The sequence below is a fragment of the Camarhynchus parvulus genome, chromosome 23 (genome assembly GCF_901933205.1).
Source record: "Camarhynchus parvulus chromosome 23, STF_HiC, whole genome shotgun sequence".
NCBI lineage: Eukaryota > Metazoa > Chordata > Aves > Passeriformes > Thraupidae > Camarhynchus > Camarhynchus parvulus.
In genome coordinates, this window is record NC_044593.1 from 4,595,228 (window position 1) to 4,737,283 (window position 142,056).

Sequence of the window (142,056 nt, forward strand, 5' to 3'; positions counted from 1 at the left end):
CATTTCTTTGACTGTGGGCAGTGACAAAAACCCCTCACTGGATGCTGGGGTGCCCATGGAACTGCCATCTCCCCTGTGGCACAGCAGACCTGCACATGCTTGGGGCAGAGCATGAGCTCAGCTGCCCTATGATGTTTCCTTGCCAGCTTAGCTTCACCTCTGTAGGAGTCCATCCAGGAACCCCCCAGGGCATTCCTCCTCTCTCAGGGCTTTGTGTCATCCTGCATTTCCTTCATCCTGTCTCTGGAGCCTTTGTGTCTTTCCTCCTCTCACCGAGCTTGCCAGGAAGAGACTCACAGGAGTGACACCGTGGGACCTCATCTTTCTCAGCCAGCAATACTGGCCTGGAAACTCTTCTGCCTGCATGGTGGCTCCATACTTCTCCTACTCTCTGCTCGTGCTGCTTTCCTCACCCCAGTTCCTCTGTTTGCTTAGCACTTTGTCAGTGGAGCTCCTTCTGCCTGTGCTGAGCTGTGCTTTGCTGCTCTCAGGCCAAGGCTGGGTCCCACAGCTCCCACACATCACTGTGCTGGTGGCACAATCTCTCCTGCTGGTGGTCACATATGCTCTGCTCCTAAAATAGAAGGATTCCACCTTTTTACAGACAAAAAAGCCCCAAAAATGAGGGAAAGGGACATTGGGTGTGAGTCTGTATCAGCTGTTCTGTGCACGAGAGTGATCTTGTCAGATTTGTGTTGCAGAGTGAAACATGGAGATGTGTCCTCACCCCTTAACTCTGTCAGAAATCCTATGGGAACTCCAGCAAACACTGAGTGCCTTCATCCCTAGATCATAGAATTACAGAGCCATGGAATAGTTTGGATAGAAAGGGACCTGAAAGCTCATCCTGCTCCACCCCCTGCCATGGGCAGGGACACCTTCCACTGTCCAGGGTGCTCCAAGATCCATCCAACCTGGCCTTGGACACTTCCAGAGATGGGGCAGCCACCTGGGTACCATGTGCCAGGGCCTCACCACCCTCACAGGGAAGAATTTATTCCTGATATCTCATCTAACCCTTCCCTGTGTCAATTTAAAACCATTTCCCCTTTTCCTGTCACTACCTGCCTGTGTAAAAAAATCCTCCTTTCTCTTTTTTAGAGACATCTACAAACTTTTGGGAGAACTTAACATTTTCTGAGAGCTTCCTGGCTGATCCTAGTCCCTGAAATCTACTTCTTGCACCCTGGTACCTGTTTGCAGCTCCAAACCTTCCTGTGTAATATTGGGAAAAAGCAGCTCCCTTATGCCTTGAATAGAGCTGAGTCCCACACTGAGGTGGGATTGTTCCCAGAAGAATGGGACGACTCAGCTGTTCTCTGGTTATGCAGAATTCACCTTTGCTACCAGGCAAATGTTGAGGTGAAAGCAGAGTTCAATCATTGCAATGCAAATATTGTCAGTACAGGTTTAAAAACAGAAAAACGAAGCATTTGAGCAGAGCTTTAAATGAACTCCAGCTGGGCTGTTTTGTGTGGTCAGTGAGCCGATGGGACACTCACAGTGATGGCAGAGAAACAGTATTTAAAAAACTTCCAGTCTTTGACACATCCACAAAAGCTTCCTAGATTAGGGACAGGTATAATTTCACATCCCCAAAGCTCCTCTGGGATTCTGGTGCTCCCTCACAGTGGTTTGCTGTGACACACAGGTCTCCTATGGATGGTCCCACCTGATTTTCTAGCCATGGTGGCCTCTGTGTGTGATAACGTGGACTTGACCAGATGGTTCACAGTCCCTGTGTGGGGAGAGGGTTCAGCTCTGTCCTGGACTTTTGTCATATGGTACTTTAAAATGTCCCTCATGGATCAAGGCTGAGATGTGCTGAGAGCCAAAAAGGTGCTGGGGGAACAACGGCCCTTGTGTGGGGCTGCATTTCTCTTCACAGAGAAAAGCAAGGAACAACTTCCCAAGGATTTTGTGGGATTCACATTCTCTGAACCTCAGAGAAAGAAAAATCAATTCTTATCTCATTTACTGCTCCTGTGTTTTAGAATAAGTAGAATACATTGTAAAAAATTGTTTACCTAAAAGAAATTAGTAAGTAAATTCTAGTGTAAGTGTTTTAATTCATTAACCAATTAAATCCATGTATGTGTGTCAGGACTGTCAGCTGACAGTCACAAAATTCTGTACAGTTAAGTACTTAAAAAATTCAGTGTAATATAGTATAGAATAATATAGTATAATAAAGTAATTAATTAACCTTCTGATATCAATGGAGTCAGATGCATCACTTCTGCCTTCATCAGGGTTGCCCTGCTTTTACTATACTGGTGTGTATTTTAATTCAAGGAAAACTGCTATAGAGAATCACATTTATTCTTTTCCCTGACTTTTCTGTTGAGAATATGAACTCTGGGAGAGATGAGACCCCTCCCTGTGTGTCTGTGCAGTGCCTCACCTCCTGCCCTGGGCCTGGCACACTTCCTGGCATTAATATAAACCTTGGCCACACTCTGGTTTTTGTGGTATGTGGCAAATAGTGAGGCCAAAACCTGTTTTGCCTCTTGGCACCTCAGTGCTTTGCTGAGTGTTCCTGCTCTGCAGAGCTCTTCAGGTTTATTGAACCTGATTCTCCCTGGGTGAGTGCATTATTTTTCTAAGTACTGAGACCCTGTTCTGTGCCTGGCAGTGACATTCCTGCCCCCATGCAGGTCCCACCACAGCAATTCTGCCCATTTACCAAATACCCAGACAGGCAATCTGTCCTGCACTTTATCACAACACCAAAACACGTATGACTGACAAGGTCACAAGCAGCAGGGATGGCTTGGGTTTGTTTGTGAACCTACAGGCACACCCTGACATCCCAGGGTGAGGTCATCTCAACAAATCTTCCTGCAGATCTCTCACCCCATCCTTTCAGCTCTCTGGACCAAGCCTTTTCTTAAACACTTGGTTCATTACCACAACCATGACTGAAGAGCAGCTCGGTGAGATAATTTTATGATGGCTCCTTGTTGCTGCTAGAAAGACAGGGAACAATTAGTCTCCTTGGCCAATAAGAACAGAAGGTGTTACTTGACAGCAGATAAAATTTAAGACTTGAAAATACAAACTTGAGATTGAAAACTTAAGACTTGAAAATACAAACACAAGGCTTGAGGATATTGAAAGTACAAACACAACAGTCACTGAATGAAGATTTGGGCACCAGAGAAAACCCACAGAAAGTCAAGCTCACAGCATCAAAGAGGCAGGTGAAAATGGACCTATGGAAATATGACAGGCTAAAAACATTAAAGGCAGATGATTGAATGGAAAAGCCAACCAGCATGCTTCCCGTGGGTAGCAGATCTCTTTTCCCTACACCATTCTTTTTCTTGGATGACTCACTGCAGAGTCCTTGTCCCAGCTTTCCCTGGTCTCTACTAGAGGCACCCTACAGGCTGCAGGGCTCACAGACCTGTCACAGCACTGCAAATCGTTAGAAACCTAAATCTCATGGTTCATGTACAAGGGCCAGGCAGCTCTCCTGAGAGCAGAGGTAATTAAATTTTGCTCAGTCATGCAGGTAGAGAGAAGCAGCTCTTGATAATCCTGCCTCTTGTCCTTGCATGTCTTTGTAACACACTCTGTGGCAGCTGGCTTGGCCTCTCCAGAATGCATGAGCTGGAAATGCACTCCTGCAGAGCACTGGGGGAGCTGAGGACACTCCTTAGGCTTCAGATGGTCTGTGTGGTTTCTGTCCTCAGAAAAAAAGGTGTTACAGAATCACAAAATCATGGGATGGTTTGGGCTGGAAGGAACTTTAAAGGACATCTTGTTCCAAGCTTCTGGGCAGGGACACTTTTCCCTGGAAAGGGGGCAAAACCACCACCAGTATAATCTGCTCAGAGAAGGAAACTTCATTTGTTAAAGGAAAACATTCTGTTTAATTAATTAATTAATCTCATTTTGTTTCTACAGCTTCTCCACTCATCAAATCTGCATGAGTCTTTCTGCAGACATGAAGGCCTGCAGCCTACACCTTCACCAGGCTGGCCAAACAGTGACAGCAGCTCAAGCAGCACCTGCCATCCCTTCAGCAGCAGCTGGCTCTGGCACATCTCCCTTTGCTATGTGCAGGACATGCAGCTCTAACTGAAATGAGGGAACCAGGACAGTGCAGGCTCAGCCCCCTGCTCTGGACAGTGCCATGAGTGGAGCTAAAGCCTCAACTCCCTGTGACTCCAGGTACAGAGGGTACAATCCCACCAGTCACCAGCAGAGTCAGTAATGAAAACAGAGAGCTCTGACACCCAGTTCATTGTACATAAAAAAAGACTGTCCCCAAAAGGTCAGAATCCTTGACTCCATCTTACACAGGAGAAACTGAGGCACAGAACTGTGACATGACCTCTCAGGGCTGAGGACTGAGAGCTGGTTTCAGTTCAGCAGCTCTGAGATCCCCACGGGCGCCACCACAGCCTGATCGTGTCCCTTTGTTACTGCACAAACTCTTTTACTGGTGCATTCCACCATCTAGTGGAGATCTCGGAGAGGACAGAGTGCAGCAGGGCAAGAGCTGCCACAAGACACAAAACCATAGGACAACTAAAAATGGAAACGACCTCCAAGATCATCAAGAGCAACCTCTGCCTGAATCCCACCCTGTTCACAAATCATATCATCAAGTGACACAGTTACTCATTTTTTGAACACTTCCAAGGGATGGTGTCTGCACTACTGCCCCGGGCATCCTGTGCCAATGCCTGACCACTCTTTCAGTAAGAAATTTTCCCTAACATCCAACCTGAACTTCCTCTGGCACAACTTGAGGCCATTTCCCCTTGTTCTGTCACTCATCCCCTCAGCTGCTCCTCATCAGATTTGTACTTCGGAGCACTGTACATGTAATAACAGCTCTTGTTCCTACATCATTTTGTATCTTATTCAAGTTCCTTTGGTTGCTCAGGGTAACAGATGTGTTTACTTTGCACTTAGATGAAAACTCGATCCAGTTCAGAGCACAAGTGTAGACTACTAAAAGGATTTGAACATTTTACAGAAACCCTGATTAATCCTGCAAATGGAGACCTCAAGGAGCCACACAGAAGGCTCACAGGGAGCATCCTGCTGTGTGGAAGTGGGACTGGACAGTGCTTGACACTTGTCAGTGACTCCACATCACCCCTTTGAACTCTATATTAATCACGAGGTGAAACCCAGTGATCAGCACACATTGGAAACCAAACACAGAAAAGCTTCTCCAGTGTGTTCAAGCACTGGATCCTGGCTTTGAAACATGTGCTGATATTCTGTCGGGAACACTCCAGCGCAGAAGTGCCACTTTCACACGTCACAGAGGAAAGAGTCACTGTCTGAAAATGGTATTTCAGTCTCAAAATCTTGTTGCAACAGGTCATCCTGTCACCTTCATGTAAGAAGAAGCTGTGAATGTCCTCACGTGAATAACTGCATGTATATATCATACATATTGTATAATTTATTATTATCACTGTCATTACTACTATATACATGTAACATCACAATCAGCCTTTCCCTGTACAAATAGGCCCCTAAACTGCAAGGAAGTTCAAGTGAGTGTTTGAGGATTCCAGTCTATTCATTCCTTGCATAATCCCAGTAACACATTAACATTCCCCAGAGCTATGCCAGTCCTCCCAGCGATGTTTTCCAGTTAAATTGTTTTGTTGTGAATCAAATCCTGTTAAATAAACAGAGCAGATCCATTTCATCTCATTTCACATTTCTGAAAGGGAAATATTCAGTCTGTACTTTGCTGAGAGCCGAGAACAAGGCACTGAGAGGGCAAAACTTACTGAGGGCAAAGTTAAGGGTTAAACACACATACCCGCATACACTTTCACCCACTTCTGCAAAAAGCAGATGTAATTTTGCATAACTTGAGATATTTGTGATCTGACTTTTCTGGGTCACTGTTATTCCACACCATTTAATGTTCACAATAGCTCCCACTGAGTGCAGTTCTCTCCTGAGCACCACGGGATGTCCAAGCCCTGAGGCCTTTAATGAGGCACTGAGAAGAGGATTTGTGTGTGCTGAAGTTAATGCTCACATCGAGGTTGCACACATCTCCACAAGAATGGACTTCCCTTCAGCTACAAGACACTTGTCTGGTAGCTGAAGTGTAATGTCTTGTGCCCCACTCACGAAATGGGAAAAGCTGGGATGTCTAAAGGGTGAGCTCAGCCTCCCTGTGCCTTATCAGGATGTGGCACCAGGCAGTGACAGTGACAGCCCGAGCACACGCAGCCCTTGCCTGCTGTCACCCATCTCACTGCCACCAGGCAGAAAAGGTGCTGGAAATGTTGTTTTTTAAATTTCCCACTTGGGAGCTACTTGTAGGATGGCAGAAAACAGGAAGAGTCCTTTGTGGAGGAACAGATCAGCATGGCCAGGTAATTCTGAAAGCAGATGCTTCCTCCAAGGGGGCAGCTGGCACTGCACTCCTGTGCAGGGTCACCAAGTGCCAGCAGCGAGGGGACAGCCCCAGCCCACGGGAAGGCAAAGTGACATCTCTGCCCACAGAGCTATCAACAGCCAGGGGACATGTCCGTGGGGAAATGTGCTGGCAGGACACACGGACAGCAGAAAATGAGACCAACAGTGACAGAATCCACCTCAGGCACAGCTGAGGGAGCTGGGAAGGGTCTGGAGCCCCAGGAGAGGCTGAGGGAGCTGGGAAGGGGCTCAGCCTGGAGCAAAGGAGGCTCAGGGGGCCCTTGTGGCTCTGCACAGCTCCTGCCAGGAGGGGACAGTCGGGGGGGTCGGGCTGTGCTCCAGGAACAGGGACAGGAGCAGAGGGAACGGCCTCAGGCTGGGCCAGGGCAGGCTCAGGGTGGATATTGGGAATTTCATCGCTGAAAGATTGTCCTGGCCTAGACTGCTCAGGGCAGCGCTGGAGCCCCCGCCCCTGGAAGTGTTCAAGAAAGGTGTGGATGTGGCACTTGGGGACATGATGAGGAGGTGTTCGCTCATAGGTTGGACTAGATGATCTTAAAGGTTTTTTCCACCCCAGTCACTCCGCGACCCCACGGCCGCTCCCGCCCTCCGTGAGGCGCTAAGGGGACTGGGGCGGGACAGAGGGCGGGGCTATCCCGGCTCCGGCCACGCCTCCATCCTCTGGCTCTGGACACGCCCCCTGCCCGCCCCGCCCCGCGCATGCGCAGAGGCGTAGCTGGGCCTCATGCGGTTCCCAGCCGAGCCGGCCGGGAGCGGCGCCGCGCGCGCTCCGCACCTCTCGCCCGCTCCCCCCGCGCGCGCGCTGTCCGCGCGCCCGGCGGCCCCAGGTGAGAGCGGCGGGCGGGACCATTCGGGCAGCGCTGGGGGGGGGGGCGGGGGGAGAGCGGGCGGGCGGGCGGCAGAGCGGTACCGCGCGCACCCCGCGGGCCTGGCGGCGGGGCCACGCGGGCGGCGGTGGCGGGAATTTATGGCGGGAGGAGCGGGCAGGGCAGCAGCCCTCAGCGGCGGGCGGGACACGGCCCGGGGGTCACTGTCAGGGATGTCAGCGGGCAGGGCACCGCCCCGGGGGTCGCTGTCAGCAGTGTCAGCGCCCGGAGCGCGTCCCCCTGGCAGAGCCCGCGCTGAGGCGGTGCCGGTGTCTGTCGTGTCCAGGCGCGGGGCAGATGAAGTACATCCTGGTCACGGGCGGCGTGATCTCAGGCATCGGCAAGGGCATCATCGCCAGCAGCATCGGCACCATCCTCAAGTCCTGCGGGCTGCATGTCACCTCCATCAAGATCGACCCCTACATCAACATCGACGCCGGCACCTTCTCCCCGTACGAGCACGGTGGGTGCCCCGCGGGCTCGGTGTCGGGGGCTGCCGGGTGGTGCCGGGGCTGTCTTGGCTTGTTGTGAATCGTCTCCTTTGTACGAACGAACCTTTGTGCCTACTCCTGAGCCTGCCAGCACTGTGGGCCGGCTGCTGTGCCCGCAGCACAGATGTGCTCTGCCTGTTCTTGCTGCTGCCTGAAGGGGTTCGGTCCCCAGAGCGCTGCTCCTCTCGGTTATAAAGGCTTTTAGTTCTGTTCGCCGCTCCTGAACTTGCTGTGGCAATCAGGGACGGAGTTTCCTTCTGTTGAATTGTTCCACACGCCTGACACGTGCGCCTGTGCCTTTTCTGTGCCTGCAGGGGAGGTGTTTGTGCTGGATGATGGAGGGGAGGTGGACCTGGACCTCGGGAACTACGAGCGCTTCCTCGATATCCGACTCACCAAAGACAACAACCTGACCACGGGGAAGATCTACCAGTATGTCATTAACAAGGAGAGGAAGGGAGATTATCTTGGCAAAACTGTCCAAGGTGATGCAAAACTTCTTTCCTGGTGCTTAGAAGTGCATTCTGTATTTCAGTCCTGGCTGGATGCTTTTGCCTTTCATCTTTGCTTGAGCCTCTGCACCATCCTGCTTGTGTTTGGACTGTGCTGGACTTGGGTCCAGCTGTCTAATGTACCCAGTGATAAATGTGAACAGACTTCAGACCAATACACTTTGGGCTTGTTTGTTAGCTGGTTAAAATGGTAAATGCTTTTGTTAACTCATGTCATTAGAAAACCCAAAGGATTTGTGAGTATCTGATCAGTCCCTTCCCTTTTTAACCAGTCTCCACAGCTGGTTGACATTAGGACTTTTACAAACAGTTGAAAACAGAGTTACTTTCTCTATTTAGAGCAAAGAACAGTTTGTGCTTGAATCTTGCAGCTTAAAGGAAACGTTTCTTACACGTGTTTAAATTAAGGCAGGGTTCAGTTTCCTGCCAAGGCCCTTGAAAATCACAGCCAAGAATAATCACTTCAAAAATGCACAGTTCTTTAAATACAAAAATTCCTGCTCAAGCCCTATGGGGAGCACTGGCTAGTGATTGTCAGTAATTTGCTCTCTCATGAGTTAAGAGGGAGAAACGTGTGGGGGCTTTAACCCTTGCCTGGGTTTCTTTTCCAGTTGTTCCCCACATCACAGATGCCATACAGGAATGGGTAATGAGGCAGGCACGGATTCCTGTGGATGAAGATGGCATTGAACCCCAAGTTTGTGTGATTGAGGTTTGTAACTTTTAAAAAGTAGGTAGTTTTGTTTCTTGTATGCACTAAACTGATCTATATGCATATCTTGCATTTTTCTTTACAGAAATGTTCAGCTTTGCGTGTTACTGAATGGGTTAAAGATTCCCTTTGTTAATTTCAATTATTAATCTTTTGAATTGCAGCCTGCAGTTGCCTCATGAGGGGCAGCCCCAGAGGACCCCAGGGAACAGCTGGAGCTGTGTCAGGGGGGATTTAGGCTGGAGATCAGGGAAAGATTCTTTGCCCAGAGGGTGGAGTGGGATTGCCCAGGGTGGGATTGTTGGGGGATCTGTGCAGGGTTTGGGGCTGGACTCAGTGGGTCCCTTCTAGCGCAGGATATTCTATGAATTAACCTACAGAATGAATTTTTTAGCTCTTGTAACTCAATGTGCCAGTCTGAATTAATTGTGCTGTGCCCTCTTCCTTGGTGGATGGAGGCAGGGGAGGTAAATCCCCCTCTGCATACAATTGTCTTTCCTCCTCCAAGTGACCTGTTCAAGCACAGCCATGCAGCAGGAAATGGCACAAGGTAGTGGTGGCACTGCTCAGGGTGTTCATGGAACATTCTGCTGCCAGAAGGAGACAGAGCAGGGTGAAGGCTCTGACAGTGCTGAGCTGGCTGCTGGGATGTGCTAACACAGGAGAGGGAGCTTGTCACAGAGCCCAGGTCAGGGTGACTTGGGCTCTGCCTGCAGCGTGGGTGCCAATTTCTGTGCCAGGATCACAGTCTGACAGGGCCTGGGAGGCTCTAAGAGTGGTCTTGCATCTGTTCCTGCATGTGTCCACTCTGTATAGCTCCTAAAACTTAACAGAAATTTTGCTTCTCAGTGCCACCTAATGTTCATAAATCATAATTTTCACATCTAAGTCCTTTTTCTGAAGAGAAAATAAAAGCCAAGCTGATGTCTCTGAGGTGCTGCCTGTACGGAAAGCTATTTTTCTTGTGGCTTTTTGGTGTGTGGGGAAATGATGAAGGTAGAATAGCACCTGGAGTAGATTGTTATGTGTGTTTTCATGTCTTTAGTGTGCACCTTCAGCAGGTTTTGGCAGTAACTCCCAGTGTGTGTGTGTTGCCAGCTCGGGGGCACCGTGGGTGACATCGAGAGCATGCCTTTCATCGAGGCCTTCCGCCAGTTCCAGTTCAAGGCCAAAAGAGAGAATTTCTGTAACATTCACGTCAGCCTGGTTCCCCAGGTAAGGACCTGAAACATGCTGGTGATCAGAGGCTTCCTCAGTCCAAAATTTCCTAAATAGGTGTTTCTGAAATGCTTAAGTGCCGTTACTTTTGTATTTCTGTGTATATATAAACTTCTGGCAGAAATGCAGAGATTATATGCTTATGTATTTAAAAGGTCTTACAGGAATTGAAAAAGAACTTTTCAAAGGGTGTAAATGTGTAATAAAGGCTTGGGAGTTGCAGAAATGCAACATGAGCATTCCTTGTGTCAGACTGAACTGGATTTGACAGAGCAGATTGATTATTATGGAGTGCAGATCAATGTTGGTTCTCTTCTCCCTTTTCCCCCTTCTGTCCAGGCCAGGTGATTTATAGAGAAAAATCAGAAAGACAGAACATTAGGTATTTGGAGGGAGCAGTGGATAAACCTTAGGCTCTCTGTCCCTGCACTCCAGTGGGCAGATTGGAACTTGGGTTCCTGCTGTTGCTTTCAGTCCTGGGGTTAAAATGGGCTCCATGAGGCTCGTGTGAATTGTCCAAGGACTGAGTCAAACTTTTTATGAGATGTCTGAGATATTAACCTGCTGAATCATTGCTGCTTATCACAATCTGATGCACCCACTGCTCTTCTCTGGCCAGCCAAGCTCGACAGGGGAGCAGAAGACCAAACCCACCCAGAACAGTGTTCGTGAGCTCAGAGGTCTCGGGCTCTCTCCAGATCTGGTAAGGTTTGTGTAGCATGGCTTTGAATGTAAAAATCTGGCATGTTGCAGCAGTAATCTTGTCTAAGTAATGCTGAATTTGAGAGCTCTTGTATAGTGGTGATAAATAAGGAAAAGAAACGGAATTGTGGTTTTTTTTCCAAATCAGAGACTGCACAAAGACAGCTCATTTTAGAGGTTTGTTTTATGAATGCCTGAGTGTTTCTGTTTGCGTCACAACCCTGATGTTGCTGCTGTGTTAGATTGTTTGCAGGTGCTCCACTCCACTGGATACCTCAGTAAAAGAAAAGATTTCCATGTTCTGTCATGTTGAACCAGAACAGGTGAGGATTGCTGTCTGTGCTTCCTTGCAGTAAATACTGGAGCTGCTTGTCAGATGCTGAGGGGAGTTTTGTCTAGTGCAGCAGTTCTAGCTCTGTGTTTTGGTAGCTGCATAATTCATTTGCTGCTTTGTCTTACCTCCCTTCCTGACACATGAACCTGTTGCTGAACCAATTCTTTTTGTGCCCAGGTTTTCTTGTAAGGTGATTGGTGTAAGCTTAGAGAATCCTATGGAATCCAAGGTGATTTCTGAATCACTGCTTTGATCTTATAGTTCCACATGCCTTCTGTGAACATAGAAGAATGAGATTTTCCCAGTATTTAGAGGTGAAAAGATTACCCAAAATTAGTTTTAAAGGATATATGACTGTACTTCTGCTCTTTTCACAATATTATTGTTCTGCCCAAGAATTCTTGAGGAGAGATTTCACAGAGAGGTTGAAATGGTGTTTGGGAGAAGCAGCACTTCACTTAAAGGTTGTGATGTGCACAAATTCCATGTTTGCATGATTCTTTCTATACTGAGACTTGTAACACATTCTAAGGTAGACCTTGGAAAATAATCAAAAGTATGTAGGCTGAGTTTTAGCACTTTGCAATCCAGCTGGAGCTCAAAAAATGTTGTCTTTTTGTGAAAGACTTAGTATAACTTCACAATCCCAGGTTCTGTCAAGTAATTTTTATTAATCTGCTCTCTAGCAAGACCAAACTTGAGCCCTGCAATTTCAAGCACTGCACTGCTGGCAATAATGTTGATGTGTCATCAGTAAAATATCTACCTCTTGTTGGCCAGGAATTCAAAATAAGTTGGCTCTTGTCCCTTTCCAGGAAGTTTAATGCAGTTCTATGTAGCTGTTGCTCTTGGCTGCTGTTGCACTTGGATTGAGAAGTGAGCAGTAAAAGAGGAAAATGTGCAACCAGGGAGGTTTGACTGGTGCAGTACTGAACTCTGCTTTCATTTAAGTCAGTAGAAATGAGGACTTAAAAAAGTTTTGCCAGTGTGTTTTGGATCTTTAAAACACAGGTTCATTATTAATGGACAGGTGACAGTTGTCCTGAGCCATCTTTTCCCATTTCAGTGGACTAGAACTGTTGATGTAGATTTTCCTCATTGACCTAAGAATTCTTTGCTTATAATTGTGTAATCCCAAATTTAATGAGGGGCACCCTGTAAAGCGTATTGCTGTACTGGGGTCACAGATTTCCCTGGGTTTCACTCAGATTGGGAGCCCTGGTTAGGAAGGACAGTGGTGGGAAGGGGGAAGCTGTGCCTGTGGCAGTTTGTAGCTTCACTTGTGATTCTGTGTCACAGGAGTCTCTCTGGAGTGTTCTTTGAACTTTGCTGAGTGCTGCTCACATGAAGTGCTGGGCAGCTGACTCTCCTGCTGGGTTACTGTGCTCTAGCCCTTCCCAAGGGGCTCCAGGGAGCAGTAATGCCTTGGGAGTGCTGAAGAAATTGCTTTTCCAAGCATAAGGAAACCCGTATTAAATATTGATATGTTATATTGTGACAGTGTTCACAGGGGTCTGAGGATGAGGGAAGAGACGAGGATCTGACCCCATGTTTCACAAGGCTGATTTATTATTTTATGATATATATTATATTAAAACTAGACTAAAAGAATACAAGGAAGGATTTCATCAGAAGGCTGGCTAAGAATAGAATAGGAAAGAATGATAACAAAGGCTTTGTGGCTCGGACAGAGAGTCTGAGCCAGCTGGGCTGTGATTGGCCATTAATTAGAAACAACCTCATGAGACCAATAACAGATGCACCTGTTGCATTCCACAGCAGCAGATAACCATTGTTTACATTTTGTTCCTGAGGCCTCTCAGCTTCTCAGGAGAAAAAATCCTGAGGAAAGGATTTTTCAGAAAATATCATGGCTACATTATATTATTCAAAATGTCATTGTCTGGAAGTTGAGGTGGTCATATGGTTTTCTGCTAGAGGAACACTCTGAATATCTGAGTAAAAATGATTGTACAGGTTCTGGATGGCTGTTTTAATGATATCCTTATTTTATGAACAGGTCATTTGTGTTCATGATGTCTCCTCCATCTACCGGGTTCCTCTGCTGCTGGAGGAGCAGGGAGTTGTGGATTACTTCAGGCACAGGCTGGACCTTCCCATCGAGAGGCAGCCCAGGAGGATGCTCATGAAGTGGAAGGAGATGGCTGACAGGTGAGCTGCACTGCTGGGCACACTGCAGCACACTTCAGCATTGCTTTCTGTTCTTGCTTGTTGATTCTTTGAGATGATGTGTAATTTCCTGTTCTCAGGTGTGTTCTTACATGCTCCCATTGGTTTTTTACTTTGCTCAAAGCCCCATCCAAACTTTGAATGTTTCCAGTGTGGGGAATCCACAGCTGCTGGGGGAGGTTCTTCCCAAAGCATTCATGCTGAACTAACAAATTTTTATTAATGCTTTCAAATGGAGATGAAAATTATGTGTTATCTCAGAGATGTCAGACTTGATGAAACCAAAAATCCCATAGCTACAACTCCTGTTCCTTCTGCTTTGTTTAGCTGAGCCTTAATGCAGAGATGATCCTGCAGTCCCCTTGGAGGTGAAGACAGAAGCCCTGACTGGATTAGAATGTGGAACTCTTTATTCCAACTGGGTTTCTTTTGCTTGCAGGAGCTGCTCTGAACTTCATTCATTAACGTGTTGCTAAAACAACTGAATAGGTCTCAGACAACCTGTGCCAGTGCCTCACCACTCTCATTGTACAAAATTCCATCCTTATATCTGCCTAAATCCCCCCTCTTTTAGATCAAAACCATCACCAGTTGTGCAGGCACAACAGACCCTACTAAGAAGTCTGTCCCCATGTTTCTCATAAATCCTCTTACTGGAAGGCTGCCATAAAGTCTCCCTGGGCTTTTTTCTTCTTCAGGCTGAACCACTCCAATTCCCTCAGCCTTCTCTCCATAAAATCCTGTGAGATAAACTTAGTGAGATCCTTATCTTATGTTGGAAGTCTACTGTCTGAGTCAAACCCAGCCTGAAGTTATTAACAGCTGGACAACTCTGCCCTCACTTTTTATATAAAAAAAAAAAAAACTCTCAGTAACATTACAAAGTGTTGAAATCCTTTTGTAGCTGTGTGGAGATGTCAGGAGTGTCAAAGAATATCTTTGAGAGTGCTTTCAGGTAAGTGAGACAAGTGTTTGGTACCTGTTCTGAGACCCCTTGGACACTGGGTTTTTTCTTGTGAGGAATAGACTCAATGTTCATGGGGAAATTGTGAATAGAGTCTTTTCAGAAAGGGCTTGAATGTCAGCTGAAGCCTTAATTATGTTTGTTCTTATAAGAAATTAATTTTCAAGATCTAGATGCTTTCCTTGATTTCTGTGCCTGATGTAAGCCAGCCCTGTCATTAACATTTCCTTTTGGTGGGGAAGGCCCTTGTCACCAGCTGGGCTGAAGTTATTTAGCAATTCTGAGAGAAACTTTAAACAAACTCTTGGCTGTGGCCAGGAATGCTGTGTGAATCCTGTGCTGCCAGGTGCTGGGGATTGAAAGTGGAGGCAGCACAGCCTTAGGGCTGCAGAAATGCTTTCTGTGTTTGGAGCTGCTGATATGAGCGCAGCAGCAGCGTGGGAAGATGCTGTGCAGCACAAACATACAGCAAGCTGTGCTTTGATCCTCTCCTAGGAGTTCAGTGCAGCCTTTGAATCTAATACAGCTTCCTGAAAAGGCAGTTTGGATCTGCTCAGAATGGCTTTTCATCATCAGGAGAGAGGAGTTAATTTATGTGTGGCTTTCTGCAACTGTTTTCCTCAGTCATTGTTCTGGTTTTGATCTCGCTTTGATGTTTCTAAATCATAATTATTGTAAAAGGTCACTCTTGCAAGGACGTCAGCTCTGCTGGACACACTGAGGAGAACAGGAAAAGTTTGTTTGTTCCTTGGAAAGCTGAACAGAATGGAAGATTCCATCCCTCTCCTGTTACTGCTGGAATAACCTGTGTGCTCTGGTGCTCTCTAGGTACGACCGTCTGCTTGAAACGTGTTCCATTGCACTGGTGGGCAAATACACCAAATTTTCTGACTCCTATGCATCTGTCATCAAAGCCCTGGAGCACTCTGCCCTGGCCATCAACCACAAACTTGACATTAAGGTAGGAGTGGGTCTGTGTGTGGGGAAAAAACTCCACCCATCCTGCTTCCACCTACAGCTCTGCCCATCCTAATTCAGATTTTCACAAAGCCATAGACAGAAAGGGAGAAGTGATTCAGCCAATGAACATCCAAATTGTCCTTGCATCAAAGCAGCTGTTTTGATTATAACAGCATTAAAACAGCTGTTATCAGGCCTAAACCAGCTTCAGAACAAACCAGCTTCAGAGCAAACCAGCCTGTTCTCCTTTGAGCTGGAGCAGATGGAAACTCAGTGTTGTGTGCTGAGCTGTGACAGTGGTGGATGGATTGGAGGGGGGCACTCTGATTTCATTTCTCTGACACTTGTTGCAAGTGATTCTTTTTGTTGTTTTATCTTTTTTGTTGCTGTTAACCTTGTGGTACTCAGGTTTTATGATGCCCCTGCCTCAGGCTTTATTAAAGTTTTCATGCTGGTTTGGATGCACAGATGCTTTCAGGGGTCTTGGTCATAGCTGGATGCTCTGAAGAGGTGAAATATGAATTCTACCTGTTGCTAGAAATTTAATTTTCATTTCAATAGGTTTCTAAATGCCCAGCAGTTCCATGATGTCAGTGAGTCATGGAAACAGGTGATTGCTTTTTAACAGTACTGATCCAGGTCAGGGTTTCCTTTCAACTTCCAAAATCAGTAGAGGTGAAAATAAGCAAAACAAGACTGGTAAAGTGCAAACCCTGCACGTGGATCTGTGGGTATTCCCTGGCACAGCTGTGTCTGAGTGGCTCAGAAGGGAAGTGAGCTCTGTGCAGGGAGATCTTGTGCTGAAGAACTGAGTAGCTGTGGTTAGCTAAAGAACTGACTGGTAGTTTTGCAACTTCCAAAAACCAAGCAAAAAAAGAAGGACAAAATTGGTCTTTTAAAGGGTTAGCAGCCTGCCAGAACATCCAGAAGTTCAGAGGTAATGGAATGCTGGAGATGAGAAAATGGAAAAATTGCAGGGTTTTTTTCCATTGTCATAACACCCTTTAATTACAGCAGCCTGTGTTTCACCATAGCCTATTTCTTTTGCAGTGCTTCTTGAAGGAGATGTTTATTTGATGAGAAAAGGATAGTTTTTTTCCTCTCTGTGTGGTGGTTTGTGTCTGCACAGCCCCGTGTTCCCACCTTGCTGTGCTGCATTCACACCTCACATTGAACATTGCAGGCAGGGGCTCAGGGACTTGGTGTAAGTCACAGCAGGGCTGCAGAGAGGGGAGGACACAGAAATCATGGGTTCTGATTGTGCACCAAGAACAGGGGGGTGAGGAAAGGAGTTTTGTTGGCTAACAGATGGGAAATCAGCCCAGAAAAAACTAAAGGATCCATTAGGAAACAAATCCAGAGCTGTCCAGGAGGAATGATGCTGTCTTTATTTAATGAGAATTCAGGAAGTCCTGTACACTCTGGTGGCAATATCTCATCATCCTTTTTTTTTTTGGATTTCTTCCCAGTACATTGACTCTGCTGACTTGGAGCCAGACACTCTGCAGGAGGAGCCTGTCAGGTACCACGAGGCGTGGCAGAAGCTCTGTGGTGCTGAGTAAGTTCTGCTGTGGCCCTTTCCTTGGAGAATGTCTGATAAACCTGTTTTCAGCACACTCTGACAAGGCCCCAGACACCTCTCAGGGACATTGAGGAGAAGGTGTTAAATGGAGAATTGTTAATAAGTGAGGGAGGTTGGGGAAATAATCATGGTGATGAGGATATGCACACCTGCATGATCAGGTGGAAACAGGAAATCAGGAGGAAGGAAAGGTACTGGTGAAGTCAGACTGAGAATGGAAGGTGTAAATGGGGTACCAAGTTCTTCAGAAATAGTGTGAGAGGGGGAAAAGCATTAGTATGCAGAGGAGTGCCAAGAATTAGCACAAAAACAAGAAATAGTGGGGCCTTTTATGCCTCAGGGCAGCAGGATTTGTGTGAGAACAGAATAAAGAACCTCCTGCAGAGTTTGGTGTTAGGACAACCTGACACTGTAGCCAGGGGTTTCCTCAGCATGGGCCTGGCTGGGTGATGTGTTTGCAAACATGTTTGGGGCAGGGTGTGTGAATCCCACAGCATGAACCATTTCAGCATGGTAACCTGTGAGATATTTGGGATCTCTCTTTGGGAAGGTAAAATTGGCATTTATGAAATATTTCCCCCTCTTTATGTGACAGCTCATGTGGAAGCTGCTGCAGCCAGGCCTTGCCACGTGGCTATTTCAGAGCCCTTTTCAGGGGAGAGAGGTCTTGCAAGGCCAGGATTTTATGGGATGGGGGTGATTTGTGGGTGTGTGGTTTGGGGCAGCCATGCCGAATGGAATCTCTTCATCCTCATGCAGTGGAGTTCTGGTTCCTGGTGGATTTGGTGTTCGAGGGACAGAAGGCAAAATTCAAGCTATTTCCTGGGCAAGGAAACAGAAAAAACCCTTTTTAGGTGAGAAACATGTTTCATCCATAAGAAATAAAGGAAGTTGAAGGACAGCCTTGCTGGTCTGCAGCAGGAGCTGCCCTGATCTTCACTGGTGTGTGGGATGAGCAGTTCTGCAGGCAGTGATCTGTGCTCAGCTGAGCAGGGAGTGCAGCCTCACCCCTGCTTAGCTCTGAAGTGGTCAGAATTGGCTGGGTTGGCTGACAGGGAGTCTGTAATGAGGGGATTGCAGTCTGGGGATGTTTCAGATCAGGCTGTGGTGATCTTGGCACCAAGAAATACAAGACTGCATTTCAGTGAAGTGTCTGTGGTGAGAGACTGAGCTGGAGTTTGATGGGAAAGGGAGGGAAGTAAAGCTTGTCAGGACTACAGAGCCCTAAATCCCAGTCACAGATCTGCCTCTGACTCAGGACACTCTGTGAGGGTGTGTGTGCTTTGCAGCAAGGGCTCAGAGGTCCTTGTCCTGACCTGATCCGTGTCCTGCCTGTCCTTCCACAGGAGTCTGTCTGGGAATGCAGCTGGCAGTGGTGGAGTTTGCTCGCAGTGTCCTTGGTTGGCAAGGTAATGGCACAAAACCCTTCCTGCCTTTGGTCATTTCTGGGGTTGCTTGAGTAATAGCTGTGATTTTTTTTTTTTTAGATACCTGTGATTTTAAGTTTTTCATAGCTCAGTTTAATTTTTTACCTAGACCTGTAAAAATCCCTATCTCTTTTGCTAATTCAAAGTAAAAAGAGCAATTTCCTTGCCCTATTTAAACAGAAATTAAAGGAGTAAGTCATGCTGATAATGACAGATATCTTCCTATTGCTCAACATGAGGTTCTTAGCTCCTGAATGAAACACCTTGGTGGCCTACATGTGCCAAATTCCCACTGCAGCCAGTGGCAATGAAGCTCAAGAAGCAGTTCAGCCAGCCAGCAGTTGCAGCTCCTTCAGTGAGTGGAGTTATCTTCTGAGCCCCTCTGCTTGGATTGAGCAGGTCCCTGTTCACAGAACTCCCTTCAGAGGGTGCTAAATTGAGTTCTTAGCCTCTTTGATTCTCTCCAGTAATGAGGGTGAGGAAAAAGAAGTTCTTCAGACCACTGTGCTCCTTTCCCCCTCCCTGCCTTTATTTCTGTATTTGAAGCTGTTGAATGTGTGTTTTTCCTGAATGAGGGTGGGTTATCCAACAGCTGCAGCCTTTGAAATTGGTACTGAACAGTGCTGGCAGCCCTGTTCCTGCTGCCTGGGCTGTTCTGTGCCTGAGGAGGGGCTCAGCACAGCTGGGATGAGGGGCAGCTGTCCCTGGGGCAGGGGATGCCATGGTGTGAGCCACTCTGTGCTCCTGACTGCTGAATGTTGCATTGCAGATGCCAACTCAACAGAGTTTGATCCCAAAACTTCTCATCCAGTGGTGAGTTTATGGTGATTTACTTGTGATAGCCTTACTTGTTTTTCCTGCACATCCCTGGGCATGATTGCCAGGAGAAGCTGCGGCTGCCCCTGGATCCCTCAGAGTGTCCAAGGCCAGGTTGGACAGGGCTTGGAGCAACTTGGGACAGTGGGAAGTGTCCCTGCCATTGCAGGAGTGGCACTGGATGGGATTTAAGGTCCCTTCCAACTTGAACTGTTGAATGATAGCTCCAGGCAGACCTGAATTCCTGGGAGCATTTGTAGAAGGCTCTGTGTTTCTGGTCCAGAGTCCACCATAATGATTGGTTTCTGCTGTAATTTAAAATGCTACTCAAAGTGAGGAAGTTACAAAAAAACAGCTTATGATGATCTTTCAGAGAGTGAGCAAGGCTAATTTGGGGGTTTTGTTTCCATAAATTTGTTTGTTTAAGATGCAGTTCAATAAACAGCACAGTATTGGTGTGTGCAATCTGTGTAAACTCTGACTGAGGAAATTTCCTCTGTGGAAGTTCCCTGAATATCCACAAACCTCCCACAGGTACTGAACAACTCAGCCAGCTACCCTAGTTCTGTTGGTCTGCCTTGTCAAGTCAGTGTTCCTTGGGCTGGTTTCCTTGGTTTTTTGCATGAATGTTGGTGGGATTTTTTTTTCTCCTTTTATGTGTCAGAGTTTGCCTGTTATTATTCCTCCCTGATTCTCATCTCCCTCTGAATTCTTTCCACAGGTCATAGACATGCCAGAACATAATCCTGGGCAAATGGGTGGGACAATGAGGCTTGGCAAGAGGAGGACACTCTTCCAAACCAAGAATTCAATCATGAGTAAGGCCCTTCTTGCCTCTTCTGGAAATGTTTCCTGGGAATGGCTTGGGGAAGTGAGGCCTGGGGATGTTGAAGCATCCCTGAATGGCAGCTGTTCACAGACTGTTCTGGTGGGGAATGGGGATCAGGGACTTCAGTTCCCTCCAGAAGTGGCAGATTCTGAAGGATGCTGATCAAATGAATGTGTTAAAAGCTGTGATCACTGCTCTAAGGAATATTTTACTTCTGCTGCAGGGAAGCTCTATGGAGATCATGATTTCTTGGAGGAGAGACACAGACACAGATTTGAGGTAAAAATGCTCATGTGGGTATTGAGCTTTCCTGTGTAATGCAGACACAAGAGATCATGGCTTGTCTTGCTTCTGGTTTTCTAGGTCAATCCAGAACTGAAGAAGTGTTTTGAAGAGCAAGGTCTGAAGTTTGTGGGGCAGGATGAGGAGGGAGAGAGGATGGAAGTGGTTGAGCTGGAAGGTGAGTCCTTAAGCAGTTGGTTTGTGTGTGGATGGACAAGGGGAAGTGTTTGGAGGGTAATGGAGCAGCTTTTCATGTGGGACCCATTCAGACTGTCTCGATTCCATCCATAAAATGATGGTAAAAATAAAATCCCATGTCCCTCTCCATTTATGGACAAAAATGGAAATGATACTTCCCCATCATCAGGGCTTCAACATAATGAGGATTTCACCTGCAGCTCAGCCACAAGCTTGAGAGGCTTGACATGAATGTTTTGTTTGTTCTTTTCAGACCATCCTTTCTTCGTTGGTGTTCAGTATCACCCCGAGTTCCTCTCCAGGCCCATCAAGCCATCACCACCATACTTTGGGCTCCTCCTGGCATCTGCAGGGAGACTCACCCACTACCTGCAGAAGGGCTGCAGGCTCTCCCCCAGGTGGGTTTCAGACACACCCCAGTCAGAGCTGTCACAGGACAGTGCTGCTTCCTGCAGGATAAGCCAGAGCATCCTCTTGGCACGGAGCTCCTGGGGATAACTTGGTATTGCACCCCCCTTCTTTCCACTCTTCTTTTGAGAGCTCACATCTGGTGTGTTGGGGCTGATTGTGGGGCCACAGAGCTGTCCTGCAGAGAGGCCCTGCCTTCAGGGAGAGCATCTGCAGCCTTGTGCTGTCAAGTCAGTCTCTTTGGGGGAACTGAGGTTGGGCCTGCTCTTTTACCTGACTGGAGACCTCCTGGGCTTTTCCCTGCATTCCTCAGACAAGTCCCATGTACAGGCTGGTCCATGAGAAACTTGTTCCTGTTGCTGGTTTAAACAACAGACCCTGGTGGTTGCAGCCTCTTTATTTTTTTTTCTGCTGACTTCAGCTTTCTTTGTTTCAGTTTGCAAAGCAAGTGGTGTTTTGGGTGGATTTAATGGTGCAGTTACTTGGTGCTGCTGTTCCCCAGTGCCTGCAATTCCCTTTGGCACTCAGGACTGTGCAACAAATAACAACCATTTGCTGCTGACCTGTTCTCCTCCTCACAGAGAACACTGAGGGGTTGCTGACAGGCACTAAACAAAAACCAGACCAAATGCTGAGGAGAATTAGCAGTGCCTGTATCAAACCCAGGCAGATGCAATGCCAAAAATAAAGTGTTGGCTTTGTGGGCTGAGCTGCAGAGCAGCTGCACCACGGGATTCCTGTGTTGGTGTCAACATCACAGTGCTCAGGTGTGGTCCAGAGGAGTTTTGTGTGTGAGGCACTCTCATTTCAGTGCCTCCAAGGGTGGAGGGATATTTTAACTCTCTGCTTTTGCACATTGGAGTTTGAAATTGCTCCTTGCAGCACAGGAGCTGAATTTTTTCCCTGTGCTGCAGCATCCCACATTAATTAATTAATCTGTTCTTAAAACACTTGTGCTCCCTGACCCCAGATCCTTTACTCCTGCAGGGACACCTACAGTGACCGGAGTGGCAGCAGCTCTCCTGACCTGGAGATGACAGAGCTGAAGTTCCCTTCAGCAAATCACGACTGATCCCTGGTAATGTTTCATGACCTCAGCCTCTTCCTTTGGGAAGAAAATTCTTGGCCAGTCTTTGCTCCTGATAACTGATTCCCACATTATTTGGTAGAAAGCTGGGGCACCATGGGATGTGCTGGTGCTCACAGTTCAGATGTGTTAGCACAGTTTAGATCTGTTCCAGCTGTGCTGAGGGCTGGGTGCTGCCTCTGTCTGTGTAACAGCTGGGGATGGGTGTCCCTTAGCAAAGTGACACACAATAAAATACAGATTTAGAGGAATTTGGGGTTAGATTTGGATAAAAGCACCAGTGGTACACACACTCCTGGAAATAGGGGCAGAGCTGCACAAGGGGTTCCTGGGTTTAGGAAATTCAGTATTTTGCAGTCCCTCATAGTAAAAGAACATTTTGGAAGTATCCATTGTGTCCATCTCGTGGGACAGCAGATCCTGTCAGCCCTAGGGCTCAAGCTCTGCTCTGTGAGGGCTGCAGGTGTTACAGGGATGTGGAAACTGGATGTAAACAGTCCTGGGAAGGAGAAGACACTAAAACCTGGCACTCAGACTGCACCAGCAAACCAGGCAGAGTTTACACTTGCATCCTCCCTCTGTGCAGTGGGTGATCATGGATGTGACACCTGCCCCTGCTCTGGCTGGTTTGTGAGGGGGTTTTGCAGGAGCTGAGCAGCATCTGCACACCCCTGTGGGTGTGTGGGCTCCACTGCTGAGTGCCAGGGCACTGGAGAGATCCAGCCCCTTCCCTCCTCTCCCCTTCAGGAGTGACCTGCAGGGGGAAGCAGGGTCAGCCCCAGTCTGTCACAGGAGTGCTCCCCATCCCTGGGCACAGCACTGGGACCAGATGTTATTGCTGGGTGTTGGGCTGTTCCACAGCACCAACAGCTGAAGAATTCTCCCTGTAAATGTTGATCCTAAAGAGACACTGAGCCTTGGTCTCACTGACAGTATCCCCTGTGTTCCCTAATGTGGCAGCTCTGGTGGCTTGGAGGCTGTCCCTACATGGGGAGGGTGGCAGTGTCCCTGGGATTTGTGTCACCCAGCTCCCTTAGGCTGCAGCACAGTGAAAATGCTGCTTTGGGGCTGCCTGTGGGCAGGGTTCAGTGCTGGCTGAGCTGTGCTCACTCCCTGTGCTCTGTGTGCAAGGAGCCATGCCCAGGGGAGCAGTTCAGTGCCTCTGGAGGTGCCCCAGTGCCCCTGTGGAGCTGGGACACCCCTGAGCTGGGCACAGGGCTCTGCAGTTCCAGCCTGTGTTTCTTCCCTGTCAGTAATTCCTGCTCCTTTTCTCTCTCCAGGTGTGTCCTTGCTGCAGAGAGGAGTCTCCATTAGGTTTTCCAGGTGTTCTTACAGCAGTAGCTTCAACACCCTCAGCTTTGGGCTTCCCTAACTTATGGGTTTATAATTTTTGTTCTGGGATCCTGTCCCTTATTTCCTCAGCTCTTCTTTCCTTCATTTTCTCTATAGATCTTGGTTATTTGTGGAGGAGAGTTCACAGAGGCCCCTCCAACTTCCTTCAGTTGCACCAGCTTGGAGGTCAAAGCAAGCTGGGTGTGGGATTTGCTGTGCTGAGGGGAATCCCATGGCACAAGGCCTTCCCAGTGCAGGCAGTGCCTTGGACACTGACAGTGGAGCTGCTTTCTCCAGTCTTCCTGCTCCCTCCTCAGTCTTTACTTGTGAAATTATGGATGGCACAAGATTTTGGGGGCTGGCTTAATGTCTGAGCTGGGCTGTGCTGCACAGAGGGCTCTGGGCAAATTCATGCAGCCTTTTTTGGTTTGGTTTTTCTTTTCAGGGGAAGGGGATGATTTTTGGTTTGTTTTTTTTTTTCTTTTTCAGTAGCATTTGCAAACCTTTGGCGGTGGTGCTCTTGGTGCATTCATTGTCACTATGAATTTGTAACCAGGAAGATGTTCCTGGCATAGTGTTACTCTGGAACACGCTCAGCTCTGGCTGAGGTGTCGCTGCAGGGATGTGATTAACTGGGTATCAGGCTGGGGGGCCAGGAGAACAAAGCTGCCAGGGAAGCCCTGACCCCAGGGGTCCCTGTGAGCCCTCCCTGTGCTCCTGGAGCTGCTCCTGGGGCTGGGAAACTCCGACCCCTTGCATCAAGGGGGAGGTGAGCACAGAGTAAACCACTGAACCACTTCCACTGCTGCCTTGAACTGTGTCCCTGGCCTGGGACACAGCAGCTCCTGGTGCTTTTTCATGCATTTGAAGTGGAGCCTTTTTGTTGCCTTTTTGTCCTCACTGGAGCCGTGTCCTGGGCTCCTGCAGTGGGTGCCCTTCTCCTCCAAGGGCCGTTCCTGAGGAGGGGCTCACCACCCCTGCCTTGGTGTTGCTGTCCAGCTCTGTGGGGCTGGCTCGGTTCCCTGCCCTGTGTGACCCTTGATTGAGGAGAAAGGAAGGAAAGTGTCTCCCTTGGCTGATGTGGCACACTCAGACTTCAGCAGCTCGAGAGCTGCACGGTCAGACCTGGCTGAGCCACAAAACCAAGCCCTGTCCTGTCACTCCCCAGTGATCTCCTCCCCAGCCCCCCCTTGCTTTAGTCCTCATTTGTTTGAAATATTCCCTGTAGAGCTGCTGTGAGCCCGGAGAGCTTGGAGCATTCCTCGTGTGCCAGTTCCAGCTGTTGGGCAGGAATTCTCAGTGGCAGTGCTCTGCTGCTGCCCAGTCCTGCCCTGGGGCCTGGCCATCCTGGGGCAGGGTGAGATCCTCCCTCAGCTGCAGCACAGCTGTGGTTTTTTTTTTCTCCTGAAATGTTTGTTTTGGCCAAAACCGTGCAACTGACTCGGTCATTAAATGCTCATTTGTAACAAACTGAGTAAGGAGCCTGCTCTGTTCCTGCCTGCATGGAGGGAGGGAAGGAAAGGACTGAAGCACAAAAATGCCCAATCTTGAGTTAATCCCCTCTAAGCTAGCAACTTGTGAGCTGTATTCACACTGGGTTTAGACATAGAGCTCCAAAGTCTGAAGTGACTGAGCTTCCTTCCAGCCCTGGAGAAACCTGGGGACCCTGGGCTGAGCCTGCAGGTTTTGCAGGGCAGAAAAAGGTTTCCAGTGGCTTTGAGCTGCCCCAGGAGCGTTTGTCCCACGCTGTGGTTCAGGGAGGACAGGAGGTGCTCCCTGGCCCCACAATCACCCCCAGCCCCACCCTGGCCCCGCTGTCCCTCCGTGCCTGGGGCAGCCGGGGCTCAGTCCCTGGGCTCAGCCCGGTGCTGCCATCAGTGCACAAACCACGGGGAGGAACTTGGTATCCTTTTATTTATAAACAAATCAACGTAAAATAAGTGCAGAGGAAAGCACGGGCTGCCCCTCAGGGCAGGGACACACTGAGGGCCCGTGAGCAGCCCCGGCCCCGTGAGCAGCGCAGGCTGCGCTACAGGACAAAAGCCATTTTGCCTTTTTATTACTTTGCGGTTTTGGGGTATTTTTTTTTTTTTTTTTTTTTTTTGCAACTTTGCCCCTTAGGGGTAAACCTGACTCAGTGCAAGAGCCTGGAGGGTTGGTCACCACAGGGGCCCGTCCTGCTGCTGGCCAGGCCCTCGAGGCTGCAGGGGAGGCCGTGAACTGCGGCTCCGATGCAGAGGCTGAGCTGGGACAGGAGAGGGAAGTGCTTGGAGTGGAGATTCTGTCCCAGCCCTTTGGTCAGTGCAGAGGAAGCGTGCTGAGGTGTGTGTGGGCACACACAGGGGTGTGCTGGCACCAGGCTGGTGCCAGTGCTGCTCCAGGGTGGCAGCTGCTGTCCAGGGGACACTGCAGTGGCTCCACTCTGACACTCCTCATACAGCTGCAGAAACCTGTCTGGGACCATGGGAAGCACTCAAGCGCCATCAAAAATAAATACATTAAACTGCCTGAGACCAATAGGTGCCTCGGGAAGGACAAAGCCCTCACAGCCCTCACAAAGCCCTCACAGGAAGAGCGATGCCAGGACAGGTCACCATCCTGGGATGCTCTGGCCAGACCCAAAACCCTCACACACGCTGAGCTGGGACAGACCAAAACTCTATAGAGGAGCAGCAGTGCCCCTGGGAAGACAAACCTTAGCAGCTCTGGCTAAAAACCACCAAGAGCTGCGAGTTCAACACAGGTAGAAAAATCATCTCATAGTTTGAAACAGACAACGCCTTAGTAAAAAAAAAAAAATTCCAAATTAAAAAAAAAATAAAAAAAAAAGGCGAGAAGGATCAGCTGAGTCCTGCAGCATCCAGGCAGCCTCCAACACCAGCCCAGGCCCATCTGTGCCAAGGGCACGCCAGGCCCAGCCCTGCTCAGCTCTCCCAGCTCTCTCCATGCTCCCACACGGCCTCCCCAGTCTGGAATAAATACAAAGGCCTGCACCCCCAGCCCAGTGTGCCCAGCTGGAGCCAGCTCAGGAGCTGGGGGCAGGCAGAGCCGGCTGGATGGGCTCCCCCAGTCGGGAGACAGGGCTGGCTGGTCAGGGCTCTGAGCTCGCTGTGGTGCCCCGGGCTGAGGGCAGCTGGGGGCACCGAGCCCCTCGAGGCTGGGCAGGCTCAGTGCCCAGGGGCTGCCCCAGCAGGCGCAGGGAGGAGCTGAGGCAAACACCGGGTCCCCAGGGGCCCTGCTGGAGCTGCTCCATCCCAGGGAAGCAGGACTGTGAGCTCAGGGAGAAATGCTGGCTGGGCAGCAGGGGAGAGACCTCGGCTTCCAACGCCCACAGCTCGAGTCTGGTGCAGAGCCCAGCTGTGCCCGGCTCCTCCTGAGCGCTGTCGGGGGCGGGCGGGGCCCCGGCCGGCGTCGGGAGTGTCCGTCTGTCTGTCTGTCTGCTGCGGCGGCGGAAGGGGGTGTGTGCATGCGAACCTGTGGCAGGTGAGCGCGGGTGGGGCGGCCGGGAGCGGAGCTTCCAGGATCCATCCTGCCAGGAGTCCCCTCAGAACTTGCCTTGCTTTAGCTTGTCGATGTGGTAGGTGAGCTTCAGGGCTGGCCCCAGCTTCAGCCCCATGTACTTCATCATCATGTCACTGCGCAGCAGGAGCAGGGCTTTCCCGTCGATCTCCTGCAAGGATCAACCACAGAGCTCGTGATGGCACCTGGGAGCCCCAGCCCTGCCTGAGCCAGGCCCAAAATGCAACAGCAGGGCTGGGTGAGAGAGCCCTGCTCAGCAGCAACCCAGCAGGGACGTCCCAGTATGGACACCCCAGCATGGAGACTCCAGTATGGAACCCCAGCATGGAGACTCCAGTATGGACACCCCAGCATGGAGACTCCAGTATGGACACCCCAGCATGGAGACTCCAGTATGGAGACCCCAGTATGGACACCCCAGCATGGAGACTCCAGTATGGACACCCAAGTATGGACATCCCAGTATGGAGACTCCAGTATGGAGACCCCAGTATGGACATCCCAGCATGGAGACTCCAGTATGGACATCCCAGTATGGAGACTCCAGTATGGAGACCCCAGCATGGAGACTCCAGTATGGACACCCAAGTATGGACATCCCAGCATGGAGACTCCTGTATGGAGACCCAAGTATGGACATCCCAGCAGGGACATCCCAGTAGAGACATCCCAATAAGGACGTCCCAGTATGGATACTCCAGTATGGACACCCCAGTATGGAGACCCAAGTATTGACATCCCAGCTTGGACACTCCAGTATGGACATCCCAGTATGGAGACCCCAGTATGGAGACCCCGTATGGAGACTCCAGTAGGGACATCCGTAGGGACATCCTAGTATGCCCAGTAAGGAGACCCCAGCATGGAGAATCCAGTATGCAGACCCCAGCATGGACAGCACAGGTAGCCCCACATCTACTCTGAAAAGTCTGCACCGTGGGCTCTGTGGGATCAGTTATTGGGTTAAAAGGGAAAATAATCGAGGTGTCAGTTCTTAATTGGATGTTTAGTCTTAAAAGACCTTGTACCAAGAGATTGTTGGCCATTTTGTGCTTTCTAATGAAAAGCTGCTGAGCTCACAGTAGTGAGACTGTTTTACTGATCAGAAATAATAAACACCTGAGTCCGAATATGAACTACTGTCCTCAAGTGCCTTCAATCCAGACCCAAAGAAACCCGAAACTGGTACAACAACACATCTGGCCTGCCATGTTCTGAGTCTCGTGGATTTTGTTGGTGTGATTTGCCCTCTCCCAGATGTAGCACACCCCCAAACACACCCAGAGCTCTGCACATGAACCCCAAACACACAGCGCTCTGCATATGAACCCCAAACACAGAGAGGTCTGCACATGAACCCCAAACACCCCCAAGCTCTGCACATGAACCCCAAACACCCCCAGAGCTCTGCACACAAACCCCAAACCCCCCCAGCTCTGCACCCAAACCCCAAACCCCCCCAGCTCTGCACACTCACGTGTTTTCGGAAGAGGTCGGCGTGGGGCCCCAGCTGCGGGTCTGCCTCGCGGATGAACTGCATCACCTCCTCCACCGTCCAGGCCGAGGGGTCGCGGCTGCTGAGCCGGGAGCTGTCCCTGGAGCCCGGGTACCTGTCTGAGCCTGGGGAAGCCACAGCTCCGTTACTGGGGCTCCCTGGCACCCCCCAGCCGCTCCCCCTCAGCCCACCACTCAGCTCCTCTCCCACAGCAGGGCAGAGACACAGCAAGGGCAACGTCCCACATTCCTGTGGCGCAGGTCTGGCAGCCAAACCTTATTCCCTCTCCTTAGGCCACACTTTTCAGGGCAGCTTTCTATACTGAGCCCTCATCCCCTCTCTGGAGCCCCATTCCCCTTGTTTGGCCCCAGCTCCCACTCCTCCCTGTCCATGGGCAGACACTTCCCACCTCAGCAGAACATCCCCTGCCATTCCCACATCTCTCCCAACACCTTTAGCACATTTAACACGCCAAAGCTGGTTTATGTTTTCACTGGCTGCATCTTCTGATGGACTGAACCCACAGGTGACCTCCCAGCCTGAGCTGGCCCAAGTCCTGCTCCCAGCGTGCACAGCCCCTTGTCTCAATTCTGAAAATCTGTGGGGGAGGCAGCAGCAGCCTGAGCTTTTCAGAGGCTTTAACTGACACCATGCACCTAAAATGACACTATTTGCAACCCCACAAGCTGCAATGAGCAGTTGAGCTCTCCTGCCCCTCTTCCCCCACACAGAAAGGTGCCACTCATGCATCTGCCCATCCTTCCAGCTCCACCAGGCAACTTTTGACTCCCCAGCCATTCCCAACCCATCCTTGTGGACTCAGACACCCATTTATCACTTGGACACAGTTCAGCTCCTGCCTGTTCCTTTCTCCCCACTGCCAAAGCAGAAATGTCCCCTGTCCACACTGCCACCTGCCAGGTGCCATCACACCTAACAGACCTGGTTGGCTGTGCAGAGCCCAGCCTCTGGTACCTGCTGCACTCAGAGAGGTGTGACTGGAGTTAGGGCAGCCCTGCACTGCCCCATGTACAGCTGCAGGGCTGTTCTGAGCTCTTACCCCCAGAGCTCAGCCTGCGCAGGGCAGAGCTGCTGCCCTGGCTGAGGCTGCAGGGCTGCTGCAGGTGCCTGTATCCTGGCAGGCGAAAGTCTCTGGAGCTCCTGCTGTGGCTGGATGCATTGACAGAGTTCAAGGCAGAGTCCATGGGGTCCAGGCGAGGCTCTAAGGGCCCTGGGAGGCCATCTGCCAGGACAAAGGTTTCACCTGGAACGCACCAAGCTGCAGTTAGTGCACCTGAACTCCGTGCGGGGCAGAGCTGCAGCAGCATCGCTGGGTCCAACCCCTGGCTGTTCTCAGGGATCAAACCAGGCCCTGCCAGAGCCCTGGCATTCACCAGCTGCCAATGGTGTCCCCATCTGCCAGCGCCAGTCCAACCAGTGTTGTGACAATGGTCCCAGACTGGAGCAGCAGCTCCTTTTTTCAGCTACTCTGCTCATGCCATCACCTGCCCTGGGCCCCTCTGTGGCCAATGGACACAGGGCTCACAGACAGGCCTGAACAGAAGGGGAGGAGATGCTCCCCGAGGGGTCACACACTGCACCTCACCAAGGGCACCTGCTGCTTGGCATGGGGTCGCAGACACCTGCAGAGCAGGAGGGAGCTGTGCCATCAGGGCCAGGCAATGCTCCCACACCCCGCTGCCCCTCTGGCCCCAAACGCAATGATGAGGTGCCCCAAAAGCTGGTGATGAGCTGCTCATCCCTCCTGAGCTCCTGCTGGGCCCTTTTCCAGCCTAACCACATCAGAGGCCAACTCCCCATACTGGAACATGCACAGGAGGGCCTGGGCCTCTAATACCTCCCCAGGCAGGGTATCAGAGCTCATCTTCTGCAGAAATGCCCTGAATTTGCAGCTGTGCATGGCTCTGTTGGGATGGAGGGGCTGAGGAGGCTGTCCAGGGTGACAGGCTGCACTGGCTGAGGCAGCAAGATCCGCCTGTGCTGTTACACTGTGACAGCTCCAGTGCAGGGGCACCTTTGCAGGTCTGACTGTGGCACAGCTGAGTCTCAGCCCTGGCGCTCCTTGTGCCGCATGAGCCACCCTCAAACACCCGTGTTCTTTATGATGCCAAGGAGGGAAGCAGCTCCCCAGCCAGGGGCACTGCCAGCACACGTGGCTGGGAGCTGCAGCTCCTCCACCACAATCTGAGGGGCCCTGAGGGCAGCTCACAGCCCTGAGCTGCTGCCACTCCAACACCATGGCAGCTGACAAGGCTGAGGAAGCCTGAGCACTGGTCAGGCCCTGGGATTCTTCCCTGGCACTTCCCAGACTCCAGGAGCAGCAGGTGAAAGCCAGCACAGCACTGGGATCATGGTGAGGGTGCAGGATCTGCAGCCTGGGAGACCCAGAAGCTGCTGAGATTTCCCCCAGTTCCCTGCTGAGCTGATGCTGATGCTGCAGTGAGCTTGCCAGAGCCTGAAGTGGTTCCCAAGTGCTGCAGGTGTTGGGTGCCACTGCCTGGGGCAGCCTCTCCTGGCTGGCTACCCCTCATTTGCTCTGGTTTCTGTGAACTGTGGCACTGTTGTGACAGCTGGGATCTTCTCGTCCTGCTGTCTGTGTTTGAGCAGAGACCCAGAGGCCAGCTCAGCTGGTCCAGCCCTGACCTGCCAGGGCTTCACACTGTAAGGACATGAAATGGGAACACCCTTGTGTGGCTGCTGGCCAGCCTGGTGTGGGGCTATCACTGGGAAATTGCTGCTCCCACCCCAGCCTGGTGTGGGGCTATCACTGGGTTGCGCTCCCCCCCAGCCCCAGCCTGGTGTGGGGCTATCACTGGGAAATTGCTGCTCCCACCCCAGCCTGGTGTGGGGCTATCACTGGGAAATTGCTGCTCCCACCCCAGCCTGGTGTGGGGCTATCACTGGGAAATTGCTGCTCCCACCCCAGCCTGGTGTGGGGCTATCACTGGGAAATTGCTGCTCCCACCCCAGGGCTCTGCAACCCTGCACTTGAGGCACTGCTGCCTTTGTTTGCTTTTGGGCCTCTGGGAGGTGCCCAGAAACAGCAGCACAGCCTTAAAATCTCCTGTACAAACTGGTGTGGACTGTTACCCCTGTGACCTGTGCTTTGCTGGCCCTTTTGTCACTCTCTTCCTGCATGGACAGGTGTGTTCTCACCTGCTCTGAATGTATAAAAAATGGTTTGCTGACTCTTGGCTATTCCTGGATAACTTCAAACCCCTCCTGCACTCCCACCATTGCATTTCAGCCCCAGACTGGATGCAAAGCAGAGCTTGGCTGCCCTGGCCTGGCCTGGTGGAGATCCCTGCCCAGCCAGAGCCACTTGTGGGTGTCACTTACACCAGTGGGTTTTCACTGGAGCTGCTTCAAATGACATTTGGTCTCCTCCTTGTGAAAAATGCATGTATTTCATGATTGGCTTTTCACAAATATTAAAATGAATATTATATGTGTTGTGTTAGAAAGTAATGCTGTATTAATTCTCTTAATTAGTGTGTGAAATATAGTTTTTGGTTATAAAAATGTTAAAATAGAAGCTATACTATGTAAGATACTTTTTTTTAAAGAAAGGACTAACAGCAAGATAGCAGCCATAGGACATCTGAATCTTTCAGAGAAAGAGAATTTACTGCCCTCTTATCAGCAGAAATGAACTTCTTCCCATCTCAAAGGCGCTGTCAGGATTCAGAGGAAGAAGCTGAGGATGACCAGACAGAATCCTGTGTTTGAATGGAATTTATGCATCATGTATGAGCTGTATGAATATAAAAAAGGTTTTTGTTTTTAAGGGTTAATCCTTTGTTAATGTGGGTCCTTTTTCAGGCTCGTGCTGCCCAGAGAAAGGCACCCGGACATCCATAACTCTTTGTTTTTATTGTCTCATATTGTCCTAATCCAAATTGTCCAAATTATTATTACTCTAATTGTATTACTATTTTCATAACCATTTTATTACTAATAAACTTTTAAAATTTTAAAAACAAGTGACTGGTGTTTTTCACACTCCTCAACAGGACAGTTCTGCTTAAACCCCAAACCTCTTCCCATGAAACATCTGGGGAAGGGTGCTGACTGCCAGGGAAGGACAGGGCAGGAGAGGGTGAGTGGGCACAGCCCTCTGAGCTGTCACAGGACAGTGCTGTGGGCATGGCAACAGGTCCAAGCTGTGCATCTCAGCCTTCCAAGGAATCCCAGCACCTCCTGGGGTGACAGAGAGCTTCAGCTGGCCAGGAAGTCCTGGGACACTCACCCACATGTGCTGGGTCACACAAACACATGTCTGAGTGCTCCCAAATACCCCAGAGCTCTCAGCAGGGATTGGTGCCAGCAGAAGGAATTTCAGGGCTCACTTTGGGAGAGCACATGCACAGGTTCCTGCCAGTGCAAGGCTGAGGATTCAAAATTCACCCTCAGAAATGACTTCACTCAACAATGAACACTGCCACGACAGGAAGGAGCTGTGATGCATTCTGCAAACACAAATATGTGATCCTGTTCTCACAGCTGGTGATCACACCCCGAGGGCCACAGGTGAAGCCCTGGGGCACGATGTGCTTTTGCCCAGGAGCTAAAACTGGAGGCACACGGTGATCCCCAGGTTCCCTAACCCTGCACAGGGCAGTGCCTGCTTGGGCTGTAACTCTGCAGCACAGCTGGGGGCTGTGTGGAAGACTCAGTGCAAGGAGGAGTGAAGGTTTTCCTAAAAATACAAGTACACAGGGAACTGCTGAATGAATGATACCTCCAGGGAAGGGAGAAGGACATGAGGCAAGAGGGGAATGACTGCTGCCCCTGGGAATCATCTGTAGATGAGATACTCCTGCACAACTGCACTCAGGCAAGACCCAGCATCCTTCACCCTTGATAAGCAGAGTGGGAGGAGGAGGTGGCTGATCCTTAGGCAGAGTTCCTTACACACACTGTTAGATTTAACTAAAGGCTGGCAGTTGTAGAGAAACATGCCACAATTAGTGGCTGAGAGGCAGGGAGCAGATAATTAAAGTTTAATTAAACAAATAGTGCTATAGACTCAACAGTGTCATTTTACTGCTAAAACATGGGAGTTTGGCCACAAGCACAAATGTGATTTGCACTACTCCTGAACACCCACTGCTTCCAGCAAGTGATGGGCTGTGAAGGCAGGTCCCCACTGTGCTGGGACTGCAGGGTTTCAGCAAAAAGCCACACAAACTCCACTGGATGCAAGAGGAAAAACAATGTAATATGTGAGATCCCTTCCTCACATCTCTGCTTCTTGCCAGATGCAGAGTGAATGGAGATGTCCCACTGCTGCTCACAGCCTTCCACATGGCAAAGTGGGATGTGCTCAGGAGCTGCTGTGTGAGACAGAGTTCATTCCCATGAGAAGATGTGCCTTGCTCAAGAAATACTCAATATCTGAGTATTTCAGGTGCATATTCTTAAAATATATCCTCTGAAATGCAAATATTCCTACCTGAACCTCAATTTCATGGTGGAGGAGGATGTGTTCATTCCAGCTTTTAGCTGTGGGATAAGAATGAATTTCTAGATGGAATTTGAACCTCGTTGCTCCCTGCCTGGATGAAGAACAGAACCAGCTCAAGCTGCTGCAGGAAGGATCACCCCTCACATGCAGACACACTTCCTGCCCACCTGTCTGTGTTTTTCTGGAAGAGGCTGGAGAATTCTGGCATCCAGATGGCACAAACCATTCAAAGGCCAAGGGATAACTGAACAGACTTTGGAGCAGACTAAGAATCAATCTTGTAGGAACCTAATGAAGGTTCCTCCTTGGAATTACCCATTATGGAAGCCTTCTCTCTTCACTGACAATACAGAGTGGGCAATATTCACCACCCAGCCAAGGCACCTGGACCTTTGGAGCAATCCAGTTCAAGATCAGGCTGAACACTGCATGTCCCACCTGCTGGGGGAGGAGGAGGGGCTGGGCTGTGCCAGCAGTTACCAAATGCAGTGGCTGATGCATCAGAGGGGAATCAAAGAGACCAGCACCCATTTGGAGGTGAGGAACAGAAGGGGACTCTGGGAACAGTTTTTGACCTGTCAAGATGCTGGAATAGAGGGGGCAGTGCAACACACCAGCTCTGTGACAAATGTACAGTTTTAATCACTGCAGATAAGGAGGCCACCAGAAACTGTCCACCAGAGAACCAGGGAATGGTTTGGGTTGGGAAGGACCTTAAAGCTCATCCAGTCCAACCCCTGCCATGAGAACCATGGAATGGTTTGGGTTGGGAAGGACCTTAAAGCTCATCCAGTCCCACCCCCTTCCATGGCAGGGACACCTTCCACTGTCCCAGGTTGCTCCAAGCCCCAGTGTCCACCTGGCCTTGGAAACTTCCAGAGATGGGGCAGCCACAGCTGCTCTGGGCAAGTTCAGTGTTAGAGGCAGGGTCAGAGATCCTGCAGAGCACAGGACACAGTGATGGACACAGACCAAAATCACCCACAGTGGTGCCAGGCTGGACACTCACAACTGGGATCAGCAACCCCTGCAAAACCAGGGAAATGGGCACTCTAAAGGGACAGCAACAGAGCATGAAGCCACTGAACTGGGAGCCTGCCCAGGAGTCTCCAGCAATTTTTCAGGGATTTCAGTCACAAAGAATTGTGACTAACACGCTAACAGATTTCACCATCCGTTAATTAAAAGCTCCAGTAAGATTAAATCTTCAGTCTGCATGATGAAGGGTTTGTAGTTCAGAATAAAATGGGAGTGTATTTATTGAAGATTAGTCAGTTCAGGGAGTCCTCCAGCTGCCTGGATCTTCTGGAAATCTCCCACCTGTGCATGCAAGGGTCACCTATGGATCCCACAGCTAACATAACTGAGTTCATGATAAATGAACTGGGCAAACTTTGCCTCTTCCTGGGAAGATGAATTCTGCTGCTGACTTGCATCCCAGCTGTGAAGGGTTTTAAGTGTCCCTGTGCTTAGTAAGGAATAAAGTGGTAATTCCTGCTTCTGCACCAGTGGCATCCCGAGGGACTCTGGGAAGGAGCAGCAGTGTGGGATGGGAATGGTGTGGCTGAGCTGGGGGAGCCAGTGACACCCCCCAGCTGTTCCAGTGAGGAACAAGATGAGATCCTGGGATAGGACAGCAAGTTCCTGCACATCAGCATCTGCACAACAGGCTGCAGCAAACCCTCAGGGAAAAAAATCCACAAATCAGATTGAGGCAGCTGGGCAGTTTGAGCACTGCCCAGCTGCACAGCAAGGGAAACGAAACCAGATTACACAGTGTGAGAGGATGCCTGTCAGGCTTAGAAGGAATTCCTGCTGCATTCCACATGCCTGACACATCAGTGTGAGGAACCTGGCTCACCACAGAGCAGCTCATCTTCAGGACCCAGGACATCCCTCTGGCTGTCCAGGATGGCCAGGACCCCTGCCAGGGGGCTCAGAGACCCTGGCACAGAGCCCAAAACACCTGTGGGTTTGATTATGACCCGTGGAGCAAATTACCAACCTTAGATGAAGATCAGCAAGCCACAACAGTTTAGGTAGAATATTAGTGAAGTTATCATGGGGTGGAAAAGGTAGATTTTGGGGTTTCTAGAATGCGGGTTCAGGGAGCAAAATGGAGGGAAGTGGGCATGTCCAGCCTTTCTCCTTCTTCTTCTTGGCCTCCATCTTCTGCTGTGATGGTGGCACTCACAGATTGGTTTAGAGTAGAAGCTCACTGTCTAACACAGGTGATAGGTATTGGGAAGTTATTGTAAATATTGTACACGTAGTTTTTAGTATAAAGACATAACACTGCCCTGGGGCAGGCAGAGTGCCTCTGTCTGTCCTGCTGGATGGACCTTGGCAGGACAGGAGAAAATATTTTACAGAAAAGATACAATAAACAACCTTGAGACTGAGAAATGAAGAGCCCTGACTCCTTCTTCGAGCACCGGGCTGGGAAAAGAGACTTTCCAACTCTTCTCAGGGTCACTCTGAGCAGCTAAAGATCCCAACACTCATCCACTCCCCTGTGGAACACCAAGCACAACCCACGCCAGGGACAAGCAAAGCAGCTCCCTGCAGCCACGGCTGGCTTTGGCAGGGCAGGTGTGAGCCTGCAGCAGCCAGGCCAGGGCTCTGGGAACAGGCAGCTTTGGGAAGAGACACGCTGTGCTCACCTTCCAAAGGGTGACGGTCATTCTTTGGTAACTTGGGGGAGAGAGGAGCACTGTATGGAGGGGGATCTTGGGAAAAGCGCTTTGTACCCCGGCCTGGTCCCTGCAGAGAGCCGTCTAAGGAACTGCTTCTGTCTAGGAAAAGAGAACAAGCCCTCTTTAGTCACACCTCTGACTGTGGTTAGTTTTTCTTTAAGTGCTGCAAACACTCTGAATCAGAGCTCAGGATGGGCAGGTCTCAGCATCGTGGCAGATCTGGTGCTCTGCATTTCCCTGAATTCTGATTTCTACTTTTGCACTCTGCCCAGCAGCCCAACTCTTGGCACTGACCTCTCATGGAGGCTGGAAACTCTGTGTGTGAGCTGATCCATGCCCAGAGCTGGGTGCTTTCCCTCTCACTCGGGTTTTGCTCTCCCTCATGATGACAGAGTACTGAAACATGGGTGTTTCAGCCATGATATTTTATGAAAAATCCTTTTGCTAAGATTTTTCTCCTGAGAAGCTGAGAGGCCTCAGAAACAAAATGTAAACACTGATTATCTGCTGCTGTAGAATGAGACAGATAGATCTTTGATTGGTCTCATGTGGTTGTTTTTAATTAATGGCCAATCAAAGTCCAGTTGGCTCAGACTCTCTGAGTCACAAGCCTTTATTATCATTCCACTTTTTTCCTTGCTAGCCTTCTGATGAAATCCTTTCTTCTATTCTTTTAGTATAGTTTTAATATAATATATATCATAAAATAATAAATCGGCCTTCTGAAACACAGAGTCAAGATTCTCATCTCTTTCCTCGTCCTGGGACCCCTGTGAACACCACCACACATGGGATTTCTTCAGGAGTGGAGACATCCTGGGAAATGCAGTCTGGCCAGAGTCCCCTGAGCCCTGTGTGCATTGCCACCCACCACCTGCTCAAGCTGCAATCCACCACATTTGGCAGGGCTCAACACAGCAGAGTTTGCAGGTTTTAGCAGAGAAAAAGGGTGGTGAGAAAACTAACAAAGAATCTTAGCCATGTTTTGCCATATTTCACCCAAATTATTGGTTTAATTCTGTTTCTCCTCATGGCTCATCCCACACAATTCGGCTGATCCCACTGTCACCTTTCAGATGCACGCAACCCTTGGACAACTGGCAAACAAACCTTGGATGATTTGCAACCCCTCTGTGTTGCTGGATTAAACCCTACTCCCATTTTCCATCTCCCCCCTCCATGGAGCCTCCAGGCACTGTCCCTGTTCCTCTCCAAACTGATCCCAAGGATGGGGCTGTGCACATCCTGCAGAGCAGACAGGACACTGCCATGGCACTGCCACAGGCACTGGCATTGTTCCTCTCCAAACTGATCCCAAGGATGGGACTGTGCACATCCTGCCCAGCAGACAGGACACAGCCATGGTCTGGGACAGCTCTGCACACACGGGGTCAGTGGGTGGATGGACAAGGAATGGAAGCACTGACACTGATGGGGACGGCAGCCAGGTGAGTGACACAGGGGTGGCAGAGCCTGTCCCAGCTCAGGTGACCCTCCTGCTGCCCCACACAGGCCAGCAGGTGCCAGCTGGGCCCGCCAGCCACCCTGAGAGCTCTGGGGTGGGCACAGAGGGGTGAAATGCTCTGCACAAATGCCAGCAGCCACCAGCAGCCCAGAGCAGGAGCAGGGGCAGGAGGGGTGACAGGGACGGTGGGGAGTGACACCAGGGAGATGCACAGTGCCCCACAAAGGGAGCTACAGGTGGGGGAAGCACCAGATGGGCACGACTGAGGTGATTAAGGAGAAACACAAGGGTAGAGAAGGTACCTGTTCAATCAATATCCTTTAGGGAAACAAAAAAGCTGCTTGCACTGAGGCCCTGGGATTCCGTATCACCAAAAATCACTGTGCCATTGCCAGAAAAACAAATTCCATCCTCAGGACAATTCCCCCTCACTGCCCAGAGGGGAACACATGCTCTTGGTAATGTCTCTGCATAGCCCTGTGTCAAACTGCACAACCTTCTTCACCCAACAGCCACAGAACCACAACACAAGGTGATGCTTTCCAAAGGTTTTTTCATCAGGTTTTGGTTTGGGCTTTTTTTTTAAAGTGGTTAATGTTAAAAGTAATGCAAACACAACAGGTCTGGTTATAGAAGTTAATTGTAGGAATCAGAAGTGAGGTTGATGTAAATTAATGGGAGGATAAACCAAAAACAGAATTCTGTTTTTAAAGGAAAAGTTTTAAGAAAATAAAGAAATGGAGTAACAGATAGAGCTGTACTCAGATTATCAGGAATAAAAGGAAAATGTCTTCAGTCCAAAAATGACATAAACCTCATGAATGTGATCATCAAAGATGAAATAATCTGAGAGGGAAGAACCCCAAATCTCAGTGGATAAATGCCCACTTTGAGAAGGATGCTGAGAACAAGCAGATCACTTCCTCGGATAAAAAGGCCCTGCTGAGCATGGAGCTGTGCACCTCAGGATGGGGAGTGCAGGATGTGGGGAGGTTTTCAACTCATTCTGTGTTTTGAGACAGTGCAAAGGCAAAGATGGGCCTGTGTTTCAGCTGCAGAGGAACAGAGTGAGGGGACACTGTGCAGAAAGGTGAGGATTGAGAGAAAAGGAAAAAGGGTTGTGTCCAAATGACAGCACAGCTGGGAGGGATGCCTTGGGGGTAAGAGCAGCTCAGCTGCTGTGCCTGGATGTGCTGTGGCCACCCCAGGGCTGTCAGCATGGACACCTTTATGAGCAGTGACAGCCACTCACCTCATCTTGTCAGCCCACTCCTAATTCGGGCTTCTCATTTAGGACAATGCACCTTGCATGGAGTGCACAGGCACCTCCTCCCTGGCTGCAGAGCACACCCACACACCTGGCTCAGGTGCTGATGCACCTGTGACATCCACCTGCACTCAGTGGGTCAGAAGTTTAAGTCAAACCAACACTGTCTGAAGAGAGCAAAAAGCAGTGAAAAGATGAACTCCTCTGAGGGCTACAACTGCTCTGCAACTACTTCCAGAAGAAAGAGAACCAAGTTAAGCTAAAAGACAATATTAAGACCAGGATACACAGACACCAAGTATGTTGAAAGATTGTAGATTTAGACTGGATTTATGGGAATCCATAAAAAGTTTTCCCTGGGGGTGGAGAGGCCCTGGCACAGGTGCCCAGAGCAGCTGTGGCTGCCCCTGGATCCCTGGCAGTGCCCAAGGCCAGGTTGGATGGGGTTTGAAGTCACTTGGGACAGTGGAAGGTGTTCCTGCCATGGCAGGGGTGGAATGAGATGAACTTTAAGGTCTGTTCCAACCCAAACCATTCTGGGATTCACTTCCAGCTGCAGCCATGCTGAGCACTGGGGGCAAGGCTCTAAGGATAAAAGAAACAGGACAGAAACTAAAATATCCACCATTGACTAAGTCAGACAACTGAATGTCCTCAAACTGGAGACTTAAGGGTGCAGAGGAAGCCAAGAATGGCAGTGCACCTGAAACTCTGGGTCTGCTGCAGTAAATTCTAACAGAACTCAGCACTGTGTTACTGGGAGTCACTTGAAATGTGGTGCCAATATTTGAAAAAAAAGGTGGAAAAAAATGATTTTTACAATAAAATGCCTATGTATGTCCTCAGCAGCACCACAAGGCTTGTGGCAGGCTCTGAGGGAAAGGGCAGGAAACACACAGGGCACATTCTGTGGCAGGTGTTCATCAGGGGAGGCCAACCCAACAGCCTCCCTGTGATGGGAAATCCTCATCTATCACGTGAGGGAAGAGACATCAACCTCATACACCTGGAATTCAGCAAGATGTTACACCCAGAGCCAGCTGGGACAGGCCATGAATTACCAGGAGCCTTGTTCTATGCACAGAAATCTGATTTGAGAGGTAAAGCTGCTGGCAGCACGCTGAGAAGGAACATGAGACTGGGAGTGAATCTGCCTGAGGAGCACCCTTGAGCCCAGGATCATTTAATAACTGTAATTACCTTGGCAGAAATGTATCTGCTGATGTCTTCCCATGTCAGGTCAGACAAAGCAGCATTTAAAATCAGGAAGGAAGGATATATATATATATATATATATATATTATATGTTATATACAGAACCAAGAACCTGCAAGGAGGAAAACCCAGCAGAGCTAAATCCAGATGTGCACTTGCAGCACTGCCCCAGGTGACCTGCAGGTGACACCAGTGGATGAGAAGAACAGTTTATGTGACCAGGACAGGCTGATCACCACCGGGTACAAGGACACAGTGGCTCAAAGTGAGTGCAGAGACATTTCCTGTGACCATGGTGGTGCCAGTGCTGTGGCACCAGGACCCCACGAGCTCCTCTCCAGAGGGCTGGGTGGCACTCTGGACACCCCATGAAGTATAAGTCAAACCAACACTGTCTGAAGAGAGCAAAAAGCAGAAAAGATGAACTCCTCTGAGGGCTACAACTGCTCTGCAACTACTTCCAGAAGAAAGAGAACCAAGTTAAGTTAAAAGACAATATTAACACCAGGAGACACAGACACCAAGTTGCCCAAGAATAAATTGGGGCTGGAAATTACAACATAGTTGCTAAAATATCAGCATAAAACCCTGGAGCAGTCTCCAGTGGAAAAGCAAAATCCACAACACCAGAATAAATCCAAGAAACTCCATGTGCTGTGGTGCTGCAGCAGCAGGAGCCAGGGCTCTGTGGCCCAGAAGGTCCCTCCAGCCCAGTGTTTTCACACAGCTCCAGGTCCCATCATGTTCATGGTGCTGTGAACAGCATCCAGCTGCCCAGCTCCCTGCAAAGGGCTGCTCCTGATGCACAACTCAGTCTGTTTCTTCTTCTTTCCATTTATTCAGTCAGAATGGCAGGACACTGCTGAGCTAAGGGACACTGCAGACCTTCCCTGTGCCCCAAGCACACACTCCAACTCTCCATGGCACCCCTGGGAACTCAGACCAGCTCCCAGTCCAAACCAGTGGCTGTTTACTGGAAGAACCAGCCCCATACAACACATTCCTGTCCTGCAGAGGAAACAAGGCAGGACATGCAGAGCTCAAGGTGAGACCACAGCAGCCTTGACATCTGGTGTGACTGAAGGACGTGCAGCTCCACCCTCATTCCTCCATGACCAGCTCAAACTTCCCAAAATCACCAGCACTGTTTCCCTGCCCTCACCAGGAGCACTATAGATTAGATTATCACCTTCTTTCAGGTGCCTGAGAAAGGTGGTACATGAGCAGATGCCCAAGAAGCTCAGAGATCAGGATGAACTGCAGGACTAGGTGCTGTCATACCTCTGACTGTGGTTAATTCTTCTTTAAGTGCTGCAAACACTCTGCATCAGAGCTCAGGATGGGTAGATCACAACATTGTGGCAGATCTGGTGCTCTGCTGAGTTTCCCTGAATCCTGATTTATATTTTTCCACTCTGCCCAGTAGCCAACTCTTGGCACAGCCATCACTGACCTCTCATGGAGGCTGGAAACTCTGTGTGTGAGCTGATCCACGCCCAGAGCTGGGTGCTTTCCCTCCCTCATGCTCTCTCTCATGATGACAGGGTACTGAAACATGGGGATTTTTCTATTTGATGGTTCCTCAGGGGAAAGCCTCCAGTCCCAGTAACTAGTCATGCTGCTCCTGTCCCTGCATATCCTACAGCTCCTCTGCTCCTGGCCCTGCTGGCTCCAGTTAGCAGGAAGCAGATGATGGGAAGGTCCTCTTGCTCTCTAGACTCTGCCTAAGGTGCTTTGTGAGGTGCAATGAATCTTTGTGAGGTGCAATGAATGGAAGCACTGTGATATTTGGCTGTTGCTCCTACACCTCATGCTTAGCAACTCCTCTTTAAACAGTTCTTCCTAAGTGCCCGTGCTTTTATATTCATACAACTTTTGCTTTTCTTGCCAGAACCATAATTATGCAAAGAATGAACTTTGGAAAGACCTCAAACAACACAACAGCTATTTGCTGACTAGAGGGGGAAGAAAGCAAGACAGGAGAGGAGATCAGCACTTGTCAGCCACCAAAGAGGGTGCAGACAGCTTTATCCTCTCCACAACTGACATTCCTGGAGCAGGAGCTCCCCCAGAACCCCCAGAGAGCCTGAGGGGCAGTCATCACCCCAGGCCTGCTGCCACTGCCCAGCACAGTGGGGGAACTGATGGGCTTGTTTTCCACTGCTTCTACTTCAGAGCCATTCTGCAGCCTGATAATCTGCACTGTGGCATGAGCTGCCTTGTGGGGTGAGCTGGAGCTGCTTCAATGCCATGCCAAGGAAAACAAAACCACCTCTGCCTCAGATTGAGCATGAGCATCACCCCTGAACAGGCCACCAGGGCTGGATGCCCTGGCTGATGCCAGCAGATCCACGGACAGCGTGGAAACCACTCTGCTTTAATTCATTTCTAATTGCAGTTTACTTGCTGTGTGTTATCACTGTCCCTTCTCCTGCAGTCTTTCACCTGAATTCCCAGCTGTATGAAGTCACCACAATCAGATCACAGGAAGTGGCAAGGACTGGGGGACGAGGGGAGCAGGAAGACAAGGAGACAGCACGGATGAACGGAAACCTCCAGCGGAGATGGAAACCAAACTGACAGGCAGAAAACGCAACTGGAACCCTACACAACAAGAGCCCTGTGGGCACGTACACGACACTGGGTGTGATGTAATGAACCCTGGGAGAGGGCTCTGGAACAGGAGCCTGCCTTCTGAGATAGAGATCAAACCTGGGTCCCTACAGTGCCACCCCCCCAGCTCCTACCTGGTAGATACCTGTCGTGGTCGTACTGGTGAGAGCGCTGCATGTGGCTGTTCTGAGTGAAAGGCTGGTTCCCAAAGAGGTTGTCACTGCGCAGATTGTGGCACAGCTTCTCCAGGAAGCGGAGGACGTAGGTGATACTGTTAACTGCTGGCAGGTTCAGAGTGTGCTGTTCCCGATCAAACACAGCTGGAGACAGAAACAAACAGAGCCCAACACGTGAACCCCCCGCCAGGGCGGGAGGCTACGCCCAGGGCCGCACAGGCAGCTCCTGGATCTCAGCATCCTGGGCTCTCAGAGCCAACAAAGCCTTCCTCTGCCAGGGCAGGCCAGGACCAGCCTGCTGCACCCAGCACGGGGCCGGGGGAGCCGCGTCCGAGGGAACGGAAAAGATTCCAGGAAGGGCAGATCCAGCTAGGCACGGGCTTAAAGGAGAAATAAAACCCGGGGTATTTCTTGGCTTTCCGTGAGGAGCTGTGGAATCCCCCCTGCTGGGGCTCTTCCCAGGGCTGGGGCAGGATTGCTGCCCAGGCTGGTGCCAGCACTGAGCACCGCTCCAGCAGCTGTGCCCGCGGGCCATGGGAACTGCTCCGCTCTGAGTCAGCCGCCAGCTGTTGCTTCACTGACACACATGTGTGGCAAGAAAGAGAAGACAGAACTCTTCTGTCTGCCCCTGGCCTGTGGCTGCAGCGAGCTTCAGGACAGACATCTTCCAACGAGAGAATTCTTGCAACAACCTCTCTGGAGGCCAAGTGCTGCGGGCCCGTTCTCACCTGAGATGACCTCTCCCCCGTGGCCTTGTTTTAAGAAGGAGAAGACTGTTTTCTGATGATAAGCACAATCAATGCACGCCTGTACTGCTTGCTGCAGGACAACAGAAGCTCGAGCTGGTCCAAAATGGTCTGGCAGCTGCTGAACTTTCTTCTTGTCTAGGTGGGGCCCAGTGCTGCCGTTCTTGTTCAAGTAAATGCAAACTGCCAAGATGAGAAATGTGTTTGCTGTTAACCCACTCAAGAAAGCAAGAAACAGATGCCTAAAATCCAGCCTGAGAGATGCTGAGATATTAAGACTGTCCAATCACTGACAAAGTGGAATCCACCACGACTGCCTGACTGCATCCTCACAGTGCAGACGCTTCTAGAGGGGAATCCCCCTCCAAAATCTTCCTGCCTCATGCTCACCTTCCAAACTGCTGCTGTTTCTCCCATGCTCTCCCCTGCAGTCAGGCTGTAAAGTGGTTTCCATGCCAGCCAGGTAAGGTGGCTGTGATGTTCAGAGGGGAAGAAGGAATGCAGCCCTCACTTTCTAGAGCTTCCCACAGTGTTTCCTTTTTAGGGAAACTGGCTTCTTTAGGTTCCTCTGAAAACTGGCCAATTACATTCTGGGGAAACAGAGGGCTCAGCCCATATCCAATGCTTGACTCAACATGTCAAAAGCAGCTTTGCATTAGACTTTCCTGACCAGATACATCCTCAGCTGTAGCAGTGCATACACTCTTCACTGCTGCTCCTTCTCCTCCCCTATTCCCTCCTGTCCCTGTGTGCCTTGATATCCTGGCTGGAGCTGGACAGATCACAGTCCTTCAGCACCTCCTCTGCCCCTTGTGCAGTTCCAGCAGCTGTGCCTTGCATGGTGAGGGACTCACAATGGGTGCTGCACACCCGACTGCCCCAGGGCATAATGGACCACAAATGTATCTGGAGAGCTGTGGAGTCACCAGCACGCAGGGGAAAGGGGTCCTTGCACTCAACAGGTGGCCTTGCAATCTTCCTACTTCATTATTTCCAATAGAAAGATAAATGAACAGCTGCTCTGGACTCATGTGCCTCTCTCAGGCCAGCCTCTCTGGAGTGGTAAGGATTGCTGGTTTACAGGCTTAGGCAGAAATGGGACTCTCAGGGTGCTGCTGCCTGCCTGCTGCAGCTCCTAACTATGCAATCCTGTCAAGAACGTGGTCCAAGACCCTCCTTACCTGTGGGAGCCTGCATGGCAGAGCTGGGGATTGTAGCAGCGTCCTGGGGCACAGTGCTTGTGTCTGGCTCTGGGGTACTGGTTGTTGGAGAGGTGGGTGCTGGGTTCAGCAATGTCCTAGGTTTCCTCTGCAGAAAAAGAGGAGATATTTCTCCTTTTACCCCTGCTCTCCTTTACCACCCATGATCACTACACTCTCTCCTCTGCATCCAACAGACAAGGCACTGTGGAACATGACACATTTCTGATGGTGATGACGGGGTGTCTCAAGAACCTAGTAATCAATGTGTGTGTATTTTACAAACCACAACCCTGAAAAATAACAAGCCTGGGATCTGCCACCTCTGTTTGACTCACACTAGCCACACACAAAGGAAAGGAGAGCTTACTCTACCCTTTGGCCATCCTGTCATGCTCCCAGCATCTGCCATGCTACTCCACAGCCAATGCACTTCCAAAGACACGGACTCTTGATGGAAATGATCTTTAGGACACAGACATTCTCTACAGCTCTGGGGCTGGGCTCTGAGGACACTCCCAGCCCACACACCCCTCTGCTCTCCTACTTGCTGCAGTCACGCAGCCAGAGGCTGAGCCAGACGTGCACAAACACACGCATGCACCAACCCATGGCAGGACCTGCAGCACCTGCTGTTCACCCGCCTGCATCAGCATCAGCTTTTACCTTACTGCCAGGCTTGGGGCCTCTCTTTCTGGGGAATTTCAAAGGCTCCACTGACTTGGAGGGTGTAGGCATGGGGTGGTGGATTAGTGTTTTGGTCGTTCGACCACTCTTCTTCCCTGTTTTGCGACGCCTTTGCCCTTGTTGATGCCCCAAACCAGTCTTTGTGCTACTGTGCATGCTAGGTTTCTCCGAGTTTACTTCGGAGGCAGGTAAAGGGCTCTTTGGAATCACAACTGAAATAAAAAGAGAAAAAGCAAATGTAATTAAATCAGGTGAGAATCAAAACAAGAGCAGCCTCCATCTTTATACACATGGAAAAACTTGGAGAACTCCCAGACCCCTGGGCAGGGGACTGCTCTCCATGCCAGAGTAAAAACCAAACATATGGATCCCCAGCTCAGAACTCGAGCTGGGGGACACTGGGGCTTAACCTGGATGGGCTGAACTCCAGAAGGATCATGCTTCCAGCCATACCTTCCTTCCTGAAAACAACTGGCACCTACATCTCTTCCTTCTGCAAGTGGTGACCTGCCAGTGGCCATGGAAAAGGCTCTGAGAGCATTCCTGGGGAGGGATCAGCCAAGACCTGTCTGCCAGTCACAGAGCCAGTGCTGCAAACACTGGAAATCCCCTCTCTCAAGGCTGATGTCAAATCTGTCCCTAAATTCCCAGCAAACTGCAGTGGAAGGGACCAGCTCCATCCTCCCTGCCTGCAGGGATTATTGCTCCTGGCCCTGAGCAAGAGCTCATCTCTGCTGGACCAGCTGCCCTGCTCCTCCACATACTGCCAGAGGCAGGTGTGCTCCTTCTAATCTTCCCACTCTTTCCATCACAAAACTAGGTTTCTGTTATACTTGCCCACAAATGCCCTAAATTTGTTCAGTCATCTTCCCCAAGCCTGCTAAAGGTCAGAGATATGCTGGCCCAGCCTAGCAGACCAGTATTTCCTTCTGTTTTAAATTTCTGCTAAAAAGAAACAAATCAAAATCCTGCTGCATTTTGAAAACTGCACAGTGATCTTTAGGATGTCTTGTTTCTCACATCTGGAAACCCCAACATAGGGGTAAGGAATTAGGAAAAAATACAGGCAAATACTTTTGAAATCAGGGGCTTTGTAGTTATGGAAAAAAGTCTTAGCCAGGGAAACAGAGACCATAAAAGATTGATACCAGGATGGCACAACTGTGGGCATATACAGAGATTTTCAAGGTTTCTGTAATGAGGTTTTAGGAGCAGTTACTGTGAGCAAGGATTTATTCCCCTGGCACAATGAAGCTGTGGCTGCCCCTGGATCCCTGAAGTGCCCAAGGCCAGGTTGGACAGGGCTTGGAGCAACCTGGGATAGTGGAAAGTGTCCCTGCCATGGCAGGGGGTTGGAAGGAGATGAGCTTTAAGGTCCCTTCCAACCCTAATCACAGAGTGCATCCAGGATCCAGCTCCATTCTGCTTGCCATGTGGGCATGTTTAGTTTCAATTTTATTGCCTTGCTTTTGTGCATTCTGTATCAGAAGCTGAGAGGAACCACACAATCATCAGGATCTACCTGACTTCCTGAATAACGACTTTTTTGTATCAGGCAGACACAGGGCATGTGGCAGAAACAGGGTTTTACTACTTTTTGTCTGAGCTGTTAAGTGTTAAAAGCCAGACTATTTTGAGTGTGATAGCTCAGGTGCTTCCTGGAGCTGATGGTACTCCAGAAGTGTCACCTGCTCCAGGTGACAGCTGGCACTGAGGGCAGGGAGGAATGGCACAGGTAAGGCAGGTGCTGATCAGGGAATTGTGGGGCCTCTGGCTTCAGGTCTGCAATGACTGATCGTAGCAGAGAAATGTTTGTATCAAACCATTCATTAGAATCCCACAAGCTGACAGAACAAGGATAAAGGTTGAATAGAACAGGGTGCCCAGAGCAGCTGTGGCTGCCCCTGGGTCCCTGGAAGTGCCCAAGGACAGGGCTTGGAGCACCCTGGGACAGTGGGAGGTGTCCCTGTCATGGCAGGAGTGGAATGGGATGGGATTTAAGGTCCCTTCCAGCCTACACCAATCCATGACTTCATTATTCTAAAACTCTCCATACTTCAAAGAAACTGTTAAATATCAAAAGGATGTGGAAGCCAGGGCAGGGAGCATTTCATTTGAGATCTGCACAACACTCAGTGTCTAAACCAAGCCGTGCCACAATGAGGTTTCTCTAATGTGGAGGAAAAATTGAGAATTCTACAGACAAGCTGTGAGGCAAACATGTTTTCTCAGTTTGACTAGTAACAAACCCAGAGAAATGGTGCACTTGGGAAGCTGGCATGCAGCAGGCAGAGCAGCTGGACTGCACCCTTTGCTCCCAGGCTGGGACCACATCACTGGGAACTCACTGCCAGGAAAAAGGAGACTGCTGTCAGATGAACTCCTGGTGAAAGCTTTCACTGTATAATCTTATGTTAATGAGAGATTTTAATAAATGATTTCATCTTTTGGTGAAATAAATGCAAGAAAAATCTGTTGCCCACTTCAGCTGTAAAGACAGTACATGTAATAGTAATTTACCAGGCTTGAAGAACTGGTTCTGGGATTTGGCCAATAAAAGCCCATAACTGGGCACATGCAGATCCCCTGATGGGACACCTCATGTCATTCAGCCACCCAGAGGAGTTCCCACTGTGCCTGTGGCCCTGTCAGCACATTCCTGGTCCCTCTACAGCCACAGCTCCTGCAGGGATGGAGGAGCAGCCACAGCAAGGGAGGCTGTTCACTCAAACAGGCTAAATTACATCTAAATGTGCAGCCAGCTCAGGCCAGAGAGACACAGACTGTGACCTAGATTGGTGCTGTGTGCCCAGCAGGGCTGCTGAGCACAGCCCTGAGCACAGCCCTGGACAGGCACTGATGTTTTCCCTGGGGCTGATTCCATCAGACTGATGCAATGCACAGACATTTTTCTGACCTGCAGTGATTTAATGAAATGAGGTCTTATCCTCCCACGATCCAGCAGACTTGCCTGGCTTTTTTGTTGGATTTGAACCAGAATCTGAGCAAACACCAGGCTGTGCTAATACATTTCTCCTGCCCTAGCAGATGCACTGAGCAGAGTCCTCCCACCAGCTGTACCTGCACATCAACGGTGCAGCCCCCAAAACACAGTATTACAGCTGGCCACACTCTGCCTCACCCCCAAGGCACCACTTCCAGTGACTGGATGCTCCCTAAAGGAGCCTGTAGCTCCTTTTCAGGTGCCTGTTATTTTCCTGCAGGATTTCAGCCCCTGTCATGTAGATGTGGCCCAGAAACAAGGGATTGCTATGCAGGGATCAGTGCCCAGCACTCAGCCCTGCCTGCACCCACCCCAGCACCCACAGAGCTCCAGAGGTGGAAACAGCTGTGCCCAGCAAGCAGGATTATCTCCCAGCTCCAAGCACTGCCAAAGTCTCCTTTAACTGCCAAAAGCTTCAATTTTACTGCATCTTATTCTTACTATTACTGTGTCTTAATCATTAAGGACCTAAAGCTATCAAAGAGTGTCCAAACAGGAGCTACAAAGATGCTGAAGGGTCAGGAGGGGCCACAGGAGGAGCAGCTGAGGGCTCTTGGTGTGTGCAGCTGGAGCAGGGCACACTGAGGGCAGAGCTCAGGGATCTGCAGCTCCTCCCGAGGGGCAGCTCCCGTCTCTGCTCTGGGCCAGGGACAGCAGCCAGGGCATGGCTGGAGCTGGGCCAGGGCAGCTCAGGCTGGAGCTCAGGGCAAGGTTCTTCCCCCAGAGGGTGCTGGCACTGCCCAGGCTGCCCAGGGAATGGGCACGGCCCCGAGGCTGCCAGAGCTCCAGGGATGCCCAGGCTGGGCTTGCTGGGGGCTCTGGGCAGGGTTTGGCTTTGGCATTGATCATCCCTGTGGGTCCCTTCCAGCTCAGCACATTCCATGATTGTGTGAGAGTGAGGGATGGGGGAGATGAAGGATGGGGGAGAAATTTGGGCAGCGCTGCAGGGATGGCCAGGGTGGGGCTGTTGGGGGCTCTGGGCAGGGCAGGGGTTGGACTGGATGATCCTTGGGGTCCCTTCCAGCTCAGGATATTCTGTGATTCTCTGATTCAGCTGGTGACAGAGCCAGCCCAACAATGAGCAGCTGCCAGAGACATCCTCACTTTCTCCTTCCTTGTACAAGCCACTAAGAGGAGCCACATTTTCAGAAAATCAAGTAGGGTCTCTCTTACTTAGAAAATCAACTCTTCCTGTGTAAAGCAGCATCTCTGTGCCACAGCTTTGTTGCTCATCTGAGCTCTGAGCAATATAATAATCCAGAGCTGGTCTTGCTTTGGAGGAGTTGAGCCATGCAACCCTGAGATCCTTTCTGACCTGAATCTGAACTCATGGTTATTTCAGCTCATTAAGGGGACAGAAAACTAATAATTGGAATTTTTCTGCTGGCTGAACTGTCTTGTTTTGGGTCACACAGGCATCCAGGACAATGGCAGACATGGAGGAGGAGGCTGGCTGCCACTGGATCCATTTGGCACAGTGAGAAACATCACCCTGAAAATGCAGCTCAAACACAGCTGAGCTCAGAGCCAAAGAGAAGCTGGGCACCACTGATGATGTTATTCACCACTGAAGGATTAGTTCAAACAAGAGTTTTGAGCTTTCTGCAAAAACAAAGAGACTTGACAGAGAATTTCTGATTTCAGGCTCTACCTCCTAATGCCAAAATATTCCATCAGCTGACACAAGGCACCTGCAGCTGCCCACCACCCTGGGACTGAAACTGTTGCTTACAGGAGACTCTGCACAGTTGCCATCCACACTCTGAGGGTTTGTCAATGCTAGGAAGCAACATTTGTCACCCATCAGCTTATCTGAGACTTGTCACAGCTTGAAGAAGACAAAATTATGTCCTTGGGACAAGAATTACAAAGTCAAAACATAAAAGAATATGGAAGAGAAAAGTCTGAAGTTGCAGAAAAGTTTCCTGCCTTTCTCTCCTATTTACAATTTCATTTACCAAGAGCTGCAGGAGCACAAATCCCAAATTCCCATTTTCTGTGCCAAGGGCTCTGTACTCTCAGATGCAGCTGTAGTTCATGTGCTTCTGCCTGGAGATGTCCACAGTGGCCCCTGCAGTGTCCTGAAGCGCAGGGGATGATTTCTGAGCACTCCACTCATGCCCACTCTGACAGATGTCCTGCAGGCCACCCCTCCATGTCCTTTGGTGCTCACTGCCCCTTGTCCATCTTCAGCACTTCCCAGGCAGAAGCAGCACTCAGAGCTGGGTTAACAGACCCATTTAAGATAAGCAAGTTTGCCAGAGAGCAGAAATCTTGTTGAGATCTGGCTGAATCCTTCCCTGAGTGAGGCATCCCAATCCCAGACATCCTGAAGGTTGGAGCTGGACAGGAACCAGAGCTCATTGCCTGTCCCAGAGTAAAATGTGAAAGCTTCAAAGCCCTGTGATTCTTGCCAAAGCAGAGACCATCATCACTGGCCACCATGAGCACAACTGGGACAGAAAGAGAGGCCCTGGGACGGCTCCAGACTTGGATTGTCCTGAGCTCTCAGCAGACATGGCAGACACAACACAGGACCAAGGCTGGGAGACACAGGCTCCTTGCAAAGACAGGGATTGAGAACAAGACTCCAAATCCTGGAATTTAAAGGGTGACCAAGCTCCTGGAATATGGTGACAAGCAGGAACAAGGTGTGGAGTGTGAACTCCTTGAAGTGTTTTGTAAAACTCAGTGTTTAAACCATCCTGATGGGAAATCCTGCTCTCCTGTGGTTGTCCTACACAAACTCTCACCTGGGCACACTTTAGGCTGACTTCACTCTGCTCCCAAACCAGCAGAGGATGGTTGGGCAGAGCCACCAGCCCTGCCTGCAATCAGCAGCTCAGCCAGGCACTTTTAGACCCCTATAAATAACAACCCTGGAGCACTCTTCTTCCTTGAGGTTGTGCAATTCCATCCTGGAAGCACTCAGACTTGCACCACGTCCCAGTGAACAGGAGTGTTGTTACTGGTCAGAGATCCTGCAGAAACAAAGTGATGACCCCAGTGCTGTTCAACCAAAGAGAGGGAGCTTCCAACACCAGGAACCTCCTGCCAAGGCTCAGTCACACCCTGAGATACTGAAACTCTGTTCTGGGCCAGGAAGCACGGTGGAAAAGGGAAGGAAACACCCTAAACAAAACCCAGATTCTCTGGGATATGAAATATTTCAAAATAAAACATGACGAAAAGCCAGGTTGAGAGGAAGGTCTAGACACTGAGAGTAAGGACAGATGGAGACCAGAGGAAACTGCTTCTCCCAGGTCAGCTCCTCTTCTCAGAGGCTCCTCCAGCCTCAAGACATCACTCAGTACCCTCAGGTCTCTGACATGCCATGGTTCCCATCTGGTGTTTGCTGAGCCACAGGCACTGTCAGCACTCCAGAGCCTCTTGCAGTGCTGGGCTCCCTTACCAAGCCCCCAAACCCCCCATGTGTATTCCAGGACACACATCCAAGCTGAGCCAGGGTCACTGCTAAGAGCCTTGGCTCTGTGCTCCAGATAGCTCAAAAGATTTTCTTGGGATCTTCCAACAGCAGCCTCAGAGGCAGCACCCCCAGGCTCCAGGGCTGTTTGTGTGTTACCCTCACGGATAAACACCTGAACTGCTCTGTGTACCCTCCTTCCTCCTGCTGTTGGTGCATAAGCTCGACCTGTGTGGCCCCCAAACCAGCCATGCCAGTGCAAAGCAATGTCACCCAGCTTAATGTGTGAGCTCCAAATCCCAGCTCAGTCCTGAAGAGACAGTAATGAATTAATAATTTCCCATCTCCTCCAAGCAGGAATGCACAGGAGCTCACCTGAGCTGTAACCCTGCCAACTACTCCTGATGAGGCTCCTCTTCCCACCACTATGTTCTCACCCTGAAGAAGGAAGAGAAACCAGGTAATGTCCAAAATAAAATAATAAAATACACATTACCTTTGCCCCTGGGCAGGAAACCTAGCAGCTGATCATCATCTTCCTTTGAGGAAACAAAGCAGTTAAACAACAAATCACATGGCAGCAGTGGTGGTGAGAAATGAAGAACTTCATGAAGTTTCTGTCCAGGATCAGCATCTTGTAACCCTCTGGAGTCACTGCAGCAGCCACAGCAGGCAGCTCTGGTCCCAGGGTAACTCAGAGCTGTGAGCCCAGGGTGGATGGAGCTCCCCTTCAGCCTATCCCCATGGTAACTACTAAAACTACTTACATGGGCTTGCTCTGCAAGCAGAGGGAGCAGCAGCTGAGCCCAGGCAGAGGGAGCGGGGTCTGAGGGCACACACAGACCTGAGCAGGCACTGGGGCTCTCTGCCAGCTGGGCTGCTGCCAAGGCAGCAATTCCAGTGCACCAAATTCCAGAGCTGGAGCAGCTTCCAGATCTGCCTGCCAACCTTAACCCTTTCACCACTGACCCCCTCCCACAGCACAGTCCCAGAGCATCCAGAAGGGTGGAACAGGGGGTAGCAAACCCATCAGGAATCCAGAGCAACTTGGTATCAGCCAGGATGGAGGAATAGCACAGACACCTTCTGAGACACAGACAATGAAGGCTTTACCTGTGTCCCTGCTTCCCTGTGCTCGAGGTGACAATATTCCCTGCTCTCCACAGTAACACGTGGGAGCAGACTTAAGGGCCACTGGTGTCTCTATGTGTGTGTGGGCAAGGTCCTTTCAGGTTGCTTTGATTGTGGCTCTCCTGTGCTGGGCCAGGAGCTGGGTTTGATGATCCTTGTGGATCCCTTCCAGCCCAGGATGTTCTCTGACTCTATAACCTCTGAGCAGAGCTCCAGCTCCAGGCTCCAGTGCAGCCAGCGCTCAGCTGAACAGAAAATCCACTTTACCTTCTATTCCTTAAAGGTATGTACAGATGTGTATTTAAGGTACAGAGATGTATTTATGGGTAAAAAAGTACATGTATAAGAGGCATGAAAAGACATGTAAGGTGCTGTACACCACAAATGAGGAGTGGAGTAGGGATTCCTGGCCAATGGACGTCCCTGGGAGCACCCCAGGTGTGGGTGGGGTGCTGAGGGAAGTTTGCTGCACACACACAGAACTCCCCCTCCTTGGGACAGCCACTGGGACCTGCCTCCCCCAGCAGCTGCCAGGCTGAGCTGGAGAAGCTGTGGGTGCACAGGATGAACTCTCCCACATTCTGCCTTGCTCTGTAGCCCAGCAGAGCCAACATCCATCCCTGGCCCATGACCATCATGGAGAGAGGACCAGGACCCACCACAGGCACTCCCAGAGCTCCATTTCCCCCATGAGGTGTGTTGGTTTGGATCCCCCAGCTCCAAGGTGTGCAGCATCCAGACAGGAGCACCAGGGGATGCCCAGGAGCCCACAGGCACTGCACAGCCAGCAGGCAGCAGTGGAATTACCAAGCAGGCATGGCAGGCTGCTCCTTCTTGCTGTTTGACCTCCCTTTCCTTCTTTAACACACACACATGGCCTAATGAAAGCTCCATGGAGTGGCTGGGCCCCAGCTCCAGCTCAGCAAACACTGCTGGGACTGGGAGGCCCTGGAGATGGAGAAGGACCATGCCTGGGAGAAGCTCTGCACTCCTCCACTTCTGCTGGCAGCCAGCAGCAGAGACAGATTAGAGCTGACTGGAGCTACCAGCATTAAATAAACATGCCTGCCCTCTTTGAAGTTGTGCTTCCCTTGAACATGAGCTCATTCCACGAGGCCTCTTTTTGCTCAGCCCCAGGAAGCCACGGGGTTACTCATTCTCCATGGAGTTAACTCTTCACAGGATTCCCCACCTTCCACAAGGGCCTCACACAGCCAGCCCAGTAACTGAGCACAGAGCAGCTTCCCACAGCAGCAGCTGACTGCCTGCATGTCTCTCCAGCTCTCTTTAAGAGGAATTCCCACCAGGAAAGGGAAACTGCCTGACTCCACCACATGGTTCTGCAGGCTGGCACATGGAGAAGGTTTATTGGAGCTCAAGGAAAAGGCAATTCCCCTGTGGTGATGCATCCTCCCACCCTGCCAAGAGCAGCACTCTCAGGTCTGGGAGGGCTGTGCTCAACCCTCCACCACAGCAGGGCTGAGGAAACACAGGAGGAATTTCATTAGAGAAAGCTCCCAGTACTCTGTTCTTTTGGTTTAATCCCACAAAGTGCAAGTCAGAAATTCTTGGTCAGGAGAGGGAGCAGACAGGCACAGAGGGAGAAGCAAAAGCACAAAGACAAGGCTGATCTCTGGCATTTTCACATGGCTCCTGCAACCCCTGCCAACCCCTACTCTTGTCCCAGGAGTTGAAAAAAAAGGACAAAGAGAGCAGAAATCTGCCTGAGGGTGAGGGCTGCCTCTGCCTGTGAGTGGGGAGATGTGACTTTTTGGGGGTCACTATTTTTGTACACGAGCAGGAAGTGCAGAGTGACTGCACGTGGAGCCAATGGGAAAGGGAGAAGCCATCCCAGCCACCTGCCAAGGGAGAAGCAAAAGCTTCCCAGGATGGCACAATGAGGTCTTGTTTCTGGATAACTGACTGGGCTCTGCTCACTCACTGCTTCAGCCCCTGGCAGGAGGAGGCTGGGGAGGAACAGAGCTGCCTGTGCTGGGGCTGAGAGTCGGACAGGTTCCCACTTCTCCTGAGAAGGAGGCTTCCACTGTGCTCCTGAAACCTTCCACCTGCAGATTACTGCCAGGAAAGCTCCTACCAAACACAAACATGTCTTGAGCCACTTGTGCAGTACCTGCAAGGCACCCTGGAGATGCCTGTGAGAGCACCAGGGCACCACTGGAGGAGTCAGCCACTGCCTGAGAGGGCCCCAGTGCTCAGCTGGGACACAACAACCAGCAGGAAGAGAGGGAGAGGCTGGGAACAGCAAGGCAAAATGTAGAAATCCAAGATAAAGAGGAATCATCTTCAGCCAAGGGGAGCTCACAGCTTGGCTTGCACACAGATCACCTCAGGCAATCCACTGAGACCAGCCCTGCAGCCCTGAGCACAGACCTGGCCCATGCCAGGGACACAGGACAGCACCAGCCTGACAGGGCAGCATGAGCTGACCCAGGACTTCCAAGAGGAACAGTCTTGTCAGAGAAAAGCCTTTCCTAAGCAATCCTTCAGCCTGGCAGAGAGGTTGTTCTCCTGCCCCTCATTTCATTGACCAGCCATGTGCAGAGTGTGCCAGCCAGCAAATGCCAGAGGGATGTGCCTGGGGACAGTGACAGCCCCCTGAGCCCAAACACAACTGTGATGTGAGAAAGCTTGAGACAAGTCTTGAGAATCAAACCAGCCACTGCTCAGGGCTTTGCCAGGCATCAAGTTCCCCAGCACTGCTCCCACCCAACAATCAGAGCCCTAGGAACAAGGCAGGCACAACCTGCTCCACACCTGCTTTGTCCACGTTCCCAGCAAAGGCACACCAAGAAAACTGCCCCAAGTACAAAGGGGAGCAGTCCTGCAGCTTCACACTTCTCATTATTCCAGGCCCCCTGAGAAAAACTGCACAGCAAAATGTGGTTCAAAGGCGCAGGAAAAACTTCAAGGAAATTCCTGGAGAGGAGCAGACCTCAGCAATATTGTATCCAGCACCATCCCTCCCCAGAGCCATCATTGCGCCCAGCTTTATGGACAGCCACTCCTCAGCACCTTGGTGCCAGGCTGTTCCAGTGCTATAGGTCTGATCACCTGGACCTTTACCACACACTAAAACCAGAGAGGGCACCCAGATGTCCTTGCTGCCAGTCTCTGCCTGCTTTGCTGCTCTTTGAGAGCTGAGTGGAGGAGCCAAGACAGCTAAAAAACAACCTTGGGCCTTACCTTTTGTACCAGGGGGCTGCAGATTATCTCCAGTCAGCGAACACCAGCCTACGGGAAAGATGTCCCGGGAATCATATCGGCACCAGTAATCGAAGGCACCTCTCCAGCCATCAAATGTTATCAGGACCTCAGAACCTCTCACCTCCCCAATGGTGGCCGGGCAGATGAAGTGAGGGTTCTTCCTGTCCACTGCCTCCAGCTTCATACCTGTCTTGAAGAAGTTTTGGGAAGGAGATGGTGGTTCCTACAAGAAGAAGTGGAATATATGCTCAAAGGGGACATGGCAGCGCCTCCCCACACCAGGGCTGTGCCCTCACCAGCAAACTCACCTCCACAAGGAGCTGAAGGGAGTTAGTGGGCTGGATTTGAACCCCAAGAGGTGTGCACACACTGGCTGGGCTACACAGCCACTGCCCTTTAATCAAGAGGCAGCAAAGTCCACTACTCACTGCTGGGCTGAACCCAGGAGTGGGACATTCCACAGAGGTGCTGATGTTCCCACCTTGCACTCCCCACTGTGAGCAGCACCTGCAGCCCCAGTGAAAAACCAGCTCCTGCCTCAAGCCTGAGCCCTGAAGCCCAAACACTTCCTTGGCAGACCTCTGGCTACATCCTGACACTGCTATGACACAGCTGCAGAGGACACAGCTCTGTTCTAGAGCAGCCCTGAGCTGTGCAGTGTCACCTCCTATGGGACCAGCACATCTCTGATGAGACACCAGCTCTGAGTCTGGTGCTCTGCCAGAAGGATCTGCACAAACAGGGAAATACCTTGTGAAAAATCCGGACAGGAGCCATCTCTGCTCCATTCAGAGTCTTCAGAAGGAACATGGGCCAGGAGGAGGCATTGAGCCGGAAGCCTGAGGGGAGGGAAGAGGAGATGGACACTGTTAGCCTGTGGGGGATGATGGATCTGGCAGCACATGCCTGCTCTGATGGGAACTCACACAACTGTGATGCCATACCACCCTCCTCTCATGCTGGAGTCAGGTGGGACTTTAGCCAGATATTCTGAATGCAAAGCATTTATGTTATTGAAAAGAAACATCTGGAAACAGCTGTCTGACTGCAATATTCACTTATCATAACAATCCCATTGACCATCCAGACAGAGCACTTCGTGCAGCAGGGGAGATGTGAATCAGCAAGTGCACACTCAGGCTATGGAATTTCTTTCTCAACAGGGAATCACAGCTTCTGGGTGGCCTCCTCTACCTCTAGTGTGAGCTGCAGGCAAGCTAATCTGAAGAAATAGAGGCTGTGATTTGGCTGGAACACATGATAGGGAAGGATGTCAGGTTTTGGCTCGACACCTGCTGTGAAAAAAGTGGAGAAATAACAAGAGGGGGCTTATGGGAAGAAAAAAGCAATTTCACATGCTCTGAAGTATGTGGCACTGACTATGACTATACAACCAACACAAGGCTCTGGATATCACAGAATATCTTTGCTAAATGTGCATCTTCCTGCACAGGCAATTTCTGCTGCTCAGCTGTGTTAGGTCTGTGGTTGGAGGGGTTTTGAAGGTAATCCTGGCACTGCACCTGGATCAAGAACATGGCAAAACTTTGCCAAGGTTGCAGTGCTCAGCACAGGTCACCCTGCCAGCCCTGAGCTCTGACAGATCAGCTTGGAAACCAACCCAAGTAGCCACAACCACAGGGGATAGGAGAGCTCAGCTCCCACAGTGGCAAAGAAAACATTTTATGTGAATCACAGAATAACCTGGGCTGGAGGGGACCCACAAGGATCAGCCAGTCCAACCCCTGACCCTGCCCAGAGCCCCCAGCAAGCCCAGCCTGGGCATCCCTGGAGCTCTGGCAGCCTCGGGGCCGTGCCCATTCCCTGGGCAGCCTGGGCAGTGCCAGCACCCTCTGGGGGAAGAACCTTGCCCTGAGCTCCAGCCTGAGCTGCCCTGGCCCAGCTCCAGCCGTGCCCTGGCTGCTGTCACTGGAATTATCTGTGTACAGAAAGAGCAGCAGCAGATGTGTGCACACGGAAAACACTACAGGAAAGAGAAAACTCTTACTGGGTTTTCTAGGCCTTTGAACTCTGCAGGCAGAAGGACAACTGCAGCACTGGCTCAGTTACCTGTCTTCATGCTGGGTGCAAAATCATCCAGTTCCACTGCCCAGCTATGGGCAGGGACACCTTCCCTGATCCCACTATGCCAGGGCCTCACCACGCTCACAGGGAAGAATTTTTTCCTAATATTTCACCTAACCGTGCCCTCTCCTCTGGCACAAGGTGACAGAGAGCAGAGCCGGGCACACGGGGCAGCACTCCCGGACCTGCTCCCGAGCACAGCCCGGGCTGCTCCACCTGCGCCTCGGGCCCTCTGCAGGCCACAGGAGGGACCCACCGGCCCACAGGGCTTCGGAAGAGATGGGCAGCAGAATCACTGAATGGTTTGGGTTGGAAGGGCTCAGATGACCAATGACAGCCACCTGTGTCGAGGCTGTGAGCAGTCACAAGATTTTATTATCATTCCTTTTCATTCCTTGCTAGCCTTCTGATGAAATCCTTTCTTCTATTCTTTTTGTATAGTTTTAATATATAATTTTCTTTTAATATAATATATATCATAAAATAATCAATCAGCCTTCTGAAACATGGAGTCAAGATTCTCATCTCTTCTGCCTGTCCATGTCATCAGCTGATTAGCAGGAAGGACATGATTCCAACTCCTTCTCAGCCAATGAATAGGATAAATAGGTTGCTGGCAATGATTAGGATGAGCATGGTGATTAGGAAGAACAGTAGGTAGGTGAAAAATTTTGTAATGTAGGGGTCTGAGGCCATATATCATGTTGCAAATTGTAGGATAGATCATGATACAAACAGTGCAATGGGGAAGAAGGTAAGGGAGTAGAAGTCTATTTTTAGGCTGATGGGGATTTTGAAGTTTATAATGAATTTTCCTTCTCAGAAGCTGGTGAGGCTTTCTGTTCCGGAGTGGATGGCCCCTCGTCCTGGGGCCCCTGCAAACACCACCACACTTGATGAGCCCCGAGTGAGGAACACTCCCACACCCCCACACCCCAACCCTCCCCACCATCAACTTGACCCTTGTTGGACAGCTGAACTCCAGCTCACCCAGTGGAGGCTGCAGCATCCCTCCATTCTTCTCACAGTTGCCAATGGGCTGGATCTCAGCAGAGTCCACCAGCCTCCAGAAGTCGTTCTTGTTGTCGCTGCCGTCGAGGCGCAGGCGCAGCCGGGCGCCCGTCAGCCCCACCACGGTGGCGATGCACGTGGACGTGGTGTTCCTGGGGTCCTGGGCCTCCAGCTTCATACTGATCTTGAACTCGTTTGCAGGTGGAGTGTAGGACTGAAAAGAGTGGAACAGGGGCTGTGGTGTTATGTTTTAGTTCAATGGTTTGCTCTGTCTCATCCCTGGAAAATGTAGGGTTTGTTCCAAGCCTGTGATCCTCCCCTGCAGAATCATGGATCTGTAATCCCATTGGCCCAAGGCTTATTCTGTGCCTACTTTGAATCTCCCTGTTAAGCTGTGGGAGGTAGACCAGGCTCTCTTGGCCCTTGGCTCCCTAGGCTCTCCCTTTTCCCCCTTCTCCCTCAAACCATGCTGTTCCTGGGGGTGGGACCCCCAATAAACCCTCATCTAATCTGCACCCTCAGAATCCCTGTGGAGTCTCCAGTCTGACTGCTGCTACAGGTTACATACAGCTTAGGGGGCCCCCTGGGGACCCTCCAAACCAACAGCAACAAGGGGCCAGTCAGACCAGGATTGCCAATACCTGCATGCACCAGCTCAGGCACAAAGCTTCCAGCAGCACGAGCACCCAGTCGGGGTCTGCTGAAGGTTGACAGCCCCTCCAGGCACAGCAGAGGCACCACAGAGAACTCAGCAAGCCCTGGCACGTCTGTAACAGACCCCCATCCTTCCATCCTGCATCATTCAAGCAACTAAAGTCTGTTCTCAGAATCACAGAATCATTAATGCTGCAAAACACCTCTAACATCATCAGCTTCAGCTGTTCCCACAGTACTGCCCAGGCCACCACTAACCCAGCACCCCTAAGCACCACAACTACATGTTTTTTGAATGCTTCCAGGGATGGGGACTCCACCAATGCCCTGGACAGACATTTCCTTGGCCTGATCACCTTTTCAATGAAGAAATTTTCCTGATACAACCCAATCTTCCCTTGGCACAAGTTGAAGCTGCTTCCTCTTATCCAGTCCCTTCTTCCCTGCGAGCAGAGCCTGACCCCACCTGGCTCCATGCTCTTGTCAGGAGCTGTGCAGAGCCACAAGGGCCCCCCTGAGCCTCCTTTTCTCCAGGCTGAGCCCCTTCTCAGCTCCTTCAGCCTCTCCTGGGTCTCCAGCCCCTTCCCCAGCTCTGTTCCCTTCTCTGCACATGCTCCAGGTCCCTTGTTGTGGGGGGCCCAAAACTGACCCCAGGATCTGAGGTGCAGCCCCACCAGTGCCCAGGGGAGGGGATTAACCCTCTCCTAGGAAGATCACCCAGCCAACCCCAGACCCACACAGACACTGATGCTCTCCTCTGCCCAGACCCAGGTGTCCCACACTGATTCACTCCTGCAGGCCCTGTACTCAGCACAGCCACCTCTGGGCTCAATACCTGCTGCCCAGGGGCTGCTATTCTGTCAACAATTCACAACAATTGGGTGAATTCTGCTGAAAATCTCCTGATTGAGCAGGATCCACCAAAAGCTGGATCCCAGCCTACTCAGGACACTTTCTCCAAGGGCTTGGCAGAGTTAATAGCACACTTCTGTTTCCAACGTGCACATCTGAGAGGAAAATCTTCTGTGCTACTCTAAATGCATCTTTTTAATCTTTGCTTCAGCACTTGGATTTCTGTTAAGTCTCCAATATCCTTAAGTATCTTCCTTGCCAAGCCAGGGGTCTATCCCAGGCTCAGAACTCCAGGGCTCCCAGTGGACCACAGCCCTTGACCTTTCTTGTTTTTACCCTCTTACCTGCTTGAAACAATGGGCAGGAGCTGGGATGGCACATGTCTCTTTCAGGTACTTCTCCCAGGTGAAGTGACCTGAGAATTAAAAACAAAAGGATTCAAATAGGAACAGATGAGCAAAATTCTCAGGAAAAGAACTGCCCAGACTCCTGAGCTGGCAGTTCTGCACTTCTCACAGAGGAGGTGCTCACAGGCAACGTGTTTTCACCAAGAACCTCTGATGTTTGTGAGCACAGAAGATTTACAACTGCAACTGACAGGCAGAACAAAGCACAGCTCTGCCTTCGGCATCCTCCTGCCTCGGTGCTGCTGAGAAGGGGCTGCACAGAGCCAGGATAACAACCTGCAACTTAATGGAAAACACCCAGCACAGATGGGAATCTGCTGAGTCCTCCAGACAACTGTCCCTTCAAAACCATTCATTAAAGACATCACTCAGTCTGGGGATTGCAAACAGTCACTGTGGGCTGTGAGCAGCACAGCTTGGGGGCTGGAATGAGATTAGCTTTAAGGTCATTTTCAACCTAAACCATTCTGTGATGCCATGATTGTAAATCGTGGATTTAGAACGGGAATCTGGTTTGTGGTGACTGGATGGTCCCCCTGGTCCAGCACAGACACAGCCCACCCCAGGGATCAGCCCAACCCCAGCAGTAAATGGAAAGGACAACAATAAACTTCCTGAAGTGCCATGAAGTTCACAGGATGGCAGCAGGGATCCTCCAAACAGGGATTTACTGAGCTCAATACCTCACACCCAACCTCAATCCCTCTTCCACTGAGTGCTGCTGCCAGGGGCAGTGCATTTCATCCTTGCCTGCACCTTCCTCACGTACAGCAGGAAAAGTAAAAGCAACATGCCACCCAGGGAAACCTGTTATTAAATGAGGAATTAAAAGCTCCCGTGATCTGAGCAAATCATGACTTTTGCCATTTAAACTGAGCAGCTGGGAGAGGAACCTTCCAGCATGACATTCACTTGTATTCATCCAAACAGCTCCCAGGAGACCACTGTTTTCAAGGCATTTCAAGAGCAGTGGTGGCAGCACAATTAAAGTCAGCCACTGCTTCCCCGAGTCAGGCAAGTTCTTAATCAGTCTATTTTCCAAACAAAAGCTACATTAAGAGCCATTTTAGCTACTGCAGCACACACCACACCTCTGAAAACCGAGGCAGTAAGGTCAGCACACATTGCTTCAGTGCTGCCTCGTGCACAGAGGGGCCTTCATAATCTCCAAGCTTCAAATAAATATAAGGAATGCTGCTTTCTCACCACCTCCCATGCAGATGACTAGTACACTGTTAAAAATGGGGAAAATGAACAGAAAAAATACAGTTTCATTGCCACACTGGCTGAATATTGCTGTTTCCAGACTGACAGCACTCTCCATGCCATAGAATACTCAGCTCCATCCACTGGCACATATTTTCATTTCAGCCACAGTCTCACACTGGGTGAATGAAGAAATTCAGTGAGTTACTGCAATGATGCTCTCACAAAACCAGAATTCTTTTGCTTTAATTGAAGATATGATTTTATACTTGGTTCTGTCAATGAAACTCTTTGTATGAATAATGTGCAGTAAACACCCAGGCAAACCAAAGCTGGGCACTCCTGGCCTGGAAATGCCTTATGCATCCCAGCCCTTAACTCTGGCGGCTGATCTGGGCTCATCTCACACTGGGGTGGCCCTTCAGAGGTCATTGTCCCCAGAACACAGAGGACACCCAGGTGACAGTACTGGGTGAGCAGTGCCAGTCTGAGCCCCAGGCCCTGAGCCAGTCGCCTGAACAGGATCAGCTGTGCCTGACAATTTTATTAAAAAAAAACCCCAAAACCAAACAAACTCCCCTCAGCTGGTTTCAATCCATCACTATTAAAAGTTGTCATGGTTTTAATCTTCCCACTTTTCACTCCCTCCACACCAAGCCAGGCCATCCTGCTCCCTGCAGCAGCTCACCCCACAGCCCAGATCCATGCTGCACAACCCCAGTGGGAGCAGAGAATTTCTGACACAGCTGTAGGCCTCTAAAAATAGTGTTTGGACATGGAACTTATTTGAGATTAATTCTAAAGCCTGCTGGGATTCAACCACTGTATGAAGACACACAGAGCACTAGAACTGCAGCCTCTCTAGGACCTGAGGGAACAGCATGAAGCTGGGCCAGGACAGCTCAGGCTGGAGCTCAGGGCAAGGTTCTTCCCCCAGAGGGTGCTGGCACTGCCCAGGCTGCCCAGGGAATGGGCACGGCCCCGAGGCTGCCAGAGCTCCAGGGATGCCCAGGCTGGGCTTGCTGGGGGCTCTGGGCAGGGTTTGGCTTTGGCATTGATCATCCCTGTGGGTCCCTTCCAGCTCAGCACATTCCATGATTGTGTGAGAGTGAGGGATGGGGGAGATGAAGGATGGGGGAGAAATTTGGGCAGCGCTGCAGGGATGGCCAGGGTGGGGCTGTTGGGGGGTCTGGGCAGGGCCAGGGGCTGGACTGGATGATCCTTGGGGGTTTTTCCAGCTCAGGATATTCTGTGATTCTCTTATGCCTATCATTAATGGTTCTGGTGATTTATTTTGCAAAGAAAAGCAGGGGCAGCAGAAAGACTTCTAAGAAAAGACAGAGCTGATACAGCAGTGTTCACTACCAGCCATCCCCATACACACAGATGGCAGGGCAAGCACAGGTAAAACCTGCACTTCTTTTTTAAGATTACCCTCAAACCAAGGTAAAAACTGCAAACTGCAGTTGGAAGCTGCCACCACACCCTTAGCATGAGAGGAAACCCTGCACTTCAGGCCCTTGTCCCAAGTCCCTTTCTGCCTCTCTCCAGCACACAGGATCTTCTTCACAGGAAGAAATGAGAGAAAAACCTTTAAATGAGAAACACCCTGTCTTTGCAACTCCATCTGTGAGCCAAACCAAAGCCAAGGATTGGGAACCCGTGTGAGTCCCTGTGACTTGGCTGTGGAAATGCCACTGGGGTGACTGTCTGTCACTTGTGCTTGCCTTGGGAAAGCTCCTTGTCGTGTGCTCATGCCAAAGGCACATATTACTTCCAGGCAGAGAGTCACATTTGGGCTCTGATGTCTTAACCTCCAAAAATATTTACTCCAAACAAAACACTCCACAAACCCAAGGGGTCAAACTGCAGTAGTTGTGAACAATGCAGCTCTGCACTCTCATGTTTTGATTTTCTTCATGTTGCATTTAACATTGATCCTTTGCCCAGAATTTAAATGAAGATGGAGTTTCTGTTTATATCTTTAACTGAAGTCTGGTTTGGGCTCCATTAGCATTTTGGCTCCCGAGGGGTCATCAATCCAACTGAAACAATACATGTGTGTTCCAGGTCACATCTGTGAAGGAGAACGTGCCTTACCCAGATCAAGGCATCCCATTAAAGTCTGCAGCCCATATGTGTGGCTGCTGAGGAGCACCAAGGCAGCACATGAAAGCAGCTCTGTATGAAAATGAGCAGAGCATGGTCTGGGCTGGCAGATCCCAGGTGACAGTGGCTGTCCCTGATGTCTGAGCACGGCCTCCTGAGGGTCAGCTCTCCCACAGGCACAGCTCCTGCCTGTCCCACCCTATAGGAGTGTGCCTTTTGTTGACAGAGTGACAAAACTCTCCTCTGTCCCCTCAAAAAGGAAAGAAGCCCAGAAGTTTCTCTCCTCCATTAGGTGAAAAAGTCACCTCATAGGCCTAGGGGACTTCACCTCAAACTTAAGGACAGCCATGTGGACAGGAGCCAAAAAGTCCCACCGGGGCAATTCACTAGAAAAAGAAGAGAACAAAGAAACTAATAGCTTTTACCAGGAGCAAGGACCTCCTGCACCTAGCTCAGTTTTTCTCTGTTTGCTGTTTTGCCTTTTATTAAACCTTTTTGTTTCCAACACTGCAACAGAAGCCATCCTGCTGATTTTTATGACTCCAGAGGTAGCTGAGCTATCTTGAATGTGTTATAGGCCTCTGAGAGCTTATGAGACCTGGCTCGAGGAGGCTCCTGTAGCACAACCCTGCCCCATCCCAGGCACCTTGCTCAGCCATCAATCCAGCTGCACCTGCTCCACTGGCAACTGATCTGTCCTGCTCAGTAAAATGTGACAATGTGTGAGTCACAACTAACAGCTCTGAAACACCAGGGTGCTGTCTGCTCTGTCCTGCTCTCCTCAGAGGTGTCCCAAGCAGCTTTGACCCAAAATCCTTCCAGCCTGGATTACAGGGTGCTCTGTGCCAGATGCTGCAGTTTTACCCCTCACTGAGCAGAATCACAGAATGGTTTGGGTTGGAAGGGACATTAAAGCCCATTCCTTTCCACTTGCCACGGACAGAGACACCTTCCACTGTCCCAGGCTGCTCCAAACCCTGTCCAGCCTGGCCTTGGACACTTCCTGGGATGGGACAGCCACAGCTGCTCTGGGCACCCTGTGCCAGGGCCTCCCCAGCCTAACAAGAATTTATTCTCAATATCCCATCTAACCCTGCTCTCTGACAGTATGATGCCATTCCCATTGTCCTGTCACTTCAGACCCTTGTCCAAAGTCCCTCTTCAGTTATCCTGGAGCCCCTTGAGGCACTGGAAGGGACTCTATGGTCTCCTCAGACCTTTCCCTTCTCCAGAACCAAACCCTACAAGGATGTGCCCAAGCTTTGGGCAGTGATGAGCTGCTCAGAGTTTCTTACAGGTGATCACCAATATTCACTGCTGCACCATGCACTTGTCAAAAAAAAATCTTCAGAAATCACAAAAGGGAGAAGGGAAGGCTAAAAGAAGCAGGAAGAAGGGAGCTCTCTTACCTTGGTACTGGGAGGGAGACTCTGACGGGCGGCTGTACTTGTGCTTTTTACCATCTTTCCAGTCTATGGCTGAGACAAGAAACAGAGCATTTGTGTCAGGGAAAGGAGTCAGACAATGCACCCTTCTGCACTATCTGTGTTCCAGGCACTTCAGAGGAGAGCAGTGACCTCCCTGTCCTGACCCCAGTGACGTGGATGATTTGCTCTGTCTCTGGCTGTGCTCCCTTCCTCTCCACAGGTACAGGAGGGATCCACATCTGCACCTCAGTCCCTGTTTAGTTCCCAGCAGCCACTGTTCTCCTTCAGTGACAAGCAATAACAAAGAACAGCAAACTCCATCATTTTAGCTATGAGAAGAAGGGCTTAAGAGGAACAAACATAACAGCCACTAAAAATGGCTCATGTGGATCTTTGGTGCAGAATGGCTCCTTGTGTGTCAACTCCAGGTTATTCCACACAAGCAACCTCAGCCCTTTGTGATGACTTCTCTGAAAATCTGCACAAGTGCCCTCTCCACACACAACACCAGGTTTCCTTGTGTCCCTTGCAGCTCAGAAGAGAGCACAGCAAAGCATCACCAGCTCTGCAGAACAGCTCACCTGAGCTGTCTTTGCTCATGACAGCTTTGGGTCTCAGAGCTCCAAAAAAATTGAAGTTCTCAAGACAGCTCTGGAGAGTGATAGAGCAAAAAGTGGGGAACGCTCATCCTGTGCCATGGCAGAGTTCACCCTGAGCCAGCTCCTCAACCTGCTGCTGCCAGGCTGGCACCCTGGAGTGCAGCTCCTTTATTTTACAGACCATTTTTAGGGTTATTGTAGACAGCAGCTTGGTAGTGCCCTGTGAAATGTGCCTTGCTCCCATGAAAAACAGTTCCTTGTGAAAGGAAAAGGTTTGAAATCTGAGCAGTAGCTGGAACAGGCAGGCTAAGAGCTGCTTCTAAAGTGGCCTGGGGTGTCTTGACGTGTCTAGAATTGCTTTGGGACAATTATTTCTACAATCTTCTCTTCTTGACATGTTCTTTTCAGCACAATGGACAGGACAGCATCTAGGTTTTATTGCTCTGGAAAGTGATGGAGCAAGAAGTGGGGGATGCCCACCCTGCCTCCAACAGCCTCCAGCCCAACAGAGGGATGCCAGATCAGCATCCCTGAAATGAACACGAGGGACATATGGAGTGTGGCCACAGCGTCCCTGGACATGGGCCAGACAAAGAGCCTCCTTGGAGAGACATAAATGAATGAAAAGGATTGAAGGACACCCTTCCTAATAAATGCATTACCACGAGGCACAGTATTGTGCCATGTCGCTAAGAAAGCAAGAATAAAGGACATAAAGTATTGAAGTCAGAAGCAAAAGAGCCCCCTGGGTGGGTAAGGCTCCCCTCAGTGCTGCAGGACAGCTCTAACAGCATCCATGCACTCAAAGGAGCTTCTCACCATACTCTGCAGGTGAAGGTACATTTTGTTCTTAACCTTTAACATGCAAAAATCCTCATTAAGCAGGATACAAAAGCAGCAGAAAGAGAGCGAAACAAGAATTTCCGCAGACAAATAAAGAAACAGAGCAAGTTCAATGCATTATTAAAAAAGCAGGTAAGTAGGACAGAAACCCACATGTGCACAGTGCAGGTGCTGCCTCTGCAACCCACAGCCTGGCATTCTGAGCCCAGGTCACAGAGGCAGGCTGGCTGGAGGCTCCAGGAGCACAGAGAACAAGCTGTGAGTGAGGCTGAACCCAGCCAGCCTAGCCTGGGCCATGCTGCTGACTAATCAACCAGCCTCCTTTATTGCCAAGCCCTCCAGCTGCCTCACAGCAGGGTATCCCCATTCCCTGCTTTCCTTCATTTATTTTCACTTCATTAAAGGACAAGCAGTGTTAGGAAGAGGATAATGCCGCTGTAAGATGAACCACGACAGAAGCAAAGGAGACATTAAAAAAAAAATAAAGGGAGGAGAGAAATCGAGCATAGAAATCTCCTGCAATAAACCTTGGGAGTGTGGAGCAGATGTGAACAAAGAGCTGTGGAGGATGCTCCATCCTCTCCCTTCTCCCTTCCCCCCTCCTCCCTGATGAGATCACTCCAGTCAGACGCACATGCACGGCACAGCACTAGAGGAAATCAATATTTCTGTTAAGCACAAGAAGCCAGAGCAGCTCAGCTGCAGGCAGCCTGCTTGGCTTCACCCTTTTTGTTGGGGATGCAGGACCCAGGAAGCACGTGCTGTGTGAGGGGCCAAGGGGCTGGGTGGTAGGGGAACCTCCTGACAGATTTCCTCTCCACAAGGCAGGCTGGTTTCTGGTTTCATGCCTCATTAGAGGGGGAGGCCTGTGCCAGCTCAGGCAGTTTGCCTCATGCTGGGAGCTCTGCCAGATGGTGCCCTGGGTTCTGCAGGGCACCCTCCATGAGCTGCAGGGATGCCCCAAAACAGGACTCTCCTCTTCCTGTCACAGAGGGGGATTGATGAACTGCTCTCTGCACATGGATTGAGAAATACAACTCTGTTTTAGGCTTCCAGCCACATCCCCTCAGCTCCCACCCCACTGCCAGCCCCCTGAGGCACTCAGGCCATGCCAGCTCACTGCAGGGCCCTTGGCTGTGCCAAATCACTGCTCACCTTTCTGAGGGCCTGGTTTCCGCATTCTACCACCTGCTGCTGTCCTTATCCTGGGACTGGGCTGCTCTTACAGAACTGAAGATGTCTAGGACAAAAGAAATAAAGATGAGAAAATTCCCCATTCTGGAGCACACAGACATCTCCAGCATTAACTCATCACACAGTGGGGGAAAAACACGTTCTGTCACCTGGGGTAGCACAGGAACACACAAAACTCATTTTACCCCCTGAAACTACAAGACTTTCTCCAATTTGTGGACAACACCAAAGTCATGGCAGCAGGAGCAGCATGAACAAGCACAAGGAGCACATGCCTGTCTCTGTGCTAACCCTACAGCGGGTCCAGAGCGTGTGTGTGGAAGGAGGGGCTGCTCCCACTCACTAACAAAGGGAGGCAGAGCTGGAATTTATGAAAGAAAACACATGGAAACATAACATTAACTCTGGCAAAGCAGCACAGCAATCCCCAGCTTGCCACTTACAATTCAAATTGCTCACAGCAGCTCTGGGGAATAAGGATGAGAAATTGGACAATGACCCAGGAAATACTTTTGCTGTTTGTACTGCCACGAGCGTCCAAGTTGTGCTGCATTTTTTCTTTCCTGGTTAGAGGAAAACTGGCTGGACTGTGCCCAACAAGCAAAGGCATTTGCATTCTTGTTATAAAGAAATATTCCTGAAAAATCACAGCTCCTGGGAGATGTGTGGTGGTCATGTACAGGGACCCAGCGCTCCAGCACAAGCACTCTCACAGGGCAGGGCCTGCCACACCCATAAAGCCCTGCCAAGCCCTGCCACAAAACACCCAAATGAATGGCTGAGCCACAAACCAGCCCTTGGGAAAGCCACGAATAGCATGTTTTGACACTCCACTAACTAATGAAAGATTAATTGTATCAATATAATTCCATTTTGTTCACAGTGGGGCAGTCAAGAGAAGGAGGAAGCTGTCTCAGGACGCAGCACTGAGTAGCTGCTTAAAGGTTATTTACAGACCCAACTTGGCAAGAATTTGGGGTTTTGAAAACCAGGCTTTTTCTAAATGTAAGAGAAATAGAGTTTAATTTTCTGTAACAGCTCTACAAACTACAGCCTCTTTACATGCAACACTGAGCAATACTCTGAGAAGAAAAATACTGAAGGAATATTTAAGACTAAAGGAAAAAAATCCTGGCTGTTTTTTAATCCAAATCAAAAGGTGCACAGTAGTCACTTATTGCCTCTCTCCTAAATAGTGTGTGTGTCTGTACACACTTGTGAAAGGAGTAAGGTTGGTTTCCCTTTCAATAGCAGAAGGTAACCTACATGTGAAAGGTTATTTACAACTTTTAAAGCTTCTTTTCATAATTATCTTCAGTCATTTTTATTAATGACTAGCAGTCCTGGCAGGAAAAGTCCCCTAGACATAAAAACCCAGGCTGAAAGGTGTTTATATATAAAGGCACCAGACAAGCACTCACCATCCTGGCTCTGCCCCTCTGCTGTCTGTGGGACTTTCTCAAGTACCCACACACACAAATCTCATGTGTTTGGCACAGGAGTTCCTGTGCCCCTCTGAGGGCTTCTGAAAAGCTGCTTCAGCCTGAGCACCTCAGAGCCCTGCTGGCAGGGATGTGTGACCTGCTCCCTTCCAAAGTACTGGAAGGAAAAACATTGTGACTGTGTTTGAGCTGCTCAGACAGGGTTTGTGAAAGGTTATGGCCCAATAACCCTAGTGAGGCTCAGGGGGACCTTGTCACCCCCATAACTCCCTGACAGGAGGGGCAGACAGGTGGGAGTCAGTCTCTTCTCCAAGGGAACAAGGAACAGTTCAAGAGGAAATGGCCTCAAGATGTGCCAGGGGAGGTTCAGGCTGGACATCAGGAAGAATTTCTTCACAGAAAATGGTGTCAAGCATGGGAATGGGCTGCCCAGGGAGGTGGTGGTGTGCTGAAGAAATGTCTGGACGTGGCACTAAAGCTCTGGTGTAGTGGACATGGTGGTGCTTGGTCATGATGATCTTGGAGGTATTTTCCAACCTTAATGATTTCTGTGATCCTGATAAAGCACAGAGCTGACTGCTGGTATCCCTCAGCCAGCACTGCAGCAGGCTCTCAGCAAGATCTCGTGTCATGGAAGAGAATCAGATGTTGTAAATGTCCAATTTAAATAAATAAATAAATAAACAAACAAATGGCGACTCTTCCTCAAAGGAGGAGACTTAATGGGGAGTCCCACTTTGCTGAGAGCCACATGAGTGCCAGCTCAAGGACACTGCACTCCAAAATATGCTTCCAACAAACTGCCCAAATGTGACAACCCCAGCCTGACTTCTGCCATCCTCCATGAGCCTCTGACACAGCTCTGCACCACCCAGATCCTCCCTACATCTCACAGCACAGGACAGCAACACAGGGGTTAATCCTGCAAAATCATAACTCAAGGGAAAAAAAAGCAAAATAATTTGAGTGCTCAGTCATGTAATGCCTAGAGAAGAGGCAGAGCCAAACCCCATGATGCACAGCTTCAGCCTGCCTGCCCCAGGGGCAGCTGGACCTACACAGCCAGATGGGAGCCACCAGCCTTACTGCATCCCAGGGACAGGGACAGGGACAATTCCTGCCCTAGGATGCAGGGATGTCCTTCTTCAGCCATAGAGACAGACACTGTACAATCACAGCTGGGATGGATCCACAAGGATCACCAAATCCAACTCCTGGCCTGTCCCAGAAGCCCCAACAGTCCCACCCTGGGGGTTTCTGAGAGTGTTGTCCAAATGCTCCTGGAGTTCTGGCAGTCTTAGGGTCTTTCCTGGGGAAAGAACATTTTCCTCATACCCAGCCTGACCCTCCCCTGACACAGCTCCAGCCACTCCCTTGGGTCCTGTCCCTGGTCACAGGGAGCACCGACAGGAGCTGTCCCTCTGCTGCCCCTGGGCTTTACTAACACAGGGCTTGGGAATTGATGATTTCCACTGACTGTAATTTACAGCTGCCCAGAGGAGCTGTAAAATCTCCACCCTTGGAGATACTCCAAACATCAGCAGCTCCCTCTCCTGCCAGCCTGATCTCACCTTGTAGCTGACTCTGACTTCAAAGTCAGCCCATCTCTGCATGCAGCATTGGACCAGACAACCTCTGAAAGCTCCTTCCAGCCTGAAACACCCAGGGACTTTATCTCACTGGATGGCAAGAGGAATCACTCTACAGGTTTTGACAAGGCTGAAATGCCCCAGTGAGGAGAATTCAGTGTAGAGAGAAGAAAGTCAAAGGCAGAACAGACAAGCCCACAGGCACCTGTGGACGGGAGAACCATGGTACCAATGGATGTGACCTTTACTCCATTCAGGGACCGAAGACTGAAAAAATGTGAAGGTAATAAATAGCAGAAGGTACAGACAAGGAGCAACACCAGGCTACCCACAGAGACAGATCTTGCAGAATCACCTCAAGCACAAACATGCCCCTCATGAGGGCCTCCTGGCTGGATCCACGGCACAAAGGACACAATCTTACTGTTGCATCAAATAAAGCCTTTGAGATTTCCACAGCCCAGCACATGCTGCAATGCTCCATCTCCAGAGCCTGACACTTGCACAGAGCTGCACAGCAGAGTTCAAACTCCCCTTGTTTTCAAAAGCTGTGTTTCTCCTGCTTGTGGAGATCAAGATAATCTCCCAAGCATGAACTACAGCATTACAGAGTGCTGGTTTCCAGAATTTATAACCTGAAAGGACAGATCAGTGTGCAAATTCATTTCAGCAGGATGCTACCTTAAAAACGTAAGAAGACCAACTAATTTGCTGCCTTTAGTAGCAGATGAAGTTCCTCTCCCAGACTTTCAAACAACTTTCACTCACCGAGATATCAAAAGTGCCAAGGGCTCCACTGAACTGTCATGGGCTCTAGTTCCCCATCACTCCTACAAGACAGCAGAGTCAGTACAAACACTGCGGCATAGCAAAACCTGAAAGCACAGAGACAAAATGAAAAAGTTTGCATTTAATTGCAGAAAGGCTAAGTTACCAGCTGCATTATTCATGTTCATATTTAATTCATTTAAAACATCCAAATTTAAATTTAAAGACAGCTGTAACAAACATTCCCACTTGCGCTCACAAAGCAGCACAGAACTTGACACAATTTAAGTTCAGCTTGCAGTGAGTACACGGGACTGCGGCTGTTAAACACCTTTGATATGAGTAAGATCACATCAACTGAGCTGATAGAAACTAGTTCAGCTTTTGTAAAATGAAACTATCACACAAAGGAGGATTGAAAAGACTAGACCTGATTAGTAATGAAAAGGAGAGAGACCACAGGAGAGGCATATAAAATAATGAGTAGCATGAAGAGAGAGAACTGGGGACTCCAAATTATCCCTTCCCAGTGCAGCAGAGCAAACCTACAAAAGTAAAAAACTCCCAAGTATATACCAGGGAAGGAACAGTTCATTGGAAATTAATAGACACGCAACTTGTAGAAGAAGTTATCAAGAGAAGTAAACGAGTAACCTTAGAAATGACAGACATTGAAAAGCAAACCAGCATTTGTAGGAGTATCAAAGTATGAGACCCATGGGCCATCAGTACCCAGGCCCCAAGAGCTGAATGAAGGCTGGTGCCCAGCCAAACCCTGCCCACCACATCACTGCCTCAGCTGCCGTGCTGGGGCAAGGAAAAGCTGAGCCCTTGTCCTCCTGCCAGGCTGCTGACCCCAGCTCACAGCCAGGGGCAGGACACCAGCTCAGGACACGGTTTATTCACAGCCTGGTGAGCCCTGTGCTGGGTTACACTGAGATTCACACCTCTGATGCATTTTCCTTTTTCTCAGGCAGGCAGGCAGGGCTGGAAGAGCATCCCAGGGCATCCCCAGCTCCTCCAGCACTGCACAGCCCGCAGCAACACTGTGGAAATGCATCTTAATCTAATTAAGTTCTCCCCTCACTGCTCTTGCCAACAGGCTCTTCCAAAAGCTCATCCCTAAGGGCAGTCAGATTCAATTTACCTGTGCCAGACTGGAAGGCAATTGCAGGGTTAGAGGGGAGCCTAGTCTGCAATATTCTTCCACAAAATGTGGCAACTGCAATATCAGTAAAACAAAAATGAGAAAATGTGGATGGAAGATGCTGTCCCATCTTTCCAGACCTCATGAGATGCATGTAATCCCTTTATCTCCAAAGCCTCCACTCCTTCAGAGTGCATAATTATCAAAGGAGTTAGAGCTGAGGCTCTTAGTGTCTCTTCTAGGCACTTCTTTGTTCCACTCAAGGCACCAGTCACATCTGAATTATTTCCTGGGGTTGTTTGGACTTCCTATTATACAAGGATGATTATGGTGAACCTTGGGATGGAATCCAAGTCGGATCTCAGCACTCCCATGTTTGATTGAAAGGGAACCTGAAGGTTTGCTGACAGCGTGCCAAGCTTCAAACCTCGCTGGACAATGCCACTGCCAGCAGGCCAGAGGCTTTCAGAGACAAGAGGAAGAAAACCACCAACAGTGAAGCTGGAAAATGGTTTTATTAGGTCAGATACATACCCACAGATTAGGATTCAGGGGAAAAAAGGAAACTCTGCATATTGACAGAAGACTGTGAGAATGACGCTTCTTGGAAATCCCATGGGGCTGCCACAAGAGAATCCTGACAGTTTCTCATGATGCAAAGTGCCTGCAGTCATTGATTTGTTCCCCACAAAAGCACAGGTCTGGATCCCCATGACCACTGCAGCCACTAAAAATCCCTTCTGTGTAACCTCTGCTTCAGCTGAGGTTTTCTTCACAGTGATGTTTCCATCAAACCCCATCAATGTTTCCAGCAGTAAAGAGCTGTCCCTTACAAATTCCCTCAGGAAATGTGAGGACAGCCCTGTAAGCTCCTGCCTGTCACGGGTGATGGCAGTGCTGCCATTCCAGCCTCCATTCTGGAAGCTCCTTTGTGACTACACAGGCACATCCAGTGCCATCCCAACCCAAGCAGAAAATCAAGCACATGATGAGCAGGTAATGTGAATTACAGAATATCCTGAGCTGGGAGGGATCCATAAAGATCATCAGTTCCAACTCCTGATCCCACACAGGACACCCCAACAATCCCACCCTGTCCCTGAGAGCATTTTCCAGATTGAGCTTTGGCAGCCTTGGAACCATGACCATTCCCTGGAAGCCTGTTCAGCATCCCACAACCCTCTAAGGGAAGGACCTTTCCAAACTCAGCCTGCTTGCTCATTTAACACCTTTTTTGCCATTTTTAATTTCTATGGTGAAAAAAGAAAAGCACTTTCAGCCTACCTGATAAATCAGAGGAATGTCAGTGCAAGATCTGACTCTTCTTTTAGTTTTCACACCAGACTTGGCTCCTCTGATTTCTGCCTGCATCAGAACTTTTGCTGGTCTAAACCACAGTTTTTGCTCTCAAGGCACTCTCTGATGAGCCAGCTGACTGACCCCTTTCCTGGGCAGAATCCAAAGACCAGCTCCCAGGACTGAGCCCCAGCCTTCTTGGAGCCAGACATGCAGGCAAGGAGTCCTAAACCAAAATGCCAAATGAATGTTTATGTGGGACCTGGAGTAAACCCTCAGGAGTGATCAGCTTCCAAGTTTGAAAAGGTGAGTCAGAATTTATCTTAAACAATGATTTTAATTCCTTCCACCTCCCTGTTACTATCCTCCTGAGCAAGACTCGAGTTTTATTTCTCCTAGTCTGTGCAAAGTCACATTTTTGGCAGCTCCATACAAAGGCTGATAAAGATACAGCACCTCTGGAAGCATCTCCCCTCATCAGGTCAGGAGAGCCCTCACATTCATACCAGGGAATATTTCTAAGTAACACTGTACAATGAATGCTATTTCCATCCGCAGTACTGATCCCCTTGTGTGATCTGAAATATCTGATGGCTGTAAACCATTATACCTCTTTCTACCAGAAGGATTTTCTGTTATTTTCCACCGTCCCTCCTTCTCTGGAATTAATTTTATCCTTCTATCATGTAAGAAGTGGACTGATGAACTCCAGACTTCATGACAGGCTCCTCACAAACACATTCTCGTGTTAACACACTGAGGTGTCTCGAAGATGTGATCACAAGGAACACAATTCCTCAGCCCCTGAGCCAAGTCTCACGGGATTACATCTTTTAAAAGACAAAAACATGTGAAAAACTTGGATAGACCATGTTTCTACAGTGAAAATATTGATTTTATTACTTCCTTTTGAACACCTTCAGGTTGGTGGGGAGAGAAAATAAGTCAGCCCCCCAGGAAATGGCAGCTGGACCACCAGACACTGCTGAGTCAGGCTCAAGAGATCACCGTCAGGTGAGTACAAAAACCAGGGACCAGTGAGAGGAACCACCACTGTGAGCAAAGCTACAACAGTTACCACTGCTCATGATTGTGGAAGAAATAAAATAAAACCTTGCAGGATTTCAATAACGATTCTTCCTATGCAAAAATAAACCCAAAAAACCAACCCACACACACAAAAAAACCAAACCAAAACCAAAAAACAAAACTAAAATAAACCCAACAAAACCAGCATGGGCCTTGGATCAAACCAAAAACATCCTGACATGTATCACTGTGAGCAGACCTTGCTCTCCACATAGACTGAAGAGGCTGCAATAAAGACAACACATTTGGCACACTCCAGGAACAGGATACCAGGCTGAGGGAAATGGAGAGATGAAAGGGCTTCAAATAAAAGACAAATAAGATAATCTGACTTGAGTCTGCTAAAGGAAGCCCTTTAACAGGATGAATTTTCTCAGTACAGACATGTTTACTGATGAGCTGGGAGTTACAGCTCCGTGGCTGCCATTTCTGTAGTGAGGGGGTGAGCACTCCAGCCCTGCAAATCCTCCTTGGAAAGATGGGGCTCCACTGCTGTAAGACATCCACACACTGCTGAAAAATCAGAGCTGCTTTTAAGACTGGTATTGGTTTCCCACCCATTCAAACAGAAAGAAACCAGTGCAAAACCTAATGCAGGGAACATGGAGTCATGGAGTGGTTTGGGTCAGAAGGGAGCTCAAAGATCCTTTTGTTCCAAGCCCCTGGACATGGGCAGGGATTCACAGCACTAACAGCATCCTGTGCTGCTCCTCCCAGACAGGACCACGTCCAAGGCTTGGTGCCAGTGCCTGGGCTGCCTCCCACTGCAGTGGCCCACCTTGAACTCGTGCTGATGTGGCACAGACCTTATCTAATCACACAAATCCCCTGTGGTAACAGCTGGGGGTAAGGAAGCTTCACTGTGCTCCAGAATCATTTCAGCAAATTCTTCATGGCTGGTCCTACTGCTGAATTCACTTTGAGGTTCTCCCTCTGAGCTGAGCAATGCCCATGTCCCACTTCCCAGTGTGAAAGATGCCACCAAACTCTCCATGACTCTTCTGGGGTTTTGGGAAAAGCTGCAGATCTCTGTTTCTGGGTGTTAAGCAGACACATTTCTGACTGTACCTCCATGGAGCTCTCCCAAATGCACTGTAACAAAACTCAACACAGAGATCTGCTTTTTGGGCAGGTAAGGTGCCTGTTACACATAGAAAAGCAAAACACTGATGGACTTCAGTGCCATATGGGAAGAACATGCCAAAGCAAGGAACTGAGTCTGTGTGCCCAAGGCTGCTGTTTCTAACACTGAACCATCTGTGTCACAGCTATTTTGTGTCAGCAGGACTCCCATAGCTAGAAGTTAAAGTCTCCTGACTTTAGAAGAGGAATGGCCTGGGTTATAGACTGGCACAGCAGTGTACCCAATCCACTGAGGACAACTGGAAGTAGAGAAGATTTATCACACATGGGGCTCTGGCATATTCTGCCTGTTCCCTGACACCCTGGTGACTGGGAACCAGCCCACAGGCCAGGTTTGCAGGTACCTGAGTTTCCTTTCATGGCAACCCCAGAACACGGAGAGGTGCAGGACTTGGTGCACCCCACACTCCTGTGCTGGGTCATGCCCTCCCTGCCTGGGGAGAAGCTGGAGGGTGAACCTGGTGCTGCAGGGCACCCCGAGGGTGCACCAGCCTGTGCAGGCATAGTGGGAAGCCCAAACTGATGCAGGCAGTACAGAAAGCTTTGCAGCAATGTGGCTGTTTCAGCCTGCACTGAGCCACATGCCAAAGCTAAGAGCTATTACTGAAAGCAGATGGCTTACAGGAGACCTTGAAATGGGATTCTGCCCAGGGCACTTACAAAGTCACCCCTCACAAAAGCACACAACAGGATGCTTCAAAGTCTTTAAATAAGAATTTAAACAGGAGTACATTAAAAACCAGCGCATGGTTTCCATATCAGCCCCAGACAGGGCAGTACAGCCCCCCTTGCACAGTCAGCTGTGGCTGCTTTCCCAGACAGCAGCTACAGGGGTGATGGATGTGGCCCCAGAAAGGGCTCCAGTGTGTAAACTCTTCACGGGTCTCTGGTTGACACCCAGTAGATATATGTATGTATAACATGTTCAATCAACCTTATCCTTAATTCTCTACTGGACTCTATTAAAAAATAAACTCTTGATGGCATGGAAGATATAGGAGGACAATGTATTCCTATGGAAGGGGAAACAGGAGGCAATCCAGAAGGAAAGGACTGACTTCCAGTTGTGTCTCTATTGGAAATGTCGAGACAGACTGTGCAGTGATGCTGCAAGCAGGATGTGAGAACTCCTCAAAGAAAATGTTGCATTAACTATTTCTAGTAATGTAAGTTTGATAAAGTTTCAGCAGAACATCCTCAGGAGACCATAAGCAGGGAAAGGCAGCTTGAGGGGGAATAAAAAAGCAAAGGGATGGTAATTAGGGGACACAACAGAAATGTAAATGAGGAAAACTCTGCAAAGAGAGGGGAAGGAGATGACCCAATCCCTTAAAGTACCCTGCATCTCACAAGCACTAGGGAGGAGAGTGATCCTCAGGGAGAGACACACGGGGCAAGAGTTTCCACTGAAATGGCAGGGAGGGAGAGGAGAGCTCAGGGAGCAGAGGAGAACAAGCCAGCCTTGAAGAAAAGGTGAGGGACAAAATCACCACTCTCTAATGAGCTAAACACTGAGGCATGGGGGATGATGATGGTTACATATACATACAATTACATTTTCCTTCTCCTTTCCTTCTATAACCAACCCCAACAATTAAATGGAATGCTTAGCAACATCCCTTGAGAAAATACACGGGGTGAGGTGAAAACTCATCCTCAAGCCTCACATGGCATCAAAGCAATTGCTGAGGATGTTACTGGAGTGCCTGAAGTGCTCTCTTTCCTCATCCAGCACAAAGGAATGACCTTCCACGGAGTTAAGCATTTCTTACCTTCCTGAGGTCCAGCACCAACACAAACACGCCCTTAATGACAAAGAGGAGGAGGGAGGGGGGCACAACTCCAGTCACATTCAAGGCTGAATCCTTCACAGATCCACATACAAATCCCTGTCCCTGACTCAACACCCATACAGCCAACCTTCCAAACCTTCCAAATGCAACTCCCTCTGCCCTCCTGAACCTGCTCTCTCACAGAAGACCCCTTTAATGTGTGTGTGTTATATATATATACAAATCTACCCTTAGAGTGACAAAACTCAGGGTCTCCCTGGCAGGAAGCACAGCCAGACTCCCCTCCAACCCTTCCAGCAGCTGATTCTTCTTAAGCAAACAAAGGACAGATGAGAAATAGTTCCTACTGATCTGCCCCATCTGCTAAAGAAATGAAAAAGATAAAATCTCCAAACCCTCAGGGTATGGAGCAGAGCCACAAAACCTGGATTTACCCTTGTTGGAGCGGAAGAGGAGTCAGTCTCTGCTGCTTGGAGCACTGAGACAGAGATAATCCAGCCCTGAGAGAGGGAAAGGAGGATGTCTGGGGAGGGAAGGATGTGAAGGGAGCCATTCCTCCTGGTGCCTGGTCTGCTCCAGCCCAGTCAAGGCAAAGGGCTACCCAGGAGAAGAGCTCCTCAAACTCACTGTACCCCAAGGGAATGGTGTGCCAGGGCAGCAAACAAGCATCTTTGTTTTATTTTCTCACTCATGTAGAGATATATTAATTCATCTGTTTCTTAGGAAAAGGAAAGGATATTGCTACAGTGCAACATGTTAAGAGAAACCAGCAGAGCCAGGCTCACTGAGGATGGGTATTAATTACTGCTTGCTATTTTTATCCTGTGTATAACTCTGGTCTCATCTGTGACTTAAGAAGATAAAATCCCAGTATTCAAAACCATGTATCTACTCAAACAGAAATATCCTCTACTGGGTACAAAGTCTGGATACAGAAAAAGTATAACATGCTCATCAAAATTACACTCAATTTGAATAACAAAAAGAGAACAATCTACGCATAGACAGAAATATTAGCTCAGGAGAATTACTCCCAGAGAGGAAAAATCACTAGCCAGTTCCTGAAGGAAACCCTGAACAGATTGCTGTTAATTATGTAAAGAAAAAGTTGTTAGGCTGCTTTACATTCCTGAAAGGCCAAGAGTTTGGACAACTAAAAAATATCCTGCAGGCCCTTCACTGTTTTCTGTGCAGCACACGGTAGATGCCAATAAAAAACCCCAAACCATGACCACAAGCAACCAAAAGTCCATCCTGCAGCTCTGCAAATATGTTCAGTGTCTGCCAAGGAGCTAATGAAAACAAGGCACTCTTACAGACTGTATCTGCTCGACATTCAAGTACCTGCTGGACATTTTGTACAGCTTATAAAGCCATAAAATATCACAGGGCATTTACAGATTTTCCAGCTGACAACAATATGAAATAACTGAGGAGGCCCAGAACACACTGAGTCCTCTGGGCAGGCACAAGATAATGCTGAACAGATACCACCACACACACACACACATATATATGTATAACTGGAGACTCTGCCAGCAGTGTGCAAGATGTGACCAAAGCTCACGGTGATGGAAAAGGAGCCAAGATTCAAACCCTCCCATAATGCTGGAACAACAGTGGCACTGCCCAGATCTACAGTGCAGGGCTTGGATAATACCCAAGGGAAACAAAGTCCTCCTGCCCTCTCCAGGCACAGCAATTCACCATCAAGTGAGCTGCTACCTCCTGCCATGCTGGAGGAGATGTGGCACTGTACAGCCAGGTAAAACCATCCAGTGTGGGGCTGTGGCAATGACAAATGACCTCAGGAATCTAGTGATGAGCCAGGTCAGCCAGCTGCCACGGTTTACCCCACTTGTGGTAAGAGTTAAGGGCTTCAGGTGAGCCCTTAGGTGGTGGAAGTGATACCTGCTGCCCATCAGTGGCCAATATCCTCTGGATAATGTCAACTGTACATAACAAGCAGTACAGCATTTTTCTTCTCTTGGTAGCTTGCCAGAAGAGAACGTGAAATATCAAAATGATGGGGTTAAAGTACAGCAATACCAGCCCAAAATCAAGCAAAGCTCCTTAATCTCAGAATAGTCAGGTACTGGAACTGGAGTGAATTGCTGAGGAAGGAGCAATCACCATCACTGGAAATCTTAGAACACCCTAGAGAAACCTCCAGGAAATATTATGTATGGCTGATCCTTCAAGGTCACTTCTAGAAACACTGAAACCACGAGACTTTCTGCATAGGTACCTCCCTGATCACACAGCCACGGCACAATTTTAATGGACTGCAGCATCTAAGATTTGCTGTAAAAAGACAAAAAAAAAAGCAACCACAGTCAGCGTACAGAGAGCAGCAGTCTCTGGGCTGTGTGAACAGCCACTCGACTTATTTTTAGAAAATAGAATTGGTACAACTTCCTCCTCAGTCCACATCAGACTCCATCAGCTCTTCTGCCTGCTCTCTCCTCCTTCACTTAACTAACGAGTATACAGCAGAAATTTCTCCTACCTTATGTGTTGCAGCTGGGCAGGAAAGGCACAAGTGGGGAGTGAGGGGCCCTGCAGCAGCGAGTGCAGGGAGGGAGCACTGCTGGGAGATGCCCAGCACTCTGCAGAGCTCCCCCAGCGCATTCAGCCTGAGCTCAGGTAGCCACCCTCACCTTGAGCCACCACCTCTGCAGTCCAGCTGGTTTCAGGGACATTCAGCTGCACTGTGGGGACGTTTTGTGCCACCCAGAGCCAGAGCCAAGCCTGGGTTCCTGCCCCAAAGTCCCTCCCCCCTGAGAAGAGCTACGGAGTAGCCATCCACTACTGATTGTCTAGGAAGAAGACAACTCCAGAAGTCAGTTCCTTCTAACTATCACAGGAGTGGCTGGAAGTGAAATGCAAGTCCAGTATAACTGAGTAGAAACCCTGGGTTTTACTAAGGAGCCAGAATACTAGTGTAGACAGATCAGAATTCGGTGATTATATGTGGGTTGCTTCTGAAAATTCTCTGAATATTTAAGATGGATATACACATGTAAGGTTGTCAATGACAATGAGCCATCCTAAAGCTGCTGCTTATCTGTGTCCCCCACGGTGTGTGCAGCCCAGCCTGGCCCCTGGCCTGGCCTGGCTTCCCCACAGCTGCAGGGACATGGGGAGGGCAGGCAGGCCCTGGCAGCAGCCCAGGGAGGCTCCCACAGCCAGGAGGGAGTGAGGGGGAGCAGAGAACACAGGCTGCCCTCCCGCTCACCGCAGACACAGCTGGACACGCATCCCACTGCTGAGGGCTCAGCACGGGGTGGGGAGGCAGGGGCTGCTCCAAATGGGGAAGGGAGGGAGGCCAGGAGCAGGGACACCCCGCAGCAGTGGCACAGGGGAGGGCAGAGCAGATGGAAGCTGGTCAGGCGCTGGCAGCAGGTGCTCCAGCACGAGGAGACTGCAAGCAGCAGCCGATGGGACCGTGGCTCACTCAGCAGAGCACAGATGGGCTTCACCCTGTGCGGCCTCTGCCAACGCTGAACTCAAACTCAAGTGTCAAACTCAACTGTAAGTGTCCCCCAGCTCCCCTCATTTTTTCCTGAAAGGATCTTTTCCTGGAGTCAAACATCAGCAGCACCCTGAGGAATCAGAAGGATGCACCTACTTCCCTCCACCCCCAAGCAAACCGCAGCAGATGTCACTCCAGAAATGGGTGAACCAAACTTGTTCCCTTGCCACAATATCTGAGAAAGGACCTGGACCAGTGTCCAGCAAAACCTGGAAGGGCCAGGAGAGGGGAGGAATTGCAGGAAACTCAGTGGGCAAAGACTGAACTTTGCAAATTTCCATGGCATCTACTCCTACAGTTTCCGTTGTTGAAAACAAGCCCCAGCCACAGGGAGGTTTCTGGGCTGTTCCCACTGTGGCAGTCTGGAAAATGTACAAGCTAATTGGAGCTGGGTAACTCCGAGCACATTGGCTGGGAGGAGGCACCTCCAGCTGGAGTTTCTTTTCCTACTGGTGATAACACCATTCAATTTATAATACAAACAGAAAAACTTCTGAGCAAGAAATGGAGGGCGGCAGCAGCACAAGCTCGTGCCAGGGAAAAACAGTCCTGCCTGAATTCCCACGTCAGCTCCCTTGTGCTGGCAATGACCACACTGACTGTGTTTCCTCATCTCCAGTGACATATTACCAACCAGGCTGTGGAGCTGCAGGGGCCACTTCCCTCTGCTGATCAAGGCAGCTCTGAGGAAGCCAAGTGCTTCAGACTCCCCAGACATCACCTGTCCATCTGGCCTGTTGGACGAGGCTGCCACGCAAACAGCAGAGGCAGCAAAACAGACATTCATCTTTTCCTTCAGTTCTCAGCCAAATTCTTGGTTTTTTGCTCAGGATGAGTCTGCATAAAAGTGTGAGATTCAGCCCAATGAGAGCAGAGGCACACACAAACTGCTCAAATCCCTGCTAGAGAGGCAGAAACATTTGGTAGTGAAGAGTGCAAACTGTGTATCACTGTGTCTAAATCTGCTAGAGGTGGTGTATGTAAGAAACCATGGTAAAAGAGCTAAGTATTAGTCTGTTTTTTAAGGGAATTGAATGAAAATAGAGATCTCTGGGAATTGTTTTCAGCACCAACCAGGCTGCAGTGATGTCCCTGTACTGATCTCTCTTTCTGCTCACAATTGAAACCACCTCTGAAATGTCCTGCTAAGGCAGATTGCCACCCAGGACAGAGCACAGCTTTGCAAAGAGAAGGAGGTGCTGATCTCCAGTGCTCAGGTGTCCCCACCACTCTGACACCACTAGTTCAAATCACTGGATTTGCTCACTCCCAGCCCAGTGAGACCTGGTGACAGACAAGGAAGATCTTTGTGCTTCCTGCTGCTCTCAGACTTGCACTATCAGGTTAAACATAGTGCAAATGTTTTGTAACAGCTTCCACTGGTAGATATTTAAGCTGGGTAAGAAAGGGATTTTTTACAACTGTATTAAAGCCAGAAAAAGCATCTCCTTTAGGATTAGGCTGTGCTATCTTGCAAATGAAGTGGGATGAAGCACTTGTGTCCCAGCTTGGAGTGCAGGTGCTACACCCGGATGTAGTGCTGGGGTGAAGGAGGGGTCAGAGTTACAGTTCTGCTACACTAAGAGTTCAATTGTGGAGATAATTTTTACCTTGGCATGTCTCTGAATTATATATATGCAGGAGATTAACCATCTCACAAGAGAAGCTGGCAGCCAGAGTTGCTGCTCTGTCCTCAGTGCATCTTCCCTCACTTCTCAGAGACCCCTCCTTGTCAGGAAACTTCTCAAACATAAATGGATGCATAAAGGACTGAAAATCTTTTTGTCTCATTGCAAAAACTGAATTGCAGTAGCAGGCAAGGAAAAGGAGAAAAGACAGGGTGGAAGATGCAAACATTACAGCTCAAACAAGAGCCCCAAACACGCCAAGGTTTAACTCAGCACAGCTCTGAGCTCACGTTGCTAGCATGCTACTCCAGATTTGCAAACAGGAGCTCACTGAGCATGCCAAGTCCTGTCACAAACACACAGTTAACAGCACAAACAGGCAAACATGTGATCTGCATTCCTTGTCACGTAACAGTGCTGAGACGGGCCCAAAACAGGGTCATTTGGGCCCAGCTTATTACAACTGCTCTGCAGAGTCCTGTTCTGACTGACCATGCACTTTAGGTGAAGTGTGAATGGGAGCAGAACCCAAGCCAGAGACAGAGGTCAGCTAGGCTGACATGCCCACGTGAGAAGAACAGAGAAACTGATCTTGCTCAGCTCAGGGAGAGGGAAAAAAAGTCTTCAAATGCTTCCCACATGTCTCTGAGCTGCAGACATGTAGGAAGTGCAGTGATGTGGGGAGTAGGGTGCTCTCCATGAGCTCTGGACATCAGAAAAAGAACAAGTTTAAAGTGTAAGACAAAGATTTAGATTAAACTGAAAAATCTCTGTAATGATGGGGAGGCCTAAGTGTTGGCATACATCACCTGCACAGGACATGGAATTGGCAGCATGAAGAGCTTAAAAGAAGAACTATTACCCAGGAAGGGTTTAGAAATCTACCTGACCTTACCCAGGGTTGGGAAACAACCAGGACATCTCTGGAGGTACCTGATGTCTGAGTCTGTCAAACAAAGTTTCAGACATTCCTTTAAATCAGACGTAGGGCAGGGACATAGCTCCCACAGCACTACTGTCTAGACTGAAGCACAGCTACTTAATGAGTAAGATCATCATTTAATACCTTAACAGAATCTTTTACTTATAGACACCATACTCTCCTGCAAAATTCATTTGGTTTCCACAGAAGTGCCCCAAGAAAAGCAGATAATCAAGATGCAGAATTGTCACATGCTAAGATGTAAATAATAAATCAGGAAGACCAAGACTTAGCATATCTCTCACAAACAGAACACAACCAAACTTTTAATTAAACAAATACTTCAAATAGCACAGAAATACCTGCATTTCCCTCATGCCCATTGTAAGGGACTCCCTGATTTCCATCTGCATTTTCATACCATCTACTGGGCAGATCCTGAACTACCCACCAGCACATGCAGGGCTGCATACCACGGCAGCTCGTCCCAAGCTGAGACCCCCATGAGCCGAGTTTTGTTTCCCGTATTAACACCAAGCCACATGCCGGTGCCTGAGATGAAGCACAAGGAATGACACCACCATCCCATGCTCCCAATATTCCCAGCAAACACATATGGCCAGCACAGCCTGGCCAGCAGAAGCTGAGAGTAAGAGAGGAAAGCGACAGGAGGAGGCCCAGCCCGCAGCGAACCGAGGTGGGAGAACGTTTTCCCCCAATATTACTGGCTGCGAACTGCAGCGACCACATGGCTGTTCCCAGCCACTCAGTGCACGCTGTTTACTATCAACAACAACAGTAAACACAAACTCAGCCAAAAAATCAAAGCCGGGGACCCCAGAGCTGGGTCTGCACATCCCGACGTTCCCCATGGAAATAGTTTCATGTTCAGCTGCTGAACCTAAACCACCCGAGGCCCAAGGGAGCCAAGCTGCTGAGTGCATCCCAAACTCAGGCTGCCTGCTCGGATTTGCCAGCTCTACCTTCAGTCATCCACACTCCAAAGTGTTGCCACAGTTTTACACGGGAGCTTCAAAGAGCTTGCGGATTAAACCTGCGCGACAGGAGCCAGCCGTCACCGGGGTTATTTTTAAACATCTCACTGTGCACCAAACGCTCAAATCTTGTCTCGCTCCCAGCTCTATCCCAGCGCTCGGCTCGGGGCGGCTGCGAAGGAGGCGCAGCTTTTCCCCAGGCATGGTGGCGATGGGATTTCTCCGGCTGCTCCCCGGGGTCACCGCTGCCACCTCCAGCAGCAGGACCTGTTCGGAGCACCGGGCACCAGCTCCACACACACACCCTGGGGTGACAGGACGGTGCCACCGAGCCCCGAAGGGCTCGTGGGGGAGGAAGGGCACAAACCCCGCGGGCACAGCTCGCAGACAGGGCCACCTCCTGCAGCTCGGTCCCGCTTTCCCTTGCCTGCCGGGAGCGCCCGGCCGGTACCGAAACGCGCCGGGGAGGGGGCAGCTCCGGCCGGCCCCAGAACGGCTCCGAGGCCTTGGGGCGAGGCGGTACCGCGGCTGCCCGAGGCCCTGCCCGGGGACACCCAGCACAACAACAAAGCCCTGGAAGAGGCTTCCCCGGGCGGCACAGCCCGGCCAGGCAGCGGCGGGGCCGGGGAGCCCCGGGGCGCTGCCCGGCCGCCGGGAGGGCCGGTCCCGGACGGGCACCAGCAGGTGCGGGCGGTGACAGCCGCCCCCGGCCCGGGCACCGCGCGGAAGCGGCGGCCGGGCCGCGCTGACAGGAGGGATGAGATCCGGGCCGGGCTGCAGGCCCGACCCCGCCCGAGCCCCGCCGCGCGTCCCCGGCCGGGCCGGACCGAGCCCGGCCGAGCCGCCCGCCCCGGGCCGCCCGCTCACCTGCGCGGCCGCCGAGCGCTGGCGCTGCTCAGTCCCTCGCCGCCTCCGCCGCCGCCATGTTCGCGCTGCGCAGGGAGGCGGGGAGGGAACGGGAGGGAACGGGAAGGAGCGAAGGGGGAGCGGCGGGGGATCGGGGAGGAGGGACGGGCGGCCCGGCCCGGCCCGGCCGGGCTCGGCCCTGCGCGGCCCCCGCCGCCGGGACGGCTCCGGCCAACGCCGGCGCTTCGGCAGCTGATCGGCCGAGGCTCGGAGAGGCTCGGCTGGGTCGGTGCGGGTCCACTCGGCTCGGTTGGGTTCGGCTGCGTTCGGCCCGGCTCGGTTTGTCTCGGCACGGCTCCTCTCTGGTTCAGCGCAGCTCGGCTCGCGCTCGGGCAAGGCTCGGCTCCGCTCGGTCTCGGCCGGGTTCGGCCCGTCCCGGCTCGACTCCAGTCGGCTCGACCCGGCCCGGCTCGGCTCCGCTCGGCCGGCTCGTCTGGGTTCGGCTCGGCTCGGCTCGGCTCGGCCGTCCCGGTTCGGCTCCGCTCGGCTCCGCTCGGCCCGGCCCTCACAAACCCCTCCACCGTCGCTGAGCCCCGCGGGCCGCCCCGGCCATGCCCGCTCGGGACCGTCCTGAGGCAGGGACAGATCCCCGTCCCCACCCGCACTCTGGGCACGGGGCAGACCCGCGGTGTCCTCGCCGTGCTGGGGAGGAACCCCTGTGCCCTCAAGGGACCCAGGCACAGGGCAGACCCCCACCATGATCTTCAGCCTGGGGAGAGTCCTCTCCAGCAGACCCCCACTGTGAGCCCCAGCCTGGGGACAGACCCCCTGTGCCATCCCTGCACCCTTGGGACAGGACAGACCCCACTGTGAGCCCCAGACTGGGCACAGACCCCCCTGTGCCATCCCTGGACCCTTTGGCATGGGGACATACCTCCACTGTGAGCCCCAGGCTGGGGACAGACCCCCTGTGCCATCCCAGGACCCTTGGAACAGGACAGACCCCCCCGTGAACCTCAGCCTGGGCACAGACCCCCTGTGCCATCCCTGCACCCTTGGGACAGGACAGACCCCCACTGTGAGCCCCAGACTGGGCACAGACCCCCTGTGCCATCCCTGGACCCTTGGAACAGGACAGACCCCACTGTGAGCCCCAGGCTGGGGACAGACCCCCTGTGCCATCCCAGGACCCTTGGGACAGGACAGACCCCACCGTGAGCCTCAGCCTGGGGACAGACCCCCTGTGCCATCCCAGGACCCTTGGGACAGGACAGACCCCACTGTGAGCCCCAGCCTGGGGACAGACCCCCTGTGCCATCCCAGGACCCTTGGAACAGGACAGACCCCACTGTGAGCCCCAGACTGGGCACAGACCCCCTGTGCCATCCCTGGACCCTTGGAACAGGACAGACTTGCTCCTCCCGTGAGCCCCAGCCATGGGACAGACCTCCCTTGCCCAGCCGGGACACATGGGCACAGGGCAGACCCCCTACCATGATCTCTAGACCCAGGAGGGGGTGCTGCAGTGCCCAGCCAGGGCCCTCTGGGCAGAGCAGAGCCCCACTGTGACCTGCTGGACCCCACCAGAGACCCCCTGGGTACTGCAGGGTGAGGTCCATCCTTGTCTGGCTCCCCACTGGGGACAGCCAGGACGGGCTGGGGTGGGCTCCATGCAGCACAGCAGATGCTGGGGACAGGCAATCCCCAGATGTTCCCTTTCCTCCCAGCGTGGGCAGGACCTGTCCCTGCAGTGCCATTGCAGCCAGAGACACCACAGATGTACAGATGTGTTTGGGGGCTCAGTGTCCCCAAATTCGCCCCAGACTACGACCCCTGTGACTCCCTAAAGCTGAAAGGATCCCTTGTGCTGCTGTTGTACCTCATTACCCCCATGTACCATCTCCAGGTCCCATCTGGGGAGAACCCTGTGTGAGCTGACCCCATGAGCATCCTTGGTGCTGTCCCCTGACCAGAGATGGACCTCACTGGGGACCTTCTCTGTCCTGTAGAGCCACCAAAGCCTACACATGGTACCCCAAAACCATGTTCTGCCACCCCTTATCTTGGGAACTCCCAGGTAACAAGAGGAAACAGCCTCAAGTTGTGCCAGGGGAGGTTTAGATTGGATATTCAGAAAAATATCTCCATGGAAAGGGTTGTCCAGCCCTGGCACAGGCTGCCCAGGGCAGTGGTGGAGTCACTGGAGGGATTTAAGACACGTAGATGTGACACTTGGGGACATGGGTTAGTGGTGGCCTTGGCAGTGCCAGGGTAACTGTTGGATTTGATCTTAGAGGGATCAAATTTCCAACCCAAGCAATCAGTGATTCTTGTGGTCTGAAGATTCAGTTCACATCTTTTAAGATCCTCAAGTGAGTGGTCAGTGAGGCTAAAGGACCTCTAGGGGTAGGTATTTTAGTGGAGCTGTGGATACACCATAGAATCTTGGAATGGTTTGGGTTGGAAGAGGAAGAAATGTCCCAGTGCCACCTCTCTGCCGTTGCAGGGACACCTCCCACTGTCCCAGGTTGCTCCAAACCCTGTCCAGCCTGGCCTTGGACACTTCCAGGGGGTTGCCCTCTCTGGGCAACCTGTGCCAGGGCCTCACCACCCTCACAGGGAAGAGTTTTTTCCTAATATATTTTCCCATATATTTTCCTACATACCTTTGGAGTGACACAGACATGTGTGACACGTCTTCTCAGGGAGCAAAGCACCTGAACAATTTCCACAGCACTTGTAGTGACACAGCTAAGGTAGGAGTCTCCCCCTGAATGATTTCTTGTTCTGGGAGATTCCATGGTTGCTTGAGTGCTTTAGGTCAAAAGAAGATCAGAAGGGAAACACCCCTGGTGTGGACAGGGCTTGGTGGAGTCTGTTTCTGGAAAGTTCTGTGATATGTGTGGCTTCCTGCAGTGAGTGGTTTGTTATCTGTGACAGAGAGAAGGCCAAGCTGTGATTTATCTGCTCACTGCCAAGTGTGGTGCCAGCCAGGGAGGCACAGAGTGGGCAAGGACTCCGGGGTGGGACCTTCCCGCCAGTACCCAGCCTGTCAGGAAGGGCTGGAACCACCTCAGCCCATTCCTGTGTTCCTCCCTTTTCCTCTGGGGGAGTGAATGGCATTGCTCTGATGGGCTGAAGGCTGCAGGGTTCCCCAGGAACCAACTGCACTGAAGGCCAGGGACACCCTGTAGGTGCTCACGCTGTCCTAATTCAGATGCTGGACTTGGTTCAGCCTGTGCAAAGCTGAAAGTCCTACCCAAGGCCAAAGGAGCTTCTGCCTGATCAGCAGCTAACTTCTGGGGTGCCCCAATTTGTCCACAGCTCTTTGACTCCCTTCTTAAGGGGAGAAAAGAGGGATCAGTACTCTCAGAGCAAAATAAACCTATATTTGCCTATGTCTCTCCACAAAAAATTATAAATAAAAACATATACTTCATCAAACGGGGTGGGATTTCTAATCGTGGGGGAGAAAACTCTGAAACTGTTCCAAAGCTGCTGTTTGGAGGTTTCTCATGTTTTCTTCTGAATGGTGACACTGGCCACTGCTGAGGGCCAGCACTGGCCTGGAAAACCTCTTGTTCTGAAATACTCACATTGAGGGATGGACAGTTTGAAATGCTGGTGAGGGCTTCTATTTTAAGATGTGGAGTACTTGGTTGAGGTAGGACATGGAAGTGTGTTTGCTTCAGCCTTGCACCTCAGCACCTTCTCTATAAATTCACAAGTATTACCAATGCTTCTCATGGCTGTCATCAACTCTGGTATTCCCTCATGTCCATGCAATCAGGATTTCATGAATGGAATAAATGCCCAAGAGCTCAGAGCTGCAGGATGGAGACAGGAGGGAAATTTCTCCATTGGCTTTAATTTGGAGTGAGCAGTGGGATTTACATATGACATCCATATGAGCACCACAGGAATTCAGTTTGATTAATACTACAATGGAAACGAGCTGCAGAAATGGTTTGCCATTTATTCTGAAGCGTTGCCAGAAAAGCTCAGCACATTTTCAGCCTGGTTTGGGCCAGCTCCTGGGGATGAACAGCCAGGAGGGAACCCCTCAGAAGGGCACTGGTGGACAGGGTGTTGGACACACTGGAGCAGCACTGCAGGAAGAGAGGGTGCAGTGGGATATAAGGCAATGTGCCTGGGAAGAAAACCTCCTGCTGTCTTTCCTTCTCCCCTCCCTCTTCCTCCCTCATTAGTGCCTTGCAGCAATCTGGCATTGAATGTCCTCCTAGGCTGGTCCCACTATTTGCAGTGTTCCCATTAATGAACTTTGTTCTCTGCCACAAATTGATCCTCAGTCTGGCATGGATGAAAATATAGAGCATGTTCTGCTTGAAAGAAAAAGCCTAATGTCCCCTGGTCCATGACCTTTTTATCCTGAATCTGATACTTCATAAAAAGGTGAATAAGAGGGCACAGGGATGGATGCAGAGGAGGAAGATCTAAAGGAACATGTGCACCCAGTATTCCTGCTTCTCTCATAGATATATTCTTTGACCTGACATCTTTATTGGAGAGGGGAGATGGGAATCTTCTCCCCATGCCTCAAAAAGGCAGAGGAAAAGGTTATTTACAGAGATTAAAGCCCCAACAATCAGCAGATCACTTTGCAGGGCCTGCCATAAGTTTCCTTTCCCAAAGCAATCTCATATTGAGACCAGCTGTTGAATTTGCCCAAAAGAGTCCATTTTTGTTCTAAAGACTTCATAGTCTGGAAAATCACCTTTGTGAATACCAGAATGATCTCTTGGTAGTGGGAAATCTCCTGGCCCCATGTCCCAGACATTTGCAGGCAGCTCTGCCTTTCCCTGTCCAATTACACAGAGACCCTGTGACAAAGGCTGCCCTCTGCGAACTCCTCTGAGCCCCCAATATCCTCCTGAGGCAATAAACCACATTTTCTCATCACAATACTATTTATTTCTCCTGTTTCTCATGGCTCTTTGCAACTATTTCTATCTTTTCCACATGCCAGGTTGATGCCAAGCCTGCTCCAAAGTGCCAGGGTGTCACTGTGCCATGTCCAGGGCTTGCACCCCCTGTCCTGGTTAAATGTACCCATTCTGTCAGTATATACACCCAAATTTAAGCTAAAATCCTTCTGTTACAGAGGCACTCCTTGCAGTTCAGCTCTGCTTTGCTCACCCTGAATTTCTTCCTAGAGTAGCTGCCTTTTTGATCCTTCCCCACCTTTGCTGCTTAACACCTCACCAAGCTTAGGTATATATTTATAATCCTTCTGTTATTCTAATATGAAATTATTATCTAATTATTACTTAATATCAATATACAACCCATAATTATCTGATTTCAGGCTGTCACAATAGCTCAGTTCTAACTCAGCTGTTGTCTGGTATTTCCAAAGCCTGCTATACACCTCTGTCAACACTTCAAGGATGACAGTGTTTGGGTTATCTGCTTGGAGGTGTAAAATATCAGTTTATTTTTGGGTATTTGGTTTAAATTTCTTGGCTAATAGCAGTCTTGCAAGTCCTTCATCAGCTTTTTGAAAAGAGATCTGGTTTCTCTGCAAAAGCAGAATTTGGGAAGTTATTGAACACTTGATTTGTTGCCGCTGTTAATAAATTTCCTGTGTCTATTAATAGACTCATATGGGTTTGAATTCCCTTTGTTCCCAGCACCTTCTAAACATTTCCTACTGGTGCTCTTTGATCCTGCCAGCCACGAATCCTTCCCCTAATAGCTCGTTTCTTCTGTTCCTACCCTTCACAAATTACTGCACGTCTTAATCCCAGCCCACCCCTCGTCCTCCCGCAGGGATTCGCGGCTCCAGAGCCCTCTTTGATCCCCATAGCAGAAAGAGAAGCCACTCCCAGGCCACCACAAGCTGCTCTGCTGGGTCATTAGCAGGGGGCTGCAGGGAAGGGCCAGGGGCACAGGGACATGGGGCACAGGGACATGGGGCACTCACTGCTCCGTGCCCTGTGTCTGTGCCTTGCTGGTGCCAGGAGAGCACAGGGAACCTTCCCAAGGGATGTGGCAGAGTGTAAATCACCTCCCCAAATCCTGTCCCTGGATACCCAGCGATGCTGAGCTGGGTGAAAATTTTTATCAGTTTTTGACCTTTCCACTCCCACCCAAACTTTGAAACTGTTTGAGGTATTTAACTTAATTTAATTTAATTTAATTTAATTTAATTTAATTTAATTTAATTTAATTTAGGAGTTCTTGTGTTCAACCCCCCTCATGCACTTCCTCCCTTCTTTCCTTTTTGCCGTTTTCCCCAACACAGCACCTGCTCAGCTTCTCGAATTACTGTAAAAAAATTTCAAGCAAGGGATTTTTCAGAATCATAATAAACTGTTGGACAAAGGAAGCAGCTCAAGGTATTGATTCAATTTGAGTCATCTTTTCTCAAACCTCCCATTGAATTTCTGGCATTGCTTAGATTCAGGGTCATCTTGTAGTCATTGATCAATATAAAGTGTTATTATTTATGTTGCTATTTGTTTGCCCTTACTGCTCTTTGACACATACATATCAATTTGGGATCATCAATTTACTATTTCTTCCCCTCCTTTTCCAGTGAAATAGGATGGATTCCTGCTGTTCTTCTCCTTGCAATGATGTGACCATTTTGAGTATCTGAAAACAAAGTTTCACTGGGAAGTCTCTATCTTAATTTAATTTTTCTGACTAAATTTTTCTCCCTAATAAATACAGCCAATAGTTTGCAGCTCCTTCCTTGATAGCTGGCTGGCTCACCCTCCAGAGGTGATTCAGTACAGAATATCCCTTTAGAATGCAAAATCATATTAATTATTTTAGCTTTTTGGAGGAATACATAATCAACAAACCAGGATGTAGAGTCCACCTGTGACTGAAGGTTGGATGTGTCTTTCTGTGACAGGACAAGGGAGAATGGTTTCCCACTGCCAGAGGGCAGGGGTGGATGGGATATTGGGATGGATGGGATATTGGGAATAAAGAATTGTTTCCTAGGAGGGTGGGGAGGGGCTGGGCTGGAATTGCCAGAGCAGCTGTGGCTGCCCCTGGATCCCTGGCAGTGCCCGAGGTCAGGCTGGATGGAGCTTGGAGCACCCTGGGACAGTGAGAGGTGTCCCTGCCATGGCAGGGGGTGCAACCAGAGGGTGTTCAAGGTCTCTTCTAACCCAGCTGATCTGTGGTTCTGTGATTCTATGAAATATTGCTACAGCCCAGCTGGTTTTCCTTGGAAAATCTGGCATGTTGCACTAAGGGGGGTGCAAGCCCTGGGACATCCAACGTTTTCAGGCTGGTGCTGTGGAAAGTCTAAACCTGGGATACACAAAGGTGCCAGCTGGGAAGCTTGAGTTATGAACCAAGAGATTTAGCAAGCCTTGAAAACTTGGAAAATCCCAAGAGTGTGGGGATTTACAAAATTATGATGGTTTGAGAAAGGAAGCCATAACCCAGATCTGGTGTTAGGAGGGATATTTGAGTTCCTGCAGCCACACACTGGCAAAATGAATGTCTTTTGGTATGGAAAGTGGCTCTGGCTGGACAGACTCATGGTGAAAAGATCCATGCTGGTCCAGGCCATGTCCCAGCAGTTCCAAGTAGCTCCCTGACAGCACTGTGGGGTAGGGAGGCTGGACACAAATCCCTGAGGATCCAGCACCAGCAAGGATATCATTAATGCTGTAAACTGGGCACGTTAAATGTCAGCTGTGCCCAGCTTTGTGACATATCCTCTGCCAATGCCAACCCTGAGATGAAGGAGAGGTGCTGCCCCTACTGGGACTGGAAATTAGAAAGACAGAGCTGTGAAGTAATTTTAGTAAGGATGAATACAATCATAAAATTGACAGTAAGGTTTGCAGGTGACAAAAATCCTGAGCAGGGCAGGTTATGGCTGCCAAACCCTCAGGACCATTAAATAGCCCCAGTCCAGCTGCTGAATTTGAAGAGCCATCCACAAATCCACCCCTGAGAGCCTGGAAAATGCATTCTCCAAGATGAGAGACTCAGTCGCACAAAGCGTCATTCAGGGCAGCTTCAGAGTCATTCTGTGTATCTGCCTGACACTGGGTTTATAAAAAGGGGAATAGCAAAGAGTCAGGAGTGACCTAAATCCTTCACACGGCGTTGGAAAAGCTATTCCAGGAACAACACAGCAGCTCTGCTGTCAGCTCTGACAGGGCCTGCAGCAGCACAAAGAGGGCTGGAAGAAAAGCTACAAAAGTCTTCTGGGGGCTAGAAAACCTCCTTGACTTGAGGTCAAGGAACTCTTCATGCTTGGCACAGGAAGCTGGAGGATCTTTGCCATGGATGTGTGCCTTGCTGGTGTGCAAGTAGCTGCAAGATGCAATGAGATGGAGGGGCTGAAATGAAAATGGGGGTGATGTAGAGAGGGGAGACATGTCAGTGCCAGGGGTGGCCTGGCCAGGACCAGGGAAGTTGAGCATCTCACTCTGGGGCTCTACCCCTTCACATTGATGCTGAAAAGAGAAATTCCTGCCCCAGAGCAGGGATTGCATTTAAATAGCACATACTGAGCTTCTGTTTGGATCTGCAGAAACACTTGTGTTGGGGAAGGTGAAACAGGAGAGCCTTATAAATATGATTGTCTGGCAAAAGATTTTGAGAATATGGAAACTCTAAGTGAGATTGAAATGAAAGCAAGCTTTGAGATCCCTCAGTTACTGAACAACTGGAAAACAATGGCATGGCCAGCTGAAGGTGATCCCCTTTGGATCAAACAACACCCTCTGCTTGCAGACAGGCCCAAGGCTCAGAGCAGAGCCTGCTGGCTTGGCAGAAGGGCCCAAAGAGGAGTTTTTAGGGTTTAAAATGTAACCCAGTGTGGGAATGTAATGATTCTTATAGGCTGTATGGAAATGCTGTAGGATTTGTATCTTGGACTCGATTGGTTAGTGAGAATTAGAATATTCAGCAGAGAAGAAGATTTATTGTATTGTAATGGGAACCTCGCTCTCTCATCCCCTTTACCACTCTCTTGCCTTCTCACTCTTTACCTCTCTCCCTCTTTGGGGCTGCTCTGAGCTGTGGCTGGCAGCTCCCAGCAGGGCCCTGCACCCAGGCCCTGTGCAATAAACCACAAGTTCCCAGCCCTGGCTGCAGAGATCTCTCATCTCTGTCCATCCCCACCGTCCTACCCCCCGATGCTCCTACAACTTGTCCTGCCTTTCTGGGTTTTCCTTTCTCCAAATAATTTCAGGCCTGTTCCACCTGAAGGTGGAGTATTGTGGACCACGCTTTCACCTCTCCACTGGCTCTGAATTTTCTATTATAGCTTTTAATGGAGCATGAACATTGGGAGGAACCTGCTCCTGAGGCTGACAGAGACCTGAGGGTTTCCATCTCCCTCAAAGCAATGTGGTTTACCATGTTCATCTGAGGGAGATCATGGTGGGTCCCACCCCTTCAGAGGCCCAGCTGATCCCTTTCTTCTGGCAGCTGAGTTTTACAGGATTGAAATATTCAGCTTCCCTACAATCTTTGGGCTCAGCAGAGAGCATTTGGGTGAGAATTGTGACTCATAAAAGTTGCAGTAAGTGCTCTCTAAAAGTTGCTTTTGGCTTTATTTTTTCCAGTCCTTCTGTGTTGGTTTTTTTTTTTTTTAATAGCCATACAGTTCATTCAGAACTTCCAAATTAAATAATTTATTTCCCATTTGCATGTGATGAGCCTCTCCCAGGTCAAGACACATCAGCCATTTACCCTGGGGGGGTAAATCCTACACCCAGTGATGGTGGGAAAGCAGGGCCAGCCCTTGGTCATTCCTGTGGGGCTGGAAGTGCTTGGATTCCCCTGCAGGCTCCTTGCTCCAGCAGCACCACAGGGATGCTCCACCAAGCTTGTCCACTCCCTGGATCAACAGCTGGAACAATTTCCACCTTGTCTTTACCTTTTCCTCACCACCACTCGCAGCAGATCCTTGATTGTGTGCTCAGCTCGAAGCCTGTCACAATAGGACACGAAATAAAACTATGCAGACACTGGAACTCCAAGGTAAGAAGAAAAAGAAGAATGGAAGTTTAATTTCTGACTCCAACATTTACAGATTTTCAAAAGTGACAGTGGATTGGAGGATGAAAGTGCCACCTCTCCAATGACACTGGACAAACCAACAGCCCATCAAATTTCTCCTCCTCCATAAAAGAATGTAAAATAATAATTATTTACATAAAAGTATGTGAGAAACTCCATTACAAGAATGTAAACATCAGAAGGCTTAGAAGAACTTAGAAGAACAGGGGGACAGAAACCAGTTGGAAAATCATTTTGGTGAATTAATTAATGAGTTGTTCATTAGGATTATTCACGGGTGGCCGGGCTCTGTGGGGACACAGCTGCCACACAAGGGGGCCATAGGCAGATCCTGGGCTTGGAGTATTTTCCAGGGCATCCTGTGTTTTCCTGCAGATGTGTCCTGGCTTATTCATTGCCCATCAATACAGATAAAAACACAGAGGCTGTGCTGGAGAAAGGGGGAGGTTTCTGTGCCATCCTGCTGGGAAATGGTTCCCAGGGCTATTTCAGGACACGAACTCAGAGGGGCTGTTCAGAATGGAAGTGGAGCTGTTTGCTTTCACAAGTGCTTTCCCTAAGGAACTCTCTGCTCTCCTCGGGATGCTGCCAGCATGCTGAGGACACTTACATGAGGAGTTTTTCAATTTCCAGGGCTTTGCCTCTGCCCCAAGCCCTGCCTGCAGTGGGTTGTGCTGTGCAGGGATTTTGAAGGGAGGTGGGGTTGTCCTGTTCTCTACACTTTGGCCTGTGGCAGTGCCAAGGCTGCTGCTAAAACATGTCCCAGGTGCCACATCCACACATTTTTTGAGCACTGACTCCACCAGTGCCTGAGCAGCTTGTCCTAATGCCCAGCCACCCTTTCACTCTTTTTCCTATTATCCAATTTAAACCTCCCCTAGCACAACTTGAGCAGTGTCCTCAGAAGGCTCAGAACAGGCCCTGATCATTTTTTAAGACCAGCTCCCTTGTTCCACTTAAATTAAAATTGCAGCATCCTGCTGCTTCCAGGAGCATAAAATCCCCTGGATGCACACACAGCTGAGTGACATCATCTGATCTGATTCATGTTTTAAAATCTATAGACTTCAAACATGATGCACTTATTAGCAGGCAGATTTACAGGTGAAGTGCCATGCACCCCTCTACCGATTTCAGGAGGGGTTAAGTGCTGCTTTATGACACAAAAGGTATTTTAGGGCATGTCTGAAGCCACCCCCTGGTTATTTAGGGGATCTCTGTGTGTTTGGGGTCTTGCCCTGATCAACTTTGAGCCCCTGAGAGAGGCTGTGCCAGACTCCTCTCTCCATGGGAACATGCTTTTCTGAGACAGGAGGGACCTGGGGTTGCTAATTTGCCTCTCCCAGAACATTAATTGAATTGCAGATATAAATTGATATTAGGGTAGTCTGGAAATAAGATATAAAAAGATTTCCTGGCATGGTGCTGCAGATTTTTCTCTATTAACATTTTGCAGAGAACAAAACATGGCTCACAAATACCTGCTATTAGTTTCAGTGTTTATTACAGTGTCACCAACTGTGCCAGAGACACGAGATCTGCAGGATGCTGAACACGGAGCCTGTGCTGGCCTATGGGAGGCAGGAGAATGGGCACTGCCAGTGCCTTGAGTTCCTGCTCCTGCTTGCCAAAAATTAGGGAAATAAGCAGGATGAGCAGGAGGTGAGGGGTGCTCCTGATGTGGAGGAAGCAAAAACTCCCTTGGTTCTGTTTGACCCAAATTTTGTGGTGGAGAAGACACCGGAGTAGTGTCCATACAGTGGCTGAAAATAAAAAAAATTGCTCTTTTTTAAAGAGCTCTGTCTCCTCCTTAAGGAGCAGCTCTTGTTTTAGGGGCAAAATAATGCTGAGCTGAGTTTGTGTGTGCTCGTGGCATCGTGGGGTGTGCCCAGCAGTGATTTCCCACTGATAATCCAGAATAATGTGATGTGGCTGTGCAGGAAGGGCAGAATGGGACGAGCTCCAGGAGGGGCTCAGAGATCAGACACTTTCCAAGGGACTGTCTGGGAGCAGCTGTGGCAGCTTAAGGACAGGAAGAGAAGCACTGTGAGCAGTGTGCAGCTAAAAACCTGGGGGAATTTTGGTAAAGCAGTAGCAACAAGCCCATAAAAAAAAAAATCCTAGACAGAATGATCTGCTGATGTGTAAGTTCAATCAGGAGATGGGAAAAATGGAAAAGCCAAAGTAAGGCAAAACATGGGGCAACTCCAGTGGGACTTGTGGGTGTCAAAGGGGGAATAAACACATGATGCTCATGGAAAAGAGAGAGAACAGACAGGAGATGAAAGCCTCACAGGTGCCATGGGCCTCCATCTGCTCCCAGAGGTAGGAGACACTCTGAGCAGCCTGGAAGCACAGCTGCTCAGAGGGATGTTCCCCTGCCACAGAGCCTTCAGTTAAATGAGGGGGAAAAATGCCTGGAGAAGCTTATCTTTTACATGTCCAATTTGACAAAGTTGGCAGTGAAGAAAAGGCGGTTTTGGGGTCTTGCTTTCATCCTTTCCAGAATGCAGTGTTTCACAGGATGGTGAGAGGGGGAGAAAATGCTTAGAAGAGAAAAGGGAAACAAAAATTCCAACCTATTCCAGCTTATTTTTTGGAACTGATGGAATTGTGATATCAGGATTTTAAAACGAAGTGCTGCTTTCCCTTCTGGGCTGGCCAGGAGGGGTGGGTGAAGCTTAGGTTGATTCTTGAAAAGCCTTGAGCCTGACCATATTAGAGGAAAGGAAAAGAAGATGGGTTGGAGAGCTTGGTCTGAGATGGGGAACAGATGTTTATTAGGAAATTGTTAGTTTGTTTGTTTGAGTCTTTGGGGCTGGACTATTTTTAGTGTCCAAGGGGGGAAACTGAGGCAGCAACTGAACCAGGCTCTGCATATGCACTCCAGGCTCTGTGGTGCTGTCATTTTCATCCTGATGCACCTTTTATTGCAGAAAAGCCTGTTGGGGACATCCAGAACAGACAGACCCAAGGCAAAGCCTTCAGCTCCTCTCTGTGACTGAGCTGACAGTTCTGGCCCTACAATCCCCACAGCTGTGGGGTGGGTGGTGTCACTTTTAACACAAGTGGTTCATTTATTGCAACCCTTCACCTGGAAGGCAGAGAAGAGGTCCAGGGCTGGAATTTTTGTTTCCCTTTTCTCTTCTAAGCATTTTCTCTCCCTTTCACCATCCTGTGAAACACTGTACTCTGGAAAGGATGAAAGCAAGACCCCAAAACTGCCTTTTCTTCACTGCCAATTTTGTCAGATTGGAAATGTGCTACTGCAGCTCTTCCCAGCCTTGAGCTCCTGGCCCCTGTGTGCCTTCCAGGTGGATGGGCAGGCTGGAACAGAAGGACTCAGGTGTCCCAGGAGGTTTGGCTGTGTGGTCCCACCTGGTTGCCTCATGTCCCCCATGGTGCTGTGCACTCCCTGAGCCTTATAAATATGATTGTCTGGCAAAAGATTTTGAGAATATGGAAACTCTAACCAAGATTGAAATGAAAGCAAGCTTTGAGATCCCTCAGTTACTGAACAACTGGAAAACAATGGCATGGCCAGCTGAAGGTGATCCCCTTTGGATCAAACAACACCCTCTGCTTGCAGACAGGCCCAAGGCTCAGAGCAGACCCTGCTGGCTTGGCAGAAGGGGCCCAAAGAGGAGTTTTTAGGGTTTAAAATGTAACCCAGTGTGGGAATGTAATGATTCTTATAGGCTGTATGGAAATGCTGTAGGATTTGTATCTTGTACTAGATTGGTTAGTGAGAATGAGAATATTCAGCAGAGAAGAAGATTTATGGTATTGTAATGGGAACCTTGCACTCTTATCCTCTTTACCACTCTCTTGCCTTCTCTCTCTTTACCCCTCTCCCTGTTTGGGCCCTGCTCTGAGCTGTGGCTGGCAGCTCCCAGCAGGGCCCTGCACCCAGGCCCTTTGCAATAAACCACAAGTTCCCAGCCCTGGCTGCAGAGATCTCTGCTCTCTGTCCATCCCCACCGTCCTACACAGCCCCCCGATGCTCCAACACTCCTGCCCCTTTAGAGAGGCCATAAATCCTGACAGACCTTCTCCAGGTGACTCCTGCTTGGTGTAAGGGGGGAACTGAGCTCTGGCTGCCCAGTCCAGCACATTCAGGAGGTGAAATATCTCCAAATTGCACAGCTGATGGTGGCACAAATTATCAGCAACTGCTGTTGGGAAGTGTGGCTCAGGCATGGCTCAGATGGTCTTCCCTCTCCTCATTACAGGCATCCTTGCAGCAGCTGAAGCCACCAGAAGCATGGGCAGGGATTCAGGCTGTTGGAGGTGGAAAGAGACACAGTTCCCAAGAATTGATCAAAAAAAAGCTCAAAAAAAATTAGGTTACAATGTGTGTTGTTTCAAAGCCCAGTTGGAAGCAAAGGGATGGTTGTGCACCATGCCAGCGTTGTCCTTCACTGCTCAGCATGACTTTCCTTCTCAAGACCTTAAATCTGATCCCCTGGCCCCAAGGTCTGAAGGGGTTTCACATCCCAGGGAGCCCTGAGGTGTTCAGGGCAGGCAGAATTGTCTCTGGAGCAGAGGGGCAGGGCTGAGAAAGGCTGAATCCCTCTGAGGAGTGAGGTTCAGCTTTCCTCAGTGCACACAGGGCTCCTGCCTGTGCCCTGGGACACTCTGCTCACTGAAGGGTGGGGTTTTGTACAAACTGGGGACTGGGATTGTCCAGGGCAGCTGAGTTACGGCAGCTGGGAGGGCTTGAGCCACAAACTGGAAAACAATGGCATGGCCAGCTGAAGGTGATCCCCTTTGGATCAAACAACACCCTCTGCTTGCAGACAGGCCCAAGGCTCAGAGCAGACCCTGCTGGCTTGGCAGAAGGGGCCCAAAGAGGAGTTTTTAGGGTTTAAAATGTAACCCAGTGTGGGAATGTAATGATTCTTATAGGCTGTATGGAAATGCTATAGGATTTGTATCTTGTACTAGATTGGTTAGTGAGAATGAGAATATTCAGCAGAGAAGAAGATTTATGGTATTGTAATGGGAACCTTGCACTCTTACCCTTTTACTCTCTCACCCTCTCACCCTCTCTCCCCCTCTCCTCTCTCAGCCTGCTCTGAGCTGTGGCTGGCAGCTCCCAGCAGGGCCCTGCACCCAGGCCCTTTGCAATAAACCACAAGTTCCTGACCTGGCTGCAGAGATCTCTGCTCTCTGTCCATCCCGACCGTCCTACCCCCCGACGCTGCTGCACAGGATAACTTTGGAATTACAGCCTGGAGAATTGTGATTTCCTGATGGGCAAGGGAGCTCCCTCCCTGCATTGATTTCCTGAGAGTGACTAAGAGTGGTGGGGGCTCTCCAGCCCTTGCCAAGCCTGCTGAGGCTCCTGGCAGTGGCCTGCAGGATGCTCTCCTGCCTCCCAGCTCCACCCTGCTGGTGCTGGGAGCTGGGGCTCCTCCACTGCCTGCCACTTGCCAGGCTGGCAGATGGGCACCGGTGCCTTCCAGGCTCGCTGAGTGCCCAGCAGCTTGCCAGGCAGGTTGCTGCAGAGCGGGGATTGCCAGCCTGCTCCGCAGCGTGCCAGATGGACCACGGGGCTGGCAGGGATCCCCTGCTCCCTGCTGGCTCCCTGCAGGCTCTCAGCATCCCCAGGCTGGCGTGCTCCCCAGGGCTCCTGGCCCAGCACTGTGGTAGTGCTGTGGAGTGTGCTCAGCACCTGCAAGCATCGGCACCTGCAGGTGCTGCCTGGCCAGGTGTGGTGCAGCAGGAAAGCTGTGAGTGGGAGGAACCCCAAACTAAATCCCATTTTCTCAGGGTTTCTGCTGGTCAGAGTGACTCTGAGATGTGTACAAGTCTCTTTTCCCAGCCCAGCAGTCGAAGAAGGAGTCAGGATTCTTCTGTTCTCATTCCCAAGGTTGTTTATTATTTCTTATCTATAATATTCTTTTTCTGACCTGCAGAGGTCTGTCTGGCAGGTCAGGTTGAGGCACACTGGTGTAATCTTTTATACTAAAAACTACATGTACAATATTTACAATAACTTCCCAATCTGATCACCTATGTTAGACAGCGAGCTTCTACCTTAAACCAATCCAAAAGTGCCAACATCACCCAGAACATGGAGGCCAAGAAGAAGAAAGAAGGACAGGGCAGGCCCAAATTCCTCCATCTGAGCCCCCATTCTAAAACCCCAAAAATTTACTTTTCACCCCGTGACAAACTAACTATTGTTCTACTTAAACTCTCTTGACTTGTAATTCTTCATATAAAGGTGGTAATTTGCTCCATGGGTCAAAATCAAAGTCACAGGTGTGTCTTGGGCTCTGTGCCAAGATCTCTGAGCCCCCTGGCAGGGGCTGGAGCCATCCAGGACAGCCAGAGGGATGTCCTGGGTTCTGACACCAACTCTGGCAGCACAGCACTTTGGGGTCTGCTGCTGCAGCTACTGGGGTGCCAGTGGGGCAGGGACACTGGTGCCCCCTTGATAGTATGAGGATAAAATGTTTCTAAAATCATGGTTGTTCCAGATTGCAAGGCAGGATGTTTTCTATTACCATCTATAGGGCAGATTATCTTTTGTCAAGTGGGCAGTTTGCCTTATCTCTCTCTCTGAGTGACCACAATCACTCCTCCCTTGGGGAGACACCTGCTGATAACAGCCACTGAATGTGCCTGCATGGCTGATAAGAACTACAGCATCCCATTGGGAGATGGGAGCCCAGAGGGAGGAGCCAAGCATTCCTACCCGGATAGAATCTGGAGATTCTGGAACACCAGCACGGCTCCTGCACTGGATTGCCCAGAGGAACAGCAGCTGCCTCTTGCCCTGGATCTCCAGAGGCAGAGACTGCACCTTTCTCCAGGATCCCTGCTCCAGCAGAACCACCCCTGGCACTGCAGGAGGGCTGAGCCACAATTCCAATGGGACTGCTGCCAGCACCCTGACCCACAGGGTGTCAGCTTGGGTTCTGACTCTGCCAGTGTTGGTTTAGTTCACTGCAGTGTTTATTTTATCCTTTTATTTTCTTCCCCATTAAAGAACTGTTATTTCCTGCTTCCATATGTTTTGCCTGAGAGCCCCTTAATTTAAAATTTATAGCAATTCAGAGGGAGGGGGTTTGCATTTTTCAATTCAGGGGAGGCTCCTGCCTTCCTTAGCAGACACCTGGCTTTCCAAACTGAGACAATGGTGTATTCAGGGGAGTTAAAAAGAAAGTTAGCCTTAGTAGGCCCTGGGAAAATGCTAAGGGTTAGGCCTTGTGTTTGCCAGATCATGTGAAACTGCACCTCTGTAGCCAGTATATGATAAATGATATAATGGTTAGATATCATGATTGTTTAGTAATTAGATGTAATTATTGTTTAATCGTCAGAAGAATCATAAGAAACTGTGTTCAAGGGTTTGAGGGGGATCACGAGAAACCCATGCTTGGATGAAATCAATGTATACAAGAGAACAATGTCAGTTTAATATGTGAGTTATATAATGATAGAATATAAAAACATGTTCATCCTGAACGTATGGCAGAGTCAGATTTGGGGCTGTACCCCTGACACCCAGAGATTAATATAATATAATATAATATAATATAATATAATATAATATAATATAATATAATATAATATAATATAATATAATATAATATAATATAATATAATATAATATAATATAATATAATATAATATAATACTGTGATTATGTGTTCCTGAATGCTAATACCCTCACTCACTGTCAGGCTGGGAGGCAGCTCAGGCCTCCTCGAGAGCTTCTGGAAGGATCTGGGCCTCATGGGGATGTGTAAGGTGCTGAGCAGGGAGTGCTGGTTCCTCCAGAGCTCAGGGAGGATCCCCTTGGTGCCCTGCTGAAGGGTCACCCTGCCTGTGCTCACTGTGCCATCCCTCCTCTGGCTCTGATGGCACAGCCAGCACAGCCTGGGGGCTGCTGGGGGGGATTCTTGGGGCTTTCTCCACACTCCCCTCATCCCCAGCACAGTCTGCCAGGCAATTCCATGCAGGAACATAAGTGAGTTATTGAAAGCCTTGCTGGCAGAAACATCGGGATCTAATTTCAGCGTGTGAGTGAAAATATTATTCTCCAGTGTGAGGGGAGAAGTGATGAAAGAACAAGAGGCTTTTTGAGATGAGTCAGGAACACCAAGTTACACCAGGACAAAAACTGAGCAAAGAGACTTCCCAAACCCCAGACTTCCTGCAGAAAGGATTTGGTTGTGATTAAACCATTGTTAGGAGCTTCCCTTTGCTCCAGGGTGTGATTTCTGCTCCTGGGGAAATGCAGAGGAGTCTGGCCAAGGCTGTAGCAGGAGCTGCAGGGTAATTGTTGGTTTAGGGCTGGGTCATGCATGGCCTGGGGCAGTCCCTGGGAGCTGGCCTTGGCTGCTGTGGGTGCAGCAGGAGGAGGATGCCCTGTGCCATGGGGCTGCTGGAGCATGGTCAGGGCAGAGGTTGGGTTAGTGGCTCCCTCAGAGCCTCAGGGGTGGGACATGCACAGCCCCTGCCCTCATCTGCTCTGGTGCCAGCTCACATGGCAGAGGGTGTCCTGGCTTTGTCTGGGGCAGAGCTAATTTTCTTCCCAGTAGCTGGTACAGTTCTGGGCTTTGGAATGAGAATGATGGTGATGAAGTGATGGTTTAGCTGCTGCTGACTGCTTCCTCTAAATCAAGGACTTTTCAGCACCCCATTCTCTGCCAGTGATGGCCAGGGGAGCTGGCCCAAACTGGCCAGAGGATATTCCACACCACAGAAATATTGGCCAGAGGACATTCCACACCACAGAAATATTCCACAGTACAGAAATGGAGGGAAGTCACCTGGGGGCTGTTGCTGGAAGCTGGAGGCCAGGCAGGGCATTGGGTGGTGAACAATTGCATTGGGCAGCACTTGTTTCTCTCAGGTTTTATTCCTCTCTCTCCTCTTGTTATCTCCCTTTCCATTTTCATTACTACTATTATTATTACTATTATTATGATGTGTTGCTCATTTCAGTTATTAACCCGTTCTTACCTCAACCCATGGGTGGTTCCTTCATTGCAGGCTGGGCTTGAATCCCATTAGAGGGACAGGACCAGCAACCAGGGAGCACAGGAGGAGCTGCTGTTTCCAGCTGCTGGTCCCTGTGAAGACCAGGACAGTGGTGGAGTGTTGGGACAATGCTGGAGGATCCCCTCTGGGCAGGGGACAGCTGTGCTGGCCATGGAGATGCCACTGGTTTATGCATGGAAGCACCAGCCCAGCCTGGGACCATGACATGGGACATCCAGGGGATGTCTACAGTGTGGCAAGAGCAAGGATTAGCTCAGTGCCCCTTGCTGCTGGAGGAAGGTGATTTTTGGCAGCAGGAAAAACACAGCACTGCCTTGGCAGTGACTGGAGGAACCCAGGGCTGGTCCCTGGCTGCCACCAGGACCATCCAAAGGCTGTACATGCATGCGTGTTCCCAAACAAGCAGGAACAGCTGAGAACGACTGATGTCCTGAGGATCAGGGCTTTCCCCCCAAACTGAAGAGGCAAAAGTGCCCAGAGTTTGCCCAGAGCAGCTGTGGCTGGTCCTGGATTCCTGGCAGTGTCCAAGGCCAGGCTGGACAGGGCTTGGAGCACCCTGGACTAGCAGAAGTTGTCCCTGCCGTGGCAGGGGTGGCACTGGAAGAGCTTTGAGGTCCCTGCCAAGCAAACCAAGCCCATTTCTGCTGCTGAGCCTCCGTGGCACTGGGGGTTCATGGTGGGAAGAGCAGCCGTGCCCTCCGGCCTCGGGAGCAGCCTCGCACCGTGCCGAGGGGAGCCGGGTGTGCCCCGGGCCCCTCCGGCCCCTCGCTGTCCCCGCGGGGCTCGCCGTGCCAGGGATGGAGCCAACATCCCGTTTCCATGGCAACCTCGGGGCCGCGGGTCCCCACCAGGGGGCAGTGCCCGCGCGCGGATCGGGGCTGGCCGGGAGGGGCCGGGGACACGGGATGGGGACAGGGACAGGGACAGGGACAGGGATAGGGACAGGGATAGGGGATAGGGACAGGGATAGGGGATAGGGACAGGGACAGGGATGGGGACAGGGACAGGGACAGGGACAGGGGATAGGGACACCGGGATAGGGACGGGGGATGGGGACAGAGACAGGGAAAGGGACACTGGGACAGGGGATGGGGACACCAGGACAGGGGATGGGGACAGGGACAGGGATAGGGGATAGGGACAGGGATAGGGGATAGGGACACCGGGATAAGGACAGGGGATGGGGATAGGGGCAGGGGATGGGGACACCAGGATAGGGACAGGGGATGGGGATAGGGAGAGAGGATGGGGACAGGGACAGGGGATGGGGACAGGGACACTGGGACACCGGGACAGGGGATAGGGACACCGGGATAGGGACAGGGGATGGGGACAGGGGATGGGGACAGAGACAGGGGATAGGAGACAGGGACAGGGGATGGGGACAAGGGACAGGGGACAGGGGACAGGGGATAGGAAACAGGGGATAGGGACAGGGCATAAGGACAGGGTACTGAGACAGGGGATAGGGGACAGGGACAGGGCATAGGGACAGAGGATAGGGACAGGGCACTGGGACAGGGGATAGGGACAGGGGATGGGGACAGGGACAGGGAAAGGGACACCGGGACAGGGGATGGGGACAGGGACAGGGCATAGGGACAGGGGATAGGGACAGGGCACTGGGACAGGGGATAGGGATAGGGGCGCCGGGATAGGGAGTGTCACTGCAACCAGCCCAGACCAGGGGACTGGGACGGGAAGACTGGGACAGGACGTCCCCTGCAGCCAGCCCGGGACAGAGGGACCGGCCCCACAGCCATCCCAGACAAGGAGCCCGGCCCCACAGCCAGTGTGGCAGGGAGCCCGAGGTCAGCCCAGCACAGGGTGACCCGGCCCTGTGCCCCTGGGGACAGGGATTCAGGCCCAGTGCCCTGGGGATGGGGAACTGTCCCTGCTCATCCTCAGGGCACACAGAGCCATTCTCTGCAGTGACCCCACCAGGACACGGAGCTGCTGGGGGTGACTGACCCCGGTTCAGCCAGCTGCAGGTGTTGATGGTGTCACCTCCAGGGCTGAGCGCCACCTTCACCCACCCTCTGTGCCATTGGCTCCTTGGATCTCCCGTGGGCTCCTCCTGCTGCTCTGAGCCCCACTGCCTCCCCTGGACCTTCCCTGGAGCTCCTGATATCCCAGGTTATCAAACTGTCCTTCCAAGTGATACCAAAGCAGGTCAGAGTCTGGCAGAGCCATGGAATTTTTCAGGTTGGGAGAGACCTTTGAGATTGAGATCAGCTGTTCTCCAGCACTGCCATGTCCCATCACTAACCCAGTTTAGCTGCCACATCCAGACTTCTTCAATTCCTCCAAGGATGGGGACTCCACCACTGCCCTGGGCTGCTGTGCCTGGCCTTGATCATCCTTTCAGTGAAGGAATTTTTGGTAATATTCAGTCTCATCCTCACCCAGCAGAACCTGAGGCCGTTCCCTCTGCTCCTGTCCCTGTTCCCTGGAGCACAGCCCGACCCCCCCGGCTGTCCCCTCCTGGCAGGAGCTGTGCAGAGCCACAAGGGCCCCCTGAGCCTCCTTTGCTCCAGGCTGAGCCCCTTCCCAGCTCCCTCAGCCTCTCCTGGGGCCCCAGACCCTTCCCCAGCTCCATTCCCTTCCCTGGACATGCTCCAGGCCCTCAATGTCATGGGGAGCCCAGACTGACCCCAGGACTGGGGGTGCCCCAGCAGTGCCAGCGCAGGGGATGGGCACTGCCCTGGCCCTGCTGTCACACCGTGGCTGGCACAGGCCAGGTGTCACTGGCCTTCCTGGCCACCTGGGCACACCTGGGCTCACATTCACCCACTGCCAGCACCAGCAGATCTCAGCTCTCAGCTCTCTCTCACTCCCTTTTGTGCCAGGCAGCTTCGCACGCCCCTGCCCTGAGCCTGCTGCAGCTCCTGGTCCCGCTGGTCACAAACAGGAATGTGCCTCAAGGGCAGCCCAGGGAGCAGCTCCGGCCATCCCCAGGAAGCCAGGCCATGCTGGGGAGGGGCTGATTCCTGCCATGGAGGGACGAGACCCCTGCTCAGCTCCCTGAATGCATCTCTGGCTCCATCCTGCCTCGGCACCGGAGCCAGCTGAACCGGTGCCAGCAGCACATCACCACCATCAGTAACATCGCTAAGACAAGCCTCTATTTGCATATTTTATAGCATTAAACATGCACTGCAGCCCACAGAACACACCACAGGGGCTTTGTGTCCCCTCAACAGCCTCTCTTCAGCCTGCTGAGGACACCAGCTGGCTCTCCCCATGGGTGACCATCCTGTCTCAAGGGAAACATCAGCAGGATCCCCTATCCCAGCTCCTGCAAGGGAGGATGGTGACTTCTGCTCTCAGAAAAAAGCTGTTTTGCTCTGGCAGCAGGGTGACCAGGAGCTTTCCCTGACTTCAGTCCTGTGCCTTTATAGATGCTCTGCTCATAATTTCATCTCCCCACTGTGGGAACCCAGCACATCCCTCTGGCTGTCCAGGATGGCCAGGACCCCTGCCAGGGGGCTCAGAGACCCTGGCACAGAGCCCAAAACACCTGTGGGTTTGATTGTGACCCGTGGAGCAAATTACCAACCTTGTATGAAGATCAGCAAGCCACAAGAGTTTAGGTAGAATAATAGTGAAGTTATCACGGGGTGGAAAAGTAGATTTTGGGGTTTTTGGTATGGGGGTTCAGGGGCAAGATGGAGCGATCTGGGTGTGTCCAGCCTTTCTCCTTCTGCTTCTTGGCCTCCATCTCCTGCTGTGATGTTGGCACTCACAGATTGGTTTAGAGTAGGAGCTCACTGTCTAACATAGGTGATAGGTATTGGGAAGTTATTGTAAATATTGTACATGTAGTTTTTAGTATAAAGACATAACACTGCCCTGGGGGCAGGCAGAGTGCCTGGAACTGTCCTGCTGGATGGACCTCGGCAGGGCAGGAGAAAGAATTTTATAGATAAGAAAAATGAACAACCTTGAGACCAAAACAGAAGAGCTCTGACTCCTTCTTCAAGGGCCGGGCTGGGAAAAGAGACTTTTAACAATCTCGGGGTCTCAGCAACCCAGAAAAGCCCCTGAGATCCCACCTACTTTGCCTGGCCTGGCTGTGCTTCTCCAGCCCCATCATCTCCAGAGCCTTACTGGGATGGCAGCACCGCTGGGGTGTGGAGAGAAGCTGGGGGGTCTCTGCAGCACCTGGTGGCCTTGACCTACATGGACATCCCCTGCCTGCACGGGGGGAGAGAGGACATTGGTGATTTAACCAGGTCTGGGTGGGTTTGAAAGAGTCAGAGGGAAAGTGTGTGTGGGTTTCAGCCCTCATTTGGATGCAGCTCGGTGCCACAGCGTTCCCAGGCTGAGAAGGAGTTTTCACTGGTCTCTTGCATGGCTCCGTAGCCTCAGGCACACAAGCACAACTAGGAACATCTGTCCTTCTTTCATGCAATCAGTTTCAATCACTAATAATTATCTCTCCTCTTCCCTTTTCCTCCTCTGCTGGCTGCTGTCCTGGTGCAGCGTGGCACTGCTGGGCACCAGGTACCCACCTGCTCCGTGCCAGGGCTCCTGGGGCATGGGCACACCAAGCTCTGCTGCTTTTGCTGCCAGATCTGGCCAGGGCTTAGCCTTGCTTGCTAAAAAAAAACCAACCAATTTTTACCCCCCTAAAAACCCCATTTTTACCCCCAAACCCCCCATTTTCACCCTAAAACAACCCAATTTTTATGCCCCAAACCCCCCATTTTCACCCTAAAAAAACCCCATTTTTACCCCCCCAAAAAACCAATTTTCACCCCAACCCCCCCATTTTTACCCCCAAATCCCCTATTCTGCCCCAAAACAGCCCCCATTTTTACCCCCAAAAAACCATTTTCACCCCCCCACCCTATTTTTACCCCAAACCCCCCCGGTTTTACCCCAAAAAACCATTTTTACACCCCAAAAATCCCACCAAAAACCCCAAACCATGCATCCCTGGGGGTTTTGTTGAAAACCCAGCCCTTGGGCGCAGGTGATGGATAAAAGCAGTTTCCTATGAGTGCAGACTGACAAAGCAAAGACACTGAGGTTCCTCACCCTTTTACAAAGAGATTTCTGGGCAGTCTCCTGGGGTTTGGGTGCCTTGGAACCCTCATTTATCTTCTCCCTCTGGAGCAGGCAGGAAAGTGAGGGTGGTTTCTTGACACTGCAAGAAAACACAACCCCAAAAACGCATTGTTCTTGTGGCAGGAGGGTTTGGGACAGCACTCAGTGGAGGTATCACCTCAGTGGAGGTTTCACCCTTTTGTTTGTGGGCAGATTTTGGTGTCAGCTGTGTGGGGAAGCTCTGCAGCCTCAGCCTTGGAGCTGGGGGTCAGCTTCGAGCTGGATTTACAGTCAGTTTATCAAGTTAGCTCTGGGCTTGTTTTAAACATTGGCAAATGGTGAGCTCCTGGCTCTGAGTACCTGTGAAGATGAGACATATATATATTTACACATCTGTTATTAACCTAAAAATACAACCAAGTGGCAGATCACCTGTCTTGGTTTTGCACAGAAATGCAGGGCTTGCAGGGAACAGAAAAGGGCTGATCCACCCTGCAGGTTTCCAGAGCTGCCTCGTGCCCAGCTTGTTGGTGCCAGGGCAGGAATGACCCTGAGGGATGGGCAGGGAGGGGAGACACCCTGAGGGTGCCACATTCACCATCCTCCCTCGCAGGGGCTGGGATGGGAGATCCTGCTGATGTTTTCCTTGAGAAAGGCTGGTCACCCATGGGGAGAGCCAGCTGCTGTCCTCAGCAGGCTGAGGAGAGGCTGAGCACTGCCCACAGCTCAGCTCTGCCCCCAGACAGGAATGTCAGGGAACCTTCAGAGCAGGTTCCCCTGCTGTGGGCAGGGATTTTCCCTCACATCCAACCCAAACCTGCCCTGGTGTAACCTGAGGCCCTTTCCCCTTGTCCTGTCCCTGTTCCTGGAGCAGAGCCCGACCCCCCCGGCTGTCCCCTCCTGGCAGGAGCTGTGCAGAGCCACAAGGGCCCCCTGAGCCTCCTTTGCTCCAGGCTGAGCCCCTTCCCAGCTCCCTCAGGAGTTCTCCAACCCTTCCCAGCCCTGTTCCCTTCCTGGACTCATTCCAGCCCCTCCAGGTCCTTCTTATCCTGAGGGGCCCAGAGCTGACCCCAGGATCTGAAGTGCCCCCTCAGTGCCAGCACAGGGGACAGTCCCTGCCCTGCTCCTGCTGTCACACCGTGGCTGCTGCAGGACAGATGCCACTGGTCCCCCTTAGCTAGGGAGGAGTTTTATGGAGAACAATGAGACTTGAAGAGGAGTCAGTGCTCACCTCAGTGACTCTGCTTTGGTCATTAAACCAGCACGTCCTGTCCCTGACAGCCTTGGCCTGGAGCGGAGAGGCTCTCAGGTGCTGTGAGCTCTGTGGGGCCAGTGGTACCTGGGCAGTGATACCTGGGCACTGATACCTGGGCAGTGGTACCTGGGCACTGATACCCGGGCAGGGGTACCTGGGCACTGATACCCGGGCAGGGGTACATGGGCACTGATAGCTGGGCACTGATACCCGGGCAGGGGTACCTGGGCAGGGGTACCTGGGCAGTGATACCTGGGCAGTGATACCTGGGCACTGATACCTGGGCAGTGATACCTGGGCACTGATACCTGGGCAGTGGTACCTGGGCACTGATACCCGGGCAGTGGTACCTGGGCACTGATACCCGGGCAGGGGTACCTGGGCAGGGGTACCTGGGCAGGGGTACCCGGGCAGGGGTACCTGGGCAGGGGTACCTGGGCAGGGGTACCTGGGCACTGATACCTGGGCAGTGATACCTGGGCACTGATACCTGGGCAGTGGTACCTGGGCACTGATACCCGGGCAGGGGTACCTGGGCAGGGGTACCTGGGCAGGGGTACCCGGGCAGGGGTACCTGGGCAGGGGTACCTGGGCACTTATACCTGGGCAGGGGTACCTGGGCAGTGATACCTGGGCAGGGGTACCTGGGCACTGAGCTCAGGGGCTGCTGCTGCTCCAGCACCTGGCTGTGGTGTGGCACCCTGTGCTCCAGCAGCTCCCACACATCCCCAGGATCTCTGCAGCTGTGGCACCAACTGGGGAGCCTGCTCTGTCAGCTGGAAACTCAGCAGAGCATGAACTGCACAGGGGGCTGAACGTGAAAGCTGTGCAGGGACCTCGGGGTTGTTCACATGCTGTAGGTTTTTATAGCTGGGATTTTGCACTCACATCCTGAGGGAAGGCCCTGATTCACACAGCATCCCTGCCCTCCCCACCAGGATGAGCTGCTGGCCCTGCTGCTGCCACGGGGGACAGTGAGCATCGATGCACTGGGTGTCCCTCAGCTCTTCAAACACCTTCAGGGCACAGCAGCCTTCAGGAGAACAATGGAGGCATCAACTGAACCCTCAGAGCAAGACCTGCTCCAAACCTGCTCATCCTTGCCCCTGTAAGAACCCTTGTGCAATGCAGCCTCTCCTGCTCGTGGCCAAACTGTGCCAAACTGGGTTCATTCCCCCATCAGCACCCCAGCATGGTGCATGCAATGGGAGCATCTCCTGCTCCTGCAGCCTCTCCTGCTCCTGGCCAAGCTGTGCCAGACTGGATTCATTCCCCCCATCTGTGGTGGGGTTCACAGGGGTCCCAGGATGAGGGAAGAGACGAGGATCTGACTCCATGTTTCAGAAGGCTCGATTTATTATTTTATGATATATATTATATTAAAACTATACTAAAAGAATAGAAGAAGGGATTTCATCAGAAGGCTGGCTAAGAATAGAAAAAGAAAGAATGAATTACAAAGGTTTGTGGCTCGGACTCTCTGTCTGAGCCAGCTGATTGTGATTGGCCATTAATTAGAAACAACCACATGAGACCAATCACAGATTCACCTGTTGCATTCCACAGCAGCAGATAATCATTGTTTACATTTTGTTCCTGAGGCCTCTCAGCTTCTCAGGAGAAAAAATCCTAAGGAAAGGATTTTCCATAAAATGTGTCTGTGACATCCATCAACACCCCAGCATGGTGCATGCAATGGGAGCATCTCCTGCTCCTGCAGCCTCTCCTGCTCATGGCCAAGCTGTGCCAGACTGGGGTTCATTCCCCCATCAGCACCCCAACGTGGTGCATGCAGTGGGAGCCAACCTCGTGGAGAGCAAAAGGCATCTGTGAAGTTCCAGTGGTCCATTTCATCTTACACACTGTCCTGGCCCTCTCAGAGACCCTGCCTTGCCCTGGGGATGGTGGTGCCCCTCCACTGGGCTGAAATATCTCTGATTTTAGGAGACCACGATGAGATGAATCCCACCCCAACGCCGAGGATGTCCAGATGGAGAATTAGCGTAGAATATCAGATGCTCCTCACGTCTTCCCAGAGAAACCTTTGAGTCATTTGCTCTGAGGCTGTGTGGGTGGGTGGGTATTTGTGCTCGTGCACGTGGGCTTGCACCTGGCTACTTGTGCAGACAGATCCCTCCTGTGCCCATGAGAGCACCCTGGGCAGACCCTGGGCTGTGCCCTGCACACTGGGGCACTGGCAATGCCCTCAGGGAGGGGTTTGTGCAGTCCCTGAGCTGTGCCCTGCACACTGGGCTGGCAGTGCCCTCGGGGAGGGTTTGCAGCCCCCCATGCAGCCCCTGAGCTGTGCCCTGCACACTGTGGCACTAACAGGGCTCTCAGGGAGGGGTTTGTGCAGACCCTGAGCTGTGCCCTGCACACTGTGGCACTGTCAGGGCTCTCAGGGAGGGTTTTGGATCCCTTCATGCCCACCCTGAGCTGTGCCCTGCACACTGGGGCACTAACAGGGCTCTCAGGGAGGGTTTGCAGCCCCCCATGCAGACCCTGAGCTGTGCCCTGCACACTGTGGCACTGTCAGGGCTCTCAGGGAGGGTTTTGGATCCCTCCATGCAGACCCTGAGCTGTGCCCTGCACACTGGGGCACTAACAGGGCTCTCAGGGAGGGTTTGCAGCCCCCCATGCAGAGGGATCTCCTGCAGGCAGCAGCAGGCAGGGGCGGCTCTGGCATGGCCAGCACGGCTCGGTGCTCTCGCAGCAGCTCTGGCTGAGCAGAGCAGGCTGGCAGAGACAAGATAACATGCCACGGGGAGCAAAGCTGCTTGGATCACCTCTAAAATGCCTTATGCCATCAGACACTTATCACCTCCAGTCCCTGCCTTGTCCCAGGTCACGTACCACAAGCTCTCTATTACTAATATCATTAAGATCCCTTTGCTGGCTTCTAAATAATAAGCATAGGCGGGGACACTGTGATTAATGGAGGGCTGATGGATGAAACCCCCTGTCACCATTTAATACCTGTAACAATAGATTCATTAACTAGGATTAGTTTCAGACATAAGCTTTCTATACCCATGGCTATTACTCACTCAGTTCATTAACAGGACAGCATTAGTTCTGGTACCTTTGAGCTGCAACACATCCTGCATACCAATGATGCCCCAGTGCCGTAACTTTCAGGAAATCCGAAGACTGTTTAGAAAAAACTGGAATCTCTTAATTCCAACCTGTCAGCCAAGGCATTTCTGCTCTCATTTTCTGCACGCTTCATTTCTGAAGGTGAAGGATGGAGGTGATGCCAGAACACAGCTCCCCACTGCCCCAGATCCTGCCCTCACTAGAAGCCAGGGGCTGTCCAGGGTCACTTATTTAAAAAATAAACACTCTGAGCTCACCCAGTGAGCTCTGTGCCACCAGGCCCATCGTGGCACAGCACTGTCATTTCCCAGGAATTAGCTCCAGAGAGTTTGACACGGTGGTTATTTCCCTGTGCCACCAAATGTGCTTCAAGGGACAGGCTGGCCAGCTGGCAGTGGGCTGCTGCATCCTCAGGATTTGTCCCCACGCAGCATCCTCCCAGGTTTGGCCAATCTGTGTGAAGAGGAAAACGCTTTTATTCCCTGCCTGGTGTGTTTGTAAGCTTACTTCTGTCCCCTGGGAATGGGTGGTTGGACACTGCTGGGTGGGGATGTGATGGATGCTGGTGCTGGTGGATCTCAGGTGTCAGGAGAAATGTGTAACCAGGTGTCTGCAAAGGTAAGGGGGGGAGGTCAAAAGGGGGGAGCGTTTGCTGTCCCCATGGATTGTCCCACAGGGAAATGCTCCAGCTGTAGTTGCCAGATGTTTGCTTAGCTCAGGATTTTGCTGTGGTGGAGCAGTGGGTGAACGGGACTTCTTGTCTCATCCTGCTTAGCAAGAGAGCAGAGCCACAGGGATCCACACCTGGTTGCATTTTCCAGAGGCTCTCCCTGCCTCCTGCTGCCCGGAACCCAGGGACAGTGCTCAGGAGGGGGATGATTTCTGCCCTGCTCTTCAGTGGGTGGTAGCACAGGTTGGGTGGGACATCCTATAAATCCCTGTGCCTTGGGTGATCACAGTGTTGGGCTGGACTTACTGTGGAGTGGCAAAATAAATATTTTCCAGTATGTCCAGATGAGTCCAAGGCAGGGAAAGCAATGCCCTGGCACTTCCCAGGGAGCAAGGACACGGTGCCAGCTGCTCCCTCCCAAGGAGGAGCAGCAGGAGCTCCCATTGCCTGGAGATCAGCTGTGCTCACACGAGCACTGGCTGCAGTCATGATATGCCCCTTATTGGAACACCCATGGAAAAATATGAGTGTATCCAAAAATAATTGAGAGTTGAAGTCAGTCTGCAGGATTTTTGTCTACTGTGGGAAGTGCCTTCTCAGTTTATCGTAATAAGTGTGATAAGTTCATTGTTACAGAAAATGCACAATATGTTTGGCCCAAAAAGCAAAATAAGGCTTTGGAGGATGCAAAAGGAAAGCTGAGTTCTTGCATTTTGATACATTTAAATCTCAGCCTCCTCCCCATTAATATGCAGTGACAAGCCGGGGGGTAGGAGCTGCGATTCTGCACATATGGAAAGATAGGAGAGATAACTCATTTCCTCCAGGAGCAGAAACAAGGGCTGGAAGAAACCACTTTGGGGTTGAGAGAGAGGAGCTGGGGCAGGAGAGGGAAGGAGAAGAGGTGGTTACATTTCACAGATAACGATGTAGGTGGTGTGAACAGAATGTGAGCCCTGGCAGGAGGGTGCAGGGACGTCCCCTGGAGCAGTCAGCTGTGGGGATGCTCCTGGTCCACCTGTGAGTGGCAGGGAGTGTTCAGATCCTGGACAATTGATTTTAGTGCCACATTCTGATGTCCCAGCTTGGGCACAGCAGCCAGGCAAGCACCACGTCCCTGGTCTGAACCTGCTGTGAGATTTCAGCACAGCTCAGTGATGCTCCTGCTCCCTCGGGCTCGGGGTAAATGAGCCCCTGCTCCATCCCATGTGAGGCAACTCCTCAGATAAGCAAGGGATTTTTCTGTATGGAAGATTTCAATAAAAATGGAGAGAAAGGATGGGAAAGGATGGAGGGAAATACATTTTTTTTTCACTGCAGTTTTCAGCTTTTAATCAAAACCCAGGAACAGCCTTCGACAATTTTGGCTCCTTCTGATGAAAGACTTTTAATGAAAACTGAAACCGTCCATAGGGAATAGGAGCTTAAAAAAGTAAACAATGAAGTCAATCAACCGTCCAACCAAATACGAGCCACAAACAAATTTAATAAAGCAGAGGGAAGAAGTGGTGTGAGAGCAATGGGAAGGGTGTTGGGATCCATGGGCACTGGAGAGAGGCATGGCTGAGTCGTGGTCAGGTTTGTGTTGAATTCACAGGCCAGGGAGAGAGAAGGATGAGGACTCCATCTTATCAGAAAGCTAATTAATTACTTTATTACACTATATTTTCTATATTATATTACACTATATTACATTACATCTAAACTGAATCTGCCAAGCACTCAACCCTGCACACACTGCACAGAATCTCGTGACATCTCATGACTGTCACCTAACAGTCCCAACTCACACACACACACCTGGCCCTGACAGGCCAAGGAACCAAAACACCATCACTGTGGGTAAAAAATCTCCATATTGCATTCTACTTTTGCACAAACACAGGCACAGCAAATGAGATAAGAATATTCTTGGGAAGAATTGTGCCTTGCTTTTCTCTGTGAAGAGAAATGTGGGGCTACACACCTGGGCCTGACAGGCCAAGGAACCAAAGCACCGTCACAGTGTCACCATCCCCTTGGAGAACAGGGATAGAATCATGGAACCACAGAGTTGTTAGGGTTGGAAAAATCTCTGAGATCTTTGAGTCCAACAGTGCCCCCAGCACTGCCCAGGCCACCATTAACCCATGTCCCCAAGTCCCACATCCATATGGCTTTTAAACACTTCCAGATGATTCCACCAGACCCATGGGCATCCTGTTCCAAGCCCTGATCACCCTTTCGGTAAAGAAATTTCCCCAAAATCCACCCTGAGCCTGCCCTGGCCCAGCCTGGGGCCGTTCCCTCTGCTCCTGTCCCTGTTCCTGGAGCAGAGCCCGACCCCCCCGGCTGTCCCCTCCTGGCAGGAGCTGTGCAGAGCCACAAGGGCCCCCTGAGCCTCCTTTGCTCCAGGCTGAGCCCCTTCCCAGCTCCCTCAGCCTCTCCTGGGACTCCAGACCCTTCCCAGCTCCATTACCTGCCCTGGACTTGCTCCAGCCCCTCAATGTCCTTCTCATCCTGCTGGATCCAAAACTGACCTCAGGGCTGGGGGTGCCCCAGCAGTGCCAGCACAGGGGGATGGGCACTGCCCTGGTCCTGCTGTCACACCGTGGCTGGCATAGGCCAGGGGCCATTGGCCTTCTTGGCCACCTGGGCACACCTGGGCACACCTGGGCACACCTGGGCTCATGTTCAGCCACAGCCACCCAGCACCTGCAGTTCTTTTCCCACTGAGCAGTGCCTGGGGCTCTTGAGGCCCAGGTTCAGAACCTGGCACATCAACATCACAGACTTGGCCCACCAAGGCATGGAGACAGGGAAGGAACCTCTCCCATCCTACCCCAGCAGTGCCCAGCACACACACTCCATGGAATGAGCTGAACCCTTGTTTTTGAGGCTTTGCATGAAAAATTCTCAGTCTCGAGTCCTGCCTGGCTCAAACACAGGTGCAGTTGGAAATGACAGAGGAAGAAAAGCCCTGACCCTGGTCCCAATCCAAGAAGAGCTGAGGCAAGTCAGAAAGCAGGTCCCACCCTGGTAAGTGGCAGGTACCCTGTGTTTATGGTAATAACAATAATTTACCCTTCACTATCACCTTCCAGCTGAAGAGCATAAAGCCCTTTGCAGGCATTAATTATCATTAGCCTAATGACATGGTTGATGAAACGGAGGCTTTGAAAGCTGGAGTGATCCACCCAAGGTCCCCAGGCCCCTGTGGTGGCAGAGCCAGGAGTCACAGGCAGGCAGGGCTGCAGGGCAGGCTCTGGCCTCGGGGTGGGCACGGGGAGCTTTGCCTTGAGTTGGGGCAGCTGGAGGTCAGCTGGATGGCTCTGTGTGTGTCCCACATTCCTGGGACATCCCTGCTGGCTGGGATTGCTCCAGGATGGTGCAGGGAGTGCAGGCAGGGCTGCTCCCAGGGCTGGAGGAGCCCCACAGCGTTGGGGTCACAGCGCTGGGACCCTGCTGGCTGTGCCCACGACGACAGCACAGACAGCTGAGGAGCTGGGGAGCTTTTCCTGGGCACTGCAGAGGTGTGGGCAGAGCTGCTGGAGCCCCTCTGGCTGCAGAGGCAGCGTGGCTGGGGCAGAGCATCCACCCTGGCACACAGAGCCCAGCTGGGCACGGGGCCGGGGCACAGGAGCCTGTTAACACCATGCAGAAATTTTCTTTGAAGGTGAGGGATGATTTGTGGGTTATTACTGGCTGTGACAGGGTCAGCTGCCAGGCCTGGGTGATTTGGGGCTGGGGGCTCCGGGAGGATAATGGGGACAAATTGGGGCCCGGAGGAATGCGAGCTGGCAGAGCGGGGGCAGGGGAGGTGCCGCCTTCTCCTCCATTCCCAGACACAACCTGCTCTCATTATCCGGAGCCACCACAGGCGCTAACGCACACAAATATATTCTAATTTATTAGAGCTGGCAAAGATCTCTTTGCAGAGAGCGAACGTTTTATTTTTGAGGCTCAGTGGTTCAAGTGTTTGAAAGGGCAGCATTCTCTGTGCCTCCAATGTGGGGCTAATGATAATCTAAATTAGTTATTGGAAATAATTACCAAGGCTTTATTGTGCCAAACATAGCAGAGCCCTGGAGAGCCGTCGCGCTCAGACACGGCCATGCAGCTAAAAGCTTTGATGCTTCATTAATATTCAAGGGGAGTCTTTGGCTGTTTTCCCTCCTCCCCTCGCTCTGCCGCAGCTCTCTGAATGAACCCGAGGCCTCCGGTGACACCAGCGAGGGGCCTGCCGATTGAAATTAGCCCTGGTACCATATCAAAGTTCACTGCTCTCCTAATCTCCGATGGAGAAGGTGGCTCGGGGAAGACGCTATCGCTCGGCGCGGCGGCGAGCGCTCGGTGCCGAGACAGCTCCTCCTGGCTCCAGGCGCCTGGTTCCAGCCCGAGATAATGCTGGAGAGGAGCATCTCCAAGGTTGTCCTACACAGCTGGGTTTTATGATATAATGGACCAAACCGGCTGCATAATTAATCAGCCTATATTTTTTCCCCCTAGTAAATCTTCCTGTGATGGGCAAACAGAAGCCCTGGAGCTGTGTTTGCCTGCCAGATCCGTGGCGGTGTGTGTCTCTTTCTTTCTCTTCTCCCCATCTCTCTTTTGGAATAAGTGCTGTGATTTGAAAGTGACTCCAGCCCTGCTCACGAGGACGGGGGGCTCTCAGGGCTGCTGTTATATTTTTGCCTGCAAAGCAGCTGCGCTCTCCTTTCCAAAAAACCTTTGGGCTCCGAGCAGGACGGCAGGATGTATTTTTGGATGCGGGCTTGGCCTGGCAGGGCTCCAGGGAGAATTTCCTCTCCTTGCTCGGGATTCTGCACTAATCAACCATTCAGTTCCGGCGCCTGCGGGCAGGGCTGGGAGCAGAGGTACCGTGTCCATCTCGGAGATGATCTCCATGCTCAGCACATCCCCGCAGAGCCCTGCGGGCTCGACCTGCCGCCAGCAGGAGCAGTGGCAGGATTCCTGTGCGAGCCTCGGGTGGAAAGAGCAAATCCTTCTGGCTGGCAAGGCAGGGGACAGCTGCTGCGCCTGTTTTCCAGGCAAGCAGCACAGCAAATTGGGACAATCCAGGAATTTCACCCCCCTCTTATAATCCACATTGTGCAATGGCTAAAAGCACCGCGAGCCCCATGTATTTTGGAGCAAATCTGCCACGCTCCAAGGCTTCTGTGCCACGCTGGGGATGGCCCCGGAGGCTGCCCCGGGTCTGCGGGGGCGGTGGGCACGAGGGGAGCTCCGGTGGCACGGCAGGATGCGGGTGTGGTGAGTCATTCCTGCTTCCATCCCACGCCGTCTCGGGGCGTGAGTTATGGGACTTCTCCTCTGCTGAGCAGGCACAAATCATCGGGGCCTGTCAGGAGTCAGGATGAAGTGGGCTGGCTGGAGAGTCCACACTAGTCCTTTAACAAGATTGATGCTTTGCTGCTTCCCAGGTCTGAGTTCAAGAATCTATATTTTATTCCTTCCCTCCTCTCCCTTCTCCCTGCCCCATTCGCCGCGGCAGAAACGCACTCTTATAATTCCTGGTCAGGTTTGTGTGTGTGAGGTGGTAATGTGTCTCCCTGGGAAGGAAAAAAACAAAAAAATTGTTTCTAGGAAAGATTTATGTGGAAGGAATTATTTAACCTCACACTCCTGGCTACCCCCATGCCTGCCCAGACTGCAGGACCAGGGAGCCCAGGCCGGGATGGGCCAGTGTGAGACTGGTGGGGCTTGGGGGACAGATGGGACCCCCAAGGACCTCAGAGGGTCCCCAAGGACCTTCTGCCAGCTGGGCAGAGCCCAAAGCCTCAAAGCTCTCAGACCACAGGGTCTGATCTCTGCAGGTGCCCCCTCTCCTCCCGTGTGCCCCTGCCCAGCTGTGGCCATCGCTGCCTGCCTGTCCTCCAAAGCTCTGAGAGCAGGGAGAAAACCAGATGTGAACAGCTGGTAAAACATCTGGAGTGGCCTCCTGCCCAGCAGGACGTCACTGCCCCACCAGGGCAGGACACACTGGTGGAGCTCCACCGGCATGAGCCCGCTCTTGGCAGAACCCCAGAGCCATGAACACCCCACACATGGAGCTGCCTGCCAGGCCTGACAAATCCACAGCAGCCATGGGGCAGCCCAGGGAGGTGCTGGGCTGGCAGAGGGACTGGGACAGGCTGGGAGAACTCTACTGGGTGTTACTGGTGCCTGACAGGGTCAGCAGCACAAAACCCAACCCAGGGCTTTGCAAACCGAAAGGGGGAAAAAACATGTTTGTTAGATATTTTTCCCTTGCAAATTATGATTTCTGCAGGAAGTGCCTGTCTGCAGAGAATTTCCAGAAAGAGAAAAAACACACACACACACACACACAGAATGAGTTTGTGCAAATTGAAAACAAAAAGCTGCCAGACGTTCCCTGCTCCTCGCTGCCCGCCCCCTCGAAGAAATATTGGCAGAAGATGGGGAAGGGAAGCCAGAAAACTTTTGAAGAAAAATATTAATGAAAACCAAACCCTTTCTGCTTCTTGTTTAATTTCCAAAGGGAAGATGAAGGGCTCCCTGCCCTGCCCTCTGGACTCATTGCTGACCCCGGAGTGAGGACAGGAGTGCTGCTGGCCCAGCCCTGCTGCTGCCTGTGGAAGAGCCAGCCCAGAGCCCTGGACCTGGGCACATCTGGCTCCACAGACCGGGATCCTGGAGCAGCTTCTGATCCCCAAAAGCTTTTGGGAATGGCTCCTGATGGCTCGGGCTGGAGAGGAGCCCCAGGGTGGTCTGCTCGAGTGAAAGCCCCAAGAGGAGTCCCAGGTGTTGGCCTGTCTGGGGACATGGTGACAGCCTGGGGACAGAGGCACTGCCAGGGTGTCCCACGGCTGCACAGCAGCAGCAGGAGAGGTGGGAAGGATTTTCTTTCCAGCTGGGAGGACAGGGAGGAGGTCAGACATGAACATGGCAGGAGGATTTGGTGGGATAATGGAGCTCACAACGTTTTGCTTCACAATGCACTGAAGGACTCAACACCTGCTTTCTGAGGGCTCCTCCTCTGCACCCCAGGGCTGTCACCTCAACCCAGCACCGTGACAGAGGGGAGGCCACCCTGACTGCCAGCACCAGCTCCCAGAATCCCTGACTTTGGGCGTGGTGTCACCTCCAGGACTGGCAGCTTGGTGAGAGGGATGGGGACAGGAGGGAATGGCAGAGGGAGCTGCTGGCACTGGTGCCTGTGGGGTTAGAGCAGGACCTTGCACAGCCCACAGGGCACTGGGGCCCCACAGGGCAGCGGGGTGCAGTGGGGTCCTGCAGTGCAGGAGGGTGTGGGGGCATCCTGGCATCCTCCATGGCGCTGCTGGGAATGCACAGGGGGCTGTACCCTGGCTGCTGCTGGGTTTGTCTGGAGTGTCCTGGGAGGATGAGTCCCAGTGTGATGAACACAGTGGTTGGACACGAGGAGCTTAAAGGTCTTTTCCAACCTAAAGAATTCTGCGGTTCTATATTCTGTGAGCTCACCAGGTGTCTCTTCCCCTCACTGTCCCTGAAATTCAGCTGGGCTTATCCTGGGAGCCCACCCAAGGCACTGGGGTGGGATCCCCACACACTGAGCACCCCAGGAAACACCAGGAGCCCTCTGCAAGTGCTGCTTTGGGGTGCCAGCCCCACGGCCCCAGCCCCCAGAGCCCCCTGAGCTGCACAAGGCACTCCAGGAGGATCTCACCCCACAACACATGCACCCTGTGCAGTCCTGCCTGTGCCTTGTGCATCCACAACAATGCTCAAAGACTCCCACAAAAATGCCTCCAGCTTTCAGTTAAAACTAATTTTAACCGGTGAACACCTGCCAAATTGATTTTACGGGTTTGACACCGGTAAATCACTTGAAATTTCAAGCCTCCACAAAATTTGCATTCTGCTATTTTCATATCTCTCGGAAATTCTCAACTTTGGCTGGTTTCACTGTGGAACTTCTTCACGAAGCAGCCCAGAGGCCAGGAGGCAAGAGGCAGGAAAATGGCAACATGAGCCACTGCTGGGACACCCCAAAAGGTTTGTGCTGCACTTTTGGGATTGATGTCTGGGTCTGGCTGATGCTGAGTCTGAGATATTGCTTTGCCTATAGGTGAACAAATCCTGCATCTGATGGAATCTGCCTTGTGGATGGGGTTCCTTGTGGTTATCTCCCAGAATAAGTGACTCTCCTGTGTGGCTGGGGGGCTCAGGAGGGCAGCTCTGCTGGGCCCTGTCTGTAATGAGCTCAGAGCCTGCACTTCATGCGTTCTGTTTGCTCCAGGGACAGATTAAATCAGATTAAATCCACAGGTGAGTGTGATTGTCCTGACTGACAAAACCATCTCATGATGGTGGCTTCTGTGGAGATGGAATCAGAGAATCCCAGAATGGTTTAAACACCACCCAGTGCCACCCCTGCCATGGCAGGGACACCTTCCACTGTCCCAGGCTGCTCCAAGCCCCATCCAGCCTGGCCTTGGGCACTGCCAGGGATCCAGGGGCAGCCACAGCTGCTCTGGGCACCCTGTGCCAGGGCCTGCCCACCCTCACAGAGAACAATCCCAATTCCCAATATCCCATCTAACCCTGCCCTCGGCACTGAAAAGCCATTCCTCATTCTCCTCTCAGTTACATAATCTCACAAAAACTCTCTTCCCATCTTTCTTAGTGACCTTTTCAGGTGCCAGAAGGTCACAGCTGGGTCACCCCAAAGCCTTTTGGTTACAGGGAACATCACTGGGATTTTGGTGAACAGCTCAATGGACTGGGCCTGAAGAACAGCCACAAACCCAGGTTTTATTCTTTCTCACTGCTGTGTTAAGTAGCTAATGGTGCTTGTGAGCAGAGCTGCTCTTGCTGCTGTTGTATAACAAGGACATAAGAAAAGGAAAATCAAAGCATCGTTAAGGTGTTCCTGGAAATAACAATGCCACTAGAGGAGGATTTTATCTCTGAGCTTTTTAATGGAATGGATATCTCACACACCACATCCCAGCTGTTGTGTGGCTGAACAAGTCCAGCAGTTCCTTTGTTTTCTAAGTGGGATGCTCATGGAGAAGGGTCAGAGTGGTGCCACGCTGTCACACAGGCTGGGTCCCCTCTCCCTCACAGCCAGCAGGAGAGGAAAAACAAGGATGAGGCTGAGAGCAGCTAGGAAAGCATTCCCTATTCTGATCCCACCTCACAAACTACAGGAGAAGTGGGGCTGTGCCAGAGAGCACCAGGACAGACACAAAAGGAGGGAAACAGATGGACAGTGTGGAGGGGTGAAGTGGGAAATACAGAACAATGTTGGGAAGGAGAAAGATCCTGTTCCACCCCCTCCATGGCAGGGACAGCTCCCACTGTGCCAGGTGCTCCAGCCGCAATGCCCAGCCTGGCCTTGGGCACTGCCAGGGCTCCAGGGGCAGCCACAGCTGCTCTGGCAATTCCAGCCCAGCCCCTGCCCACCCTGCCAGGGAACAATTCCCAATTGCCAAGATCCCATCCAGCCCTGCCCTCTGGCACTGGCAGCCATTCCCTGGCTCCTGTCCCTCCATCCTTGTCCCCAGTCCCTCTGCAGCTCTCCTGGAGCCCCTTCAGGCCCTGCAAGGGCTCTGAGCTCTGCCTGGAGCCTTCTCCTCTCCAGGGGAGCACCCCCAGCTCTCCCAGCCTGGCTCCAGAGGGGCTCCAGCCCTAGGGTCAGTGTAGTTGCCTCCTCTGGACTTACAGAAGTTGGACAGCCACGAGGTTGGAGGCAGTTCTTGTGAAGGAGCAGAACTGAAGCAAGAAGTCAGCGCAGGGCACGACACCACCACCCTATAAATGCAGGGTAAATAGTCTGGCCTGAGTAATACACGAGGTTTTTTAGCTTATATTGTATTGGACAACAGCTGAAGCCAGGGAGATGTATGGAAATATGAAATGCAGCATGGGTTCTCCGAAGGCAGCTTGTCAGGGGCTGAGCAATCCATGGTTTTGTGCATGGCGTTGTGCCTGTCTGCATTTAAGCAAGGATTGGATAAAGCACCCATGGGAAATTATTAGCTAACCCAGAGAAGATGGGATCACAGAATTAAAGTGGATAAAGAACTTGTGAAGGGTGAGTCTGCAGTGGGTAAAATGAAGAGGAGGTTATCAGGAGGAAGGCAGATAAGCAGTGATGTTCCCTGCGGATGGGTCTCAGGGCTGTCTCTGAGCTTTCCTTTCTTGGCCTTGCTTGCACCCTGCCTGGAATCCACATCCATGGGGAGGGCGACCGTGGCAGCAGGAGCAGGGCGACCAAGAAAGGAAGAGCAGAGAGCAGAGAGGAATGGGAGAGCTCCTCCCTTGCCAAAAAGCGACGTCAGGCCGCCCTTGCAGCCAGCAGGGGGACGGCACCTCCTCGGCTGAGCGAGCAGATAAGACCAGGCAGAAACAGTTCAAGTATTTCTGTCCCCATGCCAGGAACATGAGCAATTAAATGGAAGAATTAGAAGGCTTCATCCGGGAGGAATGAGTAATCCTGGGAGCTGTGGATATGGGAGAACTTATCTTGCAGAGCATAGATGGGAGAACAAGTGTTACAGATACTCTTGATCACAGTCAGATTGTTCTACCAGACAGAGGCAGGGGAGGTGAGCTCAGAGTTTGTCTCAGGGAAGAGCTGGAGAAGAGAATTTGGTGCTGATGGCAGCCTGAGCCTGAAGGGCCATGACCTGGTCTGGTTTCTGTGAAATGGGCTGGGGTGGACACGAGTTGGGCTCTTCCCAAGGCTTGGGTGTTGGCCTGCAGGCTTTGAGAGCCAAGGCAAAGCAGATAATGGCCAGGGGAGCTCCGAGAGTGAGGCAGGCACGTGGTGAGCCCTGCCTGGAGCCACATCCCTGGGCTGCAGGGCCCCAGCATGGACGGGCACAGCTGGCAGGGCAGGGCAGGGCAGGGCAGGGAGCGCAGGAAAGGCGGGACACCAGCAGGATGGGCTGATGAGAGGCAAACCTGGATGCAGGAGATCTCTGCTTTCTGTGGGCCAGAGAGAGAGGCTCAGGCAGGGGCTGCTGGGTGGCACCAGGAATATTTAATCCTGCTGCACACTGAGATTGCCAAGGCTGGAAGTGGCCACTCCTGCTCTGGCAGGTTCAGTGTTAAAATGTGACAAACACTTGGGCTTTGCTTCCCTCCTCCTGGTCCCACTGCTCTGCTGTAGCCCCCAGACTTTCTGTATTATTAGAGGTGAGCTCTAGGAGGTGAGGGGATGAACAAAGAGCTGGCCCTCATCTCTGCTCTCCAGTTGCTTGCCAAGGTTGTGAACTGGAAAGGATGAGAGGAAATGGCCTCAAGTTGCACCAGGGGAGGTTTAGATTAGATATTAGGAAAGATTTCTTCACTGAAAAGGTGGTTAGGTATTGGAACAGGCTGCCCAAGTAAGTGATGGAATCATCATCCCTGGAAATACTCAAAAGCCACGTGGATGTGGCACCTGGGGACAGGGGTTAGTGGTGGATGCAGTGGTGCTGGGTGATCGGTGAGACTCAACAATCTCAGAGGTTTTTTCCAACCTTAATGATGATTCCATGGTTCTCTGACTCAGCAGGCCCCCTGTTCCCTCAGGCTGTGTAACGAGGCCAGCCTTGCTGCCCCTCCAGGACTGCACTGCTCTGTCAAGGCCATGGCTGCAGAGGCTGGCATGATTCCTGGCACATTTCCTGGCACATTTCCTGGCATGTTTCCTGGCCCATTTCCCAGGAGCTGTGTCCCAGCCCCTCTGCCCCGAGCCAGGCCAGCTCGGCAGCACCTGCAGCAGCCCCAGCAGGGCTGCAGAGCACAGGCTGCATGTCCAAAGCCATTAGTGCTTGGCTCCCTGCTCCCAGGCAAATGAGCCACTTAACCTGATCAGCTGAACATGTGGGCACAGCCATGGGCAGCCAGCAGAGCGTTACCTGCCTTGTCCTGCACGTGAGCTCCTGCTCATCCAGCCCTCCCTGATGGTGCTGTGGGGCTGGAGCAGCAGGGCAGGGATGCTCTCACCAGGCTCCATCCCTTGCCTTCCTGCTGGTGGGGAAGGATGAAACAGGAAAGCCTTATAAATATGATTGCCTGGCAAAAGATTTTGAGAATATGGAAACTCTAAGCGTGATTGAAATGAAAGCAAGCTTTGAGATCCCTCAGTTACTGAACAACTGGAAAACAATGGCATGGCCAGCTGAAGGTGATCCCCTTTGGATCAAACAACACCCTCTGCTTGCAGACAGGCCCAAGGCTCAGAGCAGACCCTGCTGGCTTGGCAGAAGGGCCCAAAGAGGAGTTTTTAGGGTTTAAAATGTAACCCAGTGTGGGAATGTAATGATTCTTATAGGCTGTATGGAAATGCTATAGGATTTGTATCTTGGACTAGATTGGTCAGTGAGAATGAGAATATTCAGCACAGAAGAAGATTTATGGTATTGTAATGGGAACTTTGCTCTTTTTCCCTCTTGCTTTTATTCTTTGCTCTCTCTTTCTGTCTCTCATCCTCTTTACCACACCCTTGCCTTCTTTCTCTTTACCACTCTCTTTACCTCTCTTTCCCTCTTGCTTTTATTCTTTGCTTTCTTGCTCTCTCTCTCTTTTGGGTCTCTTTGGGGCTCCTCTCTCAGCCTGCTCTGAGCTGTGGCTGGCAGCTCCCAGCAGGGCCCTGCACCCAGGCCCTTTGCAATAAACCACAAGTTCCTGACCTGGCTGCAGAGATCTCAGCTCTCTGTCCATCCTGACCATCCTACCCCCCGTCACTCCTACGCCTTCCAGCCTGGCTGGGGGTCACTTCAGTCTCCTCTCAGAGCCCCCAGGACATGGCCAGCTTTGTGCTGTGCCTGTTCCATCATTTGCTTCCCCCTCTCCACCTCCTCGTCCCGCTGCTGCTGGGCAGCAACTCTGCATGTAGGTCAGGTGGAAGGTTTTGGTTCACCTCCCGACTTCCACCACACCTTAGGTGTGTGGGCAATTACCCAGCAACTCTGCACACACCCTGTCAACTCTAATTACCCGGCAGAGGCAGCGCCAGAGCAGAGCAGCAAACTGTGTCACCCGCCCTGCAGCTGCTCTCTGCCGAGGTGTGGGCGCTGCTGGCTCAGCCCCTGCAGCTGCTGGAGCACAGCACCATCCCTCAGCCCTGTGGGATCCCCATGGGAGGGCTGCTGGAGCTCAGGAACAAAAGGTTCACAGTGCCAAATGTCCCCTCCAGCAATGGCAGCGTGGCCCCTGTGTCCCCTCCTCCTGCAGGTCACAGCTCTGGTCCTGCCAGGGCTGCTCCCTTGTGCCACCCTGAGAGCTCCAGAGCTGGCATCGTGCATGTCCCTGCTGCTGGGGAAGGTGAAACAGGAGAGCCTTATAAATATGATTGCCTGGCAAAAGATTTTTGAGAATATGGAAACTCTAAGTGAGATTGAAATGAAAGCAAGCTTTGAGATCCCTCAGTTACTGAACAACTGGAAAACAATGGCATGGCCAGCTGAAGGTGATCCCCTTTTGATCAAACAACACCCTCTGCTTGCAGACAGGCCCAAGGCTCAGAGCAGACCCTGCTGGCTTGGCAGAAGGGCCCAAAGAGGAGTTTTTAGGGTTTAAAATGTAACCCAGTGTGGGAATGTAATGATTCTTATAGGCTGTATGGAAATGCTGTAGGATTTGTATCTTGTACTAGATTGGTTAGTGAGAATTAGAATATTCAGTACAGAAGAAGATTTATGGTATTGTAATGGGAACTTTGCTCTCTCATCCCCTTTACCACGCTCTTGCCTTCTTTCTCTTTACCTCTCTCTCCCTCTTTGGGCACTCTGCCCGCCTCAGAGGCGATGTTATCATTTTATACTAAAAACTATGTGTACAATATTTACAATAACTTCCCAATACCTATCACCTATGTTAGACAGTGAGCTTCTACTCTAAACCAATCCCAAAGTGCCACCATCACAGCAGAAGATGGAGGCCAAGAAGAAGAAGGAGAAAGGCTGGACATGCCCAGATTCCTCCATCTTGCCCCCTGAACCCCCATTCTAAAACCCCCCAAAATCTATTTTTCACCCTGTGATAAATTCACTATCATTCTACTTAAACTTTTGTGGCTTGTAATTCTTCCTACCAGGTTGGTGATTGTTTTTTCCAAGAGCTAAATCAAAGGCACAGGGGTCTTGGGCTCTGTGCCAAGATCTCTGAGCCCCCTGGGCAGGGGCTTGAGCCCTCCAGGGCAGCCAGAGGAATTTCCTGGGTTCTGACAAGCACCCAGCCTCTTGTGGCTATTGGGAAAGGTTTGGAGGCAAGATGATAATCAGAGAGAATTCCAGCAAAGATTGCAGTTGTTTTGTTGCTGGGGGCTGGTAAATGAGCCCCCAGTGCCATTTTGACTGGACTGAAGCTGGGTGTGAGGGTTGTGTACAGCTGCAGGGGAAAAGGACAGCTCAAATATTTTCTTTGTGCATTTTATAAATAAAAGTTTCTTTTAAGATTGTTGTAAATTCCCCAAAAGAGGGAGAAAAAAGAGAGGAAAAAAGGGAGAAAAGGAAAAGCTTGTAAAACATTTCATTTCCTGTAGAACGAATGCCTTGGCATGACCCAAATTCACTCCTCTCATTTCCATTTCTTGCAAGTTAAAATGCCTCTCCTTTGATTTTCCTCAGCCTGTATCTCCCCACTTGATGCTGTCTGTTGAAATCCCCACATCCCTGCCCCAATATCATCCCTCTGCTCCATCCCCTCAGCTCTCAGGGCCCAAATCCCTGTGGCTGCCCAGAGCTGGGTGCAGGGGGAGCTGCCCCATTGTGAGCCCAGAAAATCCTTCCCTGGGGGATCCCTGGAAAGCCAGTGGGGAATCTCTGTGCCCAGAGATGGGAAATGAAGGGGAGCAGTTTCCAGAGCCATCAGAGAGGGGCAGCTTTCCTTCATGTGAGGGGCACCATGGTGGTGAGGGGTGGTGATGTGGCAAGGGCCCAGCAGGTTCCATTTGCTGTGATTTGGGCAGGATTGAGCCCAGATCCTTGGGTGGGAGCATTTCTATAAATGCAAATAAATAAAGGAAGTAAATGACAGTCGTTTTGGACGTTTTCCTGTATGGAAATGCGTTTCCTTGGTAATCACATCTCTAGTATTTCTGTTTATTTTTATACATCTGTTTTCAGTTAGCCCACAGAGCTCCGTGCTGCAGCACAGTGATATCCTCAGATGTCCCTCACCTTGACATGGCACAGGTGACATTCCTGCACAGACACCCACGTATCACCCCCAGCGACCCCCCTGCACTGGGCAGGGAGCTGCAATGCCACAGGATCACTCAGCTGGGATTCTGTCACCCTGCCCAGCTGTTTGTGGTGAGCTGTGCCTCTCAGTGACACATTTTTAATTGTGCCCCTGCAGTTCCCTGGAGGCTTTTCAAACCCTGGGGCTGGAACAATCCCTGTGGAGCTGCAGATGACCAGGACACCCTGGAGAGCTCCTGCCCTGGGTGCCTTGGTGAGCAGGGTGAGGGCAGGACACGGTGCCTGGCTCCAAGCCCAGCTGTGTCAGGGTTTCTGAGCACCCAGCCCCTGGCAGTGCCTGCCCCAGGGCCAGCACACTGCCCTGCTTCTGCTGCTCCACTTCTCCAGCCCCTGGCTCTTGGATTTGCGCTGCCCCCAAACAAAGGAAGGAATGATGCATCTGACTCCATGTTCTCAGAAGGCTAATTTATTATTTTATAAAGAATGCTACACTAAACTATACTAAAGAATACAGAAAGGATACTTACAGAAGGCTACTATTTATTATTAAAGATAATGATTTAAATTATCTTTATTATTGAAAGATAATAGTGAAAACCCGTGATTCCTTCCAGAGTCCCAACACAGCTTGGCACTGATTGGTCAATGAGTGAAAACAACTCACAGTAAAAATGAACAAAACCAATCCCCTGTTGGTAAACAATCTCCAACCACATTCCAAAGCAGCAAAACGCAGCAGAAGCAAATGAGAAAAGAATTGTTTTCCTTTTTCTCTGAGGCTTCTCAGCTTCTCAGCAGAAGAATCCTGGGCAAGGGGATTTTTCCAGAAAATGTGACGGTGACACCTGAGCACCACCCTGGGCTGAGCAGGGGGGGTGGGATGGAGGCTTGCTGGGCCCTTCCCCTCATTCCCAGCATTTTTCAATGGTATTCCCAGCTCCACCTGACTGTTGAGCCCCTTACCTGGACCAGCAGGTGGCTTTGTGGGATCTGGAGCAGCAGGGTGGGGGATCAGGGCTTTTCCCACAGCACCAGGCTGACCTGGGGCACAGACACCATCCTGGGACGCCAGCTGTGACCTGGCACAGCCAGTGGCACCCGTGTGTCTGTGCTGCCACAATAGCTCCAAAGGGTTGGGGTGGCCTTGGTGTGACCCACACCACGATCCCCAAAGCCTCCAGAAATTTGCCATCCCAGGGGTGCTGCCCTTTTTGGGGGGATGAAGAAAAATGTGAGGAACCACGTTGGGTCAGCGCCCAGAACACAGGTTCATCTCTCTGACATCCCCAGTTGCTGGTCAGACATTTGTGATGCCTCAGGACAATCTGGGAGCTGAAATGCAGCTCAGAGCCTGGCTGGCATCTCAGAGGATGACTGGTAAATAAACCTGGCTTTGTTCAGGATTTTGTACAGGATTCTCCCCTAATTTAAGCTAGAAAAGAGCATCCTTAAAGCCATCAGTAGCTCACGTGCCTGCTGCCACTCCGTGCTCTGTCTCCTGACAGTCTGAGCACGGAAGAGAGGAATGAAGAGAGGAATTTGCTTTGTGCACACCCCGCCCCAACCCCGCACAGGATCCGCATCCAGACAAACGAGGCGCCACCTCTGCATGACAAAAACCCCGGGGAGATGTGCCAGGGGAAGTGGCTGCGCCCCCACCACGCAGCACCTGAGAGAAGTCACTGCTGTGAGCATCATCCCACCCAGCACATGGCTGCAACCCAAAGAGAAAGCAGCTTTTTCTCATTCACCTCAAATTATCCACCCACTGGAGCAGGTACTATATGCTGGTGACAAACAGGAGCTGCTGCTTGGAGCACATGTTCTCCTCCAAAGCCAGCCTGCAGCTCAGCATCACCTGCATGGCTCTGCTGTCCCCTGGGTGCCAAAGCAGCTGGAGATGGCCATGTCCAAGTGGGATGTGAGCTCTGCACACACACTCAGGTGCTTCCATGTGTTCTGCTTTCCCATTAACCCTCCAGGGCTTGCTGTCTGTGCCTTTTGCTGTGTCCCAGCCCCTTGGGCCCGGTGTGTCAGACACACACAAGCCCTCAGTGCAGCCTCTGAGAGCTGGCAGACTCATAACCATTTTTGGATAGAAAAATATAACGCTGCAAGGAAAAAAAAAAAAGAAACCACAAAAAAACCCTTGGATTGCATGTAAAGAAATAAAGCAAAATGCTATTCCCCCACTCCTGCTGTCTGTGCTTAGCCTTCCAAGAAGTTCCTGTCCTCATCTGTTCGGGTATCATTTTACAGCTCGATGACAAACACAGAACTTGCCAGTTTAAACATATAGGGCTTCGTTTTGCTCTCTGCTACTCTCACACACACTTACCTTTCCCTCACAGGGTGGGTGGGAGAGCTCTGTTAGCCCCTGTCCCCTCTCAGCCCCCGGGGACAGGCACAGTGTCACCTTGGGGCGCTGTCCCTGAGTCCTTTCTGTGTGTCCTCCCCCAGCTCTGGTGTCCTCCTGTCCTCTGCACCAGAGCTGGGGATCCACAGTGCCCACACCTTGTCCATGGGGCTCCTCATCCCCTGCTCCCCATCTCTGGGGTGGCTTTCGGGGACCCCCAGGGACCCCAGCAATGCCCAGTCCCCTTTCAGCCTCACAGACAGAGAAACCAGCCCAAGCCCTTGTGGTGAATAAATCACATTTAATGACACATTAGCCATGGGAAGGCACTGGATGCACACACAGCCAGCCAGGCTGATGCCAACCAGCTGCATTTGCAGCACCCAGCCCTGGCATGCTCTGTCCAGGGGATGGGGGGCTGCAGCAGCCCCCACATTGCCCCAGTCCCCCCAGCTGCTGTGGGCTGTGCCTCTGTAACTCGGCCCTGGGAGGATGCAGCGGGCAGGACCTGCACCCTGGGGCACCAGGAGCTCTGCCTGCACCCTGTGCTGCCCCACAGCCCCATGTCTGGGGGATGGAGAGGAGCAGGAGCAGCCAGGGCACAGCAAAGCCCAGCTAATCCCAGGGATCCCTCAGCAGGATCAGCCCCCAGGACTGCAGGGCGTCATTCTGAGATAAGGGGCCTTAAGCTGGGGCTGATTTATGCTCCCTCCCTCCTTCTCCTGCCTCTTTTTTCCCCCAGAAGCTGAATTGTTGAGCTGCCTAAACTTTCCTCCAGTGTGTCAGACAGGACCTGCAGGGAGCTGAGCAGGAGGGGCCCAACAGTGTTGGCTGCAGGGGGACTCCACACCCGGCCATGCTGGAGGTGAAACACCTGCTCCTGGTGTCCCTGTTTCGTCCTGGTGTCCCCTCCCTGGTCCTGGTGTCTCCACCCTGCTCCTGGGGTACCTATCCTGGTGTCCTTGCTCTGCTCCTAGCGTCCCCTCTCTGGTCCTGGTGTCCCCACCCTGCTCCTGGCATCCCTGTCCTGCCCCTGGTGTCCCTGTCCTGGTGTCCCTGCCCTGGCCCTGGTGTCCCTGTCCTGCTCCTGGTATCTCCTCTCTGGTCCTGGTGTCCCCACCCTGTCACGGTGTCCCTGTCCTGGTGTCCCCTCCATGGTCCTGGTGTCCCTGTCCTGCTCCTGGTGTCCCCTCCCTGCTCCTGGTGTCCCTGCCCTGCTCCTGGTGTCCCTGTCCTGCTCCTGGTGTCCCCGTGGGACCCAGCATGGCCTCAGGGCACTGGACAACACGAACAGCCCAGATCTTCTGCCAAAACCCCAGCAAGCTCATTTCTCCCCATTAATTTCAATTTCAGTGCCCAGTACCAGCCTGCTGTGTCACACTTGCATCACCACAGTCACAGCACTGACAAGTGGATGATTTCAGTACATTTGTACTTAAAAAAGAAAGAATAATGAATAATCCCAGGTGTAATGACAGGGCAGGGAGAGCTGTGGGGTGGCAGCAAGGTGAGCTCCTGGCTCTTTCAGAGGGGCTGTGCCTCTTTTTCTGCTCTGACTGCAGAACCAGGAGCTGTGCTGGCAGGATCTGTGCTCCATGAGCACTGGGTGATGGATCCAGCCCCTGGCACAGCCCCACAGGCTGCACAAGGACGCTCCTGGACAGCAAGGGCAGCAGCAGTTAGAGCAGGGAGCGTGTCCCTCTTCTCATCCATCTTGCTCTTCAGTGCCAGAAGAAAGTCAGACTTGCTCAGATCCTCCCGTGAGTCACTTCATGGGGAAGGAATGAGCTGGCCCTCACAGGGTTCAGGGTGAGGGTTCTGCTGAGACCTGGATGCTCAGAGAGCCTGTTTGGGACACATTTCATTGCCATGCTTGAAGTGGAGCTGCACAAAGGCTCCCATATCCCCTCTCTCCCTGCTGGACAGAACCTGGATATCCTGCACATTCCTGGCTTTCTGCAGCAGGAATGGCTGAGGGTTGGAGTGATCCTTGCAGGGTCATCTCAGTGCCACAGGTGTCCTTGGGGCAGTGTGGGCAGGGTGTACCCACACCAGAGGCAGCACAGCTCAGTGTCCCCAGCACTGGAGGCCAGCAGGAACCCTGGAGCAGCATGGGCAGCATGGGCAGGGTGTACCCACAACAGAGCCAGCACAGCCAGCCATTACCCTGTGCCCAGGCTGTGTCCCCAGCCCTGAGGCCAGCAGGAACCCTGCAGCACCGTCCTGCAGGTTCTGCTGGGGAGCCAGAGGAGCCCAGCCCTGTGACAGGCAGCACTCCAGGTTCCCAGCCTGTGCAGCAGCAGCCAAGCCCTCAGCTCGCTGGCACCACGCTCTCTCCTTGGATTACTCATCTTTTCCATTGCGAGCCTCCCGTGCTCCAGCAATCCATCTGCTTGCTGGTGCAATTTCAGGATCATGCCTTTTGTCAGTGATGTTAATTTTGGCAGGCAGCAGCAGACGCTGCTGAAGCTCCCTGCTGAGGCCTCCCTGCCTTTTCCTGGGCATCTGGCAATGAGCTTGGAGGTGCCAGTGGCAATGGCAGCCTCTCCTCCCTGCTGTGGCAGGGTTTGTGCTGGTGGTGGCTCCCAGGAGTGCTGAGGGGCCTGGCAGGGTCTGTGCTCACACACACACACAACAGGAGCAGCCTTGGTGCCCTGCACACCTCGGGGAGCTGCTGCCAAACTGCTCACGTTGGCCTCTCCAGCTGCAGCCCTGCCAGATCTTCTCCCATCTCCCAGGATTTGCATGCCCAGCTGGGTGATGTTGGGAGCTCCTGGAGCAGCTGCAGGCACGGGGCTCCTGGGGGATCTGCACTGCCCTGTACCCAAGCAGACCCCACAGATGTGAGGTTGCACCTGAACCACCTTCAGGAGCTTTGTGAGCACCCCATGAGCTGCTTGCTGCCCCTGGTTTTCCTCATCCACTCTGGGGCTCTCTGTCCCTTCTCTGTCCCTTCCGCTCCTGGCTGCTCCCAAGCTGAGTTTCATTTCCCCCAGTGCAGCCTGTCCACAGGACACACAGGCAGACTGTGCCCAGGACAGTGGGACACCCTGGGAGTGAGGTCAGGGAGCAGCATGGAGAGAGGCTGAGAAGCTCTGGAGAGCCACATCACACCCTGAGACCATGGCACAAAGACAATGGCTCAGCGGGGACCATGGGGACACCTGAGCACAGCAAGCCTGGCTTTGCAGCAGTGAGATGTCCACTCCTGTCTCCTTGGTGTCCCTCACCAGGACACAGCTGCTTTTCCCCTGGCAAAACCCTCAGCTTTAAACCTGACCTCTCCATTAAGAGCTTTGCTAGGCTTGCACCCAAAGTGATGCTCCTGTGAGGCTCACTGAACTGAACTCAGCAGGGAAACAGGGAAACTGCTCCTGGGGCATCCCCCTGTGGGGCTGGGCCGTGCCCAGGGCTGTGCCCAGGGTGCTGCTCTGTAGCACCAGCTCAGTGATTCAGGAGGTGTCTGGGGGAGCCTGGCCTGCCCAAGGCCTCCCTGATAAGGGCTCTGTGCTTGTGTCACCACAAAGAAGTGCTTGTCCTGGCCATCACAAGAACTGACAAATGGAGAAAACACTTTTTCATGCCTTCTGAAACCGCCCCTGGCAGGGCAAGGAGGGGAACCTGGCTGTCCTGCCCCAGCTGTGCCCCACAGAGGGGTCAGCTCCAGCCCTGCCCACCTCTCCACCCCAATCCCTCCCTGCTATCCCCACACTGAGATCACTCTGCTGGAGCCTCGCAGAGCTGGGTGTTCTCCTGCTGCCTGCTCTGTGCAGCTGGTGGCCAGCCCAGGGTGGGCTCCTGCCTGCCCCCAGCCCAGAGCAGGCAGAGGGGAGACAGAACCAGAGCCACAGCAGCACTGAGGTTGGAAAAACCCTCTTAAAGATCAGCAATTCCACCCTCTGTCCAAATCCCCCTGTGCCCACTAAACCACACCACCAAGTGCTGCCTCCACTTGTTGTTTGAACACTTCCAGGCCCTGGTGGTGTGACAGTGCCGTGCTGAGCCCGGCTGAGCCTGTCAGACCCCCAAGATGGCTCAGACACCCCAGAAGGGCTGGGCTGGAGCAGGGGATCCATGCTTGGGGTGCCAGGGGTGCCCTGTGTGTGCCCCCACAAAGGGCTGTGTGTCTATCTGACAGGAATGGTGGATTTGTCTTTCCAAACCAGCCGTGGGTCTGCTGGTGGATAAAACCAGCACTGGGAGATAAAAGAAAAAATGGGAAGGATTCCACTGATCAATAAATGGAAAAAGATATTTGCCTTTACAAATAAACTGTAGGTTGGCTGGTAAATGAAATTAGATATTGAAAGATGAAAGAAACAATGGGGAAGAAAAGCCCCTAAATTCTGTAATAATTAAAAATTAAAAGGGAGGGTTATACATTGGAGGGGAATCTTTGGTGTATTGGGGCGTCTGAATCTCTCAAGTACCTCAGAAATGGGGAAAAACCCCTAAATTCCATAAGAATTAAAAATTAAAAGGGGGTTATACATTAGAGAGAAATCTTCAATATCAGGCATATCAGGAAGTCTGAATCTGCATATCAGGAAATGCAGCTGGGAAATTGGGATAAAAAGGAGGCTGCATCCTCCAAAAATTGGAGAGCTCCCAGGGGAATGCCCCATGGCCTCTCCCTTGATTGGAATAAAGCCAAAAAGGACTCCTCTGTCCCCTTTTTGGACATCAGCCTCTGGTGTTTGTGGATTAATTTCCCAACAAGTCCCTCTGTGGGCTGTGTGGGGCTGTTCCCAGGTGCAGGGGAGCCTGCAGGTGCCCTGCCCACCCTGGTGCTGCAGTGTCACCGTGCTGTGACAGTGTGACAGCGTGACAGTGTGACAGTGTGACAATGTGCCTGCGCTGTCCCTGCATGCCCGGGGTGCCCAGCCCTGCCGTGGGCACGGCGTGGGCGCCTGCCTGTGGGCAAGGAACTGCATAAAAGGGGAAATGGCTGGAAAAAGCTCTCCCCACTGCCATTTTAATCAGAGAAATGAAGCAGCTGTTGGAGTGAATAGACCCTGCACTAAAGCAGACGTCTTAATATCTTTTGCAGAGGAGGTGCATTGTGATTCATTCTGTGCATCTCTATTACTCAGCTTTTGATAGGGGCTTACTTGTCTCAAGTGCTTTTCATTATTGCCCTAATGCTATCTATTAACATACTGGATGGAGGCTCTTTTCTCATCTGGAGCATGCATCACTGTGCTTTTAAAGATTATGGGGCTTGCAAATACATAACACTTTACTGCCTCCCTGACATAATTCACCGGGAAAAGAAATACATGTAAATAGATAGGTAAATAGATAAGCGAGTCAGAGGGCTGGGGGAGACAGGGAAGCAGACAGACAGACAGACAGAGCCCAGCACAGGGCCTGGCACACAACTGGTTCCTTTGTAATAAAGGAGAAAAGAGCTGATCTCGAGGTTTATTTAAAAATTCTTGTCAGTGTTTTGATGTCACTTGGAAAATCCTTGTTTCCTGGCTCCCAGCCCCAGAGCTCCTGGGGGCTGTGCTGGGAACAGGGGAGATGGGGAGGGGGAGAGGGCAGGGATGGAGAGAGGAGCACATCATGGAGATGTGAGCTGTGGGTTATTGGAATTTACCAATATAGCTGGACAGGACATGCCTGAGCTTGTCTGGCCCTGCTACTGAACCAAACAGCAGCAACTGTGGTGTTTCACCCACAGACACTTTGGGCTGGCTGGGTGTGTGGTGTTTCACCCCACAGACACTTTGGGCTGGCTGGTGTGTGGTGTTTCACCCCACAGACACTTTTGGCTGGCTGGTGTGTGGTGTTTCACCCCACAGACACTTTGGGCTGGCTGGTGTGTGGTGTTTCACCCACAGACACTTTGGGCTGGCTGGGTGTGCTGGCTGGTGTGTGGTGTTTCACCCACAGAACTTTTTTGTTTTACCACAGACACTTTGGGCTGGCTGGTGTGTGGTGTTTCACCCCACAGACACTTTGGGCTGGCTGGGTGTGTGGTGTTTCACCCCACAGACACTTTGGCTGGCTGGTGTGTGTGGGTGTTTCACCCCACAGACACTTTGGGCTGGCTGGGTGCTGTCCGGGCACTGCAGACAAGTCCAGGCCTGCAGGAGCTCTGGTGGTGCTGGGATGGAGCTTCCCCCCATACCAGGGGCTGCTCCTCAGGTTTCCCTGTGGCAGAGAAGCTTTAAGGCGATGGTGAAGGAAAGGAGTCGGTTCTGATGGAGGGTTTGGATCCAGAGCTTTATTCTGGCCCACAGGCCTCTGAATGCAGCACCAGCTCCAACAGAACTCCCTGAGCCCGTGGCTGCTGCTCCTTTGAACCCCGGGGAGAGGGGCAGGGAAGGGGCAGGGAGCCACCAAGCAGGGACAGGAGGGGAGGGACAGAGGGACAAAGGACACCTGGATGGCCCAATGCCCCCAGGGGTAGAGGGCATCCTTTGGATCTGCCAATCACTCAGTGCCCTTCTGGAATTCCAGGAGTGACAGACAGTGCTGGGAGGGGAAAGGAGAGGTGACTGACACACCTGGGAGGGAATTATCAGGGGAGGGACCTGAGGTTCTGGGGTAAACCCTGAAATCACAACACAACATCGGGCGGAGACCCCAGAGAGCCACAGGTAACCAGCCCCCACAGGTGAGCAGCTGTAGGGATCATTAGCTGCTCAGAGTGACCCTGAGAAGAGTTGGAAAGTCTCTATTCCCAGCCTGGTGCTTGAAGAAGGAGTCAGGGCTCTTCAGTTCTTGGTCTCAAGGTTGTTTATTGTTCCTTATCTATAAAAAATTTTCTCCTGCCGAGGTCCATCCAGCAGGACAGTTCCAGGCACTCTGCCTGCCCCCAGGGCAGTGTTTTGCCTTTATACTAAAAACTATGTATACAATATTTACAATTACTTCCCAATACCTATCACCTATGTTAGACAGTGAGCTTCTACTCTAAACCAATCTGTGAGTGCCACCATCACAGCAGGAGATGGAGGCCAAGAAGAAGGAGGAGAAAGGCTGGACACACCCAGTTCCCTCCATCTTGCCCCCTGAACCCCCACATACCAAAAACCCCAAAATCTACCTTTTCCACCCCGTGATAACTTCACTATTATTCTACCTAAACTCTTGTGGCTTGCTGATCTTCATCTAAGGTTGGTAATTTGCTCCACGGGTCACAATGAAACCCACAGGTGTTTTGGGCTCTGTGCCAGGGTCTCTGAGCCCCCTGGCAGGGGTCCTGGCCGTCCTGGACAGCCAGAGGGATGTGCTGGGTCCTGACAAGCAGCCCCACAGGTGAGCAGCCCCCACAGGTGGGGCAGAGCCCCAGGGCTGCCCTGACCCAGCCCCAGCCCTCCCCAGCAGCCTCAGCAGCACCATCTCATCTCATCTGATCACATCTCATCCCAGCTGGGTCAATTGACTGCTTTAAAGACCAGTGAGGCATTTAACCACTCGGATGGGCCTGATGCAGGCAGAGCTCGTCAGGGGAAGATTACAGGTGTGGTTTTCTGGGTCAGGGTTATTACACACTTATCAATCATGGCTCTATTGCAGGGCAGCTGATGCTGCATTTCCTGACAAGCACCATACCCACACAGACCCGGGGAGATGCAGAGCTGGGACCAGGCACTGGGATTTTCCCCCCCCCTTTTTTAATTCTGCAAATGGCCATGCCTCAAAAAGAAAACTTTCTGCAAGAAAGGAATAAATTGGAATTATAATTTAACAGCAGCACAAGTGCTTCATTCCTCAGCTCAGGATGACTCTTTCCTTCAGATTCTGTTGAGCTGTGGTAAGCAATGCAATGGCACAAAAGCAAAATGAAACAGCCAGAGCTTGGAAGGACTGCAGGGTTCAGCTCAGACTGTGCACTTGCTTTCCTTCTTGATTCCTCATTTTTTGGAAACCCATTTCTCTGCACTGTGCCCGTGTCACAGACACCTCCAGGCCTGCGGAGAGCACAGATCCCACCTGCCTGGGGTGTTCCCCAAACCTGGGGGGTTCACTGGCAGTGATGGCCACACTGACCTTCCCCAGCACATCACCAGCACAGGGCACATTGCTCTGCATCCCAGCACTGCGGGCATTTTTGGGGGCACAGTTTTCCTGTGCCATGGATGGGATATGCTGGGGACAGCTCAGCACCCTGCCCCACTCCCAGCAGCATCAGGGCCACCAGTTCAATCAGC

The 142,056-nt window shown here is 51.2% G+C and overlaps 2 protein-coding genes across 7 annotated transcripts; one reads left to right on the forward strand and one right to left on the reverse strand.

The window, feature by feature from the left end:
• The first annotated feature begins 7,166 nt into the window (after positions 1–7,166).
• On the forward strand, positions 7,167–24,832 carry CTPS1 (CTP synthase 1). The gene is made up of 19 exons (XM_030964494.1): positions 7,167–7,259; positions 7,585–7,761; positions 8,104–8,274; positions 8,913–9,013; positions 10,112–10,228; positions 10,851–10,934; positions 11,176–11,256; positions 13,288–13,439; positions 15,250–15,382; positions 16,851–16,939; positions 17,723–17,817; positions 18,310–18,372; positions 19,160–19,203; positions 19,928–20,024; positions 20,259–20,314; positions 20,399–20,495; positions 20,769–20,913; positions 21,911–22,001; positions 23,291–24,832. Exons 2-18 carry the CDS (start codon positions 7,596–7,598, stop codon positions 21,993–21,995), a joined length of 1,776 nt encoding a protein of 591 aa, XP_030820354.1. The 5' UTR covers positions 7,167–7,259; positions 7,585–7,595; the 3' UTR covers positions 21,996–22,001; positions 23,291–24,832.
• An 871-nt stretch (positions 24,833–25,703) lies between these two features.
• SCMH1 (Scm polycomb group protein homolog 1) lies at positions 25,704–87,388 on the reverse strand. 6 transcript variants are annotated; one of them, XM_030964492.1, is made up of 16 exons: positions 87,294–87,388; positions 72,879–72,985; positions 69,041–69,125; positions 66,426–66,494; positions 61,639–61,709; positions 59,768–60,002; positions 57,443–57,531; positions 56,672–56,882; positions 45,888–46,120; positions 45,204–45,330; positions 44,005–44,205; positions 43,235–43,420; positions 36,508–36,639; positions 29,417–29,620; positions 28,339–28,481; positions 25,704–27,012 (listed from the first exon to the last, which is right to left on the reverse strand). In XM_030964492.1, the coding sequence occupies exons 3-16, from the start codon at positions 69,063–69,065 to the stop codon at positions 26,887–26,889; spliced, it is 2,052 nt and encodes a 683-aa protein (XP_030820352.1). In that variant the 5' UTR covers positions 69,066–69,125; positions 72,879–72,985; positions 87,294–87,388; the 3' UTR covers positions 25,704–26,886. The 6 variants fall into 6 exon arrangements, with proteins under 6 accessions (XP_030820352.1, XP_030820348.1, XP_030820349.1 ...); XM_030964488.1 differs by having other exon boundaries at positions 56,672–56,915; XM_030964489.1 differs by having other exon boundaries at positions 56,672–56,915; positions 72,879–72,940; positions 87,294–87,347.
• Between the last annotated feature and the right edge of the window lie 54,668 nt (positions 87,389–142,056).

Excerpts from the sequence above, each read along its gene's own strand:
- CTPS1 (XM_030964494.1), top strand. The coding sequence starts at position 7,596 with ATGAAGTACATCCTGGTCACGGGCGGCGTGATCTCAGGCATCGGCAAG. Across the intron at positions 9,014-10,111 it reads CCCAAGTTTGTGTGATTGAG|CTCGGGGGCACCGTGGGTGA; the intron begins GTTTGTAACTTT and ends GTGTGTTGCCAG. Across the intron at positions 11,257-13,287 it reads GTCATGTTGAACCAGAACAG|GTCATTTGTGTTCATGATGT; the intron begins GTGAGGATTGCT and ends TTTTATGAACAG.
- SCMH1 (XM_030964488.1), bottom strand. The coding sequence starts at position 69,065 with ATGCGGAAACCAGGCCCTCAGAAAG. Across the intron at positions 60,003-61,638 it reads CTGCCCATTGTTTCAAGCAG|TCCTACACTCCACCTGCAAA; the intron begins GTAAGAGGGTAA and ends CACTCTTTTCAG. Across the intron at positions 27,013-28,338 it reads CCGACCTCTTCCGAAAACAC|GAGATCGACGGGAAAGCCCT; the intron begins GTGAGTGTGCAG and ends TGATCCTTGCAG.